This window comes from Elephas maximus, chromosome 2 (assembly GCF_024166365.1).
Source record: "Elephas maximus indicus isolate mEleMax1 chromosome 2, mEleMax1 primary haplotype, whole genome shotgun sequence".
Classification (NCBI taxonomy): Eukaryota; Metazoa; Chordata; class Mammalia; order Proboscidea; family Elephantidae; genus Elephas; species Elephas maximus.
In genome coordinates this window covers 131801408-131945586 of record NC_064820.1, presented here as the reverse complement: position 1 = coordinate 131945586, position 144179 = coordinate 131801408, and positions in this window count along the sequence as shown.

Sequence of the window (144179 nt, the reverse complement as noted above, 5' to 3'; positions counted from 1 at the left end):
GTAACATTAGGAAATAAAGTTCTCTTTGTTAAAGCCATCTGAGATAGGGAAGAAACAGGGACTGAGCCTATAGGCAAGGAGCCCTGCAATACCTGCAACTTCCAACTTCGTTATCATACTATGTGCTTGGCTAATGCAAAACCCCCATCCTGGAATGTGTGGTAAGGAAAGAACAAACAAGTACTCCCTTGTAAGATGTTTTTCAGAAGGACCAACCTGATCTGGTCCCTGGAGCATCCGCAGACATCTGTAAAGTGACCTTTGGATGACTTCTGCTTGATGCAAGTACCCACCACAGGAATCAAACTGGCACCACAGGGGGACTACGCAGATGCAACACCCCATAATAAGTCCTGCCACCCAGTCCCAGGAGCCTTTACTACCGGTTCCATCTTAGATTCCAGATGCAAGCGGAAACTAATTTAATATGCACCGCCATTCTGAGAAGTACCCGCCCCTTGAAAGAAACCTAAATATTCATTACTCTATTATCCTCACCAAACCCATATAAGCCTCAGAAAAACCTTTGTTCAGGGGAACAGAGGCTAGCATTCCTTGGTCCCTCTCTGTTCCCACTCCTGAGCCTTCGCTTTCTTTCTGCCACTAATAAACCTTTGTTCATATGGAACCTCTGAGCTTCTCCCGGTCATTGTTGGTCAGTAGAAGGCAAAAACACAGGCAGAGCTTAGTCCCAAGCTGGAAAGCCTTGCCCTGTAGCGCATCCGCTTGTGGTATTTCTGTTATAGCAACACTAAATGACTAAGACAGTACTCATGGAGCATCAATCTAGTGAAGGAGGACAGACAATAAAAAAATATTTAAAAAGACAAATAATATAATTTCGGTTGATGATAAATAGAGGGAGAAAGCAGTGGAGCAATGCAGAATATAGGACAGAGATTGCTGGTGTGGTGTAGGAATGTGTGCTAACTGAAACAGACAAGGAGACAGAAAAACTTCTCTGAGGAGCCACTGTTTGCACGGAGTTCTAAATGATGAGAGACACCAGTCTGGAATAATTTGAGGAAAGGATTCCAGGTAGAAAAACCAGCAAATATAAAGACTCAAAGATGGGAAAGAGTTTGGCATGTTTGCAGAAGAGAAAGCATGCCAAAGGCAGAGATTGTAGGAGATATTGTAGAAGTAGGCTGGTGCCACATAAAAGACTTCTCTAGACCTTGTAAACAAGATAGCATTTTATCCTTGGTACAATGAGAAGCCATCAAAGGACTTGAACAGGAAAATGACGTGATCTGAATTTGTTTTTAAAAAGATAACTCTAGCTACTGTGTGGAAACAGATGGTAGGGGACAAGAGCTGAAGAAGTCTAGGGCAGTCGTCCAGGTGAGAAAGGATGGCTGGGACCAGGGTAGAAGGCCTTGAAATGCTGAGAAATAGGCAGATTTGAGGAATATTTTTGACGGTATAAAAAACAAATATCAATAGTTTAAAACCAGAAAAACCAAACCCATTGCCATCAAGTGATTCCAACTCATAGTCACCCTATAGGACAGAGTAGAACTGTCCCATAGGGTTTCCTAGGCTGTAAATCCTTAGGGAAGTAGACTGCCACATCTTTCTGCCACAGAGTAGCTGGTAGGTTCGAACTGCCAGCCTTTTGGTTAGCAGCTAAGCACTTAACCACAGCACCACCAGGATTCCTTGTCAACAGTTAAAACAGTATTTTAAAAATTCAAAAGCCTACAGCTATATTTTTTTGGTTACACCTTGTAGCCAAGCTGGAAACAGTGATGACTTTGGGAGGAAGGGACTTGTTTTGCCTGCTGTTTGAGATATCACAAGGAAACTTACTCTCAGTTGCTTTCTGCCTCTGACTAAAAATTCATAGAGCATCACATACTAAGTTTGCCTCTATATGGTATGTTTTAGGATGAGTTTTCAGTATTCCATAGATAAATGTCAGTGTTTGAGTAAGTACAAATTTCTTAACTGTACCACAATTTGCAGCAACAATCTGGGAGCAAACAATGAAATTTATTGGACTACTGACTTAACCCTAATAAAACTATTGTTTTTTTTTTTTTTTTTTGAGTTAGATCTTTAAGGGTGGGTGGAAGAATATTAGGTAAATGAGATAAAATGAAGACTCTTCATTCATTTTATCAGTTATCCTAAAAAAAAAAGGCCAAGAAATAGTATCCTTAGATATTCAAAGGCTTCTGTTTGGAAAACACCTATTGCCATCGAGTCGATTTCGACTCCTGGTGACAAAATGCCTTTTAATGCACTCAAATGAGAGCATGTGTGTATGTGTCTGCATGTGTGTATGTATAAATTAAGAAAACTTTATTGTTCTAGAAATAAAACCTGTCAAAACCGATGCTGTCAAGCATGCTCTCTCCTGCCCATGTATTTATATTCTTCTCCCCTTATACCATTAACTATAGTGATGGAAAAGGACTGTTGTCATTTTTCAATATGGAATAAGTACCAAAGAGAGATCTTTAACAACATGTATAACTGGAGTTTGTTGAACAGCCAACATAGAATAATGGTGAAATCCACCAGCATAACTAACACAGCTGTGAGACCCATAGGTAAGGGCAAAAGGATTAGAATTGATGCCAGCGTTTTATTTGTGAAATGCTCAAAGTTTTCTTCCACTACCAAGATGGGCTTTTTTTTTTTTTTTCTTTAAATCATCTCACTGAAAAATCATTACTTTTTTAAAATAAAATTAGTTTTACTTGTAAAAAAAAAAAGATTTATTGAAGACTGACTTTATATGATGTTTATATGATTTTTATTTCAAGACAAAAATGTTTAGATAACATTGTTCCTTACCACCCAATGTCCTATTCATCAAAGCTTGGCACACTAACTTGATATACATTGTCAAGTAAAATCATTATTTTCAACAACTTTAACAATACAGTGCTGAATTTTTCCTGAGAATATTATTTTGCGTTTAAAATATTAAATAGCTATTCATTTGAAGGTCAGCTTCCTAGAAGAATGACTATTTCTCTCAAAGGACAAGTAAAATTTCACTCAGAGCCAATTCACCTTACATTATTTCTTCAGTCATTAAAAAAAAAAAAAAAAAAAACCTGTGCAGAAAATATGCAGAGCCTTACACATATAGTGGCTCAATAAATACTATTCTAGATTGAATTGTGTTACCCATTATATGTATTTATATGTGTTTTACAGACATTTATATTTCCCTTCCTGATCATAATCTTCACCTACTGTTCTATTAGGTTATTAATCTTTTTTCTTATAAGAGATCTGCAAATATTAACAAAATTACCCTTTGTTCATAATTTGAGTTGCAAATATTTCCCCATTTTCCCTTTTAACTCATGTTTGTATACGTTGGGGGTAGGTAGAGGCCATACTGCAGAATGTGTTTTGTAGCTGAACTTATATCAATCTTTTATAGCTTTAGAATTTAATATCATATTTAGAATTATATTTAAAAATAGTACCGTCTTTTCTTCTCTTTTGTGGTTTCATTTTTTATTTTATTAATCATTGGCTCATCTGGAATTTATCTTGGCTTAAAAAGTCCAGCTTTATTTATGAATTTACTTTTTGAGACGGTTATCCAGTTGTGCTAACATACAAATATTTTCCCATTGATTTTAACTTTATTTGATTTTTATAATACTTGAGTCTATTGCTGGGTTTCTGTTCTGTTTCATGGATCAGTTTGTATATTCTAGGCTAGCATTCCATTGTTGACATTATTGTAGTTACATAATGTTTTAATACCCAGCAGGGAAGCAAACACATTCTTTAAGTATATTTTTGTCTCCAAACAATCAGTACAGTATAACTAAGCTACCACATGTGTGTGAGCTTTTGAATGTATACGGCATAAGTATGCAGAATATGACTGCAAACAGCCTTTGCCTTTAGATTAATAGATGATATGTCCTCTGAGATTTCTCACCAAGAACCGTGCGGCAAAGCTTACTAAATCTGTGGATACTCACTCCATAGGAATGTTTGCTCTTTCTGCTCTCTATCTTCTAAGTAAACCTAGAGTGAACGTGAAAATAAAGGTGATGAGAAAACACTTGGCAAAGAATGGAAACCTACTTCCCTGTGTCTTCATGTGAATGGGTGAGTTTTACAAGGTCATTCAAAGGATTTACCTGCTTGTTGGAGGCAGAAATGAATGAAAATCAAGCCTGGCTTTTGTGTACACATATGATCCATGCAGAGTGCAGTCTTCTTTCTAGTCTATGAAGATGGGCACTTAACCACTCCTTTATTCCTATTGTGTGAGCAAAGAATAAAACTTGTTCAAATAAGGAGTTTGGGTACTTACCTCCTGACACTACTTTATGTAAATGGAATGAAAGAATTCCAGGATCGACACAGAACATGTATAGGAAAACCCTCTGTATCCATGGGTTCTGCATTCACAGATTCAACAAGCTGTGGATAAAAAATGTTTAAAAAAAAAAAAAAAGACTTTTTTTCTTGTCATTATTCTCTAAACAATACAGTATAACAACTATTTACTTTGTATTTACTTTTACGCTGTATTAGGTATTATAAGTAATCTAGACCTGATTTAAAGTATACGGGAGGATAGTACATAGGTTATATACAAATACTACATCATTTTACATAACGGACTTGAGTATCCTCAGATTTGGGTATCCATGGGGGAGTCCTGGAATCAATCCCCAAGGACACTGAGGGGACAACTATAATTGCCTAAGTGGCCAAATTTGATTTAAGGTAGACTAAACCTTGTGTTTTGTGTTATGTGGATAAAATACTCATCATAGCTGCCCAAAGGTTTAAAAAATAATGTAATTCCTGCCAAAATTATGACTTTCCAGTTGTCACCATACTATTATTTTTGCAACTCATAATGTATTATTTCGTAACTCACAATGTTTGTAAATATACCTTATGACCAGATTAATTAAACTTAGTTAAATTTAAGCATTAACCTAAAAGGCCACTAATATTATCCTGGCTTAGGGTCTCCTTCCTGTAAGTATCCCTGGGAGTTTCACAGGGGAGGCTTCACTCAGATGCAGCCATGCCACATTGACAGGCACAGCAGATTCCTTGTCAGTGGCCATGCTAGTCCACTGGGCACAGAGGCAGTTTCCCAGTTCTATTGTTACTTTCCAGGCCTCTGGCTTTATACTGTTGTTTCGGTAGGTTCCCCAGTCTCTGGGGCTCCTTTCTCAGCAATTGTTTCTCCCACAGCTCCTCTAGTCACAATGTTTCTCTCTTGTGGCTAGTCTGAGCCCTCAGAATGCCAAAGCTATGGGCGAGTCTGAGAAGCTGAAGGTGCATCTCTCTGGTTTTTACATTTCATACTATTACTGGGCACCTGGAGCGAAGCCTGGACATACTGGTCTTCAGTATGTTTCAGAGTTTTAGTAAAAGACTTCTTACTTTTTGTTGTTGTTAGCTCCTGTTGACTCTGCCCTTGACTCATGGCAACTCCATGCGCAATGAAATGATATACTTTCCGCCTGGTCCTACATCATCCCCCTGATCTATTGGGGACTGGATTTTCATTTGACTTTTCAGAAGTAGATTGCCAGAACTTTCTTCCCAGTCTTTGTTAGTCCGGAAGCTCTGATGAAATCTGTTTAGATCATAGCAACATGGGAGCCTCTACTGAGGGGTAGGTGGTAGCAGGGCATGAGGTGCACTGGCTGGGAATTGAACCCAGGTCTCCTGCACTGAAGCTGAGAACTGTACCACTGAACCACAAACACCCTCCTTTGTTTTTTACTTGTAGCATTTTTCCCGCCTTAGAATCCAAGCATACTTCCATGGAGTTGGCCAGAAAACAGATTAATGTACCAGCAAAAACACTATACTCAAGGTAAAGAAAGGATAAGCTATTGGGTCAAGCTCACTGTGGCCAGATCCTTGTTCCCTAAGGATTGATTGTCACTTGGGAATCTCTTCAGTTCCTGCCTTCAAATAGACTTTGGTTAGGCTACCCAAAAACTGATCGAGTTTCCCCAATAGTTCTGAACCTCAGCATTGGACAAAGCATATTATCTCTCCCAGGGGACTTCACAGGTCACATTAAAAAAGAATTAGGGTTGTCACCAGCACTTTCCAAACATCTCCAGGAATGCCTGAGCCCCAGACACAAACAGGAGGTATTTAGGGGTCTAGATATCAAGCCCAGTACATACAAATCACAAGAAGACAAGGAAGACAGAAGAAATTTTAAAACATGCTGTGAGGTTTTTCCCTGTTTGCAGTGGGGTTGTCATGTGTACATATATTGGCCTTAATCTGTGCCAGGCAGATATGACTAAAAGGAAGTTTCAAAGAAGAAAAATGGAAAAGAATGTAACAAATGAGGTTTATTGTTTTAAGAGAAATAATCTTCTTAGTGGCACCGTAATCAGAAGGCTCCATGGCCATTTGCTTTTCGAAGTTATTTGTAAATATATTGACATTCTAGAAACGTGGATGAGGTGGAAAAGGTTACTTAAAGAAACAGGAGACAAGTGAATTGTTTAATGAAGCTGTAGCCTGCTAAAGGAATTGCAACATACCACACCGATGCATGCAAAAGGAAAAGAGAACTATAATATAATGCACTGCTTTGGAAGCCCATTTTTCAGCTGCCTTTTTGCCTCTAATATTGTTCTACTGTTGAAGATGGGCCCCGTGAAATATGAGGCATATTGGTTCATCCTGACAACATTCTTGTTAATCTAGATCTCTACCTAGCTGCGGTGGGGTAGAGGCTCCCACTTTATATCTATTCACACCTGCATATTCATCCACTGTCCCCAAATTGCCCCACTGTGTCAGAGCTGATAAACTGAAGAAATTCCCAATCCTAACAAAATGTCATGACAAAACCAGCCTTTCTCTCTTGATTATCTAGACCCTGACATTGATCCTGAAACACCAGTCCAGATATGCCTGGCCTCATAGCACTATGAAAAGGAGTATCTCTTGAAGGAACATAAAAGTTTAAGAAGTGAAAATGAGGAAAGAGAATTAGAGACAGTGGAAAATACAGACTAAAGACCCTGATGTACGAAAGTCTATGATAAAACTCTGTTGGCAATACAGAGAGGGACTAGAACAGAAAGACTGGGAAATGGAGCAGCATTGTAAAAAGAGATGATGATAACCAGGAAATGAATAACGATGGATATAGAGGGCAGGGGATATGCCTACAAGATGTTTCAAGACCTTCAAGAGTCAGCACATTGTGACTGATGAGATGTGGTGTAAAAGAGAGAAAGTAGTTGAGGATAATTCTCAGCTTCGAGGTTAGGCTGGTAAGGCTATACTGAGATAGGGAATTCAGAAAGGGATGTAAGTATGACCCTGAAAAAATAAACCCAATGCATTAAGTATGTGTGTCACATAAACAAAACAAAAATTATTTCTTCCTACTGAGATTCAGGAGTAGGATTGCTAGATAAAATATAAGACATTCAATTAAGTTTGAATTTCTGATAAACAACAAATAATTGTTTAGTATAAGTATGTCCCATGCAATATTTGGGATATACCAAAAAAACCAAACACAGTGCTGTCGATTCTGACTCATAGTGACCCTATAGGGCAGAATATAACTGCCCCGCAGAGTTTCCAAGGAGTGCCTGGCGGATTCAAACTGCCGACCTTTTGGTTCGCAGCCATAGCACTTAACCACTACGCCACCAGGGTTTCCATTTGGGATATACTAAACAATTATTTGCTATTTATCTGAAATTCAAACTTAATGTGGTATTCTGTATTTTTATTTGCTTAATCTGGCAACTCTTTTTAGGAGAGAGGTCAAGATTAAAGATGTGTTGGTCAAGTAAATCTTCAAATTTATATAGTAACTATAATAGCTGAACAATATTAAAAAAAAATCACACTACCTAATTTTAAGATATACTGTTAACTACAGTAAAGAATGAAATGTGTTATTTGTAGAGAAATAGACACATATAGATCAATGGAACAGAATAGAGAACCTACAAATAGACCCACACAAATATGTCCGGCTGATGTTTGTCAGAAATGTAAATGCAATTCAGTGGTTATAGTACAGTCTTTTCAGCAAACAGTGTTTGAGCAATTAAAATAGCCAAAAATATGAAACTTGACCTAAACTTCTCATTTCCTGTATAAATTAACTCAAAATGGATTATGGATCTAAATATTAAACTAAAATTATAAAACTTTTAGAAGAGAACATAGGAGGAAACCTTTATGACCTAGGGTTAAGTAGGAAGTTCTTAAACATGACACCAAAGTATTATTCATAAAAGAAAAATTGATAAATTGAAATAAATCTAAATTAAAAACTTTTACTCTGTAGATGATCATGTAAAGAGAATGAATAAATCACCAACTGGAAAAAAAAATATTTGCAAACCATATATTCCACAAACGACTTACGTACAGAATATATGGAGAACTCTCTAAATTCACAAGTAAATAAGCAATTCAATTAGAAAACAGGCAAATGACTTAAATATACTTCAAAAAATATGCAGATGGAAAACAAACACATAAAAAGATGTTCAGCATTGATAGTATTAGGAGAATGAAAATCAAAACCACAATGAGATACCACTGTACACATATTAAAATGGTAATTTTAAAAAATACCAATAACATCAAATGCTGAGGAGGATACAGAAAAACTGGATAGCTCACACATCACTAGGGTGATTCAGCAATAGTACTCCAGGGTATATATCCTAGAGAAGTAAAAACTTAACGTTCTCGAAAAAACCTGTACACAAAAATGTTCATAGCAGCTTTATTTGTAAGAGCCCAAAACTAGAAACAACCCAAATGTCCACCAGTGGGTAAATGGTTAAACAATGCATGTTACATCCATATGATGGACAACTACTCAGCAAGAAAAGAAAAACTATTGATACATACAGCAAGTTAGGTGGATCATAAGGGCATGATGATTGAAAAACAGCTAACCTCGAAAGGTTTGTACCATATGATTCCATTTATATAGCATTCAGAAATGACAAAAGTAAAGCAATGGAGAGCAGGTAAGTGGTTTCCAGGGTTTAGGGAAGGGGAAGGAGAGTACGAGTAGAAAGAGACAACATGAAAGTTCTTTCGTGGTGCTGCAATAATTCTGTGCCTTGACTGTAATGGTGGTCATAATCTACACATTTTATAAAATGCCATAGAATTATATACAAAGATATACCAAAAAATGAATACATGCAAAAAGTGGCGAATTCCAAGTAAGATCTGTAGCCTAGCTACCTGAATTGTGCCAAACTATTTCTTGGTTTTGACAATGTACTATAATTATGTAAGATGTCACCATCAGGGTAAACTGGGTGATGAGTACATAGGACCTCTCTGTACTGTTTTTGCAACTTCTTGTGGATTTATAATTATTTCAAAACAAAAATTGAAAAAAAAAAATAGATGTTTTAGTTGCAAAGAAGCGCCAGCCCTAAGACCGGATGAAACTAGCAAGAGAAAAGCATTTATCCTGAGAAGAGTTCTGAAAATGGTATCCTGGGCAGCCAATGCATAGAAGCCAGCAAAAATGCCACAGAGGAAGAAGTCACACCAGAGAAGAACAAGGCAAACATAAGTCATGAACATGAAAGCGAAAGGAAAATAGATTTGTACAAAAGAGGAAGTGGTAATCAACAGCATCCACTGCTGAAGAAAGATGCAGTAGCCTAGTGTTAAAAATAACACTGAGCTGAGGAGTAGAGGGATAACAGGAAATAGAAACAAGTGAACTTCCAAGAAATTTAACAGACAAGAGGATGAAAAAGTCATGACAACAGATTAAGTGGTGATGAAGGGAAGAGATTAAACTTGATTTACTATTGTTAGCTGCCAACAAGTTGGCTCCAATTTATAGCAACCCCTGTACGACAGAACAAAATGTTGCCCAATTCTGAGCTACCCTCATGATTGTTGGCATGTTTGAGTTCATCAGACAATTTCTATCTTGATGCATAATGTTTTCATTGGCTAATTTTTGGAAACAGATTTCTAGGCTTTTCTTCCTAGTCTTCCTTAGTCTAAGAGCTCCACTGACACCTGTCCATCCATCATGGTTGCCTTTGCTAGTATTTGACATAGTGGTAACATAGCTTCTAGCATCGCAGCAACATGCAAGTTACAACAAAGTGGCAGACAGGGTATGGAAACTTGGTTTACAACAGGGAAATATTGAATATTTAAAGATGAGGAGCACTTTGGAGGGAGAGAGTTGGCATACCCGAGAAAAAGAAATAGTAAATAACAGAGAAGATACCAAAAAGAGAAAACAGGGTGGAATCAAGCATTCAAATATAAAGTTTAGCCTCAAAGAAACGAAGCGTATTTCTTTGTCCGTTAGGACTAAGTGTGACCAGATCAGAAGCACAATATTTGAATTTTGAAAAGCATAAATTCTCATATAGCTAGAATGGTTGTTATTGGGTTTAAATGTTGAATAACATATTTTACAAAACAATACAAGCCTAGATTTAATGACTGAAAACTAAAACTGGGCCATTATAACTAAGCTTCAACTGAACGCATATAATTCTCATTTAGGAGTCTGGATGAAGGTAATTCTCTGCTGGCTGTAGGACACAGGGTTGTTGAATTTGTGCTGACTTATGATCCTAAACCTATATGATGCTGTGAATGATTTTGCTTTCCTCTACATGCGTCATTCATCTGAAATTGTTAAATGTTTACATACATAAGAATTTTAAAGTAAAATACATTTGAAATAAAAATCACATTAAAAAATAGGTTGTTTTAGAGTTTTATAAAATAAACATAGGAATCAGTCCTTTCTACATGAGATATTTAATAAAAAGACTTGTTCAGTAATTAAGCGATGATAAACTGCACTTATGTATGAAGCCAAGCTTGTTGACATTAACCTTGTTTGAAATTGGTCATCTACATTTCTGACATGCATTATAGGCCTATGACTGATGATGAAATAGAATAGTCTCTAGAGAATTGAAGGCATGTCTTTGCTTGAAGCACTTAAAAGTCACCAAAGTACCGGAAAATAGCTAACAATATTTTACCGACAAGAGGAAAGAATAACTGAATAATTAGAGGTGGTGGAGCAAGGCTTTCTTATTTTCATTTCTTTCGAACTATAGCTTTGAACCACATTTTCCACATGAGTGCATCACATCTTGCACCCAATATATCAGGGCCAAGTGTGATGTGGTAGAAATACACAGGTATGAAATGCGTATGAAAGTTCCAGAAGAATATATACTAGATTGTTAACAGCAGTTACCTCTGAGAAAAGTGAGAAATTGAGGGAGAAGTCTTTAAGGAAATTTTCATTTTTACTCTATATACTTCTGTATCATTTTAGCTTAATGGGGACTTTTACCTTTCTTCTTTTCCTCTCTGAATTTTCTTATTGTTTCTATAACGATCATGTAATTCTTTGGTAGTAACCCTATAGGACAGAGTTGAACTGCCCCATAGGGTTTCCAAAGCTATAAATCTTTACGGGAGCAGACTGTCACATCTTTCTCCCACAGGGCAGCTTGTGGATTTGAATTGCCAACCTCTCAGCAACCAAGCACTTAACCACTGCACCACCAGGGCTCCTTATACCAATATACCCGCTGCTGTTGAGTCGCATAGACTACAGAAATTAATTTGGTCTAATTAAAAAGCCTGAAAGAGGATAGGGTAATTTCTAGCAAAAAAACACTCCACAAAAATAACTAATAAAGCTAGATGTGTGTGTGTGTGTGTGTGTGTGTGTGTGTGTGTCTGTGTCTGTTGTAGTAGTGGTAGTAGTGATCAGACTATCTGTAGCCATAGTTTCCCTCTTTGGCATCCTGAGCATAGGACAAAATTCTGAGAATCAAGAACTGAGGAAACCAGCAATCACATTGGTAACCTCAATGAAGGTAAATGAAAAATTGAGTACTAGGTATTTCGAATAAAAGGCTTAGTTTATCAGATTGGATAAAATAAAAAACAAACTATATGCTGCTTGTAAGAATACTCCTTAAATATGAGGGCAACAAAATAGCAAACTGAAATGGAAAAATATACCATGCCTACACTAAACAAAAGAAAGGTGGGTCAGCTATGTATCAGACTATACGGAAGGTGTCTTAGACTAGGTTCTCTAGAGAAGCAAAACTAGTAAAGCATATAAATATATACAGAGAGAGAGATTTATGTAAAGGCAATGGCTCACATGGTTGTAGAGGCTGGAACATCCCAAATCCATGAGTCAGGATAGAGGCGTCTTCTATTGACATAGATGCAGGGGTTGACGAACCCAAGATCGACAGGTCAGAGAGCAGCTCTTGCCTACAGGTTGCAAAGATCAGCAGGCAAGACCACAGGTAAGCTGCTAGCTCAAGTACCAAGAACCAGACGAACAGGAGCCAGCTGCAGGATCCAGAGCAAGCAAAAGTCCATGAGCCCTACCAGAATGTCCACTTATATTTGATGTAGGCCACATGAACAAGGAAACTCCCTTTCAACTGACTGGCTACTCACAGCAGATCCCGTCATGGGGGTGATCACATTATATCAAATCTCATCATGGAAGTGATCACAACATCATATGACTGCCAGACTACATTATAACTGCCAAACCACTGAGAATCATGGCCCAGCCAAGTTGACACACAACCTTAACTAGCATAGAAGGAAAAAAGAATTACTAGAGACATAGTAATATTTTGTGGCATATTACACAATACAGCAATAAGAATGAACAAACTACAACTGCACACGACATGCCTAAATCTCATAAACACAATGCTGTGCAAAGAGGTCAAAGAGTAAAATAGTAAATACTGTTTAGTTCCATTGTTACAATAGGATGGACACAGAGATACACCACCCAGCTGCACTTTCACAGCTGGGAATGCTGTGAGCAGATAGCCTTCAGCTGTTAGACCCTTTAGGAAGCACTTCAGCTGCAGACAGCCACCTTGCCCAAGGTCACACACTTTCCAGAGTGACCCACACCCAACGACTGATGGAAACAAGGGTTTAAAGACCATTTTGGTTTCAGAGGTCCCCATGGAGTGGGACGAGGTGGCCGGTCTGCAGTGCTCCTCTTCTTCTCCCCCTGCAGTAGGTAATGTCCAAACAGGCAAAGCTAAACTATGGTGTTAGAAGTCAGGATAGCCATTATCTTTGGGTTGGGGGTAGAAGGGATTATGCCTGGAAGGGAACAGGATGGGGAGCTCCAGGGGAGCTGGTGATATTATGTTTCTGAGATGTTTCACTTTGTGAAATTTCTTTCAGGCTGTATACTTATGGTTTGTGCACTTTCCATACATATGTTATACTTTGATAAAACTTTCACCAAATAATGACTATAACTCCAAAGTAAATAATTTTTAAAATAAAAATATTGGATTGGTGATACAAAGACATGTGTCAGACATTCACTCATTCACTGGCTGACTTTGGGCAAGTCTCTTAAATTCCCTGAGCCCTCACTCTTCAGCTAGAAGAGACTAGAAACACAAACAACTTATTGTCCAAAGTCATTTTTACATACATTTGCCCATTTTCCAATCTCACAACTGCCCTGAGTAATGGGTAGTTTGGTTTTGTTATCTCTATCTTCCAATGGAAGAAGCCCTGGTGGTGCAATGATTAAGTGCTCATCTGCTCACCAAAAGGTCGAGAGTTCGAACCTACCAGCAGTTCCGAGGGAGAAAAGGCTTGGCAATCTACTCCTGTAAAGCTTACAACCTAGTAAGCCCCATGGGGCAGATGTACTCTGTCCTATAGGGTCAGTATGTGTCAGAATCAACTCAACGGCACACAACAACATCTTCCAGTGGAGGAAGAACACAAACAAGCTTAGGCAACTTGCTGGCAAGTCACACAGTGAGTTACAGAGCCCAGTCTAGAATTCCCTTCTTTGATGTCGAACTGGTGTCTTCAACATCAAAGCCAGACAGGGTGTTCAAAAGAAGCAGGTTGTTAAATATGCCAATAGCAGTGACATCTAGGAGAAATTAGTACAGAGAAAATTATCTAGAAATTAAGGACTAATTCTAAGTAACTGTTTAAGAGAGAATTCAGACTGCATGGTATAAAAGAAAAGCTGAAATTATGCAAACTAAATACACCAGTAGAAGAAAGCAAAAGCTAATGGTTAGAAGAGAAGATGCAAAGAATGTCTACATTAGGTTCTAATAATACAGTACCTGTAAGTCTTATAACTCAGTGTTCTATCCTCATTCTTAACAGCAATCATCAGAGGGGATGGACTGTCTCCTAGTAAAGTAAAGCCAATTCCATTAGACTGAAAAAATTCAACGCTTCCTCCAAAGATACAACTTCTCTACTCCATTATATATATATATGTACTTCTTGGAAGAGGAATAGACGGAATGCTCCTTAGAAGTGAGGATAGTGAGACTTCATCTTCCTTACCTTGGACATGTTAACAGGAGGGCCTAATCCCTGGAGAAGGTCATCATGTTTGGTAAAGCAGAGGGTCAGTGAAAAGGAGGAAGGTCCTCAATGAAATGGATTGACACAGCAGCTGCAACAATGGGCTCAAACATAGTAATGATTGTAAGGATGGCACAGGCCCAGGAAGTGTTTCATTCTGTTGTGCATGGGGTCGCTATGAGTAGGAACCCACTCCACAGCACCTAACATACATACATACATACATATATATATACATATGTGTGTGTGTGTGTGTCTGTGTATGTCTTCCCTTTCTTTGGAAGAAAGGCACAATATAAATTTAAGAAATATAAACTACACCAACTTACAGCCAGCCAGGCTTCATCTTTGCAATAAGCCCTGACTTCCTCACTATGATTTATGGACACGTTTGTTTCTCAGGAATCTTTACAGGACAGTTAGTTGGCTCAAATTCAACTCAGTCACACTGCTTGCCTAAGAGGAACAGTCTCTAGTGTGTCTTCTTGTGTTTTGATGCATACCCTTTTGAATACTTTACAAAGTTCATAAAGTTTATAGTTCCTCAAGCCCTGGAAAAATGTCCTGCCCCAACCCCAGTGTCCAGTTACCTTTCACTCCTAAGAGATTCCTGAATGGCCAATTACATCAGTTCATTTGTAGGGCAACTAAATTAGATCAATCTGTCAATTTTCTTTAATTAATTAAATTGAATGTTTACACCAACATAGAACAGGATAAACCAAAAACCCTAGGCCTGTTGCTAGAAAAGAAAAATACAAACAAATGCTGAAGAAATCAATCATTAGAATGTATCTTCTTACAAAACAATGAAATGCTACGTAGAAAATCCAAATCACAGACAATGAATGTTTCCCAACCACCCCCTCCAAAAAAGTATTTTTTTCGGGTGCCTCTGACCACCCCAAATATTTGGGTTGTACAAAATACTCAGGTATAAATAGCAATTTCTCAAGAATTAATAAATCACAATGACATAGTCCCTTTTATATTTTCTCCACATAAAAACATTAAACAATTAAACCACCTGTAAACTGAACTGAGAAACTTATTAATCACAAAGCCACAGTCATTCATCAACATTTAAGGATTTATAATAGTGTGCAGTTCTCAGACCTAGAAGGTCCCAAGGTTTATTATGGAAAAAAAAATTTACTATGCTCTTTGTATTAGATTTTAAGGATGTAGTCCGCAAAACTTTAAAGGCCAACTGAAGTACTCAAAACTAAATTAAACATTAACAATGTTCTTTTATTTCAAATAATTTCTTTCCCAAATATTTTGTCCATTTATGCAGCAAAACATAGGAAAAAGAAAATAATAAGTCTTCTCTTTGAACAAGAGCCATGTTAATATTCCAAGCACAACACCTTTTTTTTTGACACCTTTTTCTCATTTCATGGTCAAGTCAAATAACCATACGAGGTATATTTACTCCTCATTGCACAAACCAACTACTTGTGAAACTGGAAAATAAAAAGGAAAGCATTTTGACCAACAAAAACCATTACTCTAAGGCACTGTTTAATCAGATACTTGACAGAACTCTTCTCTTTTATCTTCCCCCAACCTTTCTACACACTATGCTGGCTTAAGAGAACAAGTAGATATGAAGGCCTTTTTTAGTCAAGACGTCAGATAATTTATGACTCACAGTGATTGGTGATAATATATCACCTTGAATGTTAGGGGAGGCACATGACAGAGATGAAGCAAACAATGTATTTCATAGGGCTGCAAAGGCGTGAATTTAGACTTCATGTTATAGGGACTATAAAAAGTCATCGTGCAGGTCTGAAGTGCAAGTGTTACGGTGCTTATGAAATGCGCTGTAATATTCAGAATAGTGATAGACGATCCAGTGTGCAAAGCCTAGGATAGCAGTGACAGGACACCTAGCACGCCATACTCCTTAACACAGCGATGCTGATGTTAAAGGCATGTTCCTAACACAACCATTAACTTAACTTAATAAAGTAAAAAGTAATAAAGTACGGTCTAAAATATTGTACTTGGTGGAGGGGGCAGGAAGCATTGTGTAGCACTGCTAGCAGTTTTGTTCAACTGATGTTGATACAGGGGAAATGCCTGCTCATTCGTGTGTTCCTGTGCGTGAAGTTAAAAACTTCTGTTCAATTCTGAGCATTTCTCAGGTATTTTAGCTCACTACTCCAAACTTTCCCAGATGCAGAAGGCAGGAATGGTTGCATTTTGGCAACTTCAATGTCATGCCAGGGTTTGCAGGGTTTTCTTCCCATGTGGAGAGATATACGGATTGCTCACTAGTATTCATGCAGTTTCAAGCTCATAGAGAGTTACAGAAAATGGTAACTCAGAAGCCTTCTTCATACTCACTTGCTGCTTATGGCATTGGCAAGTACCCAGGCATATTTGTAATAATCATTTCATGAGGAAAATTCCTTTATAATCAGAACCCTGAATGACATTTAACTTAATTCATCAATTAAGTCTCAACTAAATTGATTTTTTTTTTTTTTTTTTAATTCACAGATACACTCATTTTCCACTTTCTTCTTCCTGGTCTGGTGTTGTGAACAGATGGGCCCTAATAATAATGTGATTTCAGAGACATAGAAGAAGTGCTCCCCTCACTCCTTCCAAAATTCCTCCAGCCAGCTGAGTCGTTACTGAAATGCCACAGTTAGAAATCAATTGCTTGGTTTGGAGTTCATTTCCTGTTAATAAATTTCAAAATAAATTAACAAGCCTAAGCAGTCATTTTCACCTAAGTATAAACAAGTTAATATAAAATCTGTCTTTAAGAGCAAGTGAAAAAGGAAGGAATAGAAAGGCTATATATAACATACTCTGTGAAGTATACTACCTTTTGGGAGGAGAGGAAAAAGCCTATGTATAGCGTATTCATATTGTATGAGTAGAAAAAGTAAATGTAGAAGAATGATCAACTTATAGATTCTGAACACAATTTCTTCATGTCCCCAGGTTCCCTTCTGCACACCAAATAGCTTTGTTCTCTGGGTGAAACATTGCATCATCAGCAACTATCTCTGAAGAGTGTGGCAGAAAACATGAGGCTAAAAGACTTGACTTTAGGAATGGGTTTGCTGGATTGCCTTCTTTTTCAGTGAGTCCAAACCCAAACAGGAGGAAAATACACACACACACATACATATATATCAACTGCCCTTCCAAAAATGACAGAGCATATGTGTATTTCTAAGCAATAACACTAATGAATTGTGGGTGGTAGAGGTGAAACCTAAAAAGTCCTAGTCCACAATTCCTCCTCCAAAATCTGTAAAGCCAGAAGTGTTTCAGCATTTAGAAATGTTTTGGGATTTTTTTTAAATATGGTACAGGTATCAGATACATGCAACACTACCAGCAGGGACTGGAGTGGCTATTCACTATCAAACAATATTATTTCTACAGTGAAACATATGAACTTTGTGATGGTGATGGTTAAGGTTGTGTGTCAGCTTGGTTGGGCCATGATTCTCAGTGGTTGGGCAGTTATGATATAGTCTGACAGTCATATGATGTTGTGATCACTTCCCTGATCAGATCTGATATAATGTGATCACCCCCATGATGAGATCTCCTGTGAGTAACAAATCAATTGAAAGAGTTTCCTTGGCTGTGTGGCCTGCGTGGACATTCTGGCAAGGCTTGTGGGCTTTTTCTGGCTCTGAATCCTGCAGCTGCCTCCTGTTCGTCTGACCTCCAGTTCTTGGAACTTGAGCTAGCAGCTTACCTTTGGTATCGTCAACTGATCTTGACATTTGTCATCTTCGCAGCCTGTGAGCAAGAGCCCTGATCTCTGACCTGTCAATTTTGGACTCACCAGCCCCTGTGGCTACGTGAACCAGGAGAGGCCTCTATTCTGACCTATGGACTTGGGACGTTCCAGCATCTACAACTGCCTGAGTCATTTCCTTGATACCTCTCTCTCTTTATATATTTATACACTTTACTAGTTTTGCTTCTCTAGAGAACCCAGACAAAGACAAATGTTCATACAAAATTTGGTTTAAAACACTCACCCCCAATCCAAAAAAAAAAAAAAAATTATAGCCTTATGAGAATTCAGGCCATATTGATTTTTGCCAACAAATAACTTTGCCAAAATTCTATAAAACAAAGCTTTGTTTTTTAGACTTCTTTTGATTCCAGATTCAAGGAAAAGGAGTTGTAGATTTTACCATAAACTGTTTTGCTCATCAGTTTTGGACTGGAATGATCAATAATTGCTTCTACCACTTTTTTTTTCTAGCACGAGCACTCCCTGGTTTGTAACCCATATGTCAAAAGTATTCATCAGGGGAGGTAGTGGTGGGAATGGATAATTTGCAAGTAAGTACTGTATTCCTCACTCAAAGCCTCTTAGCTAAACACTTGCCAACACCAGAATGAATGTGGCTGGGAAGACAGCTTTTCCCCTACTGCTGCCCTATGATCAGTGTCTCAGGAAGAACAGCAATGCCCCTAAGTTAAGATAGCGTCATCACTCAAGTGTGGGTGAGTGGGGAGTGTTGCAAAAGAAAAAAGGACAGCTTCGGCTTGCCACCTTCTATATCCACACTAATTGCCTTCAGGATTCTGCCTCTTTTACATCTAAATGGGACTATCTTCTTTCCTGCTGTGTACAGATATCATCTTATAAATTCCTGCACCTGGGTGCAGAAGTAGATGAAGAAAATCCTCTAGTTTTACCTTTTGTTCAGAGTAACTACTTCCATTTATATTGACTAATGATGGTGTTACTGTTTTCAAGCACTGTACACATCTCCAGACGTACATCCTTAATTTTCTTCCTGATGTGTCTCTTTGGATATTGCATCTTCACTTCAAACTAAAGCTGAGCTCATGATGTTCTCCTAAAAACTGGCTGCCCTTCCAGTCTTCTCTCTCCCACAGCAAACTAGGCTCAAAACCCTAGAAGCATCTATAACCCAATTCCTATTTTGCCCCCAAAACAAAGAGCAGTGAGTAAAGCCTGCCAGGTCTTCATTTGGAATACATCTTTTCTTTCCAGGCTATTTCTTAAACTCATTTCCTTGTCTAAAGTATGGTGGTGCTCTTGTAAAAGAATATCCTAACTTATCTGTGTCAAGGTGGACAACACACCAGAGGGAAATAAATCTTACTAAAGTACCTTTTTTATCTTATTCTTGCTCTGTTCAAAAGATTACATTGTTCCCAAGAATTAGAGAAAAAAATACTACCTTTAATCTGCTTTCAGAGCCCTCTATAATACAAACTCAATTTGCTTTTCCACTTTTATCTTTCAATTCTCTGCTACAAGCCAACTTTTCTATAAATACATTGGCCTACTCATTGTTCCCAGCAGATCCCATAAACTCCTCGCCCTCCCCTGGTACACTGCCATGCTGTTCTCCTAATTCAGACCTTACTCCATTCGTTCATCAAAGTTCAGCTCAAGCTTCACTCGTCCGTGAAGCCTTCTTTTATTATCTAAAGTCGTAAAAATCGTGAAACGGACTGCTGGCCATCCTCCAAAATCCACTCTCTCCTTTTCTCCCATAATAACAGAACTCTTAGGGCACATGAACACTCAGATCAAAGATTACATTTCCCAACTTCCCTTACAGGTAGGTGTAATACATGACTAAGTTTTGACTGGTTGGAGGTGAATAAAATGAAGTGTTTATCTTCTGGATCACTTCCTTTAGGGAAAGGGCACGCCATTTTAGACCATATGGATGAGAGTAACCACACGACAATGGAAGATCAAGGAAGAGAAGGAACCTGGACGTCTAAAGACTTTGCAGACTTTGGAGCCACTATAGGAGCTTACGTAAAGGAAACAAATTCTATGATGTTTAAGCCATTGTTATTTTAGGCTCCTAACACAGCAGTCAAATCTATACCTAGCTAATCTTGCAACATTTACTATATTATTCAACTACTTGTTCTTATAGACATCTGTCTTGGATTGAATTTTGTCCCCCCAAAATACGTGTCAACTCGACTAGGCCATGATTCATAGTATTGTGTGGTTGTCCTACATTTTGTGACCTGATATGATTTTCCTATGTGTTGTAAATCCTAATCTCTTCCTGTGATTAGGTATTAGGTTATGTTAAAGAGGATTAGGGTGGGATGCAACACCTTATTCACGTCACAGCCCTGATCCCATAAAAGGGAATTTCCCTGATGTGTGGCCTGCATCACCTCTTATCTTAAAAGAGATAAAAGGAGATACAATCCATCAGGGAGATAGGGGCCTCTGACCATCAAGAAAGAAGAACTGGAACAGAGTATGTCCTTTGGACCTGGGGCCCCTGCATTGAAAAGTTTCTATACCAGCGGAAGACTGATGACAAGTACTTTCTCCAGGACTGACAGAGAGAGACAGCATTCCTCTAGAGCTGGCTCCCTGAATTTTGGACAAACTGTGAGAGAATAAATTTGTCTGTTAAAGCCATCGACTTGTGGTATTTCTGTTACAGCACCACTAGGTAACTAAGATAACATCCTGGAATTGTTTCTGTCTCATGAATACACATCATCAGAAACCCTGGTGGCATAGTGGTTAAATGCTATAGCTGCTAACCAAAGGGTCGGCAGTTTGAATTCGCCAGGTGCTCCTTGGACGCTCTATGGGGCAGTTCTATTCTGTCCTATAGGGTCGCTATGAGTAGGAATCGACTCGATGGCACTGGGTTTTTTTTTTTTTTTTTTTTGGTCTATATACATCATCTTCACCAAATGTGAACAGAGATCATGCCTTTACATTCCCTGGGATGTGGCCTGTACCACCTCTTATCTTACAAGAGATAAAACAAAAGGGAAGCGAGCAGAGAATTAGGGGACCTCATACCACCAAGAAAGAAGCACCAGGAGCGCAGCACGTCCTTTAGATCTGGGGTTCCTGCGTGGAGGAGCTCCTAGGCCAGGGGAAAATTGATGACAAGGTACTTCCTCCAGAGCCGTCGGAGACAGAAAGCCTTCCCCTGGAGCTGATGCCCTGAATTTGGACTTCTAGCCTACTAGGCTGTGAGAAAATTAATTTCTCTTTGTTAAAGCCATCCACTTGTGGTATTTCTGTTATAGCAGCACTAGATGACTAAGACACTGTGTTAGCAATATTTTTTTGTCCATTGCTAGGAGATCATCAGTCATTTTCTTCATGCCATTACTGTGTTTTTTCCAGCAGCCCTTCCATTTTCCTGACCTGCTTTTTATTATATTCTTCTGTGGACTAGGCCATCAGATATTCAAGCTTCCTAGAATTAAGTAAAGATGCAAAAGCCAACTAGATTTGAGGGAAAACTAAAGTGATTGCTATAAGCAAAATACTGAGTTTAATATATTAGCCCATTACTTCTTCCCTGGCTTTGGGTAGGAGATAGTAAGCCAGTCTTAGAATTTTTCTTGGAGAGAAGGCTATGGGATGCAAGAGTTTTGGACTGTGAGATTGCTAGCTTCAGGTTTCTTTACTCCTTGGGTACTAAGACTTCTAAACCAGCAACCCAAGAGTCACAGAATAGAAGCAATATTTTTGTGAGTCATTAAATGTAATAGGGCGATGTGTCACGTTGCACTTGTACCATTTGTGTCATAGTTCTCTGTATTCTGGATATGGAGATACAGAACATACACTGGTCACGGGGCAATGTAACTAACTGGCCACCGAGGCCCTCTGCCAGCCTCTTGAGGCTCAGGGTTAGTCTCTACTTCTGGAATATGAGCCATATATTAGCCAGGTCATGCTCAGCGAGGGAGAAGTTCAAGTTTAAACCTGTGTGTGACTACTGACCTGTTATAAATACCTATTTCCCCACGACCCATAAAAATAAAGTTTGGAAAATTACAGTGAATTACTGTGTAAACTTAATCTGCTGCAGATAAAGGTGTGGCCTCTTTATTGGAGCAATCAGCTCTCACCATAGAACATGGTATACAGCTCTCCTTCTAGAGGAGGAAAATGTAATGGCAATAAATGCAGACAGCAGAAGCAGTTTACTTTCACCTGAAAAGGACCACAATACGTGGATTTGATTTTGCATCAAGGCTTTATCAATTTTCTAGCCCTCTGTTTGTAAAAATGGCATAGGGTGGTGTCTGACCTCCTCTAACTTCACAAGGGGGAAAGGAGAATCAAGATTAACAGCACAAGGCTGATTCCTATGAGGCAGAGGTCAAACATGCCTCCTCTCTCAGCCATCTTTACCAAATCTGACACCAACTATCCCTCTTATGGCACTCTCTACTTCTCTGCTGAGTTCGATAATTCTTTGCTAAGGCCACACAGAACTCACAGACAATATTCATGAATATAGGGTTTATTAGGGAAGTAACAGGTTACAATTCAGGTTCACGAATATTCAGGATCCAGTTATTTGATCAGGACATCCTATTCTCAGACATGCCTACAGGAACACCTCTCTCTGGCCCTCAGACCTGCTCAGACAAGTGTTACAAAGCTCTTTTAGCTCAGCTGCTAAGTACCCAGAGGCATCCCACTCTGCCAGTAAGCCTCAGCCTGAAGGCTTACTCAGTCAGCAAACCTAGCTCCACCAAGTGCTTAGAGGCACCCTACTCCACCTACAAGCCTCCTGTCCAAAGGCACTCAGCTTTCTTACTATATTGCACCATTTCCTGCCTCTGCTGTTACCACTTCTTGCTGTCTCTGGTATTACAGTTCTCTCTCCATCTCCTGGTTCCAGGAGCTTCTCAGGGTAGGGATCTTGGGTCCCAAGGACACGTTCCACTCCTGACTCTTCTTTCTTGATGGTGGCGAGATCCTCTCCTCCTGCCTCTGGAATGGCTCACTTTAAGCCTGATGGGATGGCAAAACTGACCAATCCTTTCATGAAGCTTCCATAGACCTTATTTGCATGGTCCCACCCCCACACAGGTGCCATAAGCTTTATGTGCATTACTAACAAGCTATCCAATCCCCTTGGTGGGCCACAATTACCTTATTTGTATAGTCCCACCCAATCACCAGGGTGAGAGTTTCAAGACAATGGTGATAAAGTCCACATAAAAGCAATCCTTCCTGCCACGATGTTATAATTTAGTTTGCAAAAATGTTGATCATCTCATTGTCTCACGGGATATTATGTTGCTTTGCTATATTGATTCCATCATGTTGACAGGACTTGGAAAGCAGAAGGCAAGAGGTATCCTAAATATCTTAGTGACCCATATGTGCCAGTTATCTGGAGATAAGCCAAAGAAAAGTCAAGGCCTTCTTTGCGATGATACTGGAGTCCCTCTGTGCCGTCTAGAAGTGGTACACTTTGTTGCATATTTTACTGTGTACTTCTAACCAAAAACCAGTTGCTGAAAAGTCAGTTTTGACTCATGGTGACCCCACGTGTGTCAGAGTAGAACTGTGCCCCATAGGGCTTTCCATAACTAATTTTTTGGACACAGATTGCCACACCTATCTTCCAAGGCACCTCTGGGTAAATTCAAACCTCCAAGCTTTCGGTTAGCAGTTAGGCACATTAAATATTTGCACCACATGTACTTCTAAGATGTACAGAAATATGTGGGCCTCTGGGTTTTAGAAACAACATGTGCCAGATTCAGGATGCTGCTCCAAACTATTTTCTGAGTAACCCAAAAGTCTCTTAACATCAAGAATAGCCTAGAGCAAGAAAAGGCTATCTAGCTAATAAAGGCTGCAGTGGAAATAGCTTTGCTAGTTGTTCCTTCTAACCATTAAGCTCCAACTGTGCTTAAAGTCTTTGCAGCAGATTAGAATATTGTACAGAGCCTGCTGCAAAACTGTATAGAGGCAGTGACACCTGTATCTTGAAACAAAGATATACGCTTTGCAGCAAATCCTTTAAAAAATAACTTCTTACTTGCTAATAGCCCTGTAGAGACTGAACTCATGACCATGGGACATGAACATGAGGTAGAGCCTGTGACCTGCACCACTCATTGTGAATTTGGTGTTTTATGATCCACCAACCTGTAAAACCTTGAATGTCCAACAGTTTCTCATTATCAAGTAGAAGTAATACATGAAAGATTCAGTTTCAGAAAGGTCATGAAGGCACAAGTATTTTGCATAAGCAGATGGATCAATTTCCCAATGTGTCTGTGGCATAGCCATCCTTCCCTAAATCCACATGTAGGGCCTTGGGGAAGCTCTCTGTGATTGGGAAGAAAATCACTCAAGTCTTGTTTACATATGGCACTTTATTAAATATTGGTATCAGCTGGAAGTAGCTGTAATTATAGCCTCACTCATGGGTAGCCCTGAATGACAGCAAAAAAGGACAAAATCCCAGTGGGTCAAATTTATTTTTTAAATCAACTTTATTAAGATATAATTTATATACAATAAATTCCACAGATTTTAATATATAATAAGTTCATGACACAGTTTGCTCTATAAATTACTTCTGCAAGGTGTGGTATTGTCATATATCACACTCATAAGAGGGAATTATTTTGTTTTGTTTTTCCTGTGAAAGAATTTCTGTAACCACTATCCCAGTGAAGACACATAACATGTTCTTCTCCCCAGAAAGTTCGCTGAACCTTTTTGCAGTCAATCTCTGCACACCCACCACCTACCACAAACAATCGCTGATATTTTTAACACTTTAGATTCATTTTGCATGTTCTAGTACTTCATATAAATGAAATCATACAATATGGACTCTTCTCTCTGGCTTATTTTGTTCATCATAAGGGTGTGGGGTTCATCCATATTTCTGCATGTACAAGCAGCTCTTTCATTTGTATTGCTTAGTACTATTTCATTGTATGTATATATCAATTTGTTTATCTATTCATCTGTTAATAGACATTGGGCTGTTTATAGTTTTTAGCTATTATGAATAAAGCTTCTCAGAACATTCATATCCAAATAATTTTATAGGCATGTGCTTTCATACGTTTTGGGCAAATGGAACCCTGCTGGTGCAGTGGTGAAGAGTTCAGCTGCTAAGTGAAGGTCAAAAATTGTTGGCCTATATGGTAAGTGAATGTTTAACATAGTGAGAAGTACGCGAACTGATGTTTGAGCAGTAGCGTTCTTGGTCTACTTTGCCAAAAAGGGGACTTGGCGTGAGTCGGAGATCTATAGCAATACATGGACAGTAGTTAATGGCTTGTCAAAACAGAGACTTAAAAATAAAAAAAGGAGAAATGAAATCTTGATACACGCTAAAATATGGATGGAGTTTGAAGACATTATGCTGAGTGAAATAATTTAATCACAAAAGGACAAATATATAAGTGTCCTTTTATATAAAGACGCTTATATAAAAAGACAACAAAAGGTAAATGTACAAATACCAAAGTTTATTAGTAGTTAGGAGGGAGAGAGAAATGGGAGTTACCGCTTATAGAGTACTGAGTTTTGGTTTACAGTGATGGGAAAATCGCATTGAATAAGGGTAGGGTTGCATAGCCGATTAGTGTAAGTGCTGTCAATAAGTTGTACACCTGTAAAAAAAAAAAAAAAAAAGGTGAATTTGCAAAAGTTGTATGATAGAAATATTTACAACAATGGCCAAAAAAAAAAAAAAAAAGCATAGCTGCTGAGGCTGCTTAGGTACAACAAATCACCTCATGGGATTTGGTTCCTCGGTTTGGACGTTTAGGGTCATGGTTTCATGGGACATCCTGGATAATTGGCCTAATAACCTGTTTAGTGCATCTGTTCTACCTCCTAGTTCACTGTGTAGTTTCTGGGATCTTAAAGGCTTGCAAGCAGCCACCTAAGACACAACAATTGGTGTCTATTCACCTGGAGCAACAGAAGAAGTAAAAGAGTCAGGATTAGGAGGAGGAAATGGAATGTGTGGTTAATTGCCTCCTTTGACATGAGCCCAGAAGAACTGGATGGGGACTGGCTACCATCACTGAACATTTTGATCAGAGATTGTATAGAAGAATCTTTATCAAAAGGGGGAAAATACAGAATAGAATTTCAGATTCTCATGGACTGCAGACTTCCTGGAGCCATGGAGGCCAGATGAACCTCTGAGATAACTGCCCTGAGATAATCTTCAAAACTTAAACCAAAAATTTCCCCTGAAGTCTTCTTAATATCAAACAATTGTTTAGCTTAACAAGTAAAAAAAGGTCTGCCTTGAGCATTATGTTCTTTTAAGAATTATCTATATGGCATCAAATTGACAACAACCTGAAAGATTAGACAGAAACCTTAGGGGGGTGTGAGTTTATGTTAATGGGGGTGCAACAACTCAGAAAAGGCGGGTGAGAATGGTTGTACAACTCAAAGAACATAATCAGTGTTACTGAATTGTACATGTAGAAACTGTTGAACTGGTGTATATTTCACTGTGTATATTCTCAACAACAACAAAACAGATTTTTTTTAAAAAAGATAGGAAGTTGATTAATGGAGGTTTGGGGGAAGAGCATGTGAAAGAGCCTAGAAATGAAAATACTGATTCTCATTTATTGAACACACACTATAAGGCCCTCACTAAAGAGGATGCTCCCAATAAGTAGGTAGATAACTCATTCCGTGAATGTAAATTGGCCTCTTTATATCCCACTGCTTGCTAAATGTGTTCAAAACTAAACAGTCATGTTGGCAAGTGCACATATTCAGCACTTGGACTTTCTTTCACTAAATTTAACCTGGCTAATGTATGTTCCACTTGCTAATGACAGCGACCAACCCTGAGTCTCAGGAGGCTGACGGATGACGTGTGTGGCCAATTACATTGCAGCATTTGCATTATAGAGAAGTGGCAATTTTCCTCATTGGAAATTTTTCATATTCTGAATTGTAACAAGAGCATTCATAAACTAATAAATGGTATTTCAAAAATATTTTCTTCTGAAAAAGAAACCCTTTACCCATTTTATGTTATCACTGTTAGTTGCTTTCGAATCGATTCCTACTCATGGTGACCCCAAGTATTATAGAGTAGAACTGCTCCATAGGGTTTTCGTGATTATAATATTTATGAATACAGACCACTAGGCCTTTTCATTGCTAGTACCACTGGGTGGGTTTGAACCGCCAACCTTTAGGTAAGCAGTAGAGTGCAAACTGTTTGTACCACCTAAGGACCTTCTAGAAGTAAGGCCATCAGCTAATACTCATGAAATTCACTGATCTTGCCATGTGCACCATGATCCAAAAGCTGGAACATGGTATCTTGTAAATTTGTTGGGTTCTCTTATATGGTACTCTATAAGCTCTGACCCATTGACCAATGTATGTTCTACATCCCATATCCAGAATACACAAAACCATGACTCACACCGTTACAATTATATTCCTACTCATCAACAGGTACAGGTTCATAAGGAAGATCAATCACCAAAACATAAAATAAATTAATATTTTCTCTACACATATAACTTGTAGTATGAGTCACATTTTGCAACCTTTACTACGATAGTAGTCACAAAAGATCATTTAGGAAATGCTAACTTATGTTCAACTGAGTAGAGACAATTGTTAATAGGGCAAACAGAGGAAATTTTGAAAAGATACATAGATATTTAATTCAAATTAACCAATGATACCACTATTTTTCCCACCTTTTTTCAACAACATAAATGGCAGCTATACACATGGGCCTCACCAGATGGAGTGCACAGGAATCATGTCAGCTACATCTGTGGAAAAAGACTATGACATCAGTCAAAACAAGGCCAGGGGTCGACTGTAGAAAAGACCATGAATTACTCCTATGTAAGTTCGAGCTAAAGCTGAAGAAAATTAAAACCACTCCGCAAGAGCAAAAAGTACAACCTTGAGTATATCCTACCTGAATTTAGAGACTATATCAAGAGTAGATTTGACACACTGAACACAAATGACTGAAGACCAGACAAGCTACAGGAGGACATCATACATGAAGAAAACACAAGGTCATTAAAATGGAAAGAACAAAAGAAAATACAAAAATGGATGTCAGAAGAAACCCTGAAACTTGCTCTTGAATGTCAAGTAGCTAAAGCAAAAGAAGGAATGATGAAGTAAAAGAGCTGAACAGATTTCAAAGGGTGGCTCAAGAAGACAAAGTAAAGTACAAAGACGGGAAGTTAGAATACCAAAAGGGAGGAACATGCTCAGCATTTCTCAAACTGAAAGAACCAAAGAAAAAAATTCAAACCTCCAGTTGCAATACTGAAGGATTCTATGTGCAAAGTACTGAACGATGCATGAAGCATCAAAAGAAGATAGAAGGAATACGCAGAGTCATGGCACAAAAAAGAATTAGTCCATGTTCAACCATTTCAGAAAGTAGTCTATGATCAAGAACTGATGGTATGGAAGGAAGAAGTCCAAGCTACACTGAAGGCACTGGCAAAAAACAAGGCTCTGGGAACTGGCGGAATACCAATTGAAATGTTTCAACAAATGGATACAACACTGGAAGTGCTCACTCGTCTACGCCAAGAAATTTGGAAGACAGCTACCTGGAAGAGACAACCAACTGGAAGAGATCTATATTTGTGCCCATTTCAAAGAAAGGAAATCTGAGAGAATTCGAAAATTATCAAACAATATCATTAATATTACATACAAGTAAAGCTTTGCTGAAGACAATTAAAAAATGGTGGCAGCAGTACATTCACAGGGAACTGCCAGAAATTCAAGCCAGATTCAGAAGAGGTCTTGGAACAAGGGATATTACGGCTGATGTCAATCTCAAAGGAGCCCTGGTGGCTCAGTGGTTAAGAGCTCAGCTGCTAACCAAAAGGTTGATAGTTTGAATCCACCAGCTGCTCCTTGGAAACTGTATGGGGCAGTTCTACTCTGTCCTATAAGGTCCCTGTGAGTCAGAATCAACTTGATAGCAGTGGGTGGGTCAATCTCAAAAGAGATTGGCTCAAGACACACCCTATACGAACACTGCCTAATTAACATAAAGAAAACCTGTTCCCAAATTGGATTATAACACAGGTATAGGGGTTAGCATTTACAACACAGATTTTGGGGAGACACGGTTCAATCCATAACATCTACTACAACATATTGTACCATAATATTAGATAATTTTATGGATGTTTCATAACCACTGTAATCTATTTTCTATTATCCAAACTTTAGATCATTTCCAATTCTTAAAATTATGTTAATGTTCTAGCAAATGATTATTTTTCATATTTCTGATTGTTTCCTAGGCTAAATTCTCTAAGCGAGGTTTCCAAGTTAAGAAATTTGAATATTCTTAGGGCTTTTGGCACTTTGAGCCTGTCTTCAACGTGTATTACATATATCTGGAATATGTAATACTGCCCATTTACCCACACCCTCACCAATGTTACATTTTATATTACTTTCAATTTTTACAATTTGATGTGAGGAAAGGTATACTGGTATCTCATTTTACATTTCTTTTGTTATTAAAGATGTTAAATATTTTGCATGTGCAAATTGACCGTTTCCATTTTTTTGGTGATATAAAGCACTTGATTTTCATTTACTGGCCTAGGCCTAGTTTCAATAACAAGGTCACCATAGAAATGCATAATAATAAGGGATATTATTCCTTTAAATAATTGAGTATGTTATTGTGGGCAAGATTTGCCATATAATTAGGGCGCTTTAACATGTATAGATTCAGGAGAGGTGATCCACATGACGACCCCAAAAATATGTATTGAAGATCTTGTCAAGATCATTAAGTATTCTAATAGCTAAGCCTGGAATTCTTCTTAACGTGTAAAATCAGATGTAGTATTCTTTGTTGGGCTATCTTTCCATTTTTTAACAGAGGTTAACCATGGTCTATGAAACAATACCTTCTCCATGCCCCCATAGGAAAAATGAATGGGCAACTTGAGAAAAAATTTTTTCACTTTTCAGGAAAAAGTGAAAGAAAAGTGATTTTTATTTTACAAAGGTTTTCTTTAAACCCTCAATGGTTAACAATCTGGGATACAGATAGAAGTAAATTTGAATCCCATGTCAAAAACAATTAAAATGGAAGACAAATACTCATTTTCATTTTTGTCTGAAATATAAGCAGTCATTTCAATAATTTAAATATTTTCCTGGCAGTCTGACTCAGCCCCTGGTCACATCATTCAAGCCTCTAGAATTTTTAATTACCTTGTATTGTACTTGGATATCACAGAGCTGGTTGCCATGCTCTTTATTCTAAAACAAAACCCCCACATACAGTTACAGCCTTTTACATAAAAATATATATATATATATAGCTGTGTTAATTTCATAAACCAGTTTTGTCTTAACCAACAATTACTTGTTGAAGTAGGCTCTAGGCTACCAAGTGACACATGTATATTAATTCCCATTCTCCTGCCAAGCTCACCATTCTTTAATTCTACAGGGATTCACAAAGTATCTACCATAGCTAGACTTCTAAGCAAAGGGACACAGTGAAATTCTCTTTATTGACAGAGGATCAATAAGAACATTGCTAGGTTTAAGTAAACAAACAATTACTAGGTTTAGTTCTACAATTAACAACTATCAATTTCAAATGTAGATAGGTGTCAGGGATTGAATTGTGTACCCCAAATAACTTGGCTAGGCCAAATATTATGTGGTTATCCTCCATTTTGTGACTAATTTTCCTATGTGTTGTAAATCCTAATCTCTGTCTATGGTTAAAGATGCAAGATTAGATTATGTTAAAAAGGATTACAGTATGCAAGATTAGATTATGTTAAAAAGGATTAGAGTACGATCGATGGTAACATTCTTACTAAGGTCACAACACTGACCCAATGTAAAGGGAGCTTCCCTGGGGTGTGGCCTGAACCCCCTTTTATCCTACAAGAGATTAAGGGAAAGGGAAGTGAGTAGAGATGGGGGGACCTCATACCATCAAGAAAGCAGCACCAGGAGCAGAATACATTCTTTGGACACGGTGTCCCTGCACTGAGAAACTCCTCAACCAGGGGAAGATGGATGACAAAGAGCTTCAGAGCTGACAGACAGCGAAAGGCTTCCCCTGAAGCTGATGCCCTGAATTTGGACTTCTAGCTTACAAGACTGTGAAAGAATAAACCTCTGCTTGTTGAAGCCAACCGCTTGTGGTATTTCTGTTATAGCAGCACTATATGACAAAGACAATGGGATGGAGTGAAGAGATCAACTTTCATATTAAAAATGTCAGTGCATTATCACAGAGAAAACCACAGTGTAAACAGAACAAATAGCAATACTGTTAGTTGTTGCCAGGTGCTATCAAGTTGGTTCCAACGCCCAGCACCACTCTCACAATCATTGCTATGTTTGAGGCCATCGTTGCAGCCACTGTCAATCCATCTCACCAAGGGTCTTCCTCTTTTTTGCTGACCCTCTACTTTATAAGCATGATGTCTTTCCCTAAGGAATGGTCCTTCCTGATAACATGTCCAAAGTACATGAGATGAAGCCTTGCCATCCTCACTTCCAATGAGCACAGTGCAGTATTTCTTCTAAGACAGACTTGCTAGTTCTTCTGGAGTCCATGGTATATTCAATATTCTCTGCCAATACCATAATTCAAAGACATCAACTCTTCTTCACTCTTCCTTATTCATTGTCCAGTTTTCACATGCATATGAAATGACTGAAAATATCATGACTAAGGTCAGGCTCACCTTAGTCCTCAAAGTGATGTCTTTGCTTTTCCAACACTTTAAAGAGGCCTTTTGTAACGGATTTGTCCAATGCAATACATCATTTGATTTCTTTACTGCTGCTTCCATGGGCATTGATTGTGGATCCAAGTAAAATGAAATCCTTGATAGTTTCAACCTTTTCTCCATTTATCATGATGTTGCTTATTGGTCCAACTGTAAGGATTTTCGTTTCCTTTATGTTGAGGTGAATGTAATCCATACTGAAGGCTGTAGTCTGATTTTCACCAGTTAAGTACTTCAAGTCCTCTTCATTTCCAGTAAGCCAGGTTGTGTCATCTGCATATCGCACATTGTCAATGACTCTTCCTCCAATCCTGATGCCCCATTCTTCACGTAGTCCAGCTTCTCAGGTTGTTTGCTCAGCATACAGATTGAATAAGTATGGTTAGAGGATACAACTCTGAAACACATCTTTCCTGATTTTAAACCATGCAATATTCCCTTGTTCTGTTTGAGACTGCATCTCAGTTTTATATACAGGTTCCGCAGGAGCACGATTAAGTGTTCTAGAATTTTCATTCTTTGCAATGTTACCCATAATTTGTTCTGATCCACACAAATACCTTTGCACAGTCAATAAAACACAGGTAAACATCTTTCTGGTATTCTCTGCTTTCAGCCAAGATCCATCTGACATCAGCAGTGATATCCTCATTCCATGTCCTCTTCTGCATCTGGCTTGAATTTCTGGCGATTCCTTGTCTATGTACTGTTGCCACCATTTTTAAATTATCTTCAGCAAAATTTTACTTGCATTTGATATTAATGATATTGTTTGATAATTTCAGCATTCTGTTGGATCACCTTTCTTTGGAATGGGCACAAATATCGATCGATCTCTTCCAGTCAGTTGGCCAGGTAGCTGTGTTCCAAAGTTCTTGGCATACATGAGTGAGCACCTACAGTGCTGCACTGATTTGCTGAAATATCTCGATTGGTATTCATTTATTTCCTGGGGTCTTGTTTTTCACCAGTGTCTTCAGTGCAGCTTGGACTTCTTCCTTCAAAACCATTGGTTCTTGATCATACACTACTTACTGAAATGGCTGAACATCGACCAATTCTTTCTGGTACTGCGACTCTGTGTATTCCTTCTACCTTCTTTTGATGCTTCCTGCATCCTTCGATATTTTGCCCACAGAAACTGTCAAAATGCCACCTTGAGGCTTGAATTTTTTCTTCAGTTCTTTCAGCTTGAGAAATGCCCAGTGTGTTCTTTCCTTTTGGTTTTCTAACTCCAGTACTAAGTTCTTAAAAAAAAAAAAAAAATTGAGTCCTGCTAATTCTACTGCAGAAAAAATATCAATCTGCTTAACCTGAAAAACATAATGAAAAGTAAAGCCTAGAGTCCTTGAATGCTAAAAAAAAAAAAAAAAAAAAAATAGGATTAGGATAAAGAAAATGATTGATTTAGGTTAATCACAGTATATTTTGGAGTCATAATGGAGTTGAGTGAACGTGAAATAGTGAGGTAAGGTAGGTAGTGTTAGTAAATATATAAGAAGTAAATCAATTGTCTCTTGATTAATTGCTTGTTGAATTATAGATTAAGAATTCCTTGATTTTTGTCTTAACAAATGGATGAGTGGTAGTGTCAATTCACCAAAATAGGGAATAGAGGACCAGGTGTTATTTTCATAAAGTGGGTGGGTGGAGCTGGAAAATGAGAACACACCATTTTTAATTTACCAATGAACATCCATTTCACATACCAATGAAAGTCCAGTAGTCCTGGAGTAAGGATAAGTCTTCGTATTCTCCAAAGGTCATCCCAAGCTGTCTTCAAGGTAAAATCCAACATTCTTTCCATAAAAAGTCTGAATTTAGGATCTAAAGAATTTGCCATTATTTCTCTTTCCCAAAATTCAGATGTAAAAATATATAAAATGTATCCTAAGGACATGCAGCTGTCTCACAGTTCAAAAATTTGCAAAGCTTATTCAAACAAGTGTTTTTTATAATGTTTTTACTTGTATTATTTTCTTATTCCTTGCAATATTACTTTTAGATAATGTAAATGATTACTTTTTCTGATTGGCAAATATATGATCAGTGTGGGAATTTTGGAAAAGTTAATAGAAGTTCTCTTAACTGAGGCCCACTTAACAGATTTGCTAGATTAATCAACACTCTCCATTTTCTCTGTAAAACATACTGATTAATACCCACGGGATGATGAATTTGCCTGTAGCTGGTGAGCCTCTCTTTGGTGTATTTGCAATGTCTCCTCTCATAGGTTGATTTGCATGCTTACCAAGAATGAGGTTATTTATTCACAAACTCGTTTATTCCAGTTGTACCTACTAATGTGTTTATGAGGTGTAATTAAATGTCACATAAAATAAGCATGAAAAGAAGGAGAGCTATTGAGTCTATAAAAATAATTTGAATTCTTTGGAAAGTCTTCGTAAAGGGAAGTAATTAAAATTTTCTGTTGAATAAGGTAGGCGTTTGATACTTTTTTTGAAAGTCATAATAATCTGCACTCAGATCATTCCCATACTCTTTAAATCCTTGCTAAAGAAACAAAAATGGGGGTAGTTTATTTTAGAAAAAAAAAAATGTGGAACTTTAGTTAACAGAACTTTATGCAAAAAAGGCCTGTATCCTACAAGAAAAATCCAGCAATTAAATGAACACTTACTTATATGCTTAAAGTTAAAATGTTTAGGATATGCATGTCTTTTTCTTTTGGTTCTCTGCTTTGAAATAGTTTAAATTAACTGATCAACTATCTGTCATAACCATGTTGAATAACAATCACCCACAATCGTACCAGTTCTCTCACCCAGCAATGTTAATCACGATTGTTAACGTTGCAGCATATTTTCACTAGTCCTTTTCTTTCCATCCATTTTACGTGGTGTGTAGATTATACAGTACACATAACTTTGCAACTCTCTCATTAATTGACAGTGTACATAACATTTTCCCACATACAAATCATTTTTTCCAAATCTACTTTTAGTTTTATAGTGTCATATTATTTTAATATAGTTCATATATAATGCTCAATGACTTTTGCCATTTTTATACATTAAAGGACTGAAAACGCAAATCAAAATACAAAACATAACCATCATCACCCCAGAAGTTCCCTGATGCCCCTTTCCAGTCAATTACCACCACCACCCCAAGAGTCATCAATCTTTTGATTTTTATTACCATAGGATACTGTTGCCTGTACTTGATTTCAAATAAATGGAATCATACACCATGTATTCTTTTGTGTCTGGCTTCTTTAATTCAGCATAATGTTTTTAAGGGTTCATACATATTGTTGCCTGCCAACAGTCTGTTCTTTTTTCAGTGATAAGTAGTATTTCATTGTATGAATATACTGCAGTTAATTTACACTTTCTCCTGTTCATTAACATTTTACTTGTTTCTAGTTTTTTGGCTATTATGAATAAGGCTGTATGACTATTCTTGTATAAGTCATTTTGTGGATATGTTTTCACTTGGGGGTCATGGGGCAGATGTATAGCTTTAAAAGACCCTACTGAACAGCTTTTCAAAGTGCTTACATCATTTTACATCTCCACCAACAAAGTGTGAGAGTTCCAATTGCTGCTGGTCCTCATCAACCTTGAGTATTCTCAATATTTTTTAATTTTATCCATTCTTTTGAATGTGAAATGGAATCTTGTTATAGTTTTAATTTCACTGACGAGTGAGTAATGATGCTGAACATCTTTTCATGTTCTTTAAACACTATTTTCAACATCTGAGTTTATCCTATGATGTGGATACACTATATTCACCTTCTTGGCTAGGTCTTTCCTGCCCACCTTACTTAATGCCTCCCCAATACCTTCTTCCAAAGCAGTAACTATGTATTATTTTAAGTTACCTTTATGTCTATTTTAAGTTACCTTTATGTCTATTTACTTACATGTAGTTATGTTTACTTGTATATTTATTAATATGTAAGTGGCATGGGATTAGGAACTTAACCTGTTTTATTCACTATGTTCCCAATGCCAACATAAGTGAATGACACATAGTATTAACTCAATATTGGTTGAATGAATGTTTACCAATAAAATATTATCTGATATTTCCACTGGCATTTTCTGATCCTCTTTTTCATATTTAATCCTACCCCTAAAACTGCCTTCTCACATCAATTTGAGCAAATAAACTTTTTGTATTTAGATCTTCATGGATGAAAGATAGAGCAGAAATTCAGAAGAGAGTCTTTCTGGCTTTCACATTTCAAGGTAGATATTTTTAAAGTATTGACAAAGAAAATAGGATTGAAAGCTTGTCTTTTTATGAGTGCTTTCTATTGGTATTTATCAAGGCACTTTAAAATACAGGCTTACATCACTGATTCTGCAGAAAGAGAAGAGCAGATACACTTCTCAGGAGAAGTAATACATGAAGAACCCTTCATGATGATCTCTAGAGTATCTGGACTAGTTTAAGAGCACAAGACTATTGGAGACAAGGTCAGAAACACAGGTGGAGTCAAGCTTAGAACCAGAACAATGCACAAAAACAGGAAGTAAAAACCTGTTAAGACCTGGAAATCTGAAGTCACTAAAATTCCATTCATTTGTTGATGTTTGATTATTCCAGATTCAGAAATGCTGAACTTTCTAATCTAATCAGCTTCAAATAAGCACTCTACGATAAAACCTCTAGAGAGGTGACTCATCATGTTATTTATCTTTCTATACCCAGAAACAGATGATCTTTCCTCCAACATATATTCATTGTCAAAAAGAACATTTCAAAATCTATCCTAAAGTCAATACTGTCACTGATAGGATAATATCCAGATGCCTGCAAGGATGACCAACTGATATAATTATTCAAATTTATGCACTAACCACTAATGCCAAAAATAATTTATATATTTTACCAACTTCTAAAGTTTGAAATTTATCAAAGATGCAATCAAAATGAGTTGATAATTACTGCTAATTGGAGCACGAAAGTTGGAAACAAACAAGTAGTATCAGTTTTTCGAAAACATGGCCTTGGTGACAGAAGAAATGCCAGAGACTGATAGAATTTTGCAAGACCAATGACTTACTCATTCCAAATACCTTTTATCAACAATATAAACAGTACACATGGACCTCGCCTGATGGAATACACAGGAATCAAATCGACGGCATCTGTGGAGAAGCTCAATATCATCAGTTAGAACAAGGCCAGAAGCCAACTGTGGAACAGACCATCAATTGTCCATATACAAGTTCAAGTTGAAGCTGAAGAAAATTAAAACAAGTCAAAAAGAGTCAAAGTACAACTTTGAGTATATCTCACCTGAATTTAGAGAAAGGCCATCTCAAGAACAGATTTGATGTGGGAGGTGAGGCCAAGACAGCAGAGTAGTCAGACACTTCTGGTGATCGCTCTTACAACAAAGACTCAAAAAACAAGTGAAATGATTATATATATATGACAAGCTAGGAACCCTGAATATCAAAGGCGAAGTTAGGAAATTGGACTGAGCAGCAGTGGGAGGGAGAGACAGTTTAGAAGCGGCAGGAGTTTCCAGACCTGACTCAGCGGGAACCAGCACCCCTCAGGCATGATCCCCTGAAGTGACCATGGCAGGGCTGGCAGTAGCGTTCCAGAAGCAGTTTCCTCAGGGAGAGACAGTGAGCACCACAGTCTACTCACACCTCCAGACCCCGAGAAGAACAGCACTTTTGGCAAAAGCTAAGTATTTAAGTTTATTTTATCACACACCCAGCTGGCTTTAGGGGCTGTTAATTTCCCTGGGCCTGAGATAGGTCCTGCTGTGGGCTCTGAGCCATTCTCTTGGCCTTGGAGAAGGAATAAATTAACAATTAGGGGAAAAGATAATCTGCCAGCTCCACTAAGCTGGGGAGCTCAGGACAGAAGCGGCTCCTGTACAAGCACAAATGGTATGCAGACTTTGAATACCTTTCACCCCTGCATGGACCTGTGTGGGCCCACTTCAGGAGATTATGCCCTTGTTGGCAGACTACAACAGTGTATGTGCTTGAGATCTGACTTCAACTATTTCAGCTGTGCAGTGGAGAGGAGGGTTTTTGATGTTTGACACCACTCTGCTTATTAAACAGGGTCCTCACCTACCCACATCAGGGGCCTGAGGACTGGTGGCTCCAATCACGTCATCTAGCCACCTGCCACAGGGATTCAAGGATAAGTGGTGCCTCCCAGTCCTTACAACCAAAAGCACTGGGTGCCCATGGTCAAGCTACAGAACCCACCCACCTGCGCACTCTAGGGAACAGGGACGCACTTTCCTCACAGACACTCGGGACGGTTGTCAGCCCCCAGCCTTGCTGAGAGCGTGACCCCCTGCTGTAACCAGATGCCTGTGCCTACACCAAACACCCCTGCCCCTCTAAGACTGTAGAATCTATACAAGAAAAGTGAATGGATTCCTAGGCTCATGTACCTGGTAACAGCTCCAGCCATCTGATGACAGGACATTAGTGCTTCAAAGGTGCGAATAATCAAGCTAGCTCACTGAAGCAACATATTTGCACATACCAAAACAAAAAGAAGCTAGCATATAGAAAACAAACAAATTATTACAATACCTTATAGATAGCTCAGAGGCAAGAGTCAATATCAAATCACATAAAGAAACAGACCGTGATCGCTTCAACAAGCTCTCAAAACAAGGAACCTTCTGGATGAAGATGTTTTCCTGGAATCACCAGATGTACAATGCAAAAGATTAACATACAGAACTCTTCAAGAGATCAGGAAGGAGATCAGGCAAAAAGCAGAACACATCAAGGAACATACAGATAAAGTAGTTGAAGAAATTAAAAACGTTATTCAAGAACGTAATGAAAAATTTATTAGGCAGCAAGAATCTGTAAAGAGACAGCAATCAGAAATTCAGAAAATTAACAATAAAATTTCAGAATTAGACAACTCAGTACAAAGTCAGAGGAGCAGAACTAAGGAAATGGAAGGCAGAATTAGTGAGACTAAAGATAAAACACTTGGCAACAATATATTTAAAGAAAAACCAGATAAAAGAATTTAAAAAAAATAAAGAAACCCTAAGAATCGTGTGGGACTCTATCAAGAAAAATAACCTACAAGTGACTAGAACAGGGAGGGATAACAGAAAATACAGAGAATTGTTGAAGATTTGTTGGCAGAAAACTTCCCTGATATTGTGAAAGATGAAAAGATATCTATTCAAGATGCTCATCGAACTCTACATAAAGTAGATCTCAAAAGAAAGTCACCAAGATATATTATAATCAAAGTAGCCAAAACCAAAGATAAAGAGAGAACTTTCAGAGTGACTAGGGATAAACAAAAAGTCACCTACAAACGAGAGTCAATAGGAATAAGCTCTGACTACTAGGCAGAAACCATGCAGGCAAGAAGGTAATGGGATCACTTATATAAAGCACTGAAGGAAAAAAAGTTGCCACCAAGAATCATACATCAGGCAAAACTGTCTCTCAGATATAACGGTGAAATTAGGCCATTTCCAGATAAACAGAAGTTTAGGGGATTTGTAAGAACCAAACCAAAACCACAAGAAATACTAAAGGGAGTTCTCTGGTTAGAAAATCAATAATATCAGACATCAACCCAAGACTAGAACACAGGACAGAGCAAACAGATTTCAACCCAGATAGGAAAATCACAAAAATAAATCAAGATAAAAAAACGCTCAAAACAGGGAAACAGCGATGTCATTATGTAAAAGATGACAACATTAAAAAAATAAAGAGAGCCTAAAAAATGTACTCATAGATCTTTCATATGGAGAGGAAGTCAAAGTAAATAAAGAAATAAAAGTTTGGTTTAAACTCAGAAAACTAAGGGTAAATATTAAGGTAACCACAAAGGAAACAAACAATCCTACAAATCAAAATAAAATACAAGAAAAAAATACTCAGTAAAAACAAAATCAACAACAAATAAGAGCAAAACACAATATATATCAAAAAACTACTCAACACAAAAAATTAAGTGGAAAAAAAGAAACTGTCAACAACACACAAAAAAAGACATCAAAATAACAGCACTAATCTCATACCTATCCACAATTAAGGTGAATGTAATGGACCAAATGTACCAAAAAAGACAGAGAGAGTGGCAGAATGGATTAAAAAGCATGATCTGTCTATATGGTTCCTACAAGAAACACATCTTAAAGACACAAACTAAAACTCAAAGGATGGAAAAAAAATGTACCAAGCAAACAACAATCAAAACAGAGCAGGAGTGGCAATATTAATTTCTGGCAAAATACACTTGAAAGCTAAATCCACCACAAAGGATTAGGAAGGAAACTACATAATGATTAAAGGGACAATATACCAGGAGGATATAACCATATTAAATATTTATGCACCCAATGACAGGGCTTCAAGACACATAAAACAAACTCTAATAGCATTGAAAAGTGAGATAGACAGCTCCACAATAATAATAGGAGATTTCAACATACTGCTTTAGGGGAAGGACAGAGCATCCAGAAGAAGCTCAGTAAAGACACAGAAGATCTAAGTGCCACAATCAACCAACCTGACCTCACAGACATATACACAACACACCACCCAACAGCATCCAAGTATACTTTCTTTTCCAAAGCACATGGAACATTCTCTAGAATAGGCTACATGTTAGGTCATAAAGCAAGCCTTAACAGAAATCAAAACACTGAAATATTGCAAAGGATCTTCTCTGACCATAAAGCCATAAATGTAGAAATCAATAACAGAAAAGTCAGGGAAAAGAAATCAAATCTTGGAAATTGAACAACAACCTGACTGAAAACAACTGGGTTATAGAAGACATTAAGGATGGAATAATGAAATTCAGAGACTCCAATGAGAATGAAAACACTTTCTATCAGAACCTTTGGGACACAGCAAAAGCAGTAAATGCTCACATCCAAAAAAAAGAAAGGGCCAAAATCAAAGAATTATCCACACAACTTGAATAAATAGAAAGACAGCAACAAAAGAAATCTTCAGGCACCAGAAGAAAGCAAATAATAAAAATTAGAGCAGAATTAAATGAAATAGAGAACAGAAAAGCAATTAAAGGAGGTAGCAAAAGCTGGTTCTTTGATAAAATTAACAAAATTGATAAACCATTGGCCAAACTGACAAAATAAAAACAGGAGAGGACAAAAATAACTCAAATAAGGAATGAGATGGATGATATCACAACAGACCCAACTGAAATTAAAAGAATCATATCAGATTACTATGAGAAATTGTACTCTAACAAATTTGAAAACCTAGAAGAAATGGGTGAATTTCTAGAAACACACTACCTACCTAAACTAAACAAACAGAGGTGGAACAACTAAATGAACCCATAACAAAAGAAGAGATTGAAGAGGTAATTTAAAAACTCTCAACAAAAAAAAAGCCCTGGACCTGATGGCTTCACTGGACAGTTCTACCAAACTTTCAGAGAAGAGTTAATACCACTACCACTAAAGGTATTTCAGGGCACAGAAAAGGAGGGAATACTCCCAAACTCATTCTACGAAGCCAGCATATCCCTGATACCAAAACCAGGTAAAGACACCACAAAAAAAGAAAATTACAGACCTATACCCCTCATGAACTTAGATATGAAAATCCTCAACAAAATTCTAGCCAATAGAATTCAACAACATATCAAAAAAATAATTCACCATGACCAAGTGGGATTCATACCAGTTATGCAGGGATGGTTCAATATTAGACAAACGACTAATGTAATCTATCGCATAAATAAAACAAAAGGCAAGAATCATATGATTTTACCAATTGATGTAGAAAAGGAATTTGACAAAGTTCAACACCTATTCATGATAAAAACTCTCAGGAAAATAGGAACAGAAGGAAAATTCCTCAACATAATAAAGGGCATTTATACAAAGCCAACAGCCAACATCATCCTAAATGGAAAGAGTCTGAAAGCATTCCCCTTGAGAATGAGAACCAGATAAGGATGCCCTTTATCATCACTCTTATTCAACATTGTGCTAGAGGTCCCAGCCAGAGCAATTAGGCTAGCTAAAGAAATAAAGGGCATCCAGATTGGTAAGGAAGAAGTAAAAGAGTTAGATGATAAGATCTTATACAAAGAAAACCCTAAAGAATCCTCAAGAAAACTACTGAAACTAATAGAAGAGTTCAGCAGAGCATGGGGATACAAGATAAACATACAAAAATCAGTTGGATTCCTCTACACCAACAAAGAGAATGTCAAAGAAGAAATCACCAAATCAAAACCATTTACAGTAGCCTCCAAGAAGAAAACTACAAGACACTACTACAAGAAACCAAAAGAGACATACATAAGTGGAAAAACATACCTTGCTCATGGATAGGAAGACTTAACATTACAAAAATGTCTATTCTACCAAAAGCGATGTATAGATACGATGCAATTCCAAACCAAATTCCAACGACATTTTTAAATGAGATGGAGAAACAAATCACCAACTGCATATGGAAGGAAAAGAGGTCCCAGATAAGTCAAGTATTACTGAAAAAGAAGAACAAAGTGGGAGGCCTCACTCTACCTGATTTTAGAACCCTATTATACCATCACAGTAGTCCAAACAGCCTGGTACGGGCATAACAATAGGTACATAGACCAATGGAACAGAATTGAGAATCCAGACATAAATCCATCCACATATGAGCAGCTGATAGTTGACAAAGGCCCACAGTCTGTTAAATGGGGAAAAGACAGTCTCTTTAATAAATGGTACTGGCATAACTGGATATCCAACTGCAAAAAAATAAAACAAGACCCATACCTCACACCATGCACAAAAACTAACTCAAAATAGATCAAAGACCTAAATACAAAATCTAAAACGATAAAGATCATGGAAGAAAAAATAGGGACAATGCTAGGAGCCCTAATACATGGCCTAAACAGTAATCAAAACATTACTAACAATACAAAAACACCAGAAGAGAAACTAGATAACTGGGAGCTCCTAAAAATCAAACACCTATGCTCATCCAAAGACTTAACCAAAGGAGTAAAAAGATTACCTACAGGCTGGGAAAAAGCTTTTAGCTAAGATATTTCTGATCAGCATCTGATCTCTAAAATCTACATTATACTACAAAAATGCAACTACAAAAAGACAAATAACCCAATTAAAAATGAGCACAGGATATGAATAGGCACTTCAGCAAAGAAGATATCCAGGCAGCTAACAGATACATAAGGAAATGCTTACGATCATTAGCCATTAGAGAAATGCAAATCAAAACTACAATGAGATTCCATTTCACTCCACCAAGGCTGGCATTAATCCAAAAAACACAAAACAATAAATGTTGGAGAGGTTGTAGAGAGACTGGAACACTTATACACTGCTGCTGGGAATGTAAGATGGTACAACCACTTTGGAAATCGATTTGGCACTTCCTTAAAAAGCTAGAAATAGAACTACCAGGCAATCCACCAATCCAACTCCTTGGGATATATCCTAGAGAAATAACAGCCTTTACACAAACAGATATATGCACACCCATATTCATAGAAGCACTGTTTACAGTAGCAAAAAGATGGAAGCAACCAAGGTGCCCATCAACAGATGAATGGATAAATAAATTATGGTATATTCACACAATGGACTACTACGCATTGATAAAGAACAATGATGAATCCGTGAAACATAACATGGAAGAATCTGGAAGGCATTATGCTGAGTGAAATTAATCATTTGCAAAAGGACAAATACTGCATGAGACCAATTCAAGAAATACTCTAAACATAGAAGAAACTATTCTTTGATGGTTATGAGAGTGGGAAGGGAGGGAGAGGAGTATTCAATAATTAGACAGTACCAGAAAAAAAAAACAAAACAAATCCAGTGCTGTCGAGTTGATTCTGACTCATAACAACCCTATAGGACAGAGTAGAACTGCCCCAAAGAGTTTCCAAGGAGCACCTGGTGGATTTCAACTGCCAACCCTTTGGTTAGCAGCCGTAGCACTTACCCACTACACCACTAGGGTTTCCAATTAGATAGTCCGGAATTATTTTAGGTGAAGGGAAAGACAACACACAATACAGGAGAGGTCAGCACGACTGGACTAAACCAAAAGCAAAGAAGTTTCCTGAATAAATCAAACAATTTGAAGGCCATTATAGCAGGCACGGGGGTTTAGAGACCATGGTTTCATCAGGGGACATCTAGGTCAACCAGCATAATAAAATCTATTAAGAAAACATTCTGTATCCCACTTTGGAGAGCAGCGTCTGGGGTCTTAAACACTACCAAGCAGCCATCTAAGAGGCATCAATTGGTCTCAACCCACATGGAGGAAAGGAGAATGAAGAAAACCAATGACACAAGGTAATTATGAGTCCAAGAGACAGAAAGGGTCACATAAATCAGAGGCTCCGTCAGCCTGAGACGAGAAGAACTAGACGGTGCCCGGCTACAACCAATGACTGGCCTGACAGGGAACACAACAGAGAACCCCTGAACGAGCAGGAGAGCAGTGGGATGCAGACCTCAAATTCTCATAAAAAGATCAGATTTGATGGTCTGACTGAGACTAGAAGGACCCCAGAGGTCATCATGGTCCCCAGACCTTTTGTTAGCCCAAGACAGAAGCCATTTCCAAAGTCAACTCTTCAGACAGGGATTGGACTGGGCTATAAGATAGAAAATGATACTGGTGTGGAGTGAGCTTCTTTGATCAAGTAGACACATGAGTCTATGTGGGCAGGTCCCGTCTGGAGGGGAGATGAGAAGACAGAGGGGGACAGAAGCTGGCTGAATGGACACAGAAACAGAGGGTAGAGAGAAGGAATGTGCTGCCTCATTAGGGGGAAGAGCAACTAGGAGTTTATAGGAAGGTATATAAATTTTTGAATGAGAGACGGGCTTGATTTGTAAATTTTCCCTTAAAGCACAATAAAATTTTTTTAAAAAATGGATCAAGGAAAACACAGACAAAACCAAAGAAAACGCAAAGCAATAGAAGAACTCATGAAAACAACACAAGAACAAAACAACAAAATGAATAGACAGTTAGAAACCACACAAAATTAGCAACTAGAAATCCAAAAGGTTACCAGTAAAATTTAAGAGACAACTCAATAGAGGGACGTAGGAGCAGAGCTGAATCAACAGAATTCAAAATCACTGAAGTAGTGGACAAATTCCTTGACAATAATTTGTTCAAGGAAAAATAAGAAAAAAGAATAAAATGAAGAAAGCCCGAGAATTATTGGAATTCTAGAACAGGAAGAGACAAAGAAAGAAAGCAACAGAATTGTCAAAGATTTACTGGCAGAAAACTTCTCTAATATCATGAAAGATAAGAAGCTATCCACCTAAGAAACTCAACAAACACAATACAGGATAGGCCCTAAAAGAAAGTGACTAATACATAGCGTAATCAAGCTTACCAAAACCAAAGAAAGAATCCTTAGAAGAGCTCATGGAAAACAAAAAGTAACCTACAAAGGGGAAACAATAAGACTAAACTCTGATTACTCAGCAGACCATGCTGGCAAGAAGGCAATGGGATAACATACCTAAAATATTGAAAGAAAAAAAAACTGCCAAACAAATATTATATGTCCAACAAAAGAGTCTCTCAAAAAACGACAGTGAAATTAGGACATCTCCAGATAAACATAAATTAAGGATATTTGTAAAGATCAGACTAACATTACAGGAAATATTAAAGGGAGCCCTTCTGACAGAAAATCAACAACATAAGACAATAACCTGAGATTAGGACACAGAACAGATCAGCCAGATTCCAACCCAGATAAAGAGTTCTCAAAAGTGAAACAAAGCTAAAAGACTGAAAACAGGAAGCTGGAGATGCCAATCTGTAAATGAAGACAACAATACAAAAATGAGAATAAATGGTGAATTTATAGGATACTCATATAGACAGGAAGTCAAGGTGATTATCATGAAATAAAAGACTGCTTTGAACTTAGGAAGATAAAGGTAAATTTCAAGGTAACCACAAAGTTAACAAACTTAGTCATCAAAATAAAAAAGAAGAAAAACAAAGTCTCAGTAAACACAAAATCAACGGCAAAAGAAATGAAAAGAACACCCACGAACAAAAATAACTCAGCTCAGAAATTAAGCAGAACAAAGAAACTATCGACACCACAACAAAATGACAGTAGTAAACTCATACCTATCTATCGATAATCACACTGAATTTAAATTGTTTACATGCATCGGTAAAGAGAAAGTAACAGAATGGATATATATCATAACTATAAATATGCTGTCTACAAGGGACACACCTTAGACACAAAGACAAACTAAAACTCAAAGGATGGAAAAAAATACATCAAGCAAACAACAACGAAAAGAGCAGGAGTGGCAACATTAATCTCTAACAAAATAGACTTTAATGCAAAATTGACCACAAAAGGAAGGACATTATATAATGATTAAAAGGTCAATCTACCAAGAGGATATAAGCATAATAAAAATATATGCACCCAATGACAGGGCTCCAAAACACATAAAACAAACTCTAATCCAACCCCACCCAGCGCCATCGAGTCGATTCCGACTTCAAACAAACTCTAACAGTATTGAAAAGAGAAATAGATAGTTCCACAATAATAATAATAGACTTTAACACACCACTTTCAGTGGAGGACAGAACTAGAAAGAAACTGAACGAAGGTACAGAACATCTAAATGATGCAATCAACCAACTGACCTCAAAGACATACACCCAACAGCAGCAAAGTATATATTCTTTCCCAACACCAATGAATCATCCTCCAGAATAAACCAGATTTTAGTCCACAAAGAAAGCTTCGATAAAATCCAAAACATCTAAATAATACAAAGCATTTTCTCTGATCACAGTGCTATGGAAGCAGGAACCAACCACAGGAAGAACAAGGAAAAAAATCAAATACATGAAAACTGAATAACACCTTGCTTAAAAACTAATGCGTAATAGAAGAAATCAAAGATGAAATTTTAAAAAATCCTATAATCAAACAAGAATGAAACCACAACATTCCAAAACCTTTGGGAAACAGCAAAAGCAGTGCTTCGAGGCCAATTTATTGCAATAAACACACACATCAAAAAAGAAAAAAGGGCGAAAATCAAAACCTTAACCCTACAACTTGAACAAAGAGAAAGAGAGCAACAAAAGAAGCCTACAGTCACCAGAAGAAAATACTAAAGATTACAGCAGAAATAAATGAAACACAACAGTAAAACAATAGAAAGAAACAATAGGACCAGAAATTGGTTATTTGAAAGGATCAGTAAAAATGACCACTGGCCAAATTAGCAGAAGAAGCAAATAACCCAAACAAGAAATGAGATGAGTGACAAAACACAACCAACTGAAATAAAAAGGACATAACAGAATACTATGAAAAACTGTACTCCAACAAATTTGAAAGCCTAGAAGAGACGTACAAATTTCTAGAAACACACTACCGACTTAAACTAACACAAACTGAATTACAAAAAACTGAACAGACTCACACAAAACAGGAGATGGAAGAAATAAAGAAAACTTCCAACCAAAAAAAAAAAAAATCTTTGGCCCAGATGGCTTCACTGGAGAATTCTACCAAACATTCAGAGAAGAGTTTATGCCAGTACTACTCAAACTATTTCAGTGCACAGAAAAGGAAGGAATATTCCTGAACTCATTCTACGAAGCCAGCATAACCTTTATACCAAAGCCAGGCAAAGACACCACCAAAAAAAGAAGAAAATTAGAAACCAATACCCTTCATGAACACTGACGCAAAACTCTCAATAAAATTTTAGCCAATAGAATTCAACAGTATATCAAAAAAATAATACATCATGACCAAGGGCGATTCATAATAGGTATGCAAGGCAATCAAAAGATGACTGGGGAAGAGCTGCCTCCTCAAAGTAGAGCCGACCTTAATGACGTGGATGGAGTAAAGCTTTTGGGACCTTCATTTGCTAATGTGGCACGACTCAAAATGAGAAGAAACAGCTGCAAACATCCATTAATAATTGGAACCTGGAATGTACGAAGTATGAATCTAGGAAAATTGGAAATCGTCAAAAATGAAATAGAATGCATAAACATCGATATCCTAGGTATTACTGAGCTGAAATGGACTGGTATTGGCCATTTTGAATCAGATAATCATATAGTCTACTATGCTGGGAATGACAACTCGAAGAGAAATGGTGTTGCATTCATCGTCAAAAAGAATGTTTCAAGATCTATCCTGAAGTACAACGCCGTCAGTGACAGGATAATATCCACATGCCAACAAGGAAGACCAGTTAATACGACTATTATTCAAATTTACACACCAACCACTAGGGCCAAAGATGAAGAAAAAGAAGATTTTTATCAGCTGCTGCAGTCTGAAATTGATCAAACATGCAATCAAGATGCATTGACAATTACTAGCAATTGGAATGCAAAAGTTGGAAACAAAGAAGAAGGACCAGTAGTTGGAAAATATGGCCTTGGTGACAGAAACAATGCCAGAGATCCAATGACAGAATTTTGCAAGACCAATGACTTCTTCATTGCAAACACCTTCTTTCACCAACATAAACAGCAACTATACACATGGACCTCGCCAGATGGAACACACAGAAATCAAATTGACTACATCTGTGGAAAGAGATGATGGAAAAGCTCAATATCATCAGTCAGAACAAGGCCAGGGGCTGACTGTGGAACAGACCATCAATTGCTCATATGCAAGTTCAAGCTGAAACTGAAGAAAATCAAAGCAAGTCCACGAGAGCCAAAATATGACATTGAATATATCCCACCTGAATTTAGAGATCATCTCAAAAATAGATTTGACGCACTGAACACTAGTGGCCGAAGACCAGACGAGCTGTGGAATGACATCAAGGACATCATCCACGAAGAAAGCAAGAGGTCACTGAAAAGACAGGAAAGAAAGAAAAGACCAAGATGGATGTCAGAGGAGACTCTGAAACTTGCTCTTGAACGTCAAGCAGCTAAAGCAAAAGGAAGAATTCATGGAGTAAAAGAACTGAAGATTTCAAAGGGCCCCTCGAGAAGACAAAATAAAATATTATAATGACATGTGCAAAGAGCTGGAGATGGAAAACCAAAGGGGAAGAACACGATCAGCGTTTCTCAAGCTGAAAGAACTGAAGAAAAAATTCAAGCCTCGAGTTGCAACAGTGAAGGATTCCATGGGGAAAATATTAAATGATGCAGGAAGCATCAAAAGAAGATGGGAAAAATACACAGAGTCATTATACCAAAAAGAATTAGTCAATATTCAACCATTTCAAGAGGTGGCACATGATCAGGAACCGACGGTACTGAAGGAGGAAGTCCAAGCTGCTCTGAAGGCATTGGCAAAAAACAAGGCTCCAGGAATTGATGGAATATCAATTGAGATGTTTCAACAAACAGATGCAGCAATGGAGGTGCTCACTCATCTATGCCAAGAAATATGGAAGACAGCTTCCTGGCCAACTGACTGGAAGAGATCCATATTTATACCTATTCCCAAGGAAGGTGATCCAACCAAATCTGGAAATTATAGAACAACATCATCAATATCACACACAAGCAAAATTCTGCTGAAGATCATTCAAAAATGATTGCAGCACTATATCGACAGGGAACTGCCAGAAATTCAGGCAGGTTTCAGAAGAGGACATGGAACCAGGGATATCATTGCTGATGTCAGATGGATCCTGGCTGAAAGCAGGGAATACTAGAAGGATGTTTACCTGTGTTTTATTGATTATGCAAAGGCATCTGACTGTGTGGATCATAACAAACTATGGATAACACTGTGAAGAATGGGAATTCCAGGACACTTAATTAAGCTCATGAGGAACCTTTACATAGATCAAGAGGCAGTTGTTCGGACAGAACAAGGGGATACTGATTGGTTTAAAGTCAGGAAAGGTGTGCGAAAGGGTTGTACTCTTTCACCATACCTATTTAATCTGTATGCTGAGCAAATAATCCAAGAAGCTGGACTATATGAAGAAGAACGGGGCATCAAGATTGGAGGAAGACTCGTTAACAACCTGCGTTATGCAGATGACACAACCTTGCTTGCTGAAAGTGAAGAGGACTTGAAGCACTTACTACTGAAGATCAAAGACCACAGCCTTCAGTACGGATTACACCTCAACAGAAAGAAAATAGAAATCCTCACAACTGGATCAATGAGCAACATCATGATAAATGGAGAAAAGATTGAAGTTGTCAAGGATTTCATTTTACTTGGATCCACAATCAACAGCCATGGAAGCAGAAGTCAAGAAATCAAAAGACTCATTGCATTGGGCAAATCTGCTGCAAAAGACCTCTTCAAAGTGTTGAAGAGCAAAGATGTCACCCTGAAGACTAAGGTGCACCTGACCCAAGTGATGGTATTTTCAATCGCATCACATGCATGTGAAAGCTGGACAATGAATAAGGAAAACCGAAGAAGAGTTGATGCCTTTGAATTGTGGTGTTGGCGAAGAATATTGAATATACCACGGACTGCCAAAAGAACGAACAAATCTGTCTTAGAAGAAATACAACCAGAATGCTCCTTAGAAGCAAGGCTGGCAAGACTGCATCTTACATACTTTGGACATGTTGTCAGGAGAGATCAGTCCCTGGAGAAGGACATCATGCTTGGCAGAGTACAGGGTCAGCAGAAAAGAGGAAGACCCTCAACAAGATGGATTAACACAGTGGCTGCAACAATGAGCTCAAGCATAACAACGATTGTAAGGACGGCACAGTACGAGGCAATGTCTCGTTCCGTTCTGCATAGGGTCGCTACGAGTCGGAACTGACTCGACGGCACCTAACAACAACAACATGCAAGGATGGGTTAACATTAGAAAATCAATCAACGTAATCCACCATATAAATAAAAGAATCACATGACCATCTTAATTGACACAGAAAAGGCATCTGATAAAGCCCAATACCAACTTCTGATAAAAAAAAACTTTCAGTAAAATAGGATTAGAAGGGAAATTCCTCAACATAATGAAGGACATTAATACAAAGCCAACAGGCAACATTATTCTCACTGGAGAGAAGCTGAAAGCATTCCCCCGAGAACAGGAACAAGACAAGGGTGCCCTTTATCCCCACTCTTAATCAACATTGCACTGCAAGTCCTGACCAGAAGCAATTAAGGCAAGAAAAGGAAATAAAGAGCATTCAAATTGATAAGGAAGAAGTAAAAAGATCCCTATTTGCAGATGATATGCTCTAATACATAGAAAATCCCAAAGATTCGACAATAAAGTTACTGCAACTAATAGGATTCAGCAAAGTAGCAGGACACAAGATCAACATAAAAAATCAGTTGAATTTCTTTACATCAACAAAGAGAACTTCAAAAAGGAAATAAGAAAAACAATACCATTTACAATAGCCCCCCGAAAAGATGAAATATTTAGGAACAAATCTAACTGGGGACTTAAAAGACCTATACAAAGATATATGTTAATATCAGTGAAGGAAAAGGCAATATACAATATGGGGGGAAGTCAGCACAACACGACCAAGGCAAAGGAAGACATTGAGAAAAATACAAGAGTAAAGTGCAACTATGGTAATTACTATAACATAGACAATCCTGCAACAATAGTATTAACAAACTGTAGTTTATGAATGGATACATATGTAGATAGGTGTACTAAAGAAGTGTGGGGAGGTATAAGGGAGCACACCCACCTGCAGATATAGGTTTGGTTCTGGATATTTTTACATACTTTATTATAAGTGCTGCATGTACATAAATATGGACAATAGAGCACACAGGGGCATAGCCATGGAAACTTCTTGCTGTTAGGTGCCATCCAGTTGGTTCTGACTCATAGTGACCCTATGCACAACTGAACGAAACACTGCCAGGTCCTCCACCATCCTCATGATCAATGTTATGCCTGAGCCCCTTGTTGAAGCCACTGTGTCAATCCATCTCATTGAGGGTCTTCCTCTTTTTCGTTGACCCCTTCTGATAACATGTCCAAAGTATGCGAGATGAAGTTTAACCATCCTTGCTTCTAATGAGCATTCTGGCTGTACTTCTTCCAAAACAGATTTGTTTGTTCTTCTGGCAGTCTATGGTATATTCAATATTCTTCACCAACACCATAATTCAAAGGAATCAATTCTTCTCCAGTCTTCCTTATCCATTGTCCAGCTTTCACATGCATATGAGGCAATTGAAAACGCCATGGCTTGAGCCAGGCACACCTTTGCTTTTTAACTCTTGAAGAAGTCTTTTGCAGCAAATTTACCCAATGCAATGTGTCATTTGATTTCTTGACTGCTGCTTCCGTGGGCACTGATTGTGGATCCAAGTAAAAAGAAATCCTGTATATCTTCAATCTTTTCTCCATCTATCATTATGTTCCTTATTGGTCCAGTTGTGAGGATTTTTGTTTTCTTTATGTTGAGGTGCAATCCATATTGAAAGCTGTGGTCTTAGATCTTCATTAGTAAGCGCTTCATTCCTCCTCACTTTTGGTAAGCAAGGTTGTGTCATCTGCATAACCCAGGTTGTTAATGAGTCTTCCCCCAATCCTGATGTCCCATTCTTCTTTGTACAGTCCATCTTCTCATATTATTTGCTCAGCATATAGGTTGAATAAGCATGATGAAAGGATACAACCCTGACACACACCTTTCCTGACTTTAAGCCATGCAGTATCCCCTTGTTCTGTTTGGACAACTGCCTTTTTTTCCATGTATAGGTTCCTCGTGAGCACAATTAAGTGTTCTGGAATTCCCATTCTTTGCAATATTATCCATAATTTGTTATGTTCTACACAGTTGAATGCCTTTGCATAGTCACTAAAACACAGGTAAACATCTTTCTGGTATTCTGTGCTTTCAGCCAGGATCCATCTGACATAATCAAATGCCTCATGGGGTGATGTTCCTAGGCTTGAAGGTGGGGGATCATAGGCTCAGGGGACATCTATGTTAATTGGCACAACATAATTCATAAAGTCAGTGTTTTGCATCCTACTTTGATGAGCAGCATCTGGTATCTTAAAAGCTTGTAAGTGGCCATCTAAAATACAACTATTGGTCTCTTCCAATCCAGAGAAAAGCAGAGTAAGGAAAACCAAAGACTCAAGGGATTAATTAGTCCAAAGGACTTAAAGACCACATGAACCACAGCCTACATGATTCCAAGTCAAGAAGAATTAGATGGTGCCCAGCTACCACTAATGGCTGCTTGACTGATATCATAACAGAGGGTCCCGGACAGAGAAAGAGAAAAATGTAAAACAAAAAGTCAAATTCATCAAAAAGACCAGAGACTGGAGGAATCTTTGAGACTATGGCCCTAAGACACCCTTCTGACCTGGAACTGAAGTCAATCCTGGAGACCACCCCTCAGCCAAACAGTAGATAGGCCCACAAAATAAACCTAAGAGGAACGCGTTTCTTAGAACAATCAATTATATGAGATTAAAAGGGCAACATTTGTCCAAGAGCAAAGATGAGAAGGCAGGAAGTGGCAGAAAATCAGGAAGAAAGGAAACGGGGACTGGAACCCAGGGCAAAATTGAGGAGAGTGCTGACACATTGTGGGGAATGTAAGCAATGTCATGGAACACCTCATGTACAAACTTTCAGATGGGAAACGAATTTGCTCTGCAAACTTTCACTTAAAGCACAGTAAAAAAAAAAAAATTTAAATATCATGGAGACTATAATTATCAAGTATTATCAAACCAATAAGGCTAATATTTTAAATTGGAGGTAAGCTCATTCTTATGTATTTGATAGATTGTTATTTTTAATTTCTACTCTTGTAACACTGTGTTTCTACAGGATAATTCAAATCTATGGTACACACTGCATTTATTTTCTATAATTTGTTACTCAATAAACTAATCCAAATTTTTAACAGAAGAAAAAAATCTGCAAAAATATAAAAAACGTATTAAAAATTTAGTTCTCTGGAAAGCATTATGCTGAGTGAAATTAGTCAGCTGCAAAAGGACAAATATTGTATAAGACCACTATTGTAAGAACTCGAGAAATAGTTTAAAATGAGAAGAAAACATTCTTTCATGGTTACAAGAGGGGGGAGGGAGGGAGGGGGAGGGAGGGGGAGGGTGGAAGAGGGGCATTCATTAATTAGATAGTAGATAAGAACTACTTTAGGTCAAGGGAAAGACAACACACAATACACACGAGGTCAGCACAAATGGACTAAGCCAAAAGCAAAGAAGTTTCCTGAATAAACTGAATGCTTCGAAGGCCAGCATAGCAGGGACAGGAGTCTGGGGACCATGGTTTCAGGGGACATCTAAGTCAATTGGCGTAATAAAATCTATTAGGAAAACATTCTGCATCCCACTTTGAAGAGTGGCGTCTCGGGTCTTAAACACTAGCAAGCAGCCATCTAAGATGCATCAATTGGTCTCAACCCACCTGGATCAAAGGAGAATGAAGAACACCAAGGACACAAGGTAATAACGAGCCCAAGAGACAGAAAGGGACACATAAACCAGAGACTACATCAGCCTGAGACCAGAAGAGCTAGATGGTACCCAGCTACAACCGATGACTGCCCTGACAGGGAACACAACGGAGAGCCCCCAATGTAGCAGGAGGCAGTAGGATGCAGACCCCAAATTCTCATAAAAGGACCAGAATTAATGGTCTGAGACTAGAAGGACCCTGGTGGTCACGGCCCCCAGACCTTCTGTTGCTACAGGACAGGAACCATTCCCGAAGCCAACTCTTCAGACAGGGATTAGACTGGACAATGGGTCGGACAGGGATGCTGGTGAGGAGTGAGCTTCTTGGATCAGGTGGACACTTGAGACTATGTTGGCATCCATCTCCTGCCTGGAGGGGAGATGAGAGGGTAGAGGGGGTTAGAAGCTGGAGAAATGGACATGAAAAGAGAGAGTGGAGGGAGAGAGCGGGCTGTCTCATTAGGGGGAGAGTAATCGGGAGTGTGTAGCAAGGTGTATATGGGTTTTTGTGTGAGAGACTGACTTGATCTGTAAACTTTCGCTTAAAGCACAATAAAAATTATTTTTAAAAAATTTAGTTCTGACTCATTACTTTCTAGTAGACTGACAAATGGCAAGAATACTACTAGTTGATAACTTCTTCAAATAATTTAGTGTGATACACATATAATGGTAAAATTATATAAAGCATTAGTTATCAGGGCTTTTTTTTTTTTTTTTTTGGACAGCTGAGAAGGTATGTCAACATCTTGCAGTAACTCGTATTCGCCCTTAATGACTGCAGAGAGTGTTAGCTCCTACTACATATATACAGGCTTATGAGTGCAGAAAGGGGAAGCCGTTGTGATTATCTGAAGATTGACCACAAATAGGAAAAAATCTTCCCATTTTACTTAATTAGAAAGTAAAAAATCATCCCTTCTCTAATTGTACTTTCAAATCAAGCTGTCACTCTAACAAAGGATAAGAAGTTTTTTTCCCTTCTGGAAAAAGAGCAATTAAGATATGGTCCTTTCTTAAGTCTAGAAATCAGAACACTGATTCATGGACAACAAACAGTGGCACTGAAAATGAGGATGCTGGAGAGATGCCTTCCTATCATTTCTTTTCCTATCGGGGGACCTGCTGTGGACACACAGTAGGGGGGCATATTATCCTTGCCATTATCCAATTGACCCAAGTGACAAGAAATCAAAATGTCTTCTGTAGTCTTTCCAGGGGATGGGGATTAGAGATGGGAGGGGTGAAAGCTGCTGCCTTTATCTTGACACCTTTTAAAACCAGGGAATCCATTTAATATTGCATACATTATTCCAAAATGGTAATTACCCTGAAAATATATGATAAACACATGCTAATGAGATAAGCCAACAAGGGCAAAAAATCCACTTTAATAATGCAATCATAACAGAAATACTTTTAAGTAGATATGGGGGAAATTATCATAAATGTCAAGGCTCACAAAATATAATAAAAAGGATTGATGTGTTTTATACATGCTAAATCACTGATGGGGATTTATTATCTACACAAGATTCCCAGCTGACAGAAAAGTAGGCTTACCACATAACAATAACTTTTGTAAATCATTACCATCTAAGTTTAGGTTTTTCTCTTTTACGATGAGTTCATAAGTCAAAAATTTTCACATGTACTCAAAAGTATATCAAGTCTCTGGAGGAGGTATGAAAAGTATTTTATTACTATTTGTATGTAAAATGAAACAATTAGAAAAAGGTACTGGCTATTTCTGAAAATGCCACATCTATTTCTCAAAAGTGAATACTAATATCTCTATTACCAAGCGCATAGTAAAACACATATAGAATCATATTTTTCTAAGATAATGTTAAACATGTAACATTAAATATAGGAGAAGGAAGAGACTATGTTCAAATTTTAAAATTTAAATAAAAGTATAAACAGACGTAGCTTAAGCTTCCTCAGGAGATGCCATAAAAATGACCTTAAAATGAATAAGCGTCTGGGGTCTTAAAAGCTTATTAAACAAACATCTAAAATACTCCACTGGTCTTGCCCCATCTGGAACAAGGAAGAATGAAGAAAACTAAAGACACATTAGATTAGAAAGATTAGTCCAAAGGACTAATGGACCACAACTACTACAGCCTCCACCAGACTGAGTCCAGCACAACTAGATGGTGCCCAGCTACCACCACTGACTGTTCTGGAGGGTCCTGGACAGAGCTGGAGAAAAATGTAGAAAATTCTCACTCACAAAAAAAAGACCAGATTTACTGGTCTGACACAGACTGGAAAAACCCTGAGAGTATGCCTCTGGACACCTTTATAGTTCAGTAATGAATTCACTCCTGAGGTTCACCCTTCAGCCAAAGATTAAACAAGCCAATAAAACAAAAGGAGGCTAATTGGGCATACCAGCCTAGGAGCAAGAACGAGGAGGCGGCGGGGGCGGGAAGGAAAGCTGGTAATGGGGAACCCAAGGTCAAGAAGGTGAGAGTGTTGACATGCCGTGGGGTTGGTCAACAAATGCCACAAAACAATATGTATATTAATTTGTTTAATGAGAAACTAGCTTGCTCTTTAAACCTTCACCTGAAGTACAATCAAAAAAAAAAAAAAAAAAGACCTTAAAGGAATACGAGGGAATAAAAGCAAACAAGAGCAGAGAATTGGTATGAGGGGAGGATCATAAGCATATTAGAGAGTTCTACAAATCTCTGGAAGATAGAAATTGGGGAAAAGCATATTGAAAGAGAGTAAAGGAAGTTACAAGTTAGGAAGGGGCTATAATAAAGATAGGAGTCGATCTTCTTGGCTTGGTCCTAGGGAGCCCGTGCTTGGAAACAGGAGTGTGAAGGGGTAATTAAAACAAGGAGGCTAAATGAAGTAACACCTACACCATTTTCCTTCCCTTCCCATGTGCAGAACAACAACAACCCACGGTGGTAATTGCAGTCCAAGCAAATATATCCCTTTCAAGACCCAACTGTTTTCTCCTTTGAATTTTTTGTTGATATTACGTGGTTTCACTAATGAAGGCATGCTGATTAGGGACCAATTCAGGATTTTTGTTATGAGTTATGGATTCTGATACCCATTATCTGAGATCTGACGTGTCCCAGTGGACCCTGGACTGTATAAATCCTGTCGATATGAGTCAATGATGAAATTGGAATTTTTTTTATTATTATTTTATTTCTTGAAAATTGGTAAAACATGAAGGCATCTGGCAATGACTGCACATACATTTTATTCTACTGTCCTTCTTCTTAGGAGACTTATTATTTTTCATGAAACTTTTCAAAACATGATATAATGTATACTGTGAAAGCAGTACTTACAGCCCATATAAATAAAGCCAAGGGATGTTTTCTCTCAGGAACATTATGTTTATAATGTATTCTTCATTACTGCAAACGCAGTACTTAGAGGCCAAATAAATAAAAATAAAGGAATTCGAATCTTCAGAAAATTACCACTACTCCGTATTCTTCGTTATAACAAAAGCAGTACTAACAGCTAAGAAGCAGAAACAGCTGCCCTGTAATACAGCAGAACTGCTCAGAGCAATGTATTCCATCTGCTACACGTGGAAGCAATGACTGGGCCCAAAGATTGAATGCATGGTAAGAATAATTTACAGGAGCTCCAGTCTCTTGGAAAATACCACTGCAATGTATTATTCCGTATTGGAAAGGCATTATCTACTGTTCAGAAGCTAGAAAAGAAGGGAGCCAGTAACACCTGGAAACAATGAATGACATCAAGGAGAAAACAGCCACTATGAGTGAATAAAGACCGGCAATAGCTTATTCTCACCATAAGTACATTCTCAAGAGAACACAGTAACTGGGAAACATAGTGAGGAGGCTTAACTCTCAGAGAGAAAGGCAAACCTGTCAAAGGTTTGGAAAATTCATACATCCAGGCAGCATCACCTAAGATAATGTTCAATCTACACAAAAATGAGGCTCCTACTCAGGATTTTTCTGTTTCACACATTTCAAAAGGCTCCCACCTTGAGACTAAACATGTTAAAGTTGGGCTACCCCTTTTCCAAAGACCTTCAGAAGCATAAAATGTGGGCGGGATACTGTATGTGCCTCAGGTCTAGATAGGGATATCAGAGGAATCTTCTCTAAACATGCTGAATACACCAACAGGAGAGCTAAGGTTGCTGCTGTTAGCGTTGACTCTGCACCATGTTTTTATGAAAAAGAATGGAAGAAAATGTTACAGGACCAAAGCAAGTCATAAACATTCAGACTAAAAGGGCTGAATGCCAAGCAGATTCACTGAAAACAGACTTATAGCTAGATTCATCCTTTTAAATGTCAGAAATCCAAGGGTAAAGAAATAGAGGACCTTAAAAGTTTCCAAGGTAAGGACTGGAGAAAGAGTCTGCATACAAAAAGAACAAGAATTAGTGTGGCTTTAGACTTCTCATTTAGAAATTTAGAAACTTCATGCAAAAATATAGTACAGCAGTACTTTCAAAGACCTGAGGAAAATTATTTTTTTCATGCCAGCAATACTATCAGTCAAATATGGGAGCAAATAAAAGCATTTTTAGACATGTAAAGACAACGGGCTCAAACATACCAAAGATTGTGAGGATGGTGCAGGATCTGGCAACGTTTCGTTCTGTTACATATAAGGTCGCCGTAAGTCAAAGCTCACTCGACAGCAACTAAAAACAAAACAAAAGACTCATAAGAGTTCTAGCCAAGACTGTTTCTGAGTTACTTGGGAAAAAATCAGTCAAAATCAAGAAGGGAAAAATGTGAGATCCAAGAAACGCTGGAGCTAACATAGAAGTGCAGTGAGCATCATCTCAGGATAATCAAAGTGAAATAAGTATAAAAAACAACAGCGCAAAATTAGATCAAGAAACCAATCAGCACTGAAAAGGTCTTCAGAAAATAAACTGGGATAAATGAAACTTCACAGATAGAGTGATTGAGAAGGTGGAAGTGATATGATGAATAAGGCATTATTTTTCTTTCAACAAGAAGAAAGGAAAGGCAATTAGAAACACCAGGGAAATATACACACACACACACATACAAACACACTGCATGATTTTCAAATTGTGATGGCATGTAAGAAAGGTAACCGGTTTGGATCCAAAGGCTAGAAGCATTCTTTTTCAAGTTGTCTAAGAGTCACAACTTTGGGTCCACTGTGAAAGAAATATAATCCTAGCACATCACTTGGCTTTGCATAGAAGAGTATTAATATAAATACAAAAGTGTAAATGTTTGTTATCAATTCTTAGAATCAAGCCACAGAGAAAGCACCAGTTAAAACCAGGTGCCATCAAGTAGACTCTGACTCATGGCGACGCCATGTGTTCAGGATAAAAGTGTGCCCCACAGGGTTTTCAGTGGCTGATTGTTGGGAAGTAGATCTCCGGTGTCTTCTGAAGTGCCTCTGGAACCACCAATCTTTCAGTTAGTAGCCAAGTGTGCTAACCATTTGCACCACCCAAAAACATTCAAAACCAAACCCATTGCCATCGACTCAATTCCAACTTCAGAGACTCATAATTTAATTAAGGATACAAATCGGCTTGTAAAGGCTATTGATCTTGATACTATTAAAAACAAAAGTATAGCTCTCAACTGTTGGAGGCAAATGCCCAGCGAGACAGATGAAGGTAGAGGCAATAATCTCAATTTACTTGGTGAGGAGTCACAATAAAACTGCTAAAATAATAGCATAATGAGTATATTATTTTAAACCATCAAGTTAGCAATAAATAACTGAAAGTAATAATTTGGAGGAAAGAGTGGAAATAGTATATAAAGTTAACAAAATAAGAAATAGTGAAATAATTTTTATTATTCAGTTATATTATTTAGAATTGCCCCCATAAGGTTTGTTATTGAGTTGGTCACTTCTCTTCTTATTTTCTCCAGCCCCTCCCTTCTCCTCCATTATAATCAACTCAAATAAATTACATGTCCACGGACCCTTGTCTCAGAGTCTACTTACAGAAGGGACCCAGACTAAGACATTTTTCTTCTGCACTATTTGATTTTTATGTGTTTGCTTTTTGCCAGATGCATGCATTAATTTTATTTTAAAATTTGTATGAATAGTCACATTATTATATAGCCCAGGTATTCCTCTCTTAATTATTACATGCAAAAGTAAGCCTCAATTCCTCTTTTCTGGTTCACTGACAATTGTTACTATGCACTATGCACTCACCACATGTTTAAAATGGTCTCCCATGTAAAGGAAGATTCTACATTTAGAATCACAGCAGAGAACAATGGTGAACATATAAAATTCTAGTCAGTGGAGTACCATACTGGGATATACAAAGACAAGAAATATAATTTGTAACTGACAACATTCCCACAATGATTGAGTTTAAATCCCTTTCTTCTTTTCATAAAATAGCACAATAATGTTTACTTCTCAGGAAACTGAAATGAGTTTTTAATGATTTTCAAGTACTACTTGAGGGTGTGAGTGCTGAGGTTTCATAATATATTATATATTTAAACTATTCACAGTTCTCAAAAGGCTGAAATGAAATAGAAAATGCCCTGGGCAGGGAGTCAGAAAATGTGAATCCTTGATCCACCTCTGTGTCTAATTTCTGTTGTAAAATTTAGCAAGGATTTTAAACCTTTTGAGCCTCAGTTTCCCCATCTATATAGTAAAGTTAATGTTAGCTCTGCCATATCTCAGGAGTTCTTATTAAAGGTTAATAAGTCAATATGTGCAAAAGCTTCTGGGAAACTCTCTAATACACCGTAAAATCAAGGCATTGTTATATCCGTGATAAGTGTGTGGTAGCAGTCACTGAGAGAGAGAGGAAGGCCTTCATGAGAAGAATGCCTAAACCGGACAGTTTTGTAGTTCCCCTGGGCGACACTTGGATATTCTAAGGCAGAGTTTGCAAAATACCTGTACAGGAATATCCAGCAATGATGTAACGTTTGCTTATTGTTTTGGGAAAAAAATATGAATTACTTGCTTAAGTTTAAAAATCAACAAAATTTATCTAAGAATCCAAACTTTCAACTCCCCTTTAAAAGTTAGGAAATGTGGCCACCTGGGCTATGCTCTGGAATGGCCACTATTTCCTGGAGTTGAGCAGCTCTTTTCCCCATAGATGACGCATGCACCCTCTAATCTGCCACAGTCCCTGCCACTCCCCACTACCTTTCACCTGGTCCATTTTACTTATTTAGATGATGTATTTGGCCTCTGTAGAAGCACGATTTGAAGGCTTTTTTCTAACATGAGACAAATAAATAAATTCTCCCCCAAATACATGAAAAACAAAATTTTGGAGGCTGGAAGATAAGGATGTAGAACTAAGGAGGAGAGGGGAAGAGGAATATGACAAGTTCCAGAAACACAGTCAAGAGGCTAAAGTTGGAAAAGAAAAAAAGTCAAGTGAAAATTTCATGCGAGAGGAGATGCTAAGACTCTGAAGACCAAGTGTTACTAATGTTAATTTTCACATTGCTTTCTGTGATGTGATGTAACCCTGGGCCATATGTGGCCCCTATGGAAGATACTGCTAACTATTTCTGCAGTTTATTTTCTCATCTGACATTAACAACAACACTTAGTTTTTAACTGGGCACCTGGCCACCCAGGAAAAAATATTTCCCAGTTTTACTTGTAATTAGGTGTGGGCATGGGCCTAAGCTTAACCAATGGGATTTGAGGAGAAGTACTATGTGTAACTTTTGGGATATACCTTAAAGGAAGACATGTATCTCATCTCCCCCACTTCCCCTCCACGCTAGTATAATAGCAAGCTCTCTTGAACCATCCCAAGGCTGCCACACTAGGGACGGTGAAGCCACACAAAGGAGGAGACTGGGATCCTGGATTACCTTCTGAAGCAGAGCCAACATGCCAGACTCAGGCTATCAGCCTCCAGATTGTTACAAAGTGGGAGAAATAAAATTTTATAATATTTAGGTCACTATTGATGTAGGTTTCTCACGTATGCCATCAACCTGTACCCTAATTAATGTATCCTGAAAACCTTCAATAAAGTCTGCCTGCACAATAGGCTTAATTGGTAGCACATTATGGAGGATAAGGACTGAGAAAGGTCCAGCAGGACTGTAGGGTACAGAGAAAGACCTGTCTGCACAGAAGGCAAATCACAGAGTGCAGAGAAATACGAACCTCTCCAAATGCCTACAGACACTGGGCTTTCCACTAGCTTTTAGATGAGTATTTGAATCAAGATTATTTAAGTTTCAAGGACAAGATGAGCTCAGTGTACTGCAGGTTTGGGAATACTAAGGCAACACACACCTGTATGCTGTCCACACACACAGGTGCATGTGTATACACAAGCATATGCGCATGCATAAACAAGTAAAATGATATCCAGTCATAACAGAAAAAAAAAAAAACCTGCTTCATGATTGAAACTTATATCACAATGGGGAATACTCCCAGAAAAAAGAATTCTGCTCACAAAATGAATGACAACTTCCCTATCCAGTAGCATAATAGGGGAAAAAAGAAAAAAAATTAAGCAATCATCATAGCTCTGGGGACAGAGAATGCTAATTTTTATATTTTTTCATAATGATAATACTCTAGTGACTTTCAAGGGAAAACACTTAAAAATAATAAATTGAAGTTCACAGAATCTTATTAATTTGTTTTGCAAGGACAATGGAACTGCTGCACTAAATTATTCATTAAATACATCTTACTTTACTCACTTTGCTTTGCATCTGTATTACTTCTTAGGCCGCTAAAGTTATCACTTTAATTATTAAAATATCCCCTGTGAGGGTCATACTAATTGTTATTATCCTTGCATCATTATATAGAATAGAAAATAAAGATATGGCTAAGTAGAAGATACTAATCCTTCACACTGTAACATCAAAACTACGACGGCCCAGTAACAGGAATTAATCAAGAAGTACTTTCCATCCATAACTCATTTTCACATTAGATTGAAACAATCTACTAAAAACCTGAACTGTTTTTCGGATCATGGAAAAACCACATGGCAAGGCTCAGTGGAGCTGTGGCTGGGGCACAGTCCTATTGGTCTTTGGACTCTGAAAACCTGTACGTATTTTGTATATTCTCTTACTGAATTTCTTCACTGGCATGCCAGCCACTGTCTCCCCAATACTCATCACTTAAAAGCACACACACCTGAATGGTACCTTTCACAATGGAGAGCTAGGAGCCAAGCCTCCAGTAAAAAACACTGGTTCCTATAGAGTTAATTCTGACTCATAGTGACTCCATATATATCAGAACAAATTCAGTGGCTGATTTTTCAAAAGTAGACCTCCAGGCCTCTCTTCCGAGGTGCCTCCAGATAGACTGAAACCTCCAACCTGTTAGTTAGCAGCCAAGTGCTATTAATCATTTGTGTCTCCCAGGGGACCTCCCAGAAGGAACAAAGGGTGGGAACGGGCTGCTTAGGAGATGTCCTAGGTTTGCAATTCACATAACATAGAGGCAAAGGAAACTGTAACTGTCCAGCTAAGGGCAGAATATATGACAAATCCTGGCACATAGTCTATCCAAGAATGAGGTGAATTCATCTGACCAGAACATTCCTGTACCATTTTTCTCTGGATTAGTAAGCATGCTAAATAAAAGACAGAAGGACAGTAAGTGATTTATAAAATGTTGTGCCTTTATACCAATCCAGCCTTATTTAAACTCATTTCACAATGGGCTCTTAATTGAAACATGAAGTTACACACATCGGGGAAGAAAGAATTTAAGGAGTCTTGTTTCTAGTTACACTGATAAAAAAAAAATATAGTCACAAAAAGGAAAGGAGAATTTAAAACACTTCCATAAAAGTTTTATAGAAACATTAAGTGTGGGAATATAGTGACTGAAAGAGGGAGCAGCGATTATTCCCAATTTTGCACTGCCTTTTTTTTTCCTATTACCTAATTTAAATTTTTAAAACTCTTCTAAATACACTTTCAAAAATTTTACTTTCATCTACTCAATTCAGCTTTTTTCAAAATTCAGGTATCCTTTCAAAATAGGGTAAGAAAAATATTCATATGATTGATTCTATTTTACTCCATACCCATTTGTGGCAATTTCAGTTGATCTCTGCAAGAGGCAATATCCAGACTATCTTACTAATAAACACACAAAATTTATTAGCCCGGAAAGGAGCTAACGAGCAATTCAATAACATCCAAGGGGATGAAGGAAACGATCGCTTTGGGAGGAATAGTGACACTGGGTAATCAAGATTCAATCTCAGGGTGAAGATAATGTTTCAGGCTCGGAGGAAGTGGGCATATGAACTTAAAACACCGAAACATATATTAACTCTCCATGATTCATACAGTAAACTTATCCTCCCATATGTTTTAATAACCTTCTCCTTCCTTATCACCAATAAATAGGTATATTCAGAAATCTTAATTTTCCCCTTTTTTTACTTATCTCTGATGCAATATTTTGGTGTTTTCCTTAATACCAGTGCTCTCTTGAAGGAGACCTTTTAAAATAATTATTGCTCACATTTAGAGATCCTCAGTCCAGAAAAGTGCCAAGACATATACTATAGGAAAATTCAGTTTAGAATTGCAGTGATGGGCATATCTTTTTAAAATTTTCCTTTAGGTCGTAAAATCCTTGAGAGCAGGAGCAATGCCTTTCCCATGTTATGTAAAATCCCTTGGGTAATAGTATCACATCATCCTCTCAACAGATACATTCATTTTGGTTTAGGAATTTTCTCAGAACTTTAAAAACATTTTCTTTCACTGTGACTTTAATCCAGGAGCCCTGGTGACGCAGTGGTTAAAGTACTCGGCAGCTAACCAAAAGGTTGGCTGTTCGAACCTACCAGCCACTTCCCAGGAGAAAGATGCACGGTCTGCTTCCATAAAGATTTATAGCCTTGGAAACCCTATGGGGCAGTTCTCTCTGTCCTGTGGAGTCACTATGAGTCAAAATCACTTCACAGCAATGGAATGACTATAATCATTCCTTCTCTTTAATGCTGAGAAAAATATAGTTATAAAACTTACTTTAAACAGATTTAGGATGCCCAAAAGAGAAAAAACCAGTATAATACTATAACACTATGCAAGAAAAACTGAGTCTCTTTTGACTGTTATTCTCAATAGATCCTAGAATTTTTATTCTGTCAAAAAGGAAAAAAAAAAAAAAAAGGACGGGACTGTTCCAGATTATACGTCTGCAGTTGATTGGCATCTTTAGCTCCTCTGAACCTAAAAGGAGCATACTTTTTAATTGTTAACTCTTTCATGCATCTGAAATTGGAGCTAACACTGCTAGGTTCCTGGGGTCTATAATGAAATTCTGGTATTTTCCTTTTTCTTCTCTGTCTAGCCTCTTTCCCCTCTCTTTCCTTCAATACACAGCTAGACTTATGACCAATTACTGCTTTTTTTTTTAACATAAATTATCTCAGAAAAAAAATCTATAAACCCAAATACCCTTTTTTAGCATTCACCCATACTGTGTAATGCCTTCTGGGTTGTTGCTTTCTGAGACATTTTTCAAATATTTCAATGATAAGTTCTGGAATGTCCATTCCCTCTATGATGAGAGTTCACACCACTACTGTCATTTAACAGTCAATATATTTTTTATACAACAGATCTTGCCTCAATTCCACAAGCATATGTCAGACCCCAATTCAGATGGAAACTTTTGTTAATTCAAATTTCTTGGTATGTTGGCTTAATCTTGCTACTTGATTCTTTTAAGAAAACACCAGGAATTTCCCCAAGCATCTTCAACATAAATGTACAAGAGAGATAACTTTCTTCACTCACTTAACAAGCTCATGGATCATGAGTGTGCATGGGCAGGCAGGTGTGAATACACTGAAAAGACCTATGCAGCCAAAACACCACACATCTGAACTGCCAATGTTTCTTCTTCACAAGGTAAAGATCTGAATTTATCCTGTTGGTTCCAAAGTCCCTGGTGGTTTAGATGTTTCTAAAAGAAAGTATATGGATTAAAGACCCTCTAAACAGAGCAAATCCATTGAAAGGCTCTCAAAACTGTATGCAAATGAATATATGAATGAAGTAATATTTTAAATAGATATTTTTCTCTGAGGATGATCTTTTAGCTAACAAAGGATAAGATATTACTGGTCAGTGATACACTCAAAATATTTTTTTATACTAGATACTAAACTCTCATTTTTGACAAATGTTTATTGGGTACCTACTATATGGCAGGTCCTGAACATTAGTATTTAAAGTAAATGGTATCTATTCTCATAAAGCTTGCATTCTAGCAGGGAGACAGGCATAAAGCAAAATATATAAATAACTAAAGATCTGGTAAACATTATAAGGATAAAGGACCAGTTATTTTTGAGGAAAAAATGTTCATATTTTGAATGTTAGGACCCTCAATCGTATGCCTTCACTCAGACCATAAAACACTAAGGGATTTATTCTCCACCTGGTTCCCAGAACACCCTTCTGAAGGGAAATGGAATGGTCTTCTCGTGGAAAGCTTACCAGCTTCTTCCCGCCTTAAAAACCTATGTGGGCTTGGCTGCTAATATACAAAACTCCTTGTCAATTTCAAAGCATGGCCCTACCTGGCGGGGCCACAAACCGATCAATCCCCTCTTGGTAGGCCAGACACTTCATTTGTATGGTAGGTTATAGTCACCTTAGGAAATGTCAATCAACCTGGATAAAAGTAACAAATCCTCTGGGGTAGAAAACTAGGACAAAAGTAACTAACTCCTCAGGGCTTAAGGAAAAAATATCTCAAGCTGTTTTTCCACAAAACAAAGGCAAAGGGCACATAAAGAAACTCATTTCACCACAGGAATGTTCTTTAAAAAATCATTAATATCTTTAATGACATAAAAATACTTTATATATATGAAACAAGAATAGGACAGTATTATAAACGTCATTCAGAGAGCAAAAAAGAACTCTTGTATGAAAATTAGATCATCTAGATAAAACGGAAAAATTCCTAGGGACATACAAATTACCTAGATTGATTTTTTTAAAAACAGAAAACCTCAACAGACCTTTAAGAAGTGAAGAGATTGACATCAGCCATTAGAGAAATGCAAATTAAAACTACAATGAGATACCATCTCACTCCAACAAGGCTAGCATTAATCCAAAAAACACAAAATAATGAATGTTGGAGAGGTTGTAAAGAGACTGGAAAACTTACACACTGCTGGTGGGAATGTAAAATGGTAAAACCACTTTGCAAATTGATTTGGTACTTCCTTAAAAAGTTAGAAATAGAAAAAAAAAAAAGTACCATATAATTCAGCAATCTCATTCACTGGAATATATGCCAGAGAAATAAGAGCCCTCACATGAATAGATACATGCACACCCATGTTCACTGAAGCACTGTTCTCAATAGCAAAAAGATGGAAACAGCCTAGGTGCCCATCAATGGACAGATAAACAAATTATGGTATATTCACACAATGGAATACTACACAATGATAAAGAACAATGATGAATCCGCAAAACTTCTCATAACATGGATGAATCTGGAAGGCATTATGCTGAGTGAAATTAGTCACAAAAGGACAAATATTTTATGAGACCACTATTATAAGAACTCAAGAAAAGGTTTAAACACAGAAGAAAACATTCTTTGATGGTTATGCGGGGAGGGAGAGAGGAATTCACTAACTAGATAGTAGACAAGAATTATCTTAGGTGAAAGAAAGGACAACACACAATACAGGGGAAGTCAGCACAACTGGACTAAACCGAAAGCAAAGAAGTTTCCTGAAAACAACCAAACACTTAGAGGGACAGTGTAGCAGGGGTGAGGGTCTGGGAACCATGGTTTCAGTGGACATCTAGGTCAACTGGCATAACAAAATCTATTAAGAATATATTCTGCATCCCACTTTGGTGGGTAGCGTCTGGGATCTTAAAAGCTAGCAAGCAGACGTCTAAGATGCATCAGTTGGTCCCAACCCCCCTAGAGCAAAGGAGAGTGGAGAATACCAAAGACACAAGGAAAATACTAGCTTGAGAGACAACAGGGGTCACATAAGCCAGAGACTCCATCAGCCTGAGATGAGAAGAACTAGATGGTGCCTGGCTACCACCAACACAACACAACAGAGAGGCCCTGACAGAGGAGAAAAGTGGGGTGCAGAACTCAAATTCTAGTAAAAAGACCAGACTTAATGGTCTGATTGAGACTGGAGGAACTCTGAAGACACGGCTCCCGGACTCTCTGTTAACCCAGAACTCAAACCATTCCCGAAGCCAACTCTTCAGACAAAGAATAAACTGCACTGTAAGTCATAAAATGATAACTTGTGAAGAGTGTGCCTTTTAGTTCAAGTAGTTTACATGAGACTAAATGGGCAGCTCCTGTCTGGAGGCAAGAGGAGAAGGCAGAAAAGGATAGTGGCTGGTTGTATGGACACAGGAAATCCAGGGTGGAAAGGAGGATTGTGCAGTCACATTATAGGGTCACATAAAAATGTGCGTATAAATTTTTGTATGAGAAACTAACATGAGCTGTAAACTTTCACCTAAAGCACAGTTAAAAAAAAAGAAGTAAAGAGATTGAATCAGTAATCAAAAACCTCCCAGCAAAGTCCAGGAAAAAACACAGGGCTTCACTAGTGAATTAAAACAAATCCTTCTCAAATTCTTCTGACAGTAGAAGAGAGAACACTTCCTAACTCATTCTATGAGGCCAGCATCACCCTGATACCAAAGCCAGATAACGACATCACAAGAAAATTACAAACCATTATCTCTTAGGAATATAGATACAAAAATCCTCAAACAAAATACTAGCAAACTAAATCTAACGGTATATTAAAAAGAGTATACATCAAGACCAAGTGGGTTTTATCCAGGTATGCAAATGTGGTTCAACAAAAAAATCAATCAATATAACAGATCATATTAATTAAAAAAAAAAGACCACATTGTCTCAGTTGATGCAGAAAAAAAAAATTTGAGAAAATCCTATCCCCTTTCATTGTAAAAACACAAAAAAAACTGAGAATAGAAGTGAAATTCCACATTATAATAAAGGACATTTATAAAAAACTCATGGCAAAGATCATACTCAACAGTAAAGACTAAAAGCTTTCTTCTTAAGATCAGAACAGGAAAGAATGACCATTTTCACCACTGCTATTCTACACTGTAAGGAGTCCTGATGGCACAACAGTTAAGCACTGAGCTGCTAACCAAAAGATTGGCAGTTCAAACCCACCCAGCAGCTCTGTGGGAAAAAGGCCTGGCAACCTGTTTCCATAAAGATTACAGCCAAGAAAACCCTACGGGACAGTTCTACTCTATCACATACGGTCACTATAAGTTGAAAATCAATTCAACAGCACCTAACAACATCAGACAACATTGTACTGGAAGTTCTGGCCAGAACAATTAGGCAAGGAAAATAGTAATAATAAAAGGTGTCCAAATCAGACAATAAGAAGTAAAACTATCTCTATTCACAGGTGATCCTATATATAGAAAATCTCAGAGATTCCATAAGAATGCTACTACAGCTAATAAATGAATTCATCAAAGTTGTCAAGTACATGATCAACACAAAAATCAGTTGTGTTTCTATACACCAGCAATGAACAAGTTGAACATGAAATTAAGGAAGCAATTCCACTTAAAATAGCACATAAAGAATAAAATGCCTAGGAATAACTTTAACAAAGAGGTGTAAGGCTTATACACTGAAAGCTATAGAACATGCTGAAAAATTTAAAGGTGATCTAAACAAATGAAAAAAAAAAAAATCCCATGTTCATGGATTGAAAGACTTATTATTGTTAAGATATCAACACATGAATTTCCAGGTTGAAAAGTTCTATTATTTGCCCAAATCAATGCTTTAAAATAGACCTGCGTCAGGGCATCTAATTTTGAAATTTCAGAACACTTGGTAAAATAGAAGATCCTACCTGCTTCCTGGGGTGGGAAGGCGGGTGAGGGGAGCAATTTTCAAATAAAAGAAAAATAACTGGTCATCTCAATAGCCACAGCAGAAGCTAGAATACAATACAGCAGTAGTTGACAAACTGTAGACCTCATGACAAATCTGGCCCACAACTATTTAAAAAAAAAACGTTCTATTAGAACACGGGCACAATAAATCACTGACATCATGGACCACAGAAATGCATCCGTTGAATTTCAAGAAAATCTTTCTCTTACTGGGCATGAAAAGTGAATCCTATAATTATCCAAAAGGAGTTAAGTTTACATTTCATCCATCTGAACCTACATATCATTCTCAAGTATTTTTTTCAGCTTTGGTTCCATTAAAGCCAAGTGTCAAGCTGAACTTAGGATCCAACACTTGAATCACTGATACATCAAGACCAAGTGGGTTTTATCCCAGGTATGCAAATGTGGTTCACCAAAAAATCGTAGCAACCATGTTAGTTTTTATCAGATTTAGAAAAATTATGTAACATACATTTCTTTTACCAAAAGTTATAGGGGGAAATCACATATTTTAATCTGTTAGCTCTGCTCTGAAATTCTCCTTTAACTATTTGGACAGTAATCCACGAATAGAATGTGTTCACATTTGAATGATGATAAAAAGTCCTGCCTTCCATGAATCCAGAACAAAATACAGTAAATTCTTAATCCTGTTACTCCCTATTCCTCATTTAAAACACCCAAGCCAGCCATCTTAATGAACATGGTGGTGGGGGAAGGTAAAATGGAGCTCTGAAAAATGGTAGGACCCTTGTACAATGTGGCAAATACCATTCCATCATAAACAGCTGATTTTCCTTAAAATAATCTTATAAAAAATAAAACTCAACAGCCGAGAAACGAGCTTCTGAAAGAGGAGGGCAGTCGTCCTGGCATCACTCTTGCCTTCCTTTGATGGGTATCCATGTGGTCCTTTTTCTCCAAGTAAAGAGTTTCAAAATACCCAGTCACTTTCCTAGTTCATTGCCGACAGCCAGCAAGATGTGATCTTTCCAAGAGGAACTCCACCTCCACCACAGTACTGCTAGCCAAACGTTCTGTGCAGTTATTCATCCACAGGGCAGCTAGCAGGGAGGATTGGGAAAAGAAGAATTTCCTTCCTCTCATCTGCAGATAATCGTCTTCAGTCCTGAAGCATAAATTTTGATTACCCAGATTATTTTAGGTTTCAGAGCCACAAGGGTTATTAGTGGTAATAAAACCATTCAGCCCTATAAAAATTAAAAAAAAAAAAATCCAACCACACTATTTAAGAATCTGACCTCACAGAACATTATCCACCCACTATGTAATTTTCTCTTTGCTGTCAGTTTGATCCTTTTTTCATTTCTTTAGCTACAATTCAAAAAGAATACAAAGTGATATGACTGACCTCATCAGATCAGAATTTTTTACAGCCAAAGAACAGGGTGTTTTGTTAGGTTTGGTTCTCTGTACAAAGCAAGTGATCTGTATGGATGCCAAAATCAAGAACTTACGCTTTTTCATGCTGTACTTAAACCGACTAACGCTGGTGTTTCCTAAGCATGAATACCAGGTTAAGGAACAATTCCATTCTTTCCTGCATAGATGGAGAGGGGAAATCTTTCTAATCCAGCTAAATTTGTTCCTCCTTCATACTTTAATTCTGGTTTGGGCCACCTCTCAAGGACTCTGTCCTCACTATATAAGACCTTCCTTCCCTCAACTCTCCCTCCTAAGATATGCATTAAAATTTGTTTTTAACGCTTGTTCAATTCTACCTAAACCTTCACAAATCCATAGGCAAAAGTTACTCTTTCAAGAACTATCTCACATCTCTGGGAAAATACATGTTGACCTATCTGTAAGAGAGCTGCATTCTTTGTGAGTCCATGTCTATCCCTGGAACTAAGAATGAGGCTTTCAAAGAGCCCAGGGAGGTATATAGAAATCCAAGCAGGCACTCAGAAATGTTTTCGAAAGCAGCCTACAAAAGGGTATATGTGGTATTACTCCATATTTTTTTTAATTTCACATGCAGACATGGACAATGGGAAACCAAATATTTTTTAAATGTTATAAGCAGTGTAATCACATGTTTTTTCTTATGTGCTCTACATTTTCCAAAATTTCTACCAGGAACTTGTTATTTTTATAACCGAAAATTTTTTAAAGTATAGGAAATAGAGGGGAAGCATTTTCCTCTCAATTACTGTTGATTTAAGCATAAAAAAAAACATAGATTATCTAAATTTTAGCATATTTGGTTTTCAGAATGATTCTCCAAAAATAAGTTTCTGGTATTTGAAAGAGAGAAATTACGTCTGCTTTACACAAAGATTTGTTTTAATTAACCACGTTGCAAATTGCTTGCAGTTAGAATCACTAAATCACCGCTCCACTTGAATTTGTCTTTTCTTGGTCGTACCTGGTTAAGTATTTAACAAAACGAGCAGGCGTAGCAAAGAAATACCATACATCAATTGCTTTGAACATCTTGTTTAATAGAGTTTTCTAAGGAAAAAAAAAATAGAGTTTTCTGAGGAGTGCGACTTTATTTTTCATAATTAAATTAACTCTGTAGTTGCTGTACACTTTTACCATATAAAATTCACATCCGGCTGCCGCTGAGCACAAGAGGACAATGCTAACGTGTTTCAGGTACACGTGCTGGGCATTTTGCAGGAGGAGTAGAGGAGGAACAGAAATAAAATGGAGGGGGCTAATCACTGGTTACATATAGCACATATAACAAGAATGAAGGTATAAAGAAGGGTTTTGGGGTTTTTTTTTTTTTGGTAAAATAAAGAAAATGAACTTTTAGAGCTGTTTTGTTAAAAAAAAAAAAAAGGATTATCTGTTCAACGTCTGAATTTGAACAGCGGTTTACCAGTTGTTACAGTAAATATATTCAAAGCAAATCATATAACCACTAATTAGGTTTGAATCATTCAAGTGTACATTTGCTGTGACAAGTTTTCCCTTTACAGATCATCCCTCTATTTATAAAAGAGCTGAAGATTAACATTTCCTGCTTTTGTCAAACTGAAGCATTTTTCAATGGATCTCAGAAAACATCTGAAGGATTCTTGCACCCTGAGATCATATGGCCATTATGTTTTCAAGAGTTGTCTCTCTTCAAGAACTGGGTGAGACACACAGAATAAGTGATTGCAGATTCCTTATAAAATAGTAACAAGAACACAACAAAAATATCCGACAGAGAAGGGATCATGGGTTACCCTTCACGGCAGATGGGAATCAACCTAAACTGACAGTGGAGGTATTCTTTCTGTTTTGCACATGACTAACCACAAGTAAAGCATAAGCCCCAGAGAAATAAAAGGCAAGATTGTGTAACTGTGTTTTTAATACAGCAGTTATTAGTAGGTCCAGACTGAAATAGATTTTTCTTCTCCTAACTGAAAGAGTTTCTTGAGGAACAGTTTTAACAGCATGTGTTGCGCAGATACCAGCTACAGCCTAATGCCCACTTATGTTCACAAGTATTTAAAAGAGGAACTTTAAATACTTCAAAAGAGGAACAATTTTCCGAGTTAATTTTCATATAGCATTCTCTAATCAACTTCAACCATCCTGTGACACACTCTATCAGAAACGAGTATCTCTCTCCATGGACTCTCAGCTAAGGGTGCTAAAAAAAGAAAGCATGGACTTGTTTTGGAGTCCCTGGGTATGCAAATAGTTAAAAAGCTTGGCTGCTAACTGAAAGTATGGAGGTTCAAGTCCAACCATAGGCACCTAGGAATAAAGGCCTGGCAATCTATTTGCAAACAATCAACCATTGAAAGCTCTATGGAGCCCACTTCTACTCTGATACACATGGGGTGTCTTAGTCATCTAGTCCTGCTATAACAGAAATACTACAAATGGATGGCTTTAACAAACAAAAGTTTATCCTCTCACAGTCTAGTAGGATAGAAGTCCAAATTCAGGACATCAGCTCCAGGGAAGGCTCTGGAGGAAGGTCCTTGTCATCAATCCTCCCCTAGACTAGGAGCTTCACACCAGAGTGACCTTAGGTCCAGAGGATGCATTCTTCTCCTGGCACTACTTTCTTGGTGATATGAGGTCCCCAAATCTCTCTGTTAGCTTCTCTCTTTTATATTTCAAAAGAGACTGGCTTAGGACACAACCTAATCTTATAGAGTCCTGCCTCATCAACATAACACCTGTAATCCCACCTCATTAGAGGCAGGATTTACAACACATAGGAAAATCACATCAGATGACAAAATGATGGACAATCACACAGTACTGGGAATGATGGCCTAGCCAAATTGACGAATACTTTGGGGCGACACAATCAATCCATGACATGGGGTTATCATGAGTCAAAGTCAACTCCATAGCAGCTGTTTGGTTTGTTCAGCTATGAAACTGATGTCCTTCCTCTAATTCTCTGTGCAATAGAAATACTCTCAGGCTCTGAAATTCATTGAAAATTAGGGAACCACATCTTAAGACCTGAAGCATAAACTAGGTCTTTGAAGGCTTGAATAATGTAATGCTTGTCAGGAATTTATCCAATTCCCCAAACGGCAGAAACATAGGAAATTGGGTTAATGTAAACTATAAGTTTCATTCAGAGACGTTTCCTACTTATATTTCTGAGCACCTCCTTGTCATCAACACCTTTTTCATCTCTTCTTATTCCAAATCCTCTTTTCTCTTTATTCTTAAATTTACCACACTTCCTCATGCTCCCTACCAAGTCTCTGTGATTAACTGATAAAATCCTCAAGTTGAATGGCTCCCTAGGTGTAAAGACAGCCAGTGCTCCACCACACATTATTCTGAAATTCATTCATAATTGGCACATGCTGTGTTTATTTTTTAAGAGAAGGGAGTCCTTCTCTTTTGAATCTCATTGCCATAATAATCTCCTATCATTCCCAGATTATTTTCTCTTCTGCAACACCCTTTGTACCTATTACCATCAAGCCTGTGCTGTTCCTTGGGCATGGAACATCCTTCTTACAACTGCTTTCATCTTCCACTATCCAAATGGTACTCATCCTTCAAATACCTGTCCAAATAACCTAACCTTTCTTTGGCTCTTTCTCATAAGAGTTTATTCATAATTAGATTATCCTTTTAGGTAATAAAGAGTTCTTCTCTAACTAGAAAGTCTGTCCTCTACATTAAGATTCTAAAGACACACAGGCAGAGAGGTGAACAGGAAAAGAGATACATACCTATTTAGCCAGGAGACCTTGTGGTGCATTGGTTAAGAGCTTGGCTGCTAATTGAAAGATGGGTAGTTTGAACCCATCCAGCCATTCCATGGGAAAAAAGACTTGGTGATCTGTTCCCATAAAGATTACATCCTAGGAAACCCCATAGGGCAGTTCTACCCTGTCCTATAAGGCTGCTATCAGTCAGAATTGATTTGACGGCACATAACAACTCCTAGTTAGCCAAGACAGCTAAACTAACTTTGCTCATCAGCAAGATGGTCAATGCCATAGCTAGAACACCCTCACAATCAAAATCTCTCTCCAGGTGCCCATTAGTCTACCTTGTACTTTATGTAATTCTGGGTCTACTCTCTTGAAGGTATACTTATGTTTGTAACTCAGAGCACATGATCAACATTCACTGCTTGCTCAGTGTTTAACAAATGTATGTTGAAATTGGCTGAGTTTTGAACTCTACGTGTTGCATATAAAAAAATATTTGGCATGTCAAAATACATATAATCCAAGGAAAACTAGGGGATAAATTAAAATAACATTTAGGTAGAAGTAGATGTCAGTTCTATTTTGAGTTCCACCACCTTTGTCACTTCACGGATGAGGACTTCATTTCCATGCAAATAAAACAGATCTGTGAAGAGTATCCACAATGAATACCAAGCCTTCTGTAAGATGAAATATTGTAATATATATCAAAGCATTTTGAAAATTCTATTTAAATGTGAGGTAACATCAGCAACACAAAGAAAGAAAAAAAATACCAATCTGCAAACCAATGAGGACATTTTTTTTTTAAGTTATATTGATGTAAGTCTTAGAAGAGAGGAGTTAATATGCAACTCTATTGTCTATAACTATGGCAGTTCCCATTATGACTAAGCTAGTGACCAGCTGCTTTCCATCTCCATAGGAAAAATAAAGAATAGTAGGAAATAATAGGATGTTATTTAAGGAAAGAGTTTTGGTGGACATAAGGAATATTTCACTGCAAGAATGATTCCAAACACTGGAACAGACTTCCAAGAAGGCAGACAAACCTCAATGGAAATTATTGTAAATGAAGTTGGCCATCAATCATTACTTAAAAATTTAAGTAACAGCATTGCTAATAAAGGAACTTTTCATGCTGGAAGGTTCTCTTTTGGCCCAAAGCCACAGAAGAATAAAATGAAGTTTTAAGATTCTAGAGAAACAAAATGATGAGTTTACAAAGGAAAGCGCAATTGTGTTTAGAATTATGCACAATGAGTGGCCATCATAGATACAATTATTGGTCTTTACTCATGAGGAACAAAAGAGAAAGAAGGAAACCCAAGAACTAGAGAAGGAACTGGACTACAGGACTAATTATCTCCATGGACCACTGCCTCTACCTTGAGATTAAAAAAAAAAAAACTAGAGGTGCCTGACTGCCACTATCAGATGTTCTGATCAAGGACACAATAGGTGAAGCCTGTTAGAAAGGGAGTAAAATGTGGAACAAGACTTCAAATTCTTAAAGAATATAGGGCTGGAGGAGCTGCCAAGACTATTGCTCTGAGTTACTCTTTAAACCTTAGATTGAAACTATCCCTGAAGACATCTTTAAACTAATAGTTTGTAACTCAAAAAGTAAAGATTATCACCCGTAAAAGTTACCTGATATTAGACCAAATAGACAAAAGCTATTCTAAAGCATAGACAAAAAGGTTGAGGGGAAGAGAGTTTAAGTCAATGGGAGTGAAACAACTAGAAAATAAATAAATAGTGAGGATGTTGACAATGTGAAGAATGTAACCATACTCACTGATCATTATGTCCAGAAACTGTCAAATTAGAACAGGTTTTGCTGCGTCTATTTTCACTAAAAATAAAATTTCATTAAAAAAAATTAGGTACCGAGGACTCACAGACTCTATGATTCCAGGAGCTCCAGGACTTTACATTTAAGAGATGAGATGTCATGATATTAACTTTCTTAGACTGAGGCTTGGAGCCCCGGTGGTACACTCGTTAGAACTTGGCTGCTAACCAAAAGGTTGGCAGTTTGAATTCACCAGCTGCTCCTTGGAAACCCTACGGGGCAGTCCTACTCTGTCCTATAGGATCAGTATCAGTCACAATAGACTCAACGGAAACGGGTTTTTTGGCTTTAGACTGAGACTTAGAGTTGCATTTGTTAATTGAAAAGCTGTCTGTTTATAAAACGGTCTTCCTTCTGGCAACACACTTTGGTCAGTCAATTTTGGCTTATGTTTCACATAAAATTAATATAAATACATCTGATATTTCTGAGGGTTTTTTATCATATAGATATGAAGAAAGAATTTTTTCAAGTGACAGCTCCTATATATCATTTTAATGAAGTGAAGAACAGATCACTCAAAAAAAATGTTCTTGTTGTTAGCTGCAGTCTAGTTGGTCCCCAGCTCATGGCAACTTCATGCACGATGGAACAAAATGCTGCCCAGTCCTACACCATCCTCGTCCCCATTGTAGATCACAACTTTTTGATCCATAGGGCTTTCATTGACTGATTTGCAGAAGTAAATCACCAAATCTTTCTTCCTAGTCCATCTTAGTCTGGAAGCTCGGCTGAAACCTGTTCAGCATCATAGCAATGCACGAGCCTCAGCCAAAATAATTTCATATAACACAGCCTACTTTCTAGAGTTGCACGTTTTAACCAAAGCAGCATGATTATGAACACATGGGGAGGAAAAATATACCATTTTCCTCCAGAAACTACATATATGATTTCCTATTCAAATACCCCATTTTGTAAATAAATTTATATACATAGTGCCACTTACTCATTTGAAAATTAGTTATTTTACTCAGAGGCACTATGAGTCGGTAAAACTTGAGACAGTCAACTACAAGAAAGAGAGGTTTTGCTCTGATTTCAGTTAAAGAATTCACCATGCTAGATTGTTGTATGAAGAAAAGAAAGAGGAGGAGGAAAAGCAGGAAAGAAGAGGAAGACAAAAACAAAAGAACAGGGGGAGGAGGAAGAGGAGGAGAAGATAAGAAGGAGAAGGAAAGGAAATAGTGTTTCAAACAAGTAATCTATGTCTCTGCTGCGCTTTGGCAAAATCTTGTTTTAGCGTTGAATTAATTTATATACGTCTGTGTGTGTGTGTGTGTATATATAGAGAGAGAGAGAGAGAAGCTTTTTGAGTAACTTTGTTAAAACCTACACGATATATTGATTTTTTTCTAGTATTAACTATCTTAGAGAATAATCTTCTAGACATATGGCAAAAAGTGTAAATGAAAGTGAATATACAAAAGTGAAACAATTCTGTAGAAATTGAGATTTTTGGTTTTTTAATACATTTGCCTATGTCTTTCCATTAAATCAAATACAGAAGTGGGAGGAGGTTTTAAATATCTTCTAGGGTTAAATTTCCATCATAGATGAATAATCAAAGAGTTACGATTACTTGAAGCAGATGGAACAAGGTATCAGGGACCTACTTCTCTAAAATGTATCTTGGAGTTTTGACTGTGTCAATTATAGTTACACCCCGTGGTGTGCTAGTTAATGTTTAACAACCACCTGTCCAGAAAGGTGTGGGTAAATTGGTTGCTGTTTGCAGCATTCGCCAGATTTTTGCTGTGTAAATATTCTGACCGTGGCTGGACTCAAACTATTGATGGTTTAGCAACTGGCTTGCATCATTCCTGAAAACCTAACAGTCAGCTCTCACGGGCCAGTGGCAGCCAGCTCCAGCACACCACAGCTTCCTCCCTTTAAGCGAAAGGTGTTTATCATTCCTTGCTATCATTTTGTCTGTTGTTACTGACAAAGTCAAAGTTTTTTCCAACAATATGTTCACCAGGAAAGTTTCCAGCTTTGATGAGCCACCTAATTAACTGTAAACTAATTATGAATAGAAATGAAGCCAATAATGTTGCTCTACTGAACTAAAGGTAAAGATTCTAGGATTTTCAGACACTCCAGATTCAAATCCTGTTTTATCTCTCGGAAGATGAATGACCTTGAGTTTGTTATTTAACCTCTCTAAACCTTTTTTCCATATCTTTATTTTTTTTTTATTGTGCTTTAAATGAAGGCTTATAAAATAGAGCACATTATTTTCTCATTAAGCAATTAATACACATATTGTTTTGTGACATTGGTTGCCAACCCAGCAACGTGTCAACACACTCCCTTTCTTGACCTTGGGTTCCCCGCTTCCATTTGTCCAGCCTTCCTGTCTCCTCTGGCCTTCTTTTTCCACATCTTTAAAGTGGACATAATACCAGGCCTGCCTGCTTCTTACGATTGCAATAAAGATTAAAGTAAGCAATCCACATAAAGTAAATCCAATAATAACTAGGTGCATGGCAGACACGCACACACACAAAATTAAATTCTATCAGCTCTTTTTATCCTTTGAGAAGAAAAAATGTATTTACAATTACAAATGCCCAAAGTAATAGTCTTTCTCACGTAAAAATGAATTCAGTTTCCTGAGTTATTTATAGTAGCACTTTAATTTTATTTTCAAAAGTGAACAAGTACATTTAATTTAAAATTAATAAGACCATTATTGTGTATTCATTAAAATTTCATGTGATTATTGGAAACATTTACAGAGTATGTAATGGACTCACATAGAAGAGACAGTAATTAAGTCTTAATAAATGGAATTTTAAATAACCACTTATATAAATATATTATTAAATTCGAGGCATGTTATTTTAAAATCTACCTATAATTTCTATTTACTAGAGACAAAGTAAGGAATTTTATGTTTTGTGAACATTTAAAGCTTATATAATTCATTTTAGAAATGGATGGTGAGAGACAACCTCCTGCCTGCTAGGAAGCTTTAATGCAATCAGGAAAATTCTGATGACGTTTCTTCTCTGTGTCCTCTCCTTCTTTTTCAATGATCAAGATCATTATTTAACAATGTCAACTGAGTCTCCCCTTTGTCCCTGCAAACACTGATGGTAAATGGCAGGTTTGTTCATGTGTTGTCACAAAGGTCAGTGTATAACTGGCATCGTTAATAAAAGCTGGATGATTTAATTTGGTCTATAGGCAATTTGTCTGGTTTTCATTTTTCCCCCCTTAAATTTAATGTGACTTTGCAAGGGAAATGGAAATGCTTAATTCCATTTCTTTAAAACATCTGGCCACTCAAATAGCTAAACTATAAAGCCCATGAAGATACCATGAGCATCTCATTTATAACTTTATCCCCACCAGTTAGCACAGTGCCTGGAACATAACTGGGGTAGATTCAATAAAGGTTTCCAAAGGGAATGAATAAAGGAATAAATAAAGAAAATAATACAAAATTGCCTTTGTTATTCTTTTTGTTAGGTGCCATCGAGTCAGTTCCAACTCATAGTGACCCCATCCACGAGAAAGAAACACTGCCCAGTCCTGCTCCATCCTCACAATCTTTGCTATGTTTGAGCCCATTGTTGCTGCCACTGTGTCAGTCCATCTCCTTGAGGGTCTTCCTCTTTTTAGCTGACCCTCTACTTTACCAAGCATGATATCCTCCTCCAGGGACTGGTCCTTCCTGATAACATGAGACGAAGTCTCACTATCCTTGCTTCTAAGGAGCATTCTGGCTGTACTTCTTCCAAAACAGGTTTGTTTGTTCTTCTGGTAGTCCATGGTATATTCGATATTATTCACCTACACCATAATTTCAAGGCATTGATTCTTCTTCAGTCTTCCTTGCTATTGTCCAGCTCTCATATGCATATGTGGCAACTGAAAATTCCGTGGATTGGGTCTGGTGCACCTTTTTCCTCAAAGTGATATTTTTGCTTTTGAACACTTTAAAGAGGTCTTTGCAGCAGATTTGCCCAATGCAATACATTGTTTGATTTACAGACTGCTGTTCACATGGTGTTGATTGTGGATCCAAGTAAAATTAAATCCTTGACAACTTCAATATTTTCTGCATTTATCATGATGTGGTTTATCGGTCCAGTTGTGAAGATCAGTGTTTTCTTTATGTTAAGGTGTAATTCATGCTGAAGGCTGTAGTGTTTGATCTTCATCAGTAAGTGCTTCAAGTCCTCTTCACTTTGAGCAAGCAAGGTTGTGTCATCTGCATATCACAGGTTGTTATATGAGTCCTTCTCCAATACTGATGCCCCTTCTTCGTATAGTCTATATTCGCAGATTATTTGCTCAGCATACAGGCTGAATAATCATGCCAAAAGGACACAATCCTGACATACATCTTTCCTGATTTAAACCATGCAGTACCTCCTTGTTCTGTTCGAATGACTGCCTCTTGGTCTATGCACAGGTTCTACATGAGTATAATAAAGGGTTCTGAAATTTCTATTCTTCACAATGTTATCCATAATTTGTTGTGATCCACATAGTCAAATGCCTTTGCATAGTCAATAAATCACAGGTAAACACCTTTCTGGCATTCTCTCCTCTCAACCAACATTCATCTGACATTAGCACTGATGATATCCCTTGTTCTACATTCTCGTCTGAATCCAGCTTGAATTTCTGGCAGTTCCCTGTCTATGTACTGCTGCAACAGTTTTTAAATTATCTCCAGCATAACTTTACTTATGTGTGATATTAATGATATTGTTCGATAATTCGTGCATTCCATTGGATCACTTTTCTTTGGAATAGGCATGAATGTGTATATCCTCCAGTCAGTTGGCCAGGTAGCTGTCTTCCAAATTTCTTGGCATAGATGAGTGAGTGCTTGCAGCGCTGCAACCATTTGTTAAAACATTTCAATTGGTATTCTGTCAATTCCTGGAGACTTGTTTTTCACCCATGCCTTCAGTCCAGCTTAGACTTCTTCCACCAGTACCATCAGTTCTTAATCATATGCTACACCTCCTGAAATGGTGGAATGATGACAAATTCTTTTTGGTACAGTAATTCTGTATTTCTTCCGTCTTCTTTTGATGCTTCCTGCATCTTTCAATTTTTTGCCCATAGAATCCTTTAATATTACAGCTCAATTCTTGAATATTTTCTTCAGCTCCTTCAGCTTCAGAAATGTCCAGCATGTTATTCCCTTTTGGTTTTCTAACTCCAGATCTTTGCACATTTCTTTATAATACTTTGCCTTCTTTGAAATCTTTCGTTCAGTCTTTTTAATAACCTTTTGCTATTTTTATGTGTGATGTGCTTGATGTCATCCCACAGCTCACCTGGTCTTTGGTCATTAATGTTCAATGCCTCAGATCTATTCTTGAGACGGTCTCTAAATTCAAGCAGGACATACGAAAGGTCACACTTTGGCTCTCGTGGACTTGTTTTAATTTTCTTCCTCTTCAACTTGAACTTGCATATGAGCAATTGATGGTCTGTTCTGCAGTTGACTCCTGGCCTTGTTCTGACTGATATTGAGCTTCACCATTATCTCTTCCCCAAATATAGTCAGTCTAATTCCTGTGTGTTCTATCTGGTGAGGTCCACATATATAGTCGCCATTTATGCTGTTGACAAAAGGTGTTTGCAATGAATAAGTTGCCGGTCTTGAAAAATTCTATCATGTGATCTCTGGCATTGTTTCTGTCACCAAAGCCATATTTTCCTTCTTCCTTGTTTCCAATTTTTGCATTCCAATCACCAGTAATTATCAACACATCTTGATTGCATACTCGATCAATTTCAGACTGCATAAGTTGGTAAAAATCTTCAATTTCCTCATCTTTGGCATTAGCTGGTCTTCCTTGTAGGCATATGGATATTATCCTATCACTGACAGAATTGTACTTCAGCATAGATCTCGAAATGTTCTTTTTGTCAATGAACATAACACCTTTCCTCTTCAATCTGTCATTCCCGGCATACCAGACTATGATCGTCTGTTTCTAAATGGTCAAAACCAGTCCATTTCAGTTCACTAATGTGTTACATTTCATTTTTGACAACTTTCAATTTTCCTTGATTCATTACTTTGTACATTCCATGTTCTGATTACTAATGGATGTTTCAAGTTGTTTCTTCTCATTTTAAGTTATGCCACATCAGCAAATGAAGGTCCTGAAAGTTTTACTCCATCCACGTCATGAAGGTCAATTCTGCTTTTGAGGAGGCAGCTCTCCCCTACTCGTATTTTGAGTGCCTTCAAAACTAAGGTGCCTCTCTTCCGGCACTGTATCAGATAATGTTCCTCTACTATCTATAAGGTTTTCATTGGTCGCTTTTTTCTGAAGTAGATCGTCAGGTCCTTCTTCCCACTCTTAGTCTGAAAGCTCCACTGAAGTCTGTCCACCATGGATGACCCTGCTGGTATTTGAAATACCAGTGGAATAGCTTCCAGCATCACAGCAACACAAAAGCCACCATAATATGACAAACTGAGAGACAACTGGTGGAAACTGCCTTTAGGAATTATTAAACTTGTTCACAGCAGAGCTTATTTACTTCTGGTGGGCCCTTGTATTTGTTCTTCATAGTATTTATCATAGTTTGAAATTGTGTGTTTATGTGATTATTTAACGCCTGCCTTTCCTTCTAGACTACTTTGCTAAAAATGATACTCCCCACTCCTAGAACACAATCTGGCAAAAAGCAGGTACTCAGCAAAAGAGCTGAAGAGAAGATTTCAAAGAGTGGCTCTAGAACACAAAGTAAGGTATTATAACGAAAATTTTGGGGTAGCTCAGTTAATTAGTAGACATCAAAGCTCTACTCTCAGTCTCCATTCCTGATTTTATGACAGGGAAACCTGCAATAAAAAAGTCCATTTGATAATATTTTTTGAATGTCTACTACACTGTTGGCATACTTCCTGACATTTTCAGCTGTCCTTCATAAACTGGAAGTCTTTAGAGATGAAGTTTCATCTCACTCTTTCATCTGAATAAGCATTATGCTCAGAGTAACTTTTGTATTCCCAATCAGGGTACTTTAAATAGGTGTTGTTATTGTTGTTAGCTGCCCTGGAGTGAGTCCCAACTCACAGTGACCCCATGCACAATGAGATTGGACCATTGTGATCCACGGTGTTTTCATTGGCTGATTTTCAAAAGTAAATCGCCAGTCCTTTCTTCCTAGTCTGTCTTAGTCTGGAAGCTCCACTGAAACCTGCCCAGCGTCACAGCCAACACACAAGCCTTCACTTACAGACGAGTGATGGATGTACTTGAGGTGCACTGGCCACAAATGAAACCCAGGCCTCCTTTAAATAGGTAATATATGTTGTTGTTGTTGTTGTTGTTGTTGTTGTTGTTAGGTGCTGTAGAGTTGGTTCCGACTCCTAGCGACCCTACGCACAACAGAACGAAACACCTCCCGGTCCTCAGCCATCCTTACAATCGTCGTTATGCTTGAGCTCATTGTTGCAGCCACTGTGTCAATCCACCTCATTGAGGGTCTTCCTCTTTTCCGCTGACCCTGTACTCTGCCAAGCACGATGTCCTTCTCCAGGGACTGATCCCTCCTGACAACATGTCCAAAGCATGTAAGATGCAGTCTCGCCATCCTTGCTTCTAAGGAGCATTCTGGTTGTACATATATTACATATTCTAAAATATACAACATATTGTAAGTTGTAGGTCTGGAAAAAAAAATAAATAACTATTTCTCACCAGAGTAACAGCTCTAGTTATTGGCTCAACTGTTTTATCTTAGTTTTAGAGACAAGGGCTACTAATACAGGAAATCAAACCAAGTATCTAGCCTGGTCTTGCTGTGCAGCACAAGGTTTTATCTATGATTTGTGGTCCATATTAAACTAAAATATAATCAATATATAGCCCTACACATTGTCAGCATAACCTTTGGATCTATTTCCTTCAAGGGAAAACTCTGTTGAAAGCTCCCCATACACACACACACAAAAAAAAACCAAACCCAGTGCCATCGAGTCGATTCCAACTCATAGCAACCCTACAGGACAGGGCAGAACTGCCCCACAGACCTTCCAAGGAGCGCCTGGTGGATTCGAACTGCCAACCCTTTGGTTAGCAGCCATAGCACTTAACCACTACACCACCAGGGTTTCCGCCATACACAAGCTAGTAGTTTTTCCTCATATTTTCATCTCCCCTCTCCAAAATGAGTTAATTACAAACTAAATATTAAGCAATTCACTTATTATCAATGTAACATTAATACAATATACCGCCATCCATCTATCAATTTGTTGTACTGTGGTGGTTTGTATGTTGCTATGATGCTGGAAGCCATGCCACTGGTATTTGAAATACCAGCAAGGTCACCCGTAGTGGACAGGTTTCAGCGAAGTTTCTAGACTAAAACAAACTAGGAAGAAATTCTGGCAATCTACTTTTGAAAATTATTCAGTGAAAATGTTATGCATCACAACAGAATATTGTCTGATATAGAATATTGTCCCATGGGAGAATTAGCCCCATAGGTTAGAAGGCACTGCACATCAGCCACAACAATGGACTCAAATAAACCAACAATCATGAAGATGGTGCAGGGCCAGGCAACGTTTCATTCCGTTTTGCATAAGGTCACCATGAGTCGGAGCCAACCTGACGGCAACTAACAACAATAATATGGTTATAGAAGCAATGAGAATAGAAACCAATTATTAAAGGTCTATTACAGTGGCATCACTAGGGTTGGTGTCACCCAGTACAGTAACTCATGGTGTCAGCCCCCCACCATAGACCTTCTCCCATACCAGACCATACGACTACTAACGTTAGTCATAAATCGTCATTCTCGTTATGCCATGCCTCCTTTTCCTCTAATTACTACTTCATTCTCAAAAAAGCTTTTGACATAGGTTCAGAAATACTAATCACCACGATACTGAAGCTAAAAAACCAGAAAATTTGACAGAATCAGCGACTACAGAAACACTAGCAGCAACAAAAAACATGCATGTAGACAAAACTATGTGATTTGAAGGGTCCTTGTAATTGGGTAATAATGACAGCTCTGACCCAAGCATATCAGAAGGTTCAAAAAGTAAAACAGCATAGAGTTTTAGCCTTGTAGGTATGTTGATACTTATAAGCTGGGCTTGTGAAAAATGTTTTTGTTGTTATAACTACCTACAGGGATATTTTTATAAAAAATAATAAGTTTCTGCTGAAACACTGCACAAAAATTTTTATAGTCATTTTGTGTCACCCCCGCTGACTGTGTCACCTGGTGCCATCGACATCCCCATAGTAATGCCACTGGTCTAGTATGTTCCTAGCATTGTACTAACTTCTTTTTCCTTATACCTAATCCTCACAACACTGAAAGTAAGTATAAGCCCCACTTTAAATAACTTTCTCAAGATCATTTAGGTAACGAGTGCCTAGCTGGCATTTGAACTGAGTCCATCAGAATGCAACAGGTTTTCTCAGCCTCAGCACTACTGACATTTTGGACAGGATCATTCTTTGCTGTGAAGGACTGTTCTATGCATCACAAAATGTTTAGCAGCATCCCTGGCCTCTACTGGCCACATGCCAATAGCATCCCCACCCCAGTTGTGACAACCAAAACTGTCTCTGGATATTGCCAAATGTCCCTGGGGGAGGGGGGTGCAGAATCAGCTGTATCCCAATTGAGAACCACTCAAATAGAAATTTCCAACTGCTTAACTCTCTCTGATTTGCCTCACCAATAAGGAAATGCTTAGAGTCAAGTTTTCAGAAATTTTAGCAAATCTAAAGCATTTGAGTATTTACTACAATTGTAGAAAACAGTTATACATTTACCTGGCGATTTAGCCAAGCACATTTGTACCTTAACAAGGTATCATGGGTAAACTAAACTTCACACAGGAAGGTACTAAAATTGTTGTGAATCTCATTTTCTTAGTCACTGTTTTAGAATTTTAGTTTTTAGAAACCTAAAAAAAAAAAATTGAGAAAAGTTAAAGTATATTGAGGTTTTCATTTACAAGGTTCTCAACTACAATGAATTCAAGTGGTTTTACAGAATTAAACCTCTGAGTTATAAATGAGAAACAGGATTTCTTCCTTATTTCTCTGTGACTGTTTTAGGTGGGGTTTAGCCCTGAAATGAGAGTCAAAGCTGTTATTTCCTGATCACTGTATAAAAAAAAAAAAGAGAAAAAACTTTTTTTTCTTTTTTTATACTTTAGGTCATACGGCAATTCTAAACCCAATGATGACATGGAGAAACTGAACGAAAGCAACCGAAATCACCAATTATATTTTTTAAAGGCATACATTTTTCTATCCCTTTTATCTAAATGGAAAGGATCAGAATTCCAAATGACTTTCTAATATGAAATCTATTAAATGACACTTTGAAATTTTGAACATAATTGTTGTATCTTTAAAAAAAAAAAAAAACTTTTTTACCCTTGGTTCTCACACATAGAATATAAGCTATTGCTTTTTTTTGGCTTTCCTTTTAACACTGCTGGTTTCAAGTTTAAGTTTAGATATAAAAATTGAGATTACTGCATATGCATTTACATTATACTACAACTTTATTCTTCAGGATGAGAGGTAAAATAAATTTACCTGCTTGCACTAGTCATCAGTTTTTTAGTTTCTGAAAAAGACAGGGCTTATTTACTCTCCTGCTCAATAAAATAAGTTGCATGTAAACACTTTCTACTCAGCAACACCAAGATTGATATTACATTTCTCTAGAGTAAATAAACTTTAAAAATCAAATTTCAATGAAAGTGCGATTTTTGCTTCTACCTACAATGGAGTAACTGGTATCAATTTACCCTCCTGAGAAAATAACTATGCAATCGGGCAAACCATATGAGACAACTATTTTCAGGCGTTGGACAACAGGGAGCCTACTGAAAGAAAGGAAATACACAAAATTGGCTCCAAATTTGTCCCACTTTCTGCCTAAGGAAAAAAAAAAAAAAAAGGAGCACAGAAAGTGTAGTTCAAGCAGAGAAAGGTGGACTCCCTGAGTTGAGGAGAAAGAGGTTAGAGTTTGGGTCTGAGAGGCTGCTGCATTTGTGGGGCAGGGTAACGAAAAAGAGAAAGACTATTTACCACCAAATACTGACAAGCCTTTAAAGCAGCGAAAACTCTCATGTACTGCTGGTGGGAGCATAAAGGATACAACCACTTTGGCAAATGGACTGGAAATTTCAGTTAAATATACACCTGCTTATAATCCAGCAATTCTACCCATAAGAAATAAAAACTTATTTCTACAAAAAGACTTGATCAGAATATTCATAGAATCATTCTTTACTATAGGCAAAAACTGGAAACCATTTCAATGACCCTCAACAGAAAATTGGCTAAAGAAATTGTAGTATATTTATATTATAAAATACTACTCATAAGCAAAAAACCAAATTAATTATACAAGCAACAATACGGACAAATCTCAAAAACTTTGTGCGAGCACGAAAAGCCAAATACAAGACTATAGACTGTATGATTCTATTTATGTGAATTTCAACAACAAGCAAAACTAAATCTATAGCAAAAGAAACAAGAAAAGTGATTGGTTCAGGAGAAGAAAATAAAGAAGGGCATGAGGAAATATTCCAGAGGGATGGTGATGTTCTATATTTTGATAGTACTTTTGGCTATGTGCATTTGTCAAAACTCATTAAATTGCCGCATTTAAGATTTATTTCACTAAATGTAAATTATGCCTGAATAAAAACAGTTAAATGGAATATGCAAAAATTAATTGATTAATCAGGCAAAACTAATCCATAGCAGCAACAGTCAGGCTAGTGGTTTCCCAAGGTGTGGGACTATGACTTGACAAAGACATGAGGCAGCTTCTGCAATCCTGATAATCCTGAGTGCTGGTTAAGCTAGTGCATTTAGTTTGTGAAATTTCAAGTACACCTGTGATATGGCCACTTTTTTATGTTGAACTTTAATGTAATTAGCATTTAAAAAATTGGTGGAAGTGATCACAAAGGGCTCCCTCATCAATTTCTATATAGAAGTACATTACTGTGTCAACAACATAATGGGATGTACGGGGACTGCTAGCCGTACCACCCTATCGTGCATAATAACCTCCTTGTGGAAAAGTGTTAACCTGTTACTATGACAGCAGGTGTTGACTACGGCATTCACAGAGACTAAATCATTTCAATTTAATCTGTCCAGTTGCTTTGTTATTAAAGATGACAAGGAAGCAACAGCGAGCATCACTAGAGAAATCACAGCAATATACATCTGTCACATCATAATACAGTGGGATCAGAGATCACTCAGGAGTGTCATAATTGTAATTTCAGAAAACCAAATGCTATTTATGTGATAACATCCACCCGTATCTCTTTAACTTGTATTTTCAATTTGCTGCCTGTTTGTATCTACTCAAAACTGAAGCACTGCATGTCATTAAATACTATGTAAATAAGTTAGGCCTGAATGTGAAGAATCAGAAGCTAACTGGAAACTTCAGCATCTGGGGCCAGAAGATTCTATTTTAACAACATCCATATGGTCCTTGGTATAGCTTAAGCATTTTGATAGACATGCCAAGATTCAGCTAAGGAGACAGACTTTCACTACAGATAAAACTACCTCTCAGTGAAAGAGAAGAGAGTAATGGATGTGTCAGTTAGGGCTCTTTGGTTACAATCTACAGAAACTCACTCTAGCATAACAAAAAAGAGAATTTATTAGAAGTTGATTTGAGGATTGCTTACTAGATTAAGGTAAGTAATGAAACCAAGGCATATATGGGACCTTGAAAGGAAGAACTGATGGAAGTGTGTATTGGAGCCCTCTTGGTCCCACCTGGGCCAATTTTCATTCCTGTTGCTGCTGCGCAAAACAGCAGCACCTTCTGTATGGAGGCTTCTCTGCTACACAGGATCTCTGAGAGCCCCACTCAGCTGTTTTGGTACATGAGCAAAACTGCAAATGTGAAGGAGGTAGTAACTCATGTGACCAACAATGGGGACATGGGCTGCTGGAAAAATATGCTCCTCTTCCACCCCCTGGCTGGATATATTTTGTTACTTTCTACACGGCTCCTCATATGGTTCCTCCAAGATTAAACCCCAATTGCCCACAGCAGTGACCAGCTTGGTAGTGCAGCTCTGGATGGGCTTTCTTTCTTTCCCTGTTTTACCCTTTCCAGTCCTCTACTCCTATTACTTAGGACCATTTCACAAAACACACTTCCTGCCCACAAGCCCTTGTGCCAAGCTCTACTTTTTGGGGAAACTAAGCTAACTAAGATAATCTACAAAGCTCTGTGGCTACCAGAGTAGATGAATTCCAAATCTATTCAGTCATTTTTGTTCCTGTGCTCATGGTTTAAATCCTGGGAGATAGCAATGCCCATTGCTGGTGTAGGGGCAAGTAAAGCACTTATGTTTGATAGGCCCTCAAAGGGGAAGGAGGTAATTCCTCAAAAATAAATAAATAAAATTCTAATTCCAAAAAGAAAAGTTATTACTTTCTGTATCTTTCTGTGTCTCCAATATATTTCATTAAAAATCTGAAGAGTATAACTCAGTAGAGTAAGATATATTTAAGATACAACCCTAAACTAACAGAATTTATAACATCATATTAACACTGAACTTATTTTACTACATGTTTGAAAAGATGGGTCACTTCTATTTACAACAATTAGTTAGAAATCCATCATGAATCTGAAGATGTAGGTTAGAACTGCACATCTCACACACCCTTTAACAGAGCAGAGTTTGATGTAGCATTGTTCGTGGATAACTTCAGGGATAAGAATCAGTATGACGAGAATACCCAGAATGTGGAGACTGATCTAGTCCCCACTTTCCCACTTCTCAATCATTTCTCACATCAGCTGCACATGTGGCACATCTCTCTTGGATCCTAGTTACCTGGAGCCAGGGCAGATCTCATAAGTTAAAAGGGCACCATTTTTCAGACTGCCAAATAGGCAGATAACAGCTACAAGTCTGGGAGTCCACGATACCCTCACTTTCACGTGCTGGTTCCCCCCTCTCCTTTGGGCTTGATATTTCACTGAAATTATTCACAAAACTCAGAGTGTAATAGACTTATAATTATAGATTTATTAGAGCAAAATGATACATATCAGGATCATTATATGGATGAGGCATATGGGTAAGGGCTGGGAAGTTTCCCAACATGGAGCTTCCAATCCCAAAAAGGATGCATCACCCTCATTTCACCAACCAGGAAGCTCTCTGAGCCTTCATGTTCTGGGCTTTTATTGGCCAGTCTTGCATGATAGGCTAAATCATGCCTCCTAAGGTTAGTTTGATACTGGTCTCCCAGATGAGGCCTGGTCTGGTCAGTCCCCACTTGCCAGCACAAATTCTCAGGTGTGGCCTGGAAATCCCAGACCAGGGTACCCCAATAACTCCAAGGGTTATTTCTCAGGGCTCCAGACTCAAGGAGCAATATGGTGGTAAGTTCTCCGATTTGGCTTGGTTTTGTCTCCTATATACCTTGGCCTAGGCATTAGAGCAACCTACAACCTGGAAACACAAACAGATGCAGACAGTAAAAGCCCTCTAAAAAGAATTATCTATTAATTAAAATTTTAAATTAAGCTATTAGATTCAACTTTGGGCATGCTGAAATAATGAGTATCATGAAGTCATTCAAACAAGAAGCAGAGCCATTCAAAAGTTGGGGTTACAAGGTGGGACACAATTTATCACTTCCTCTCCATGCATGCTCATTGATACTGTTTTAATTGAAGACTTCTTTTCAAAATTATAATATCTTCTGTGTAAACCTGAGCCACCAATTTCTCTGCGTAATTCCAGAGTTATCTATCCTGAATAGGACAGCTACTATGTCACACTCCTATTCAGAAACATTTAGGGTGTCCATATTTTCTCTTTCAGCAAATCTAAACTGATCTGTGTAGCTTTCAAAGCTCTGCATATTACCTCACTCTACCCTGCAAATACTGCTTCCTAATCCCCTCCAATCTGCGTGTCCTCTAAAAACCTTATTAACCCAACCCATTGCCATCGAGTTATTTCCAACTCATAGCAACCTATAGAACAGAGTAGAACTGCCCCATGGGATAAAAATCTCATTAGTCCCCTCCAAATAGCAGTCTCCTTATGACCATGATATTGTGCCTTTGCTGTGGTTGTTTTCCTTATCTGGGATATCTTCTCCCTACTCATTGCCCATTCAAATATTTTCTCCTCCATTAGCCCAGAAGCTCCACAAGAGGCATGACCTTGCAGTTTTGGTACATTATTGTATAAACTTCACCCAAAAGTTGCTGGCACATAATTTATAGAAGGAATAAATAAGTGAATGAACAAATGAGTGAATAAATAACTGCAAGGCTCAGCTTTCCGCATTACATTGCACCCTTCCTCCTATCTTTAATAGGTTATCATTTTTCCCTTTTTCACCAGTTTTTCTCACCTAGATCATAAATTTCAATAAGTATGTGAAAGCATTGTCACAACAGAGCAGTGATTCTTGGATTCTAGGGTATATCACAATCATGCCGAAAGCTTCTTTAAAATGCAGGTATCTAATAACCACCCCTAGAAATTTTTATCTAATTCAGAGATGTGATCTAAGGGACCTGCTTTTTAAAAAAAAAAAAAAACTCCAGAAAGTTATGATGTAGGGGCTATAAATGATACATTGAAAACAAACTACACAATGTGGGTAGGTGGGTAGTCTAGGACAAATGATAGTCTCTACTTCCACTCTCTCCCATTTTTTTTTTCCCCCTCTGACATAGACTGCCACGTCCTCCTTCCTAGTCTGTCTTTGTCTGGAAGCTCCACTGAAACCTGTCCCCCATGGAAGGGTGATCCTGTTGGTATTTGAAATACTGATGGCATAACTTTCATTATCACAGCAACATTCAAGCCACTACAGTATAACAAACTGACACACACTGCAGCAGTACAGTGACAGGACACTGACAGAAATTCAAGCCAGATTCAGAAGGGGACATGGAATGAGGGATATCATTGCCGATACCAGATGGATCTTGGCTAAAAGCAGAGAATACCACAAAGATGTTTATCTGTATTTTAAAAGGCATTTGACTGTGTGGATCATAACAAATTATGGATAACATTGCAAAGAGTGGGGATTCCGGAACACTTAATTGTGCTCATGAAGAACCTGTACATAGACCAAGAGGCAGCCATTTGAACAGAATAAGGGGATACTGCATGGTTTAAAATCAAGAAAAATGTGCGTTAGGGTAGTATCCTTCCACCATACTTATTCAATCTGTATGCTGAGCAAATAATGTCAGAAGCTGGATCATATGAAGAACACAGAATCAGTATTGGAGGAAGACTCATTAACAATGTGTGACATGCAAGTGACACAACCTTCCTTGCTAAAAGTGAAGAGGACTTGAAGCACTTATTGATGAAGACCAAAGACTGCAGCCTTCAATATAGATTATACCTCAACAATGAAGATAAAAATCCTCACAAATAGACCAATAAGCAATATGATAAACAGGGAAAAGACAGAAGTTGTCAAGCATTTCATTTTACTTGGATTCACAATCAACTCCCAAGGAAACAGCAGTCAAGAAATCAAAGAACACGGAGTCGGAACCAACACAGCGCTATAGACAGGAGCATGATGCCATCTCTCTGCAGCAAAAACCTGAAAAACCAAGGAAAACAGGCACAAATGTCAATTCTGAAACAGTAAGTACCCAATGAAGGAATAAACAACTTGATCAAGCACCAAATGGAATGAGAAACTGACAGAACAAGAAGAGCTACAGAATGGAGGTACCATACTAGCTAATATGGCTGGATTTGCCACCTTGGGCTGCAGCCACCAAGAACTCAGACAGGGAGAATGCAAAGGCAACTTCACAGAGATCCCAACAGGAGACAGAGCAGCCGCTAACCAGGGATACACGTTTTCTCACCCCATGTCCTTCTTCCCTGTACAAGACCTCTGCCACTTGCCAACACTTGGAGTCACCATCGTGGGCTACAACTGCCAAAGAACTCTGGACAGGGAGTAAGGAGCTCCTAGCAGACACCAGAGCAACCGATAACCAGGGATACACTCTTTCCCATTCCAACCACCCCCCCTCCTCCACCACCACCACCACCACCCTTCTTACCTCTAGAAGGCCTCTGCTGCTCGCCAGCAGGCCATGGTTGCTCAGCCAAAGAGACATTAGCCCACTGCGGCCAGGGTGTGCCCTGCATCCACCAGCTGGCCCCTCCAGTCCCATGGTTTTTTTTTTTGTTTTTTTCTTTCTTTTTTTTTTTTTTGGTTATGGGTAGCACCATGTGTGCCATCCCCTCCCCTTCTTGACAGGCTGTGATTTTTTGGTTTGTTTGATTTGTTCTTTTTTTTTTCTTGTGTTTTTCTGTTTATTTTTTTATACTGTTGCTTTTCTCTCTTTCCCTTCCTTCCTTTTCTGCCCGCCCCCCCCCCCCCCATCCCCAGCTAGTTCTCTGCACTATCCCCTCCCCTTCTTGACAGGCTATGATTTTCTTGTTTGGTTCATTGTTGGTTTTTCTTATTTTTTTCTCTTTCTTCTCTCTCTCTTCTTTCCTTCACTTTCTCCCACCTACCCAGCCTTGTGCACCACCCCCACCCCTTAGGAGGGACCGTGCCACACAGCTCAGTTGGAGAGTCATTACGTGACCTCACAGGGTCTGTGCCATTATCACCAACCAACTCCCTCAGTGCCATTCTCTTCATTTTGTTTAAATTTTTTCCTGTTTTTTTTTTTTTTTTCTGTTGTTATTGTTTCTCCTCTCCCTTTCCCTTCCTTTCTTTCCTCTCTCCCATCCACCCAGCCCTGTGCTCCATCCAAACTTCTTGTCAGGCTGTACTGTACCATTCAGCTGGAGAGCCTCTGGCACATGGCCTTCCCAGATCTGCACTACCCCCACAGGCCAGCTCCCCCTCAGTGCCATATTTCATATTTTTCTTTCCCTTCTTTTTCTTTCTCCCTCTCACCTAGGCCCTTCACTGCCTCCACTCCTTCCTGACGGGCCATGCCATGACACCCAGAGAGAGAGACACCAGCTCGCCACCATCCCAATTCCACCCCAACCCCCAGCGGCCAGCACGCCCACCACATTTGTTGTTTTTAATTTTTTTGTTTGTTTGATTGTTGGTTTCTTCTCTTTCTCCCACCCACCTAGACCCATGCATCACCCACACTACTTCTTGACAGGCTGAGCCACACAGCTTGGCCAGACAGCCACCACCACATGGCTTCACTGGGTCTGCCCCATCCCCACCCGCTGAATCCTACCGCACCATTTTTTGCCTTTTTTCTTTTTTTTGCCTTTGTTGCTCTCTCTTCTCTCACCACCCACTTAGCTATGCACAGCACATCCTCTCCTCAGCCTCCCACTTATCTATACCTTGAACCAAAGGCCATGCCCCTGAGCGGTACTGACACAGTCTCCCAGGCTCCATCCTGCACTGCCTCCCAGCGCAACCCAATTTGCCCCCAGTTCATACCGCAAACTACCCATCCCCGCCTCTCCACTCCTGCTGGACCCACCCTGCTGAGCCATGCCTGAATGACCGGCCCTACTCACTTGAATAAGGTGGTGAGAAGTATCATGTCCACAGGCAAACATGCAAGAAAACACACCCAGCCCACCTGCCCAGACATAACCAAATAAAACAAAAAAGCAGGATGAAAAAATCAAATCTACAATCAATAAATGAAGAAATAATCCCTGAATGGAAAACGCAGAAAGGATCTGCGAAGATTTGCTGAGCGGAACTTTCCTAATATCGTGAAAGATGAAAAGCTGCCTATTCAAGAAGCTCAACAAACCCCATATAAGAAAGACCTCAAAAGAAAAACACCAAGACATACAATCATACTCACTAAAACCAAAGAAAAAGAAAGAATCCTGAGAGCAGCTCGAGGAAAACAAAGTCACATACAAATGGAAAACAATAAGACTAAACTCTGATTACTCGGCAGCAACCATGCAGGCAAGGAGGCAATGGGATGACGTATATAAAATCTTGAAAAAATTGCCAATAAAGCATAATATATTCTTCAAAAGTCTCATGCAAATCAGGACACTCCTAGAAAAAGAGAAATTAAGGAATACATAAAAACCAAAGTTACAAGAATTATTAAAGGAGTGCTTCGATTAGAGAACCAACAACTCCAGACAACAACCTGAATCTATCACATAAGACAGCATCAGCCAGAAACCAACCTAGATAATGAATTCTCAATGATAAAACAAAACTAAAAGATTTACACAACACGGAGCCAGAGACATCAATCTATAAATGACAAAAATGTCAGAATAATAAAAGAGAGACTAAATGGTGCAGGTATAGAACTTTCAAATGGAGAGAAATCAAGGTGTTATCAACTAATAAAAGACTGGTTTAAACTTAGTCAGATAAGGTAAATTTCAAGGTAAACATCAAAGAAAGTTAATAAACATACTCGCCAAAATAAGGAAGGAAAACATAGAGTCTCAGTAAACATAAAATCTACAAAAATGAAAGAAACCAAAGAGGAACAGAGAAAACGTCAGCACCATTAAAAAAAAACTACAAAATGACAGCAATAAACTGACACCTATCACACTGAATGTAAGTGGCTTAAATGCACCTATAAAGAGACAGAGTGACAGAATGGATTAAAAAAAAAAAAAAAAGCAGACCCATCAATATGCTGTCTACAATAGACACACTGTAGAAACAAAAACAAAAATTTATTAAAAATCAAAAGATGGGGAAAAAACGTATCAAGCAAACAGCTTCCAAAAAAGAGCAGAAGTGGCAATACTAATCTCAAATAAAAGAGATTTTAAAACAAAATGCATAAAAGACAAAGAAGGGCACTATATAATAAAGGAACAATCCACCATGAAGACATAACCAAAATAAACATCCACACACCCAATGGCAGGGCTCTAAAATACATAAAACAAACTCATAACAGCACTACAAAGAGAAATTGATTGTGCCACAATAATAGTTGGAGACTTAAACACACCATTCTCAGTAAAGGACAGAAGATCTAGAAAGAAAGATACAGAAGATCTAAAGGCCACAATCAACAAAGATACAGATCTAAAGGCCACAATCAACCAACTTGACCTCATAGACATATACAAAACACTCCACCCAACAGCAGCAAAGTACACATTCTTTCCAATGCACATAGAACATTCTTCAGAATAGACCACATCTTAGGCCACAAGGCAACCCTCAACAAAATCCAAAACAGTGAGATAATACAAGGCATCTTCTCTGATCACAAAGTCATAAAAGTAGAAATTAACAACAGAAAGAGCAAAGAAAAAAAAATCAAATATATGGAAACTGAATAACACCCAGCTTACAAACCACTGGATAACATATGGAATCAAAAAATTTCTAAAATCAACTGGGAATGAAAACACATCATACCAAAACGTTTGGGACACAGCAAAGGTAGTGCTCAGAGGTCAATTTATAGCAATAGATGAACATATCAAAAAAAGGACAAAAAGGAAATATTAGCTACACAACTTGAACACATAGTAAGAGAACAGCAAAAGAACCCCACAGCCACCAGAAGAAAGGAAATAATAAAGATCAAAGCAGAAATAAATGAAATAGAACAATAGAAAGAATCAACAAAATCAAAAGTTGGTTCTTTGAAAGGGTCAACAAAATCGACAAACCATTGAATAAGTTGACAAAAGAAAAACAGAAGAGGACATAAATAATCCAAATAAGAAATGAAATGGGGGGTATTACAACAGACCCAACTAAAACAGAAAGGATCGTAACAGAGTACTATGAAAAAATTATACTCCAACAAGTATGAAAACCTAGATGAAATGGACAAATTTCTAGAAACACACTACCTACTCAAACTAATATAAACTAAAGTTGAAAATTTGAACAGACCCATAAAAAGAGAAGAGACTGAAAAATTAAAAAAAAAAAAAAAAAAGCCCTGGCCCAGATGGCTTCACTGGAGAATTCTACCAAACATTCAGAGAACAGCTTATACCAGTACTACTCAAACTCTTTCAAATCATAGAAATGAAAGAGATACTTCCATATTCATTCTATGAATCTAGCATAACCCTGTTGCCAAAACAAGGCAAAGACACCACAAAAAAAGAAAATTACAAGTATCTCTCATGAATATAGATGCAAAAATTCTCAACAAGATTCTAGCCAATAGAATTCAGCATCACATCAAAAAAATAATACACCACTACCAAGTGGAATTCATACCAGGTAGGCAAGGATGGTTCATTAGAAGTATCAATCAACATAATCCATCACATAAATGAAAGAATAACATGATCATTTCAATCAATGCAGAAAAAGCATTTGACAAAGTCCAACACCCATTACTGATAAAAACTCTCAAAAAAAAAAGGTATAGCAGGGAAACTTCTCAACATAATAAAGAGCATCTATACAAAACCAACAGCCAACATCATTTTTAATGGAGAAAGGCTGAAAACGTCCCCCACTGAGAAGAGAAACAAGACAAGGACACCCTTTATTACCACTCCTATTTAACATTGTGCTAGAAATCCTAGCTAGAGCATTAAGGCAAGAAAAAGAAATAAATGGCATCCAAATTGATAAGGATGAAGTAAAACTATCCCTATTTGCAGATGATATGATACTATACATGGAAAACTTAAAAGACTCCATGAGAAAACTATTGGAACTAATAGAAATATTCATCAGAATAGTAGGATACAAGATAAACATACAAAAATCTGTTGGATTACTGTACAATAAAGAGAATGACAAAAAGGAAATCAGGAAAACAATACCATTCATAATAGCCCCTAAAAAACAAAATACATAGGAATAAATCTAACCAGGGATGTAAAAGACCTGTACAGAGAAAACCACAAAACACTACTACAAGAAACCAAAAGAGACCTACGTAAATTAAAAAAAAAAAAAAATACCATGTTCATAGCTAGGTAGATTCAACATCATGAAAATGTCAATTCTGCTCAAAGCAATCTACAAATACAATGCAATCCCAATCCAAATAACAACAACATTCTTCAAAGAGATGGAAAAACTAATCATTAACATTATATGGAAAGGAAAGAGGCCTCAGATTAGTGAAGCACTACTGAAGAAGCATAAAGTAGGAGGACTTCCACTACCTGGCCTCAGAACCTACTATGCAGCTATGGTAGTCAAAACAGCCTGTTACCAGTATGATGACAGACTCATTGACCAGTGGAACAGAATTGAGAACCCAGATGGAAATCCATCCACCTATGATTACCTGATCTTCAACAAAGACCCACAGTCCATCAAATGGGGAAAAGACTGCCTTTTTGACATATGGTGCTGGAAAAACTGGATGTCCACCTGCAAAAAAATGAAACAGGACCCACACCTCACAAACTAATTTACAATGGATCAAAGACCTAAATATAAAACCAAAAAATATACAGATCATTGAAGAAAAAAATAGAGTCAATGCTAGAGACCCTAATACACAGCATTAACAGGATGCAAACCATAACTAACAACACACAAACACCAGATGATAAGCTAGATAACTGGGATCTTCTAAAAATTAAACATTTATGCTCATTAAAAAACTTCACCAAAAGAATAAAAAGAAAAGCTACCAACTGGGGAAAAAAAAATTTGGCTACAACAAATAATACAAAGGCCTAATCTCTAAAATATGTAGGAAAATCTAATACCTCTACAACAAAAAGACAATTCATCCAATTAAAAAACGGGCAAAGGAACTGAACAGACACTTCACTAAAGAAGACATTCAAACAGCTATCAGGCACATGATAAAATGCTCGCGATCACTAGCCCTTAGAGAAGTGGAAATCAAAACCACAATGAGGTTCTACCTCACCCTAACATTACTGGCATGAATTAAAAAAAAAAAAAAACAAATGTTGGAGGGCCTGCGGGAAGACTGGAACGCTCATGTACTGGTGGTGGGAATGCAAAATGGTACAACCACTTTGGAAAACAATACAGCACTTCCTTAAACAGCTAGAAATAGAAAAACCATATGATCTAGCAACCCCACTCCTAGGATTATATCCTAGAAAACTAAGAGCCATCCCACAAATAGACATATGCACACCCATGTTTAATGCAACATTGTTCACAACAACAAAAAGATGGAAACAACCTAGGTGCCCATCAACAGATGAATGGATATACAAACTATGGTACATACATACAATAGAGTACTACACAGCGATAAAGAACAATGACAAATCTGTGAAGCACTTGGAAACCCTATGGGGCAGTTAGTTCTACTCTGTCCTATAGGATGGCTATGAGTTGAAATTGACTGTACAGAAATGATTGGTTTTGGGAGATATATATATACATATCCCAAAGATATATATATGTGTGTATATATATATACACACACATATATGCATATATGTATATATAATTTATATGATATATAAAAATATGTATATAATATGTATATAATTTTATTTTTTTGGTCTAGCTGCCTTGGCCTGGCTCAGTACAGCATTAAGTACAACTAATTTTTTAAAACCTCTTTCTTTTTGTAAACTCTCTGTCTTAGTTACCCAGTGTTGTCAATAACAAAAATACCACAAGTGAGCCTTCGCGGAACACAAATTTATTTTCTTAGCATTGTTGAGACCCAAATCAGGGTCTCAACATGAGTCTTGGCCCTATGAATTTCTTCTGTGAGTCTCCCTCCTAGTTTTTGGTGTCTGCTTGCAAGTCCTTGGCATTTTGTGACATTCCTTGGTCGTCCATGACATCTGTGTTCCCCTTGTGTGTATCTCTGTGTGTATTCTGCTCTTTTTATAATTCAAATTCTGGTATGACTTCATTAACATAACAAAAGAAAAGCCCTGCTTCCAAACACTGTCATATACACAGGTACAAGGGTTAGGATTTCAACACATATTTTTGGGAGACACACCCATAACACTCTTATTGGTTGGAAAATAAAAATGTTAGCGCCATTACCTACATTATTCAAATAAGTAAGGTCTGGACTAGTAAATAGAAAATATTAGCTCTTTTCTCTATTTTTATGGATGTTTAATGCCCCTTTAGTAATGAACTCAGCTGTTGTTTCCTTGGTGTATTGTGTATAAGAAGACTGTAAAAAAAAAAAAAGGTGTATAAGAAGACAGTAAATGCCCAATCTATTTTATCCTTAGGATAGCCTTTTGTTTGTCAGTTCCTATTCTGAATTAGGGAAAATAAAGGCTTGTGTAGGAAGACAATTATCTTTTTTAGCATACAAATATTTGTGGCACTTTGGCTTAGAATTGGATTTCTTTAGATTTCAAGTATGGGAAAAAGCTTGGAATTCTAATCCAACTGTTTGTAAATTCAATGGAATAGCAAATAAACAATTTAAAGATATAGAAACTATGCTTCCTAATATATTTAGTGTATAAAAAAAACTGTATACATTATAAAAAATACCAAACTGATTATCATCTGCTCCAGTAATTAGAGTTTGACTACCTGTTCTGACATCTTTATACTGAAGTTGGGGGTCGAATATGCAAGTGAATTTAAATCAGGGCTCCGGACTGATTCATTCTGGTTCAAACTCCCTCTGAGAATCCACTTCCGCTGAGAATTTACACTTCCACCCCAGATACACTGAATCAGAACCTACGTTTTAACAACATCCCTAGGTGATTCTTATGTATAACTTCCTAGGAACTTGTTAGATATCCAGATACTCAGCAGAGGTTAGAACCTGAAGGCACTGGTTCGAAGACCAGATTTAAATCCACTGTTACCAGATAAACCAAAACAAACCCGTTGCCACTGAGTCAATTCTGACTCATAGCAACGCTACAGAACAGAGTAGAACTGTCCCGTAGGGTTTCCAGTGAGTGGCTGGTGGATTCCAACTACCGAACTTTTGGTTAGGAACCATGCTCTTGCAAAAAAGTAAAACAGAACTCAAGGAGATCCATAGGCTACTGATTTCAATTACTATAAGCCCACTTATAAAGTAATTGCACAACTCCAGAAGTCTTTGTTTTTTTTAAGTCTTTGACTTAAAGATCCTCAATGACCTTTATATGTTTCCTCAGTCTGAAATTGTCTGAAAGTAATGATTTTTTTTTAACTATTAATTTAAATTTTAAATTTGGTTATTAGGTTCAACTGTAGGCATATAATAAGTGTGTGCTGAAGGAATGAGTATCATGAAATCAATAAAGGAAGAACAGCCATTCAACTCTTGGGGTAGCAATGCGGCATAGTTGCCTTACAAACTCAGCTATGGTTTCTGCTTCTCCCCCAATTTCTGGCAGATAGACAATGATAACAAAGAGGTAGCTGGTGGACAGAAGGCAATAACTCTGTCAGTTGGTAACAAATAAGGATAAGCCCCTCCTCAAACACGCACCCTCTCTCTCACTCTTCCTCTCTCATGTACATATGGCAATAAATTTTCCTTTTTTTCCTAAGCTGCACCACCTAAGGTAAAGGAGGTAGATCCACCTTTCCCCAGAGTTTTTCAGGCTGCCCTGACATTTATTTTAATCTGTTAGTAATATTAATCATAATAAGGGAGAAGTCGTTTCTTCATCAGGTGCCACTGACTCGGTTCTGAATCATAGCAACCCTGTATAAGACAAACAGAACAAAACACTGCCTGGTCCTGCTCCACCCACATAATCATTGCTATGTTTAAGCCCATTGTTGCAGCCACTGTGTCAATTTACCCTGTTGAAGGTTCTCCTCTTTTTCACCAACCCTCTACTTTATCGAGTATGATGTCCTTCTCCAGGGAGTGGTCCCTCCTGACAACATGTCCAAAGTACCTGAGACAAAGTCTCACCATCCCTGTTTCTAAGGAGGATTCTGGCTGTACTTCTCCAAGACAGATTGTTCCCTCTTCTGACAGTCCATAATATATTCAGTATTCTTCACCAACACTGTAATTCAAAGGCATCAATTCTTCTCATATCTTCTTTACTCATTGTCCAGCTTTCGCATGCATATGAGGTGACCGAAAATAGTATGGCTTCGGTAAGGCTCACCTTAGTCCTCAAAGTAACATTTTTGCTTTTCAACACTTTAAAGAGGTCTTTTGCAGCATATTTGCCCAATGCAATATGTCATTTGATTTCCTGACTGCTGCTTCCATGGGCATTGATTATGGATCAGGATAAAATGAAATCCTTGACAACTTGAAATCTTTTCTCCGTTTATCATGGTATTGCTTATTGGTCCAGTCGTAAGGATTTTCGTTTTCTTTATGTTCAGATGTAATTCATACTAAAGGCTATAGTCTTTGATTTTCATCAGCTAGCGCTTCAAGTCCTCTTCATTTTCAGTAAGCAAGGTTGTGTCATCTGCATATTGCACATTGTTGAGTCTTTCTCCAATCCTGATGCCTCATTCTTATTCATATAGTCCAGCTTCTCAGGTTATCAGCTCAACATATGGACTGAATAAATATGGTGAAAGGATACAACCTTGATGCACACCTTTCCTGATTTTAAACCACGTAGTATCCCATTGTTCTGTTGGAACGACTGTCTCTTGATCTATGATCAGGTTCCCCATGAGCACAATTAAGTGTTCTGTAATTCCTATTCTTCACAATGTTATCCATATTTTGTTATGATCCACACAATCAAATGCCTTTGCATAGTCAATAAAACACAGGTAAACATTTTTCTGGTATTCTTTTTCTGGTATTTTCTGGTATTTCAGCCAAGATCCATCTGACATAGCAATGATATACCTCGTTCCACATCCTCTTTTGAATCCAGCGTGAATTTACAACAGTTCCCTGTTAATATACTGCTGAAATCCTATTGGAATTATCTTCAGCAGAATTTTACTTTTGGGTGATATTACTGATACTGTTCAATAATTTCTGCATCCTGTTAGATCACTTTTCTTTGGAAGGGGCACAAATATGGATCTTTTCCAGTCAGTTGGCCAGGCAGCTGTTTCCAACTTTCTTGGCACAGACAAGTACTCGCTTCCAACATTTTATCTGTTCATTAAAACTTCTCAACTGGTAATCTGTCAATTCCTGGAGCCTTGTTTTTCACCAATGCCTTCAGTGCAGCTTGGATTTCTTCCTTCAATACCATTGGTTCATCTTCATACGCTACCTCCTAAAATAGCTGAACATTAACCAATTCTTTTTGGTACTGTGACTCTGTGTATTCCATCTTCTTTTGATGCTTCCTGTGTCGTTCAGTATTTTGCCCATAAAATCCATCAATATTGCAACTCAAGGCTTGGATTTTTTCTTTGGTTCATTCAGGTTCAGAAATGCCAAGCGTATTCTTTACTTTTGGTTTTCTAACTCCAGTTCTTTGTATATTTCATTATAATACTTTGTCTTCTCAAGCTGTCCTTTGGAATATTCTGTTCAGATCTTTTACTTCTTCATTTCTTCTTTTTTGCTATGCTTGAATACTTTTTTATTGCTGGAATACTACTCAGCATATAAAAAGGAACTAACTATTGACACATGCAACAACGTGAAGGGTCTCATATGCATTGTACTATGTGAAAGAAGCCCAACTCAAATGATCCACAGTACTATATGATTCTATTTCTGCGACGTTCTGAAAAAGACAAAACTATACTGACAGAAAACAGGTCAATACTTCTTAGGGGTTGAGAGTAGAGTGAAGGGTTTCTTTAAATGGCCAATTTTCCTAGATTCATATTTCATACTTTCCACATCCCAATTATTAATGGTTGTTTGCAGCTGTTTCTTCTCATTTTGAGCTGTGCCACATCAGCAAATGAAGGTCCCGAAAGAAAAGACTCTGAAACTTACTCTTGAATGTAGAGTAGCTAAAGTGAAAGGAAGAAATGATGAAGTAAAAGAGCTAACAAAAGATTTCAAAGGGTAGCTCAAGACAACAAAGTATTATAATGACATGTGCAAAGACCTGGAGATAGAAAACTGAAAGAGAAGAACACATTCAGCATTTCTGAAGCTAAAAGAACTGAAGAAAAAAATTCACCCCTCAAGTTGCAATATTGAAGGATTATACGGGGAAAATATTAAACCATGCAGGAAGCATCAAAAGAAGATGGGAGGAATACACAGAGTCACTATACCAAAGAGAATTGGTCAACATTCAACAATTTCAGGAGGTAGGATATGATCAGAAACCGATGGTACCGAAGGAAGAGTTCCAAGATGCACTGAAGGCACCGGCAAAAAACAAGTCTCCAGGAATTGATGGGATGCCAATTGAGAAGTTTCAACAGATGGACGCAGCACTGGAAGTGCTCACTCATCTCTGCCAGGAAACTTGGAAGACAGCTATCTGGCCAATGGACTGGAAGAAATCCACATTTATGCCTATTCCCAAGAAAGGTGATCCAACCAAATGTAGAAATTATCAAACATAGTGGTTTTATCATTAATATCATAACACAAGTAAAAGTTTGCTGAAGATCATGCAAAAACCATTGCAGCAGTACATCAACAGGAAACTGCCAGAAATTTAAGCGGGATTCAAAAGAGGACATGGAACCAGGGATATCACAGCTGTCAGACAAATCCTGGCTGAAAGCAGAGAATACCAGAAAGATGTTTCGCTGTGTTTTATTGGCTACTCAAAGACATTTGGCTGTGTGGATCATAACAAATTATGCATAACATTGAGAAGAATGCTAATTCCAGAACAATTAATTGTGCTTATGAGAAACCTGTACATAGATCAAGAGGCAGTCGTTCAAACAAAACAATGGGATATTGTGTGGTTTAAAATCAGGAAAGGTGTACATCAGAGTTGTATCCTCTCACTACACTTACTCAATCTGCATGCTGAGCAAATAATCTGAGAAACTGGACTATATGAAGAACAACAGGGCATGAGGATTGGAGGAAGACTCATTAACCTGCAATAATGCAGACAACACAACCTTGCTTGCTGAAAATGAAGAGGACTTGAAGCACTTACTGATGAAGATCAAAGATCACACAGCCTTCAGTATGTTTTACACCTCAACATAAAGAAAACAAAAATCCTCAGAACTGGACCAACATCATGATAAAGAGAGTAAAGATTGAATTTGTCAAGGATTTCATCTTACTTGGATCCACAATTAACACTCATGGGAGCAGCAGTCAGGAAATCAAAAGACGTATTGCACTGGGCAAATCTGATGCAAAAGATCTCTCGAAAGTGCTGAAAAGCAATTACCCTGAAGACTAAGATGTGCCTAATTCAAGCGATGGTGTTTTCAATCACCTCATATGCATGTGAAAGCTGGATAATGAATAAGGAAGATCGGAGACGAATTGACACCTTTGAATTGTGCTGTTGGCAAAAAATATTGAATATACCATGGACTGCCAAAAGAACAAAGAAATCTGTCTTGGAAGAAGTACACCAGAAAGCTCCTTAGAAGCAAAGATGGTGAGACTACATCTCACATACTTTGGACATGTTATCAGGAAGGATTTGTCCCTGGAGAAGGACATCATGCTTAATAAAGTAGGGGGTCAGCAAAAAAGAGGAAGACTCTGAATGAGATGAATTGACACAGCTGACATCTGTTGAGCTGCAACAATGGGCTCAACCATAACAACAAATGTGAGGATGATGCAGGACCTGGCGGCATTTCGTTCTGTTGTACACAGGATTGCTATGAGTTGGAACCGACTCGACGGTACATAACAACATCATCATCATAATATAAGTTTCTAGGTGAAAGGGCTCACCTCATATCCAGCAAGAAGAAGGAAAAGCCAATCCATATCAAAGGACATCATTATGAATTTTAATAGTACTACAGATAAAGATAAGACGGTATAATCTTAAAAATCTTCCAGAAAAGGAAAGGCTATATATAGAAGATCTTTTTAATAGAACACTGGAAGCTAGAATACAATGCACCAAGGTCTTTAAAATTCTGATTAAAAATTTTTAACCTAGAATTCTATACCCAGGTAATCAATAAAAACATATAAAGCATCTACAAAATCTATCTCCAGTACACCATTCTCAGGAAGTCACTGGAAAATTTTATCCCCCAAGGTAAGAAAGCAAAATGAGGATGAAGAGGAATGTGGTTCAGGAAGCCAGGAGATTCAAAACAGAAAAGAGATCAAAGAAAATAAACTTTATTTTAAAAATAAGTGTTAACCAGGACCAACTAGTAACCAGGATATATAAAAGTACTCACACAACTTAACAAGAAAAAGACAACCCAATCAAACTATGGGCAAAGGACCTAAACATATATTTCACCAGAGGATATACAAATGGCCAACAAGCATATGAAAAGATGTTTGACATCATTATCTGTTAATGAGATGCAAATCAAAACCCCATTGAGATACCACTTCACCCCCACTAGGATGGCCAAGATCAAAATAACAGAAAATAACAAATGTTGTGAGGATGCAGAGATATCAGAACCCTCATCCATTGCTGGTGGGAATGCAAAATGGTACAGCCTCTGTGGAAAAAGGTTTGGTGGTTCCTCAAAAAGTTAAAATAGAGCTACCATTTGACCCAGCAATATCGCTTTCAGATATATACCCAAAAGACTTGAAATCAACTACACTAACAGACACATGTACACTAATGCTTATAGCAGCACTATTCACCATAGTCAAAAGGTAGGAACAACCCAAACGTCCATCAAAAGATGAATGGATAAACACAATGTGGTATATAAATACAATGGCATATTATTCAGTCACAAAGAAAATGAAATCTCGTTACACACCATGATATGGATGAACCTGGAAGACATTATGCCGAGTGAAATAAGTCAATCACGGAAGGACAAATACTGTATGATTTCACTAACATGAAACACTTAGAACAGACAAATGTATAGAGACCAGAGATCAGGAAGGGGTAAGAAGGGAATCTTTGTTTAGCTAGCACTGAGTTTCTGTTTATAATGATGGAAAATACGGCAATGGATGTTGGTGATGGTTGCACATGATTAATGCAATTGGTTTCATTGACTTGTTCAAGTGAAAAATGTTGAATTGGCAAATGTTGTATTATCTATATTTTTGCAGCAATAAAAATAGCTAACCAAGACTTTGTCTGTGATTTTCTTTTTTGTCACCCATAATGTTCTTAATTCCTTTACTGAGGAGGGATTTGTGATGAAAGAAAGAAGGAATGGAAGAAGGAAGGGAGGGAGGAAAAAGATGACCTACATTAAACACACCCTAATTCATTCTGTATGTTCAGTAAAATTACTTCTGCATCTTCTAGATAAAATATTTTATCTAAATTCAATGGACCACATACCTCATCACAGTTTTGGTCACTATAATGTTCCTGGTGAGATACTTAAGTTTGCTTAGTCACTAGTAATATACACAGTACTCGTATTAACTGGCATGTTAATATAAACTGCCCTTAATTTGGGCATTGCCAATATAGTACAAAATAGTACTAAATGGCAACTGTGCCAGGTTGGAGTGTATTTTTAATAAGTTTTATTTAATAAATTTTCAATTTGTAACATAGCTATGAAATTAAACAAGGATGACAAATAGATATGAGACATGCCCCTTTTCAATTCATCAAGCCTGAAATTTAAGAAAATATTGGCTAACAAAACATTCATCTTTTTGTTCCCATGGTAGCTCTTCAAATATAAGGATTCAACATATTCCAGATAATTGGCCCTTGAGAAAAAGTTGTCTTAAATGATCTGTAAAAGATCACATTAAATATAGAAGAATAAAGAACGCAGAATATATGATGCAACAGGGGCACTTTACATGCATTATTGGTAATGTTTACATCAGCACTCCAAGTTCGTACTTTTTTTTTGCCATTTCAGAAACAATAAAACTGAGGCTATAAAAGGTTCGCCAACTTTTCCAAAATCACGAAAATACCAAGAAGCAGAGCCAGGTCCGTGTTTTTACAAAAGGATCATCACAATAAATGTATCTCAAATTTGCTAAATTCTAATTAGTTCTTGGCATGAATAACTGCTTCAGTAAAAAGTTAGAACATCAGTCTTACGGAAAAAAACCAAATCAGGAAAACATCTCTAAAATGACTAGTAATGTCTTGGGTCTCTGAGAACTTCACCTATGTTTGTGAAGTGGCCTTTTCATAAGAGTTCCAATTTTTTTTATTACCCTCTGGAAGTTGATGTGTAACGTCTGGTAGATAATCTACCCAAAATATTTTTCATTACGTATAGCATGTATATATAAAATATACCCAAGTGAAATATACTACTCAAATACCTTAGCTCCTGTCCCCCTTTAAAATAGACAATTTCTTAACTACAGATTTACTTCTTATAAACTGCAATTTAGTACAAAAAGTATACACTGTGAACTCCATCACAAAATACCATGTTCCAGCTCATGGTATTTGTCACCAGCTTTCTGCTCTAAAATGAGGTGAGGAAAGTACAGTGTGGGTTAACTTAAATTCCAAATCTAGTATTTGAATAGTCACACAATTCACCTTTCCTGGTGAGATGTTACATCCCCCGAATCTCGAATCTCGTAACTATAGAAAATTACTTTCCATTATTCTCAAATCAAGCAATGATAATTTAACCAGATTTGAAAGGGAAGCACTGAATTGCCAATGAAATATACTTGGGGACACTTTGGGAAAGTGGATGACTTTTTTTCTGTATTATTAAGTTACAGAACATACTTTTTCATCAAAAGTTGTGAACAAATCCTTTAGTTGTAAATAAAAGATAAAATGTTAAAAGGGAAAATGTCTTTGTATTTGTAAGCACTTGATTTTTAGTTTTTCAGCAACTTCTCTTTTGTATAACAAAACAAGATGCACCCCCAGTACTCATGCTTGAATATCCTGCTCCAAGTAGCATAGTGAGTTCTCCACAATGGTCTGACAGTTTATTCAGAGTTAAAAAAAAAAAAATCAAGTACAATCAGCTGTGTTGACTTGAAATGCCTTATAGAGAAATCAATAATTTTACAAAGGACCATTTGCATTTTTAGTAGCTCAAATCAAATACCCCTCTAGCATAACAGTCATGTGCAATGTGGGATCCTGAATTGAATCCTGGAACAGAAAAAGGATATTAGTTGACAAACTGGTAAAATGTGAATAAATATTGGTTTAATTAATAGCATTGTACCAATGTTAATGTCTTAGTTTCTATGATTGGACTGTGGTTATATCAGTTGTTAACATTTGGGGAATCTGGGGGAAGGGTGTGTGAGAACGCTCTGTACTATCTTTGCAAATCTAATCTTTTCAAAATAAAATGACTTACAAAAAAACCTAAATCAAACATACACTTTTCTGTTGAATGTACATTTGATGTGAAAACAGACAAATGGGTGTGCCCAAAGAAGGGCGTGCTGCTTACCACAAGTAAATCTTATAATAAATTAATGAAAAAGATACCATTATTGATAATGGATTAATTTTTGACAGATTAAAATATTTCTAAGAAGGTCAACATTTAGCTGCCTGGCACGGTTTTTACACATTTCTAAACAGCATTAAACAGTGCCAGCTATTTAAGAGAAAGAAGATTTAACCTGACTTTAAAGCTAAATAGCTATGTGGGTTCATATCTTAAAAAAGAAGACACTGAATTAAATAATCTTGTGTCATTTTAAAGATATTTTACCTTTTATTTGTAATTTCAGATTTAGGATGTCTAATTAGAAGGCATACATTATAACTTAATAAAAAATGTTATTTTCAACTCTAAAATTATTTAATTAAATGAGTTTGAGTTACTTCTCATAGTACAATTACTAAGATCAACCCAGGAACCTGAACTGTTGAATTGGACAGAAACTCCAGTTCAAACAAGCTTAAGTAGGGGGGAAAAAAAAATTTTTTTTTTTGACTCAGCTGAGAGGGCTAGAAATAATGCTGGCTCCACACATGATTGGATTCAGTGGCCCCATGATGTCATGGGTTCTCTCCAGCCCTTGGCTCTGTCTTCTACTGAATTGACTCTGTTACCTGGCTTCACATCATGACCTTGATAGCTCCAGGATGGTCATCTCCTAGGATTTTTCTGACTGGATGCCACATGGAGCCCTGGTGATGCAGTGGTTAAGAGCTCAGCTACTAACCAAAAGATTGGCAGTTCAGATCCACTAGCACCTCTTGGAAGCTTTACGGGGCAGTTCTACTCTGTCCTGTAGGGTCACTATGAGTAGGAATCAACTCGATGGCAACAGGTTTGGTTTGGGTTTTTTTGGATGCCACATATAACCCTGAATCACTGTGGCCAAAGAGATAGAATCTACCCAGATTAGCCAGGCCTGGGCACATACTTATCCCTGATTGTCTAGCACCCACACTGCAAAATTTCTATTATCTTCAGTTGGGTGTATCTTAACTAATTCAAATTTTGATACTAGAAAATGGAATACTATAGGAAATTGACTTAACAGAAGATGAAGGATACAGAACAGAGAAAACCCTACTTTTTCTTTCTGATAAATTGACAATCTTATACCATGTGGAAAGAGTTGGTTACACTATGGCCTTTTTTAGGTTGAAACTCAGTCAGTGTGCCTACCAAAACTGTGGCAATTAGGAAGTTGGTAATAAATGCCTTAGAGGGCTGTGAACACTTCTTGAGCCCATGAAAAAAGTCTTATGTGAAAGAGACAAACAGGTTGACTGTCACCCTACTAAGTACCAAAAAAAACCAAACCCATTGCCGTTGAGTCAATTCTAACTCATAGTGATCCTATAGCAACTATAAGTACCAAAAAACCAAACCCACTGCCGTCGAGTCAATTCCAACTCATAGCAGCCCTATAGGACAGAGTAGAGCTGCCCCATAGTTTCTAAGGAGCACCTGGCGGATTCCAACTGCCGACCTCTTGGCTAGCAACCATAGCACTTAACCGCTATGCTACCACGGCTTCCACTCTAAGTACAGAGGGCAGGAAAATAGCTTCACTAAGAGAGGCCCTTTCAATAATCCAAAATGATGGAATGATAGAAAAAAAAAAAAAAACCCAGTGCCATTGAGTCGATTCCGACTCACAGAGACCCTATAGGACAGAGTAAAACTGCCAAAGGGAATGATAGATTGAATATTAAATATTAATGCTGGTACAAACTGGGAGGCAGGTGATTTGGAAGATGTAAGATTGAGGCACAAGGAAAACAAGAGACTCAGGCAGCTCCCATTAAGTATTCTCTACGTGAGAAAATATACAACATATTGATGTCCACCAACCAAGGCTACTGTCTCAAATCTCCTCAAAGGATAAACCAAAATGTAGATAAAAGCCATTAAACTCAGGTTACAACAGAGACTTATTGCTAGAAGATCAAAAGTCTCAAATACCATGACCATACTAAAATTTCCTGGTATGGTAACTACACAATGAAAATTAAAAACATTGGTGCACTGACAGCCTACTAAAACTTAAGGAAAATTATAAATTTAAAAAACTCCAAGCTGACAGAAAACAGCTATGACTATTCAATCTATAGGGTAATCACAAAACCCTTGAACACACAAGGAGATGGGTACTAAAGCCGTGTAGCCCCAGAAAGGGTACCCTGCCCAAGGTTCTTCTCATTTAAAAGACAATAGAGAGGTGTGATCTTCCCAGTTTGCAGGGCCTGGAATAAGAGGAGGATTGACAAGTGAGTATATTCCACACAGTAAAACTGGATGCCACTATACTAACACAGTAAATCACTACACTATCAGATCAGGAAGTCCTCGATAATTCCAACCAGCAGGCTCTGATTTATGCTATGTTTTATGGTTTATGTTATGTACCAGTGAGCAGTGTGTGTTGCTTTCCATTCTGCCCTTTTTGAAACAGAAATTTTCATTGTGGTTATCTTATTATTTCTCCACTATTGTATATTAGGAGTCCTGGTGACACAGTAATTAAAAGCTTGGTTGCTAACCAAAAGGTTGACAGTTTGAATCCACTAGCCCCTCCTTGGAAATCCTACAGGGCAGCTCTAATCTGTCCTATAGGGTCCCTATGAGTTGAAATGGGCTTGACGGCAACAGGCTCGGTTTGGTGTGTTTGGTTTGGTGTGTTTGGTTTGGTTTGGTTTGGTTTGGTTTGGTTTGGTTTGGTTTGGTTTGGTTTGGTTTGGTTTGGTTTGGTTTGGTTTGGTTTGGTTTGGTTTGGTTTGGTTTGGTTTGGTTTGGTTTGGTTTGGTTTGGTTTGGTTTGGTTTGGTTTGGTTTGGTTTGGTTTGGTTTGGTTTGGTTTGGTTTGGTTTGGTTTGGTTTGGTTTGGTTTGGTGTTAATACCTGTGGTTATAAACCTTGAAGTGACATCTTTGCTTTTTTAAACACTTTAAAGAGATCTTTTGAGTCAGATTTGCCCAATACAATGAGTCCTTTTATTTCTGGATTGCTGCTTCCCTGGGTGTTGATTGTGGACCTAAGTAAAATGAAATCCCTGACAACTTTAATCTTTTCTCCATTTATCATGATAATCATTATTGGTCCAGTTCTGAGGATTTTTGCTTTATGTTGAGGTGTAATCCATACTGTAGGCTGTGGTCTTTGATCTTCATCAGGAAGTGCTTCAAGTCCTTTTCACTTTCAGGAAGCAAGGTTGTGTCATCTGCATATTGCAGGTTGTTAATGAGTCTTTCTCCAATCCTGATGCCGAATTCTTCTTCATATAGTCCAGTTTCTCAGATTATTTGCTCAGCATACAGACTAAGTATGGTGAAAGGATGCAGCCCTAACGCACACCTTTCCTGATTTTAAAACACGTAGTATCCTCTTGTTCTGTTCGACTGACTGCCTCTTGATCTATGTACAGGTTCCTCATGAGCACATTCTTTGCAATGTTATTCATAATTAGTTATGATCCACGCGGTCAGATACCTTTGCACAGTCAATAAAACACAGGTAGACATCCTTCTGATATTCTTTGCTTTCATCCAGGATCCAACTGACATCAGCAATGATGTCCCTCATTCCACATCCTCTTCTGAACCTGGCTTGAATTTCTGACAATTCTCTGTTGATGTATTGCTGCAACCACTTTTGAATGATCTGCATCAAAATTTTACTTGTGTGTGATATTAATGATATTGTTTGATAATTTCCATATTCTGTTGAGTCATGTTTCTTTGAAATAGGCAATAATATGGATCTCTTCGAGTTGGTTGCCCACGTAGCTGTCTTTCAAATTTCTTGGTATACACAAGTGAGCACTTCCAGTGCTGCATTTGTTTGTTGAAACATCTCAGCTGGTGTTCCATCCATTCCTGGAGCCTTGTTTTTCGCCAATGCCTTCAGCGCAGCTTGGACTTCTTCCTTCAGCACCATCGGTTCCTGATCATATGCTACTCCAGTTCTTTTTCGTACAGTCACTCTGTGTATTCCTTCCATCTTCTTTTGATGCTTCCTTTATCATTCGATATTTCAAAAAATGCATTTAGGGATCTTGTTTTTCTCATGAAATATGACATCCAGAGGTAGATAATCCAGAGTTGATATAGTAACTATATCCCAGCCATCTATCATTTCGTTCAGCTTCTTTCAGCATGTGTTTGTCACCTTAATATCAGAAGTTAGCTATATCAGTATTTCAGTCAAGAGGAAAGGGCAAGAAGTAAAGTCTGCTCTCCCTTTAAATAGTTTTCTCAGATGTACTTAACAATTGCCACATGCATTTTATTGGAAAGAACTGTGTCAAATGACCACTCTACCTGCATTTCAGTCACATCAGTCTCCATTCTGTTCTCTAACATATCAAGCCCTTCCCTCGGTTCTCTGCAATTTTGTACGATCTGGAACACAGCCCTGAAGGGTCATAGTTCCTTCCCTCATGGAGCTTACACTTCAGTGGGGGAGGCAGACACTAAAGAAATAAATAGTATGTCAAAAGATTTTTTTTTTTTTAATGAAAATAACTCACAGGGCATTTGCTCAGAAATAATCTTTTCAGTTGTTTTCTCTTTCTCAGGACTTAGATAAGGACTGGATGCCAAGAAAACACTGGGAAGCTTGGCAAATGAGCCATTAGAGCTTGTGAACGCTGTCATGTATACTGGGAAGCAGACCGAAGTGTCAGTTATCCTGACAAATATATATAAAAGGCTAATAAGCCCATGACCCATGGTGGGGCTAAACACTCATTGACTGAGATAATAACCAGACAGAAAAATATACAATAATCAAACTCGCTGTGAAGATTCACAATCTTGAGTCTGCCAAGGTCAAAACAGTGAACAAGACGGAATGCAATGTACTGATGACAAATGCCAAAATGCTGAACCACAAGGAAGCTGGAATTGAGAAGAGAACAACAGAAAATAAATGAGATACCAGATTAGATTACTACCTGTCAACAGAGCTCAGAACAGGACTGGCTGCCAGCTGTGGAAATGCCAGGATGAATGGCGTGCCATACCAAACCATCACACTGCTCGCCAAGGCTGCTGTCAGCACACAGCTGGGCGTCTCTTGGCAGAGTGGTGCGTGTTCTCTCTCCACTTATTAACAGTTGCTTCTTTATTGTTGATACCAAGGACCAAATAATTGCAACATTTTTCATAACTGATGAAATTAATTGCCAAATTCGGATGTTGGGGCTGATCTGTCAATATTTTCTTGCCCAGATTTAAGATAATACCCATTTTTGATGTGACCATGCGTGAACAAGCTTTAACAACTTCACGTCACATGTTTCAATCTCACTGTGTTACATACCTGGAGAGGTTCTATTTGGCAGAGAGTGAGTGGGTGCCAAACGTAATTGCAGGAAAATCTAAGCAAATGTTAGCAGTAAACACCAACTGTAATGATAATATTGAAAAACTAATGTTTTTTTTAAGTCAGGCACTCCGCTAAGCACTTTATATGCATTACTGTACTAGGTCCCTCACAGCACCCCGTGAAATATGTTCCCTATTTAACAAAAACAGGAAAACAGGCAAGTAGGAGACATAGGTGTCCTAAGTGTGTACCTATTATTGTTCTGGAGGAGGCAGGATAACAAAGCGGAAGGAAAAAAGGGAAACATCGTAGGATAGCAAAGGGTGGGTTGACCATTTTTAGTTTTAGTCAATACACTTTTACCAGTACAGGATGCTAACTGTCTATAAAGGAAACGAACATGTACTTTCTTTAAGAAATCGTGGGAAATGGTTTGCTGCCTGGTAACAATAATTGTTTTTCCATGTCCACATTTATACAGAGTAGAGTACATCATCACTGCAATGCATATCATAGCATAAATAGGAACATAGTGACAAGCCAATGCCACAGAAATTATGCATAACCCCCTGGCCTCTGTGGGGCTCTTGAAAGCTGGGACTGTGCCCTATCTATTTTTATGTCCCCAATATTTTACATAAGACTGACACTAGGAAGTGATTTCTAAATGATTATTTTATCAGTTGAGAAAACAAGTCCACAATTCCATTACCAGTAACCAGCTGCTGCTGAGTCAGTTCCAACTCATGGCAGCCCGATGTGTGTCAGAGTAAAACTGTGCTCCACAGGGTTTTCGATGGCTGCTTTTGCAGAAGTAGATCGCCAGGGCTTTCTTCTGAGGCACTTCCGGATGAACTCAAACCTCCAACCTTTCAGTTAGCAGCAGAGTACATTAATCGTCTGTACCACCCAGGGACTCCATCCAAGCTGTGAGCTGCTGCAATTGTAGGGCGCCTCTTGTCTGTTTCCCTTCTCTTAGAAATCACTGTCCTGAACTGCCTGTTGTCCACAATCTGAACCTATTGTTTAATATATTTTATTTATTCGTTTTTTAGCTGTTTTAAGGTAATAGGATAAATCCTGTTCCTGTTACTCCAACTTACAAGGAAGCAAAAGCTTCCTGTATTGTCTTTTTAATATACTGCTGGATTCAATTTACTAATATTTGTTTGTTGCCGCTATATTCATTAGGGATATCGGTCTCTAATTTTTAGGTGGTCAGGTTTTGGTATCAGGGTTATGCTGGCCTCATTGTGAGAGGCCTCTTACTCTCTATACTCAGAAGGAGTTTGTGTAAAATTGGTATTATTTCCTAAATGGTTGTGAGAATTCACCAGTGAAACCATTTGGGACTAGAGTTTTCTTTGAGAGGTTTTGATTATGAACCTATTTCTGTAAGAGATACTGGGAGATTCCTATTTTTTATTCTTCTTTTGTCAATTTTAGGAAGTTTATTTTTCAAGCAATTTGTCCACTTCCTCTAGATGGTCAAATTCGTGGCATAGTTATTTATAATAATAGCCCCTTATTATTATTTTAATGTCTTTAAGATCTGTAATGACCCCTCTTTTGTTTACGATATATTTAATTTGTGCCTTCTCTTTCTCTTGATTAGTCTAGCTAAAATTTTAACTATTAATGTTTCAAAGAACCAATTTTGTCTTTGTAGACTTTTTTTATTGTTTTCCATTTCATTGATTTATGAACCTGTATTTGAGCACTTAATTGTGCTCAAGAGGAACCTTTACATGGATCAAGAGGCAGTTGTTCGGACAGAACAAGGGGATACTGATTGGTTTAAAGTCAGGAAAGGTGTGCACCAGGGTTGTATTCTTTCACCATGCCTATTTAATCTGTATGCTGAACAAATAATACGAGAAGCTGGACTATATGAAGAAGAATGAGCATCAGGATTGGGGGAAGACCCATTAACAACCTGCGTTATGCAGATGACACAACCTTGCTTGGTGAAAGTGAAGAGGACTTGAAGCACTTACTGATGAAGATCAAAGACCACAGCCTTCAGTATGGATTACACCTCAACATAACGAAAATCCTCACAACTGGACCAATGAGCAATATCATGATAAATGGAGACAAGATTGAAGTTGTCAAGGATTTCATTTTACTTGGATCCACAATCAACAGCCATGGAAACAGAAGTCAAGAAATCAAAAGACGCGTTGCATTGGGAAAATCTGCAAAGGACCTCTTCAAAGTGTTGAAGAGCAAAGATTTCACCCTGAAGACTAAGGTGTGCCTGACCCAAGCGATGGTATTTTCAATCACATCATATGCGTGTGAAAGCTGGACAATGAATAAGGAAGACTGAAGCAGAGTTGAAACCTTTGAATTGTGGTGTTGGCAAAGAATATTGAATATGCCATGGACTGCCAAAAGAACAAACAAATCTTGTCTTGGAGGAAGTGTGGCCAGAATGCTCCTTAGAGGCAAGGATGGCAAGACTGCGTCTTACATACTTTGGACATGTTTTCAGCAGGGATCAGTCCCTGGAGAAGGACATCATGCTTGGCAGAGTACAGGGTCAGTGGAAAAGAGGAAGACCCTCAACAAGGTGGATTGACACAGTGGCTGCAACAATGAGCTCAAGGATAACAACGATTATAAGGATGGCGCGGGACCGGGCAGTGTTTCGTTCTATTGTGCATAGGGTCGCTACGAGTCGGAACCAACTCGACGGCACCTAACAACAACAACAACATTTGTTATTTCCTTCCTTCTACTTATTTTAATTTAAATTGAACTACTCTTTCTAGCATCTTGGGAAGAAGTTTAGATTACGATTTTAATCTTTTTCTAACACATTTTTCTGTAAAACTTTCATTAATCATACTTTAAATGTATTCCACAAAGTTTGATATGTTTTCATTGTAATTTCATTCAAAATATTTTCTAATTTTCCTTGGGATTTCTTTTTTAATATTATAAGTTATTCAGAGAGGATTACCTGATTTCCTATTATTTGAGAAGTCTATTGCCTAATTTTCTATTATTTGAGGATTTTTATATTCTTTTGTTACTGATTTCTAGTATAATTTCATTTGGTGAGATAAATCAGTCTTATCTCAGCCCTTTAAATATCAGACTTTACGAGCCAGAATATTTTTGATAAATCATTCACTTGTATTAGAAAAGAGTATATATTTTGCAGTTATTAGGTAGGCATTTATAAATTCCAATTAGGTCCAATCCGTTAGTAATGTTATTTGTATCTTCTACATCCTTCTAGTTGCTTTATCAGTTGTTAAAGTGATACGTTAAAATCTTTAAATGTGGATTTATCTATCCCTCCCTTTACTTCTGTCAACTTCTGCTTTTTTTTTTTTTAAGTTATGTTATTAGGTACACACACTGTTAAGATTATTTTCTTGATGAATTGACTTTTAGCATTATGAACTGTCCTTTTTTTCTCTAGTAAGACCCTTTGTCTTATTAAAAAAAAAAAAAAACCTGTTATATCCACAGTGACTTTCTTATGATTGGTTTTGCATTTTTCCCCCTTTACGCTTTCAGCCTATCTGTGTACTTTTAAGTATTTCTCTTTTAAGTAGCATATATTAATGGAGAAGCCAGGAAAAGAACCAGGAAGGTTGGCTTCTCAGCCCAATATACTTTACTTTTCTATAATCTTTATCTATTTTAATATCTGCAAACCTTGGGGTATAACCTTTTCTAATCACTCTTATTTAAAGTGACTTGTCTTTTAGGGTGCTTGATATCTTTGATTGTGAGATTATTACTTAATCATAATACTCAGGAGCCCTGACAACATGCAGTGTTCTTGAGAGAGAATTTGCTTCTGCTTCTCTTCTGCTTCCGCTGGCACATGGGGAGTGCACTGACTTGGGACTACATCAGCTCCCCATGTTTCTCTGCAGTGGATATGAGTGCAGGTTCAGTTTTCCAAATAAGTGCTGGCCTAAAAAAGTTACTAGAGATAATAAATGTGTTTATCAAGGTTGCAAGATATACTAGCAATAAAAAATCAGAACTTTATATTAAAAAATACCATTTACAATAGCATCAAAAATATGTAATACATAGGAATAAAATAGAACAAATGATGTGAAAGACCAGTATGCTTACAACTATGAAACACCACTGAGAAAAATTAAAAAATGTTTAAATAAATGGAGAGATATACTATGTTTATGGATAAGAAGGCTCAATATTGTTAAGATGTCAATTCGCTACAGGATTTCAAGACTTATTACAAAGCTACAGTAATCAAGGAAGTGCTATATTGATGCACAAATAAACAAATAGATCAACTGGACAGAATAGAATGCTCAGAAATGTATATGCCAGATAAAAAATAGTACGTACTGTATAATCAATCCTATTTATATAAAATTCTTGGAAATGTACTGTCTTAGGCTGGATTACCTAGACAAGCAAAACCAGTGAAGCACACACACACACATATAGAGAGAGAGAGAGAGATGTATCTCACAGAAATGGCTCACATAGTTGTAGGAGCTGGCAAATTCCAAGTCCAGGGGTCAGGTGTCAGGCTGGAGACTTCTCCTGACTCATGTAGCTCCAAAAATCCATTGCTGTCAACTCAATTCCAACTCATAGAGACCTCATAGGGTTTCCAGGGCTGTAAATCTCTATGGAAACAGACTGCCATATCTTTCTTCCACAGAGCCGCTGGTGGTTTCGAACTGCCAACCTTTCAATTGGCAGTCAATCACTTTAACCACTGCACCACCAGGGCAGGGCCTGAAAAATCCAAGATCAGCAGGTCAGATGGCCAGCTCTTGCTCACAGGCTGCAGAGGCTGCTGAATCCCAAGGCTGGCAGGCAATACTGCTAGTCACTGGCTATAGTCCCAAGAACCAGAGGTCAGATGATGATAAGCCAGATACAGAACCAGAGTGAGCAAAAGCCAGTGAGTCTGCCAGAATGATCATATATATTGTATGTAGGCCACACCCCCAAGGAAACTCGCCTTACAATGGATTGGCTAATCACATCAGCTCACATCATGGAGATGATTACAGTATATCACAAATTGGAGTATAACTATATCATTATATAACTTCCAAATTACTTCATTATGGCCCAGCCAAGTTGACACACAATATTAACTATCACAGTCCACCCCTTGTCAACTTGATACTTACACATCTCCTAAAACCATACAGAATCTCTAAATAAACACAATTTCAAAGTCATACTTGCACCTAACATAATACAACTTACATGTGTACAACCAAAAACATACCAGCCCTGTTTACATCTTTTATAGGTGATGAAAACAAAAATATTTGATGCATACATACAAGGAAGAAATATAACAATTACAGTCCTTGTTTCTGCAATCAGTCACATGGTTGTAACTGACATTCAGAACTACCTTCTTCTACTACCTACCCATATTCCCTTTACCCTCAGCAAGCACCTCAGCTAGTCATTGTTCTTTGCCTGGTGGAGTGACCCAAACCTTCATTCCTGAAGAGTCTGGGCCATTAGTAGTCATGTCAGAATTGGGTTACTGTGGTTTTCCATTGACTTTAGTCACAGGGCATGGAAGTACTAAGAGATGCCCTAAAGGATCTCCTCTATTCCAGACATACCCTTCTTTATCTCCACTGCTTAATATAAACCCTATTTCCCTTCGATAATCAGGATCAATCACACCAGTGACTACAGTAACTCCCTTCTTTGACTGTTGATCCAGAGGCATGAGGAGCCCAAAGTGGCTGAGTAGCATTCTTAACTTCCAGCTCTTCAATAGAATCATTGTGTTTCCTGGTAGGAGTGCTTCTTCCTTTGAAACTAAGACCTCTAGACCCACAGAGCATAGGGCACAGGGACAGGAAGCAAAAATTTTACAAGTGGGTCACTAGGGGTAACAGTGGATGGTGCCACTACCATTTCCACCCCTTGATTCCTGGACCCATGAATTCTGGCTATGGGAGAAACAGCACCATATATTGGTGGCTGGTTTGGAACATATACAACCTTCTGGAGAACAAAGCCCAAACCCTTCAAGGTATTGCCATCTAGCTGGCACCATAATTGTGTCTTCAGAAAGCCATTCCATCATTCTATTAAACCAGCTGCTTCAGGATGATGGGTAACATGGTAAGACCAGTGAATTTCATGAGCATGGGCCCATTGCCTCACTGCATTTGCTGAGACGTGAGTCCCTTCCTGATCTGCAATAATGCTGTGTGGAATGACATGACAATGGATAAGGCATTCTGATAGTCCACGGGTGATAGTTTTCGCAGAAGCACTACAAGCAGGGAAGGCAAATCCATATCCAGAGTAAGTGTCTATTCCAGTAAGAACAAAATGCTGCTCTTTCCATGATGAAAGCGGTCCAATGTAATCAACCTGCCACTACTTAGCTGGCTGATCACTTGAAGGAACACTGCCATATTGGGGATTCAGTGTTGGTCTCTGCTGCTGGCAGATTCAACATTCAGTAGTGGCTATAGCCAAGTCTGCCTTGGGGAGTGGAAGTCCATGCTGCTAAGCCCACACACAACTTCCATCCCTGCCACCATGGCCACTTTGTTCATGAGCCCACTGGGCAATAATGGGAGTGGCTGAGGAAAGAGGATAACTGATTTCCACACAGCACACCATCCTACACACTAGATTGTTAAAATTCTCCTCTGCCGAGGTCACCCTTTGGTGAGCATTCACATGAGACACAAATATCTTCACTTCATTAGCCCATTCAGAGAGGTCTATCCACATACTTCTTCACCATACCTCCTTGTCTCCAATTTTCTCATCATGTTCCTTCCAAGTCCCTGACTATCCAGCCAAACCATTGGTCACAGCCCATGAATCAGTATACAATTGCACATCTAACCATTTCTCCTTCAGGGCAAAGTGAACAACCAGGTGAACCACTCAAAGTTCTGCTCATTAGGAGACAACACCCACTTTATGATGGGTAGCTCAGGCCACATGGTGATGTGGTGGCCCATGGTTAAGCAACCAGTCTCTACTAAGGCCCTGTAACAAGCCAAAAACTGTTTGTCAAAAGGAGAGTAGTTATCTGCACAGGAAGGCAAGATTTACTCCAAAATCCTAAGGGTCCACAGTGTGATTCACCAATAAAGACCTGCCAAAGACTCCAAACAGCTTCTTTATCTGCCACTGACGTTTCAAGTACCATCGGATCAGCCGTATCATATGGCCCAAGTGGCAGAGCAGCTTGCTCAGTAGCCTGAACCTGTTACAGAGGCTTCTCTTGTTCTGGGACCCACTCAAAACTAGCAGCTTTTTGAGTCACTTGATAAATACACCAGGGTAGAACACCCAAATGAGGGATATGTTGCCTCCAAAATCCAAAGAAGCCCATGAAGCATTGTAATTCAGCCACTCTTCCAATAAGACTCTGGGTTTGGTTTTGGCAGTATCAGGTCTGTTACCACAAGGAATAAGGCTTTCTTTCGGGCATAAGTGGAAACTTTAAAGTTATTTATGCAGCACTTCAGCTGTGACTCTTAAGTCCTGAGCTCTTCTTTCTTTCATCACTCTGTCTAGTGAAAGTAGGACCACAGCAAACCAGCCTCCTTATACTTCTGATTCTGACAAAACTGTAGAAAAGTATCAAACATGCAATTGCCCAAAACCTCATCTGTCACCAATACTTGATCTACTGGTAATGATATTTTGTGTATTTCTATTGCCACCTCACGCCATAGATTAGCAGTGCCCTTTACTACTGGAAGCAGAGTCATCAACAACTTTAAGACAAACTAGACTTGAGAACCAATTTAGAAAATTCACCCTTACAATTTTGTTTCTCTAGAACCACTCTTGGTACCAAATGTCTTAGGCTGGGTTCTCTAGAGTGAAGTATTTATATATATACACACACACATATACATATACATATACACATACACATACACATACACATACACATACACATACACATACACATACACATACACATACACATACACATACATATACATACAGAGGAAGCAAGATTTAACTCAAGGAATGGCTTATGAGGTTGTAAAGGTTGGAAAGTCCCAAGTCCATGGGTCAGGCACCAGGTCAGAGTTTTCTCCTAACTCATGTAGCTGCAGGAGCTGACGAACCCAAGATCAGCAGGTCAGATGGCAGGCTTCTGATTCATGGGCTGCGGAGGCTGATGAAACTAAGGTCAAAAGGTAATATGGAAAGCCACTGGTTCAAGTCTAAAGAACCAGAGGGCGGAGAGGTGGGGCCAAGATGGCAGAATAGTCATATGCTTCCTGTGGTCCCTCTTACAACAAAGACTAGAAAAAATCAGTGAATTGATTATATGTGATAATCTAGGAGTCCTTAACATCAAAGAAAAAGTAGAGGAGCCAAACTGAGTAGCAGGGGGAAGGAGAGACAGTTCAGAAGCAGCAAAGAAGCACCAGACTTGAGCTAGCCAGCATCTGGCGGGCTAGATCAGCTGGTGCACACAGCTGAGACAAGCAGTAGAGCTCAGGATGCAATGTACCACGTAGGGAGAAGGCTGGGCGGTGGAGAATCTGCACAAACCTCTGGCACCACAGGGAAGCAGCACCGGATCTGCAAAAGTTAAGAGCAAGTGTCTAACTTACCACACGGAATCAAAACGCCTTCCCCTCTAAGACTTCCATATGGAGAAGCTCCTCTTTTCCCCTCACCCTTCCCCCTCCTTGCTCTGCTCCATACCAGTCTGGCAGTAATGAACAAATGCCACGTTCCCTAAGCTGTTGTTGTTGCCGTTAGGTGCCGTCAAGTCAGTTCTGACTCATAGCGACCCTATGCACAACAGAACGAAACACTGCCCGGTCCCGCGCCATCCTTACAATCGTTGTTATCCTTGAGCTCATTGTTGCAGCCACTGTGTCAATCCACCTTGTTGAGGGTCTTCCTCTTTTCCACTGACCCTGTACTCTGCCAAGCATGATGTCCTTCTCCAGGGACTGATCCCTGCTGAAAACATGTCCAAAGTATGTAAGACGCAGTCTTGCCATCCTTGCCTCTAAGGAGCATTCTGGCCACACTTCCTCCAAGACAAGATTTGTTTGTTCTTTTGGCAGTCCATGGTATATTCAATATTCTTTGCCAACACCACAATTCAAAGGTTTCAACTCTGCTTCAGTCTTCCTTATTCATTGTCCAGCTTTCACACGCATATGATGTGATTGAAAATACCATTGCTTGGGTCAGGCACACCTTAGTCTTCAGGGTGAAATCTTTGCTTTTCAACACTTTGAAGAGGTCCTTTGCAGATTTTCCCAATGCAACGCGTCTTTTGATTTCTTGACTTCTGTTTCCATGGCTGTTGATTGTGGATCCAAGTAAAATGAAATCCTTGACAACTTCAATCTTTTCTCCGTTTATCGTGATATTGCTCATTGGTCCAGTTGTGAGGATTTTCATTTTCTTTATGCTGAAAAAAAAAAAAAAAAAAAATTTTTTTTTTTTTTTTTGAGGTGTAATCCATACTGAAGGTCTTTGATCTTCATTAGTAAGTGCTTCAAGACCTCCTCACTTTCAGCAAGGAAGGTTGTGTCACCAGCATAACTCAGGTTGTTAATGAGTCTTCCTCCAATCCTGATGCCCCGTTCTTCTTCATATAGTCCAGCTTCCCGTATTATTTGTTCAGCATACAGATTAAATAGAAATGGTGAAAGAATACAACCCTGATGCACACCTTTCCTGACTTTAAACCAATCAGTATCCCCTTGTTCTGTCCGAACAATGGCCTCTTGATCCATGTAAAGTTTCCTCATGAGCACAGTTAAGTGTTTCAGAATTCCCATTCTTCACAGTGTTATCCATAGTTTGTTATGATCCACACAGTCAAATGCCTTTGCATAGTCAATAAAACACAGGTAAACATCCTTCTGGTATTCTCTGCTTTCAGCCAGGATCCATCTGACATCAGCAATGATATCCCTGGTTCCACATCCTCTTCTGAAACTGGCCTGAATTTCTGGCAGTTCCCTGTCGATATACTGCTGCAGCCACTTTTGAATGACCTTCAGCAAAATTTTCCTTGTGTGTGATATTAATGATATTGCTTGATCATTTCTGGATTCAATTGGATCACCTTTTATTGGGAATAGGCATAAATATGGATCTCTTCCAGCCGGTTGGCCAGGTAGCTGTCTTCCAAATTTCTTGGCATAGACAAGTGAGCACTTCCAGCACTGCATCTGTTTGTTGAAACATCTCGATTGATATTCTGTCAATTCCTGGCACCTTGTTTTTCACCAATGCCTTCAGTGTAACTTGAACTTCTTCGGTCCCTGATCTTATGCTACCTCTTCAAATGGTTGAACGTCGACCAATTCTTTTTGGTATAGTGACTCTGTGTATTCATTCCATCTTCTTTTGATTCTTTCTGCTTCATTTAATGTTTTCCCTAAAGAATCCTTCAGTATTGCAACTCGAGGCTTGAATTTTTTCTTCAGTTCTTTCAGCTTGAGAAACGCCAAGCATGTTCTTCCCTTTTCATTTTCTATCTCTAGCTCTTTGCACGTGTCATTATAATACTTTACTTTGTCTTCTCGAGAGCCCCTATGAAACCTTCTGTTCTTTTACTTCATCAATTCTTCCTTTTGCTTTAGCTGCTCGACACTCAAGACCAAGTTTCAGAGTCTCCTCTGATATCCATCTTGGTGTTTTCTTTCTTTCCTGTCTTTTCAGTGACCTCTTGCTTTCTTCATGGATGATGTCCTTGATGTCATGCCACAACTCTTCTGGTCTTCAGTCACTAGTGTTCAATGCGTCAAATCTATTCTTCAGATGGTCTCTAAATTCAGGTGGGATGTACTCAAGGTCATATTTTGGCTCTTGTGGACTTGCTCTGATTTTCTTCAGTTTCAGCTTGAACTTGCATATGAGCAGTTGATGGTCTGTTCCACAGTCAGCCCCTGGCCTTGTTCTGACTGACGATATTGAGCTTTTCCATCGTCTCTTTCCACAGATGTAGTCAATTTGATTTCTGTGTGTTCCATCTGGCGAGGTCCATGTGTATAGTCACCGTTTATGTTGGTGAAAGAAGGTATTTGCAATGAAGAAGTCATTGGTCTTGCAAAATTCTATCATTCGATCTCTGGCGTTGTTTCTATCACCAAGGCCATATTTTCCAACTACTGATCCTTCTTCGTTTCCAACTTTTTGCATTCCAATCGCCAGTAATTATCAATGCATCTTGATTGCATGTTCGATCAATTTCAGACTACAGCAGCTGATAAAAATCTATTTCTTCATCTTTGGCCCTAGTGGTTGGTGTGTAAATTTGAACAACAGTCGTATTAACTGGTCTTCCTTGTAGGTGTGTGGATATTATCCTATCACTGACAGCATTGTACTTCAGAATAGATTTTGAAACGTTCTTTTTGACGATGAATGCAACACCATTTCTCTTCGACTTGTCATTCTCAGCATAGTAGAGTATATGACTGTCTGATTCAAAATGGCCAATACCAGTCCATTTCAGCTCACTAATGCCTAGGATGTCGATGTTTATGCATTCCGTTTCATTTTTGACAATTTCCAATTTTCCCAGATTCATACTTTGTACAGTCCAGGTTCCGATTATTAATGGATGTTTGCTGCTGTTTCTTCTCATTTTGAGTCATGCCACATCAGCAAATGAAGGTCTCGGAAGCTTTACTCCATCCACATCATTAAGGTCGACTCTACTTTGAGGAGGCAGCTCTTCCCCAATCATCTTTTGAGTGCCTTCCAGTCTGGGGGGCTCATCTTCCAGCACTATATCAGACAATGTTCTGCTGCTATTCATAAGGTTTTCACTGGCTGATGCTTTTCAGAAGTAGACTGCTGGGTCCTTCTTCCTAGTCTGTCTTAGTCTGGAAGCTCAGCTGAAAGCTGTCCTCCATGGGTGACCCTGCTGGTATCTGAATACTGGTGGCATAGCTTCCAGCATCACAGCAACACACAAGCCCCCACAGTATGACAAACTTACAGACAAGTGGGGGTCCCTAAGCTGGAGACAGGAACTATTGTACCCAAACCAGTCTTTCAGCTTTAGGGAACAAGCAAACAAACAAAAAACCACCAACTTTCCTAAGCCAGGTACTTAGGACTAAGCACACAACAAACCAGTCTCACAGCTTTAAAAATAAATCACCATGCCCCCTAAGCCAAGAAATCAGGGCAGGCACTGCCCCTTAGCCTAGGCACAGGTATAAGGGCTCTAGAGACTTTGAAAGTCTTTCACCCCTGCCTAGACCTGCGTTGGCCGATTCAACAGGATAGGCTCCATTTGCATAGAATAATATGGTATATACCTGAAGCCTATTTTCAGCTTTAACAGCCAACAGGGAATGGCAGATTTGTGACACTGGACACTGCCCTGCCCATTAAGCAAGAAACCCTGGTGTTATAGTGGTTAAGTGCTATGGCTGCTAACCAAAATGTCAGCAGTTCAAATCCACCAGGTGCTCCCTGGAAAATATGGGGCAGTTCTACTTTGTCCTCACCTACTCACTGAGGACTGGCAGCTTCACCCATTCCACCTAGCCACTCACAACAGGGGTTGAAAAATAAGTGGTGCCTCCCAGTCCTTACAGCTAACAGCACTGAGTGCCCAAAGTCTGGCTGCAAAACCCACCTACCTACACGCTCTAGATGACAGGGACACGCCTCTACCTAGTCACTTACGGGCAGCCTACTTTGCTCAAAACGCAGCCCTCTCCTGCAGCCAGACACCTGTGCCTGTGCCACTCAGCCCTACGTAGTCTTGCCTCTTTAGGTAGAGCCTGCACCATGCACTCAGTGACTGACAACCTGGACACCTGAGTTGAATCCACACAAAAAAAGTAAACAGACTCCTGGGCTCACAAACCTACTAGCAGCTCTAGCCACCTGGTGACAGGACATGAGAGCTTCAAAGATGCCAATAACCAAAGAAGCTCACATGCTCAGCCTATCTGGGCATATCAAAACCAAACAAAAAGCTAGGACACAGTAAGTAAACATACAATAAATAAATATAATACCTTAATGATGACTCAGAGATAAAAGTCAATATCAAGCCACATAAAGAGGTAGATCAGGATGTCTACAGCAAGTGAACAAAAGAAAGAACCAGGGAATCTTCCAGAGAAAGAGAAGGTTTTGGAATTATGGGAGGTAGAATTCAAAAGATTAATACACATCTCTACGGGAAATCAGGATGAAGATCAGGCAAAACTCAGACCAAGCCAAGGAACACAGAGATAAGCAATGGAGGAATTCAGGAAAGCTATACAAGATCAGAATGACAAATTTAACAGGCTGCCAAGAATCCATAGAGAGACAGAAAGTAGAAATCCAGAAGTTTAACAATAAAATTTCAGAATTAGCTCAACAGAAAGTAAAAGAAGCAAAATTGAGGCAATGGAAATCAGCATTGGTGAGACTGAAGATTAAGCACTTGACACCAACATATTTGAGGAAAATCATACTAAAGAATTTTTTTTTTAATGAAGAAAACTTAAGAATTATGTGGGAACCTATCAAGAGGGATAACCTATGAGTGACTGGAGTGCCAGAACAGGGGGATAACAGAAAATACAGAAAGAATTGTTAAAGATTTGCTGGCAGAAAACTTTCCTGATATCATGAAAAATATCTATTCAAGAAGCTTGTCAAACCCCACGCAGGGTAGATTCCAAAAGAAAGTCACCACGATATATTATAGTCAAACTTGCCAAAACCAAAGATAAAGAGAGAATTTTAAGAACAGCCAAGGATAAACGAAAAGTCATCTACAAAGGAGAGTCAATAACACGAAGCTCTGACTACCCAGCAGAAACCATGCAAGCAAGAAAGCAATGGTATGACATATATAAAGATTTGAAGGACAAAGACTGCCAGCCAAGAATTATATGTCCAGCAAAATTGTCTCTCATACATGAAGGTGAAATTAGGGCATTTCCAAATAAACAGAAGTTAAGGGAATTTGTCAAAGCCAAACCAAAATTACAAGAAATTATTTAAAGGGAGTCCTTCAGCTAGAGAACCAACAATATCAGAAAACAACCCAAGACTAGAATACAGGACAGAACTACCAAATATCAACCCAGATAAGAAAGTCACAAAAACAAGTCAAAGCTAAAACACTGAAAAGAGGGAAACAGAGATGTCACTATGTAAGAGATGACAACATTAAAACAAACAAAAAAAAAAGACGGATGAAATAGTGTCATTGAACTTTCATACGGAGAGGAAGTTAAGGAAATATCAAGAAATAAAAGAATGGTTAAACTTAGAAAAATAGACATAAATTATAAGGTAACCATAAAGGAAACTAACAAATCTACACATCAAGATGATAAGAAAAAAAAACATAAAGGCTCAGCAAAAACAAAATCAACAACAATGAAAATACATAAAGAAAAATGACTCAGCACAAAAAATTAAGTGGAACAAAGAAACTGCCAACACCACAGACCCAAAAAAAAAAAAAGGATGGCACTAATCTCATAAAAAAAAAAAACTCATAAAAAAAAAAAAACTCATACCTAGCAATAATTACGCTGAATGCAAATGGACTAAATGCACCGGTGTAGACACAGAGAGGGCAGAATAGATTAAAAAAAACATGATCCATCTATATGCTGCCTACAAGATACACACCTTAGACTCAAAGGCGCAAACAAAAGCTCAAAAGATGGAAAAAAATATATCAAGCAAACAACAGTCAAAAAAGAGCAGGAGTGGCAATGTCAATCTCTCACAAAATAGATTTAAATCAAAATCCACCACAAAGGATAAGGAAGGACACTATATAATGATTTATGATTAATATACCAGGAGGACATAACCATAAAAAATATATACATAACCAACAACCAGGCTCCAAAATACATAAAACAAGTTCTAATAGCATTGAAGAGAGAAACAGCTCCACATTAGTAGTTTGAGACTTCAACACACCACTTCTGGTGAAGGACAGAACATCTAGAAAAAAAGTTCATTAAAACACAGAAGATCTAAATGCCACAACCAACCTGACCTCACAGACATACACAGAACGCTCCACCCAACAGCAGCACAGTATACTTTCTTTCCCATGGAACATTCTCCAGAATAGACCACATATTAGGCCATAAAACAAGCCTTAACAGAATCCAAAACATCAAATATTACAAGGCATCTTTTCTGACCATAAAGTCACAAAAGCAGAAATCAGAAACAGAAAAAGCAAGGAAAAACAATCAAATACATGGAAACTGAAGAACACCTTGCTCAAAAACTACTGAGTTATAGAAGAAATCAAGGACAGAATAAAGAAATTCATAGAATCAAACGAGAATGAAAACACATCTTACCAGAACCTTTGGGACACAGCAAAAGCAGTGCTCAGACAACAGTTTATAGCAACAAATGCACACATCCAAAAAGAAGAAAGGGCCAAAATCAAAACATTAACCCTGCAACTTGAACAGAGAGGAGCAAAAGAAGCCCTCAGACACCAGAAGAAAGGAATTGATAAAGATTAGAGCAGAAATAAATGCAGTAGAGGATAGAAAAACAATTGAAAGAGTCAACAAGACCAAAAGCTGGTTCTTTGAAAAGATCAACAAAATTGATAAACCATTGGCCAAAGTGACAAAAGAAAAACAGGAGATGAAGCAAATAACCTGAATAAGAAATGAGATGGGCAATATCACAACAAACCCAACTGAAATTAAAAGGATCATAACAGAATACTATGAAAAACTAGGATCTTAAAAGCTTGCGAGCAGCCACGTAAGATGCATCAATTGGTCCCAACCCACTTGGAGCAAAGAAGAATGAGGAACACCAAAGATACAAGGAAAATATTAGCCCAAGAGACAAAAAGGCCACATACACCAGAGACTCCATCAGCCTGAGCCCTAGAAGAACTAGATGGTGCCCAACTACCACCAATGGCTGCCCTGACAGGGAACACAACAGAAAGTCCCTAACAGAGTGGGAGAAAAGTGTGGAACAGAACTCAAATCCATGTAAAAAGACCAGGCTTAATGGTCCGACTGAGACTGGAGGAATCCCCAAAGCCATGGCCCCCGAATGCTCTGTTAACCCAGAACTAAAACCGTTCCCGAAGCCCACTTTTCAGACAAAGATTAGACTGGACTATACAACATAAGATGATACCCATGAAGAATGTGCTTCTTAGTTTAAGCAGATACACAAGACCAAATGGGTGGCTCCTGTCTTGAGTCAGGATGAGAAAACAGGAAGGAGCAGGAACAGGGTGAATGGACACAAGAAATCCAGGGTAGAAAGGTAGAGTATGCTGTCTCATTACAGGGATTGCAAAGTCATGTGACAATATGTACATAAGTTTTTGTGTGAGAAATTGAGATGTAAGTAAACTTTCACCTGAAGTAAAAAAAAAAAGACAGATAACCAGAGGTTAGATGATGACGAGCCAATACAGGATCCAGAGCAATAGCTAGAACACTTTGCCAGAACGTCCATATATATTGCATGCTGGCCACACCCCCAAAGAAACTCCCCTTACAGTGGATTGGCTGGTCACATCAGCTCCCATCATGGAGATGATTGCATTATATCACAAATTGGAGGATAACTTCCAAATTACATCATTACATAACTACCAAATTACATCTTTACATAACAGCCAGATGACTGAAAGTCATGGCCCAGCCAAGTTGACACACAACCTTAACTATCACATGTGTATAGTGACAAAAAGCAGATCTGTGGTTGCCTGTGGATGAGAGAAGGATTGAACAGGGCCACGAAGAAATTTTTGAGAGTGACAAATGTTTTCATTGTCTTGATTGTGGTGGTGGTCTCACAGGAATATATCAAAACATCAGATAAAAAAACAAAACAAAACCCATTGCCATCGAGTCAATTCTGACTCATAGTGACCCTATAGGACAGAGTAGAACTGCCCCATAGGGTTTCCAAGGAGCGCCTGGTGGATGTGAACTGCTAACCTTTTGGTTAGCAGTGTAGCCCTTAACCACTACGCCACCAGGGTTTCCAAACATCAAATAGCACCCTTTAAATGCATGCAGCTTATTATTGTATGAACATTATACCTTAATAAAGCTGTTTTTAAAAATAAGCAATAACTGTCACAAAATGTTTCCTGGGCTATGTTATTTCCACTTCTCATTGATTTGTGTCTTAGTTATCTAGTGCTGCTATAACAGAAATACCACAAAAGTAGATGGCTTTAACAAACATAAATTTAGTCTCTCACTGTCTAGGAGACTAGGACTAGAAGTCCAAATTCAGGGCACCAGCTCCAGGGGAAGATTTTTCTCTCTGTCAGCTCTGGAAGAAGGTCCTCATCATCAATCTTCCCATGGTCTAGAAGATTCTCTGTACAGGAACCTTAGATCCAAAGGATGCGCTCTGCTCTAGGCGTTGCTTTCTTGGTGGTATAAGGTCCTCATGTCTCTCTGCTTGCTTCTCTCTTTTCTATCTCAAAAGAGATTGGCTCAAGACACGATCTAATCTTGTAGATTGAGTCCTGCCTCATTAACATAACTGCCAGGAGTTCCACCTCATTAACATCATAGAGACAGAATTTACAACACAAAGGAAAACCACATCAGATCACAAAACAGTGGATAATAACCCAATACTGGGAATCGTGGACTAGCCAAGTTGACACACATTTTTGGCACACACAATTCAATTCGTGATAGTTGGGGAGACTAAAGACAAAATACTTGACCCTGTCCTAATGTGGCTGACACCTAGTGACTAAGAGATATTAGGAGAAACCTTAAGGCAGAGCTCCTCAGTATCACACTTCCCCGTGGAGCTATAGGAAGAAACTAATGAAATGGAATAATACTAATGCTAAACCTAATTCTTCACAGAGATTCTTTGCTGCAATTACCTGATTAATTTGTTTTGCTCCTGCTTCCTTTGTGTTGTAGGTGTGTGGCTCCATTGGTACTCATCACCTTTTCAGTTCCCAACTCATCCCAAACCCAGCATACCATATGAATCTCAATTAAGTGTAAGTTCTTTCTCAAGATAATGGAAAGTCGCAATGCGAGTCATAAAATCATCTTCTAACATTATCTAGTTCCCTTGATTGTCACTGAAACCATAAGAAAGAAAACCACGAGACCTACATCTTCCACCGATTTGCAGCATGTTTCCAAAATGGCATATGCAGTGTTACTCTAACACTCAGAAGAAAGAGCAGGAGGAAGGCACACGTAAGAGACGGGATTGCACGGTGCGTTAGGTGTGCTGAGTCAGGCGCTATTGAACAGCAAGCGTTCTGAGTCCTGTCTTTACACACTACAGAGATTCAGAGTGGAGTTTGCTTAGAGGCATTTTACACAGCAAAGCACCTGCTTGTTTAAGGCCTGTTCATTACCACTCGGCTTTTTCCTATGCGGCGCAGCATAACCATCCTGAAAGTCTGCCCCGGAGCCTGGAAGAGCGCTGCACTGAAATCAGAAAGAATTTTTTTGAAGGTGCTGAAAAAGCATGTGAGTCCTCCCCACTCCCCACATACACACACACCCTGCAAAGGAAAGCTCACCAAAAGGTTACTTTCCTTGTGATTAAGAGTCTATACAATTAAAATTTTTAAGTGGCTGATTGAAGGATAATGCAGCAGAATTTATTCAGCCTTCTATACCTCAAGGGAAATTCAACGAAAGCTTTATTACTTTTACTGCATGTGCACATTTTCCCTTCGAAATAAAAATTAAACCTTCACGCAAGCGCTTCCAAAAGCATTTTCTCTTTACACTACCCAGTGCTCTTTACACTAATAATGAATTTCATAAAACATCTAACAAATTAAAAAGTTCCTTTAAAAAAAAAACTCAGAATTATCAAGAAACTGATATAAAATATGAATATATGTAAGGGTAATGAACATCCATTGTTAACCATCCACCTTCTAAGTACCAAGGAGTACCAGACCTCCCCTTGCTATACGTTTACCTTTCAGGTAATTGCCACTGTCAACAACATTCAAGGATATATAATGGGATACGTGGTATACAAATTCTCAAGAAGAGATTTATTCTTTCTGTTTTTTATACTCTCATGAGCCATTACACTGATACAGATAATCAGAAACTAAGATGTTTTCACTGAAACCCTTAACTGCCTATTTTTCAGTCAGCTTAATTTATTTTGGCAGGCTTTGGGATATAAAAGAGGTAGGAATGAGAGAAGGAATGAAGGCTACTGGGGATGGAGGGATCACAGCAACAGTAACGATGACTGACATTTGTTGAATGCCTACTACTTCCCGGGCAGTAATCTCATTTAATACTCCCATCCCCAGCACACAGTCAGTTGGCACTATTCTTACCATTTAACCAAAAAAAAAATCCAAACCAAACCCAGTGCCGTCAATTCCGACTCATAGTGACCATTTAACAGGTGCTGCAATTGAGGTTCAGCAAGATTCTCAAGTGACTGAAGCCAGGCCTTCAACAGAGAAGCACATGCTCTTTTATAAGTAAGAAAAACTAAATTACAGAATATTCAATTGAAGCATTTTAACACATTCTTAATTTTTATATGGGCAATAAATCAATCTGATTTATCTTAGTGGGACCAACTTTAAAAAATCACACCTCTTTGAGGAATACTCTTATACACCCCAAGTGCATCCTAAATTCTACCAACTAGAGGCTGATTGTTATTTCCCTACATCATCAAAATTTTTGATGAGGAGACTGTGTGTTGCATTCCTCACCATTCTGCTCAGCATTCCATTGTGGTTGTGAAAACAACACTGGGAACATTCAGATTCCCAACAGCAGTAGATCTAAGAAGACCTAGGCAGGAAAAACACCACAACGCCGTATTTAAGGACACAGAGAACCTCTTCTGTGAAGTCCTGGAACTCCCAAATCATTATCCTTCTGGGTGAACTTTTGTATCCACTTATATACATTTAATTTTATATCCTCACTCCATAATATATTCTTTATTACATGTAGCCACTGCACATTTTTCCCATTCAATGACGAATATGGTTCTTTATGGTTTGGCTCTTCTTCAAATAGGATTATCTCAAGGATATTTCAAAGTTAACGACTAACAGTCTGAGATAAAATCCGCTCCTTCACCTAAAAAAAATCATCCATTAATGTGCATGTACATACACTCATAAATTCTCCAATTTTTGGACCCATATCTTGATATAATTATAAGAAAAAAGTTAGGCAATGGGAAATTTCAAAGCCAAACTTAGCATTGGTGCATAGGAATCATACCACTAATATTATATTAATAATTTTACTGATACTCTTCTAAGTGCTTTATATACATTGATTTATTTAATTCTCACAAAATCCTATGAGATCGGCCCCATTATTTTTCCTACTTTATTGATAAAGAAACAGAAGCACGAAGAGGTGAAGCAAATTCCCAAAGACCATGTATACTAAGTGCAGAAACCAGATCCAGATTTAAGGGATTTGGCTCCGAGTACCATGGTTTTTGTTGTTCCCGTAATTTTCTTCTTTTTCTTACTCAATAGTGCAAATATAATCTAAATCTATCGCTTGCAGCCAGTTTTTATAATAACTAACAAGTATGATAAAGTGGTCTATGATATTGCAAATTTTGTTTGCCTCAAATTTAGCTTTCAATTACCAGCACTACCTACTGTGATGAAGTTAAAACGATACCTCCTCTCCAAAGTGGTGGTGGTGTTAGTTGCCTTCAAGTTGATTTTCACTCACAGCAACCACATGTATGTAGAGTAGGACTGCCCCATGGGATTTTCAAGGCTGTGATCTTTCAGAAGCAGATTGCCAGGCCTGTCTTTCAAGCACCTCCGAGTGGGTTCGAACCACCAACCTTTAAGCTAGTAGTAGAGCACTTAGCCATTTGTGCTATCCAGAGATCCTCCCCCAAAGTGTAAAAAGTATTAAAGGCCAAAAGATGCATAAATGTATCTCCTTTACAGTCATTGCCCATTCAGTAGATTTGATCTTATTCTTTGGAAAATTTATATGCCTACCTAAATGCAGATATAAAAAATGATAAAAGAAAAACTCTGCTGTGAATTATTTGAAAACATTATTTCTAAGGAAGTGTTACTTTAGGGAGAAAAAAAAGCTTGCCCTTTTCAATCCATCTGTGTTTCAGCCCACCTTGGAAAGCAGATGCCCAACTTGAGTATTTATTTGCTCTGGACAAGTTGAATTATTTCCGTGTTAAGTATTTCACATGGACAGATCCTCACCGAGATCTTCCTTTCATTCTGTGCAAAAATCCAAATTGATTCTTTGTGCTCAGAAAAGAAACCTTTTCAGACTTGCAATCACACCAGGCAATGCTGCCTTTGGTTATATTCTGAGCACTCCCTTCACCATTGAGTTGCCCTGAGAAAATCTGGCTTCAGCCATGGTATTTGCAATCACATCATATGCATGTGAAAGCTGGACAATGAATAAGGAAGACTAAAGAAGAACTGACGCTTTTGAATTGTGGTGTTGGTGAAGAATATGCCAAAAGAAGGAACAAATCTGTCTTGAAAGAAGTACAACCAGAATGCTCCTTGGAAGCAAGGATGGCGAGACTGCGTCTTACATACTTTGGACACGTTGTGAGGAGGGATCAGTCCCTGGAGAAGGACAACATGCTTGGCAGAGTACAGGGTCAGCGGAAAAGAGGAAGACCCTCAACAAGGTGGATTGACACAGTGGCTGTAAAAATGAGCTCAAACATAATGACAATTGTAAGGATGGCTCAGGACCGGGCAGTGTTTCGTTCTGTTGTGCATGGGGTCGCTACGAGTTGGAACTGACTTGACGGCACCTAACAACATCATGTTATTTTACTTCATTAAAAAGCTTTCCAACCCAAAACTATTTCCAATGAGATTGACTGTGTCTTGGTATTCACACCGTTAGTTCAATAAATATTTTCAGTACCCATTTATGCACAAGGTATTACATTAGGCACTACGAATAAATACGAGGATACAATGATAAATCAAACACAACTTCTCTACTCTCTTAGTGCTATCTACTGCTGCCGTAACAGAAATACCATAAGTGGATGGCTTTAACAAACAGAAGTTTATTCTCTCACAGTCTCGTAGGCCAGAAGCCCAAATTCAGGGCATCAGCCTTTTTCTTTCAATTCTGGTTGTAGGTACATCTCATCGATCTTCTCCTGGACTAGGAGCTTCTCCATGCAGGAACCTTGGGTCCAAAGGATGTGCTCTGCTCCCAGCACTGCTTTCTTGGTGGTATGAGGTACCCCTCTCTCTGCTCACTTCCCTCTGCTTTTATCTCTTGTAAGATAAAAGGTGGTGCAGGCCACAACCTAGGGAAACTCCCTTTACATGGGATCAGGAATGTGACCTCAGTTAGGGTGTTACAATCCTACCCTAATCCTCTTTAACATAATCTAAACCACAGGCAGAGATCAGGATTTACCACACATCGGAAAATTACAATCACAAAATGGAGGACAACCACACAATACTGGGAATCATGGCCTAACCAAGTTGACACATATTTTGGGGGAACATGATTCAATCCATTACATTTCACCCTTTGGCCCCCCAAAATTCATGTCCCTGCCACATGTAAAACATATTCACCCCACCATATCATAGCAAAAGTCTTAACTCCAAGTCCAAAATCCAAAAATTCCTCTTCACCTGTGAAATCCAGAACACAAGTTATCTCCTTCCAAAGTACAATGATAGAACAGGCACAAGCTAGATATTTCCATTACGAATTGGAGAAATTGGAGGGAAATTAGAAGGAACAAGTCAGTAGAACAGATTACATTAACCCTCAAGGCTTTGAAAATAATCCTCTGTTCTCTGAGACCATTTACACAATGGCCCTGTCCTCCAGACCCTAGGTTTTAGCCACATTCTCCAGATTCTGAAGGGAGGCCCCGCAGCCCTGGGCTTCTATAATGCCTTGAGGCCCACTGGTACAGCAACTCTGCTCCCTTGGCTTTAGACACACCATTCTCCTAGTCCATCTGAGTGGCAACTCCACCCTTAGAAATACCAGAGGCCATGGCTCCACCCTTTGAAGCCCCAGAGGTTGTGGCCACACCTTTTGAGACTGAGGCAGCTCTGCTTCCTGTGTTCCTTGTCTCTTCAGGTTCTGCTTCCTGGTAATTTGGTCTCTCTACCCCTTGGGCCTCATTCCTGCATCTGCCCTGCTGGGGCAAGTGTTCCAAAGCTCTGTAGCTCCACTGCTAAGTGCCTGGAGGCATCCCACTCCACCAGGAAACTTCAGCTGGAAGCAACCCTAGCTCCTCCGATAAGTGCCCAGAGGCATCCCCTTCCACCAGGAAGCCTCCTGTGCAAAGGCACTCAGCTCTCTCACTCTGTGGGTTAGCTCCAGTGCTGTCTCATGCTGGTCTCCTGGTTCTGCTGCTGCCAGTTATCTGCTGCTGCTTCTCGAAGTCTGTGTCGTCTCCAGTGTAACAGCTCTCCTCACTTTCTTCTGAGTCCTCTATCCATTCAGTTTCAAAATTGCTTCCATATTTTAAGTATCTGTTAGAGCAGCATCCCACTCCTGTATCAAATGTCTTAGGCTGGGTTCTCTAGAGAAGCAAAGCCAATAAAGCATATAGACAGAGATTTATATCAAGGAAACAGCTCACATGATTGTAGAGGTTGGAATGTCCCAAGTCCGTGGATCAGGACAGAGGCGTCTACTGATTCACATAGCTGCAGGGGCTGTCAAACCAAGATCGGCATGTCAGAGAACAGGTATCTTGCTCACAGGCTGTGAAGATCAACAAATACCAAGAGTAGCAGGCAATACCACAAGGCTTCTCATGATTCACATAGCTGCGGGGACTGGCGAACCCAAGAATGGCAGGTTGGAGAGCAGGAGCCAGCTGCAGGACCCACAGAAGGCAAAAGCCAGAACATCCGCTTATACTTGGATACAGGCCACACACCAAAGGAAGCTCCCTTTCAACTGACTGGCTACTCATAGCAGATCCCATCATGAGGGTGATCACATATAAACAAGGAGAGTCATGCCCAGCCAAGCTGACACACAATCTTAACCACCACATCTACATTGGAGAACTCTAAAGTTAAATAATGCAGGAAAAGGGAAAAAATTATATTAAAACATTAGATTACCAAAATATTAAAGCTGGAAGGATTTTTTTTTTTTTTTAATTTTCATAGATAAAGAAACTAGAATTGGAAAGGAGAAGAAGAAAGGAACTTGACATGAAAGTCTACTATCAGCCTACCATGGTGCTACATTTTGGAGTAACTTCGTTTATTCCTAACAACAGCTATATGAACTGAGCCTTCTTATTTACATGTTACGGCTAGGAAATTATGTGAACTACCCTTGGTCGATGGCTTATACCAACACTGTAGGAGGTGGGCCACCTGGTGTCCAGACCATACAACTTTAGATATCGTACTATATTTTGAAAAAATCTTTGCAACTGGTAAATGTGATAACAAACACACACACACAAACACACACACACACAAATGCTTTAGCATAGTAGCTGGCAACACTAAAAGCTCCACAGATAAGAAGTGGTGGTGGTAGTTGTGCTGGTGGTGGCAATGGTGGCAGCAGTAGGTCAAGCCAGTATCTGAACACTCCACTGCGACAAAAGCCACCAGGAATGTTCTGGCCAACCTCTCTGCACCCCACCTCTACTTCCTTTTCCACAAAACTGCTAAAAGTTAGCACTTCCCTATACTGGCTGTAGGTGAGACTGACCTGTGACTTTTCACCTGAGTCCTCAATAGCTCCACTTAGCCTCTGTCATTGTTCTTTTCCTCATGTTATTTGCATAAAGCAATTCTCATTCCTTCCTTCTTCCCATTTCATCTGCTCCCAACCCACCTGACAACTTTCCTCACTAGCAAATGGGACATCCCTCTAGCGCACAAACAATGACAAATTTAGAGTTTCACAAGTACACAGGGGTCAACGAAGATCAGAAGGCCTGTTCTGAGCCTCACCTTCATCTAAATTACTTTAAAATTCAGCTCTTGAACACAGTTGGGTTGCTGTCAATAATCTGAATAAGTTTTAACAACACCAGGTCCACTTCAAGGTTATTCCTTCAGTATGAAACAAAGTAATGTAGATAAAAGAAATAATATACAAAGAAATAAAATAACTTGTCTATTTTTAAAATCCTCACTGATGTCTTGGGCAATCGAGAAGGAAAACAATTTTCATGACAGAGGCTAGCTGTTATAAATATGAAATATTCTCTACAAAACAACCCATCTTCGCTGGGGACAGTAAAACACAGGACCTTACACCTGTATATGGCTACTGACTTGAACAAAGGAATTTTTTTAGTTTAACCTCCATGCTATCTCTAAGGTCTATAATATAAACAGATAGTATTATCTGTTCAACACACAACCTGGACTTCTGATGGGCACTAACTTGTTCCCCCTTGTACAGGAGGGGACTTAGGTCTATTAAGTCAATATATGAAGCAGTGTTCAGACCATACCAATCCTTTGCAGTCAATCACTCAATTCACTGAATGCAGCAATTAGTGTCAGATTCATACGGTTTAGGTTTATTTACACAGATTGAACCATTAAGTGTCATTTGATGTTCAAGCATTATTCTGAAGATGGCATGTAATTCAGAAACACTGAATCAGAAGGGCCAACCCCAGGGACTAATTCATGATAACCATGATAACATGTACCTGCTTTGTCAATTTCCATTTAAGCAGAATTAGAGGTTACCTTACCAGATGCTCTAAGCACAAGTAATGAGCATGCATTTCTCCCTGTGAGTATAATAAATTCAGAAAAGGTCCAGTTCTGATATCCAAAGGGCAGCAACATTATATCACTCTTAGCAGTCATTCTCACTTATTATTGTTCTTCAGTCTTATAGTGGGGTGGCTTTTCATTTGTTTTAGTGTGTCTTTGTAGGATTTTCCAATTTGAGCTAGAGAGTCACATTTTTTGTGTTAGGCACTGTAATTTTTTACCGTAAGTATGACAATCAGCTTCTCATGGCTTCTATACATTAAGTGTCTCAACATCACACTGAAATATCTTTCCAACCAGTTACTATACAATGAAGCAATATTCTCAGTTTTATGAAACAGGAAAGAATGTTCACGCTCTTTTTCAAACAGCTTGCCCTTGAGGAGCTACCCAAGCATATTTCCTGGTCCAGATGTCGTGTTCAACCCTATCCAGCATGTACCTGAGCAATTTTTTTCAGTATTCTCTTGTCTAAGTTCTCCATACCCATCTGCAAATTTTCTTCAAGTTGCCCTTGTAATAAAAGAGGCAATAAATTTTTCCTGAAATCTCTGAAAATTCCTGAGTACATTCCCATGCAAATAATTATAACTTTAATTAAGCTTATATGTCACAAGTCAATTGGTAATTGACCAAAAGAGAAATAATTTTCTGACTTATTTATTCCAAAGAATGGTGAAAATGAAAGAAGAAGGAAAAGAAAGGAGGGAGAAAGGGAGAGAGAGAAGGGGGGAGGGAAGGAGGAAGGAACAGAGATAAATTGTTTTGGTAGAAACTGGAAATGAGCAAAGAGAAATAGTTTTAATCACTTGGTGGGGGAAGGCGGTCGTAACAAGGAGATACACAGATCTCTGTGAGAGCTTTAACCTAGGATGGGCTGAATTCAAGCACTTCAATAGAGAAATTCTCAATCATAAAACAGAATATTTGTCTACTAAATTGGATAATGATGTGATAGCACATATTTTTCATTTTTTGGAAGACTTGGCTACATTTGGGTAATTCCCGACATTACAGGTCCCAGTGGGAGGCAGGGCCACATCTCAGACAGTTGCTGAAAATGCCAGAAAATCAACTTCCCAGGCTTCTCCAGCAGGCAGGGTACAGACACTTGTCCTGGGCTCCAATAACCAGATGCTCCTGCTCCAGTCTTCAAATTGGAAGGGAGTGTGCAAGATATAAGGGCTGTGGGGAATACCCTTGGTGGAGGGGGTGAGATAGAAGCAGTGGCAGTAGGACAAACTACAAGCCTAACTCAGAGATGGCTCACCAATTGTCATTAGCAGTTTCCTCACAAGGCTGGTTCTGTCACATAATGTCAGGCATTTTTTTTCTGGTTTCACACACACACACACACACACACAAATATACACTTATGCACAGATATACTTGTGTGCGTGTGTATACACATACACACAAATACATATACAGTTATGCGCATATATACTTACATGCGTATATACCAAAAAACCAAATCCAGTGCCATCAAGTTGATTCCAACTCATAGCAACCTTATAGGACAGAGCAGAACTGCCCCATAGAGTTTCCAAGGAGCACTTGGATGATTTGAACTGCCAACCCTTTGGTTAGCAGCCGTAGCACTCAATCACTACGCCACCAGGGTTTCCGTGTGTGTGTGTGTGTATCCCCCCAGGTAGCACAAATTAACTGAAATGTTGGTAGTTCATATCTACCCAAAGGCTTCTTGGAACAGAGTCCTGGCAATCTAATAGTCAGTCATTGAAAACCGTAGGAGAACAGTTTAGTCTGATACACATGGGGTTGCCATGAGGCAAAATCAACTCAGTGGCAACTTCCTATACATATATATGTATATCACATATAGCCACATGTATATAATAGAGTTATCATAGGTCAGGTTGGGTCATGTCATGTTATATATTATAATAAAATGTGTAAAGATCTGGAGTTAGAAAACTAAAACGGAAGAACATGCTCAGCATTTCTCAAGCTGAATGAACTGAAGAAAAAAATTCCAGCCTTCAGTTGCAATACTGAAAAATTCTATGGTTAAATACCGAACAATGCAGGAAGCATCAAGGGTAGACGGAAGGAATACACAGTCACTGTACCAAAAAGAATTGGGTGACATTCAATCATTTCAGGAGGTAGCAGATGATCAAGAACCAATGGTACTGTGGAAGAAGTCCAAGATGCATTGAAATCATTGTTGAAAAACAAGGATCCAGGAATCGACAGAATACCAACAGAAATGTTTCAACAAATGGATGCAATGCTAGTAACACTCATCTATGTTAAGAAATTTGGAAGACAGCTACTTGGCCAACCAACAGGAGGGATCCATATTTCTGCCCATTCCAAAGAAAGATGATTCAACAGAATATGGAAATTATGGAACAATATCAATAATATCATATGCTAGTAAAATTCTGT